The 144,179-nt window shown below is 37.4% G+C and overlaps 1 long non-coding RNA gene and 1 pseudogene across 1 annotated transcript; one reads left to right on the top strand and one right to left on the bottom strand.

The window, feature by feature from the left end:
* Positions 1 to 29,779: 29,779 nt before the first annotated feature.
* On the top strand, positions 29,780 to 73,519 carry LOC117314441 (uncharacterized). The gene is made up of 3 exons (XR_012325039.1): positions 29,780 to 30,174; positions 70,638 to 70,690; positions 72,957 to 73,519. It is a non-coding gene; the product is annotated as an uncharacterized lncRNA (long non-coding RNA).
* A 1,285-nt stretch (positions 73,520 to 74,804) lies between these two features.
* LOC101320229 (TNF receptor-associated factor 1 pseudogene) lies at positions 74,805 to 76,133 on the bottom strand (annotated as a pseudogene).
* Between the last annotated feature and the right edge of the window lie 68,046 nt (positions 76,134 to 144,179).

Below are 144,179 nucleotides of genomic sequence, written 5' to 3'. Positions count from 1 at the left end.
AGCGTTATCTGGATTTCATTTCAACTGCTTTGCTCAGCTTAATTGCAATGAATTCCATCATCCTTTCCAATTCGATTGTGTTTCCATCAAATATTTTTGAATCCTAATCTGTGCCTTGGAGGAAAACCTTGCTTATTGGCCTCAATATAACTATCAGCAGCTATCCATGAAGTATAGCATGTATTGTACAGATATTTGGACTGATCATCTATTGTACCAGAAACTTTAAAATGTGTCTTGTTTCACACATGATTTGTCCTCTAAAAATATCGGTAGACACTGTTAACTTGACAAGAGAGGGAAAGAAAAAAAGTAATAATTAGATGCGGGTGGGTGAAAGGGAGTGGTACTCAGTGTTTGAAAGGCAATTTTGGACCATCACTATTTATAGGAAAAGAGAAAGGGTCAGAAGCAATGGGAATGTCATAATTTGACATTCAAAGAAATTAACAGGAATAAATAAGCAGAAAGGCCCTATAATGATTCCTCTCATCTGGACATTTTTTAGTTCCCTTTCTTCAAAGCTTATTAAAGGTAAAAGAAATAATTTCAATGAGAATCAAAGAAATGCAGCTTGTTAGTTTATCCTTTCTATTGGCAACCCATGAAAGAGACCCAAATTAGGAGTGTGACCTTAAAGGAGTTATTTCACCTTCTACACTTCAGTTTTCTCAACTAGTGTTTTGACTAGAAGGTTGCCACTGTCTATTCCAGCTCTAATTTCTAGGATTTTTACATGCATGGGTGATTTGGCTGTCAAGAGAATTTTGTCATCCAAACAACAGATTAAATTAGCTATAGCAATTTCTAAATCAGCAGAGCAACTATTTGGGTTTTGTTTTGTTTTAATTTTTAACTAACTAGGCTTTCCTATTAGTTGAAGAGAATATACATATAAAGAAGTGGAAACTGACGCAGCCTCAGAGACTTGGATTTAAAAAAATTCCCAAGAGAACCAAGCAAAAATAAATAATAGAGACACATGATGATGGAGTGCTGTTCAGAATTTGAAATACAACTTTGAAGATATTAGTGTTTACAAGAAAGAGAATCTATTAAAAAAAGCAAGAGGATATAAATGACCACAAAAACCTAATTTTTCTTTTTAACAAAATAAATTTCAAATGGAGTCAACCAAAACTATATCTCTGAGAGTAAGAGGGAAGAAACTAGGGAAATTCAGAACAGGAAATTAGAACATAGTATAAGCCCAAGAAGTATTTGTTGAATGAATAAATAATAGGTTTACCTGCTATTAAGATGACAAAATAGAGCTTTTGTTCAGAATGTCCCCATCAGAAGTCAGAATCTTTGAGGTTATCATGAATGTTTCCTTATTCTGAAACATTGGCACTCTCATGACCTATCAGCAAACAACTAGTCTATTAATTAAAAATTGCATTCACCGACAGCTCCCTCTCTTACAGTGGAGAACTCTGATGAGGTTCTACTCCCTTGCTCTCAGCCTCAGACTGCCTATCTTCTACCCCATGAGGATGTGTTTATGCATTGTCAATCCCAAAATCCATCTAGAAAAATTGAACAAGTAGAAGTGGTTGACTTAATGTTGTTTTTATTGATTTTTCTATAATTCAATAATAGAATGGGGTTGTGAGTGAGACAAGTGTGAAAATTTGATTTGGTTAGATACAATCATGGGTTATCAATCAACACACGTTTATCCCCCACCTAACATATGAAAAGCACTAGGCTTAATACACAGGCCATGACCAAGGAGCTCACAATCCATACTATTTATGGAGATAACTATAAATATATAACAAGGTAAGAAAAAATTTTGTAATTCAAGAGTACTAAATGAGTAATTGGCCAATAATTACACGACACACACACACACACACACACACACACACACACACACACACACACACACAGTTATTCTCTGAGTTGAGAGGAGGATAAGATCCCGTGGGCTATAAAGAGCTGCTAATGTTTCTTGGAGAATGGTCTTGATTTAGACTTTGAAGAATTAGTGGTCTAGTTATCAGGGAAAAATGAATTTATATAAACAGATTTTATATAAATTTGAACTTATATAAACAGATTGACATTATCAAATATTTTAGAGTAGATAACATTGACTATATGATCAAAGCTACTTAAAACAATGGCATACTGTAGAGGAAGCAAGTAGAATTTGAGAGGATCATTGTGAAAAACCAACTGGAATTAGAATCAGATGTAGTGATTCCATCCTTAACAATCCTATTATTAAATTTTCAATCTGATTTATTTTTAAAACACATGCTAACTCAGCAATGAACAAAGGAAAAACAGGAATGGAAAAACTGGCAGATAAATAATATAGAATTATTAGAAAGGTGAACTCTAGAAGGAAAAAAGTGATCCAAAAGTGATCATGTTTAAGATACACAGATCATATTTGGTCTTTATGAAATGCTCTTAAAGTAAAACTTGACTTAAATTTAGACTCCAGAACTATCTGTGACACATCCCAAACCAGGATGGGTGTAACATGTGACTTCCTGACTCTTAATTTATTCTGAACTATACTTCACAAAGTTGCAACTTTACTAGTAAATGAAAAAGTGATTATGTCCAGGCCTTAAAATTAACTTAAATACTAACTTAGTGAAAATCCACTATTTCTCAATAATGAGAGTTAATTGTTTTAAGATTAAATTGTTCTCTGGATTTTACATCATGATTACAAAACTTCTTCTTAGAGCTCCTTTAATAGATATATATTTTAAGTAATCTCTTTGTTTTTTTCAGTCTTAAAAAGCTGTTTTAACCTTTGTCTCTGCTTTGCTTTTTGCCTTTTCCTTCCTGAAATATTGGTCTTTTTAATCTTTTTTAAACTACACCATAGCAACTAATGGGTGGGGCCACTTGGAAACATTTTTGTCTTCAGTCTTAGTGTAATTGAAAGACTGGTGATAAATATTTAAATTCATTTCTCCATACCAAAGGAACAACAAAAGAATGAATGGGAGGAAAGAAAGAAAGAAAAAAAGAAAAGAAACAAAAAAGAAAAACATGGAGAATTTTTATGAAATATAGAAGATGACCATATGTGCTTCATTTGGGTATATTGGCCTGTTTTACAAACAATCACAACTAAGCCCATGCACCACAACTACTGAGCCCATGTGCTGAAACCACTAGAGAAAGCCCGCACACAGCAATGAAGACCCAACATAGCCAAAAATAAATTTTAAAAAATAATAATAAAAACAATCAAAGATACATCACTTCTGGTTATGAAGTGATGGAAATGGTCCCTGACTTCTCCTCCCAACAAAAACAACTAGAAACTGGGCAAAATATATGTCAACGATTTTCAGGCACTGAACAACAGGAAGTTCAGTACTCTGATCCCTCAGGGAAAAGAAACATAAACCTGAGTCCCATGTTCATTTTGATTCTCTGCCTGACTTTCTTGGGATGGTGCAGAGAAGTGGAATCAAAGCTGAACAGCCTTATTGCTAAACTGAGGAAGTAGGGAGTGGAGTTTTAAGCTGCTAAAGTAGCTGGAAATTTCAGTGTACTAAACAAGAGGTAACTGCACTAGTGGTCAGAACTATAACTTATCATCAAAAACAGTGGGACAGTGGAAACCAGACAACAATGAAAAACATCTTTTAGAGTGATGAAAAAATATGTGTGTGTGTGTGTGTATATGTATATATTCAACTTAAATGTCTATATCCAGCAAAAATTACCTTAAAAAAATGAGGGTGAAATGAAAACTTGTTGTACAAAGAAAAGTTGAAAGAATTTATCAAAAAAGAGATGTGCCTGGGCTTCCCTGGTAGCGCAGTGGTTGAGAGTCTGCCTGCCGATGCAGGGGACATGGGTTCGTGCCCCGGTCCAGGAAGATCCCACATGCCGCAGAGCGGCTGGGCCCGTGAGCCATGGCCGCTGAGCCTGCGCTTCCAGAGCCTGTGCTCCGCAACGGGAGAGGCCACAACAGTGAGAGGCTCGCGTACCTAAAAGAAAAGTTATCAACCAAGAAAAATTTAAAAACCAGTGAACATCTCCTATATGTCATAGAATAAATATTGCAATATCTGTCGCTAAAAAAAAAAAAAAAAGTGATTTTTGTTTTTTATGTCTATCTGGAAAGGAACTGATCATAGTAAATACCTGGAGAAAGAATACAAACAACATATTAGAACATACTAGAGTGTATTGGGTGAATGAAAGTTGTAGGCTTTTATTATCTGATGGATTAGTAATTTTTAAAGCAGCTCATAGGCTACTATGAAAGATCTAACTTTAGCACCTTGCAAGCTCCAAATTCATCCAAATTAGGGGGGAAAGTTTGAAATGTTTGCTGTCAAATACTGACTCCATAACTTTCAATATCAGAAATATTGCATTTATATTCTCATGAACTTGGGATAAGTACATGATCAAAATTGATTTCTGGGCAAACTGTAATCATAATATAGTTTTAGCTTTTCAAACTAAAGAATTAAAATGGGAATGTTCCTTTCACAATTATTACCAGGAGCTTTTAGCCCTAGACATCTTTCTAATACTTACAAATAGTGATAACCAAACTTGAGAGAGAGCTGAGTTTCTGCAATGGAGTTTGACCAAAGTAGGCACTCAATGAGGTATGTGTTGACTAATAAGTGTTTAAGTAAATGAATTTAATAAACCAACACTAGAGTAAGAGCCAGAAGACTCAGTTCTACTCAAAATCACATCATCTCTTTGAGATTTTATTTTTTCACATATAAAATAAGAATGATAACACTTACCTTACCTATCTCACAAGGCTTCTGTGAATATCAGAAGAAATATTAGATGGGAAAGCAATTTAAAACAGATGGAAATATAAATGAATCCTTTTAAAGGTAATAGGAAAAAGCCACATTTTTGACTACTTACAAACAACGAGTCAATAGTAACTTCATTTAGTTGAAACATTAAGAAGTTCAGAGGAAATTGGTGCTTGTAAAAAAGTGCTCACTGTAGAACAGAATGAATACACCTCTGGAATGTGAGCTTCACACAGACTTTTGTTATCAACCAAACAAAGAGGTGACAATAGTTCCTTTATTTCTTAGATTTATTGCACTAACTTAAGCAGGGTTGTTTTCTGCATCTGGGGAAGGAAAGGATTCTGCAAGAAATGGGTTTTAATCAAATGATGGAATGCTCCTTAGTGTTTTCAACCAAACAAAAAACCCAAAGCAATTGTGAAAGAAAATTGCTCCTTTATTATCTTTATTTTGGGTCAGGCTCTTTGGAAGCAAGTCCCAACATTTTGGCTCAAGCCTGATAATGTCACCCACTGAGCTTACCAGAAGGGGAAATGCTAAGGTTTGCATTCTAAATGTCCACATTTGCTTTTCTTTATATGACCAATGATCCCTCACCTAGACCATAATCAGGTAGTAAAAGGTTTAGAAATGAGCCTGGTTCATAAAATAGGTTGATACTACTGTAGTGACTACTACAAGTATATTTTGTTCAACTTTTCTGAATATTGGAGCATCTTAAAGAAAACCTTTTTAATATCTGTTACCTTAATCTACGAAATTGTTCTAGAACAAACAAAATGGTAGTGTTACTAAACTATCTAGACAGAAGCATTTACAAGTAAAAGGGACCAGATTTTTCCACAGAGTTGTAAGTATCTGTCAATTTTGGTAGGGGAAACACTGAATGAAACCGCCCTGCCCTGGCCCAGCAAAGACAGTAACAATTTGCATGAGTTATTTTATGACAGGAGATCCTGTTAAGGAACATGGAACTAACAAGACACCACCAACCAGAAGAATATGGGAAAGGTCAAAAGGAGTGAGGAGACGCCAGTCCACATGTCCTACCAACCTCCCAGAATCCTCCTTGCAGGAATCCATCTTGGCTGAGCGGCTGCATGTGCCACCAGACATGATTGGCCAGAGACAACCCAGAAACTGATCCCATCATCATAAAACCTGAGACTGTAAGCCATATGGCAGAGCAGTTCTCCTGGGTTTGCTTAACCTGCTGATCTCCACCCAGGCACCCCTTCCCAATAAAGTCTCTTGCCTTGTCAGCACGTGTGTCTCCTCGGACAATTCATTTCCGAGAGTTAGACAAGAGCCCTCTCTCGGGTCCTGGAAGGGGTCCCCCTTCCTGCAACAATTTGGTAGAAGAAATTTAATCCAAAGGCTGCCTTGCCAGTTCTGTATTAACCAGGGTTACTATAAAACTGTGTTTGCCACTAATTCAACACTAGGCACATTGGTGTGTACTATACATATGAGTTACAACTGTGCCTAATAGGCATGTGCATGATAGGGACTCAATAATTATTTATTAAATGAATGGTTGAATGAGTAATTTTTAAATCTTACAACAAACATTTTTAAAGTATTATTCCCCCCTCAGGTTGCATTTATTCTGGAGTAAGCCTAACACAAATTGTTAATTTTGTTGACAAAATTCAAGACCCATTCATGGAAAACTCTCAGAAAAATAGGAATAGAGGGGAACTTCTTCAACTTGATAAAGGACTTCTACAAAAACCTAGAGCCAATGGTGAGAGATTGAATGCTTTCATCCAAAGATTGGGGAAAAAGCAAGGATTTCTTCTCTTATCACCCTTAATCAACATAGGATACCAGAAGTTGTAACAAGTGCAATGCAAAAAGAAGAAATAAAAGGCACAAAGATTAGTAAGGAAGAAACAAAACTTCCCTATTTGAGAATGATGTAATTGTCTGTGTAGAAAAATCCCAAAGAATCTCCAAAAAGAAAAAATCCCTTGAACTAATAAATAATGTCACAAGATAACAAGATAAACACAAAAAATCTATTGTATTTCTATATACCTCCAATGAACAAAATTTAAAATACAGTATTATTGCAGTGAAATACTTAGGTGCAAATCAAAACATATACAAAATCTGTATGCTGAAAACTACAAAACACTGATAAAAGAAATCAGAGCTCTAAATAAGCAGAGGAAGATACTATGTTCATGGATTAGAAGACTCAACATAGTAAAAATGTCAATTATTCTTAAATTGATATTTAAGTTCAATACAATTTCTATAAAATTCCCAGCAGGATTTTTTGCAGCTATATTATTTAGAATAGGCAAGATTATTCTAAAATTTATATGGAAAAGCAAAGGAACAATACTTGTTATTGGATAAATTTCCAGAGAATTATACTGAGATTGATTTTGAAAATTCAATCAAAAAATAAAAGTAACTGAAATATAATTGAAAAAAAACTGAAACCTCCACTGTGAAATATAAAAGATATATATAAATGGAGAAATATGTTTTGTTCCTTGAATGCAAAGCTTAATGTAGTTAATATGCATTTCTGCAATAAATTGATCTAAATATACTAAATGATTCCAGTAAGAATCTAAATATTTTTTAGAAATTTGATCAAATATTTCTAAAAGAATCTTCCTCTGCTTGCTATTAGAACTCAATTATTCATTAACTCTTTAACTAAAATATTTATTAAGCCTCTACTATATGTCAAGCATTAAGCTAGGCAAAGAGATTACCGATGAAGACTACAAAATGTGATCACAACTAACTGCTGAACAATCATCGACAGGAAGTCACAGGAACTCACTGAAAAAGATACCCCACATCCAAAGACAAAGGAGAAACTACAATGAAATGGTAGGAGGGGCGCAATCACAGTAAAATCAAATCCCATAACTGCTGGGCTGGTGACAAACAAACTGGAGAACACTTATACCACAGAAGTCCACCCACTGGAGTGAAGGTTCTGAGCCGCACATGAGGCTTCCTAACCTGGGGGTCTGGCAACGGGAGAAGGACTTCCTACAGAATCACACTTTGAAGCCTAGTGATCAATAAAGGGATCAATCCAAGAAAAAGATATAACAATTATAAATATATATGTACCCAGCATAGGAGCACCTCAATACATAAGGCAAGTGCTAACAACTATAAAAGAGGGAAACGAAAGTAACACAATAATAAGGGGGACTTTAACTCCACACTTACACCAATGGACAGATCATCCAAACAGAAAATGAATAAGGAAACACAAGCTTTAAATGACACAATAGACCAGATAGATTTAATTGATATTTATAGGACATTCCATTCAAAAACAGCAGATTACACTTTCTTCTCAAGTGTGCATGGAACATTCTTCAGGATAGATTGCATCTTGGGTCACAAATCAAGCCTCAGTAAATTTAAGAAGATTGAAATCATATGAAGCATCTTTTCTGATCAAAACATTATGAGATTAGAAATCAATTACAGGGAAAAAGTATAAAAAGCACAAACACATGGAGGTTAAACAATACGTTACTAAATAACCAAGAGATCACTGAAGAAATCAAAGAGGAAATCAGAAAATACCTACAGACAAATGACAATGAAGACACGACTGGAAAAGCAGGAAAAGCAGCTCTAAGAGGGAAGTTTATAGCAATATAATCTACCTCAAGAAATAACAAACATCTCAAATAAACAGTCTAACCTTACACCTAAAAGAATGAAAGAAAGAAGAACAAACAAAACCCAAACTTAGTAGAAGGAAAGAAATCATAAAGATCAAGCAGAAATAAATGAAATAGAAACAAGGAAAACAATAGCAAAGACCAATAAAACTAAAACTTGGTTCTCTGAGAAGATGAACAAAATTGATAAACCATTAGCCAGACTCATCAAGAAAAAGATGGAGAGGACTCAAATCATTAAAATTAGAAATGAAAAAGGAGAAGTTACAACAGACACCGCAGAAATACAAAGCATCCTAAGAGACTACTACAAGCAACTCTATGCCAATAAAACGGACAACCAGGAAGAAATGGACAAGTTCTTAGAAAGGTATAACCTTCCGAGACTGAACCAGGATGAAATAGAAAATATGAACAGACCAATCACAAGTAATGAAAATGAAACTGTGATTAAAAATCTTCCAACAAACTAATGTCCAGGACCAGATGGCTTCATAGGTGAATTCTGTCAAACATTTAGAGAAGAGCTAACACCCATCCTTCTCAAACTCTTCCAAAAAATTGCAGAGGAAGGAACACTCCTAAACTTGTTCTATGAAGCCACCATCACCCTGATACCAAAACTAGACAAAGATATTACAAAAAAGGATAATCACAGACCAATATCATTCATGTATATAGAAGAAAAATCCTCAAGAAAGTGCTAGCAAACAGAATCCAAAAACCCATTAAAAGGATCATACATCAAGATAAAATGGAATTTATCCCAGAAATGCGAGGATTCTTCAATATGTGCGAATCAGTCAATGTGATACACCATATTAATAAATTGAAGAATAAAAACCATATGATCATTGCAATCGATGCAGAAAAAGCTTTTGACAAAATTCAACACACATTTATGATAAAAACTCTCCAGAAAGTGGGCATAGAGGGAACCTACCTCAACATAATAAAGGCCATATACGACAAAGCCACAGCAAACATCATTCTCAATGGTGAAAAACTGAAAGCATTTCCTCTAAGATCAGGAATGAGACAAGGATGTCCACTCTCACCACTAATATTCAACATAGTTTTGAAAGTCCTAGCCACAGCAATCAGAGAAGAAAAAGAAATAAAAGGAATACAAATTGGAAAAGAAGAAGTAAAATTGTCACTGTTTGCAGATGACATGATACTATACACAGAGAATCCTAAAAATGCTACCAGAAAACTACTAGAGCTAATCACTGAATTTGGTAAACTTGCAGGATACAAAATTAATACACAGAAATCTCTTGCATTCCTATACACTAATGATGAAAAACTAAGGAAACACTCTCATTTACCATTGCAACAAAAAGAATAAAACACCTAGGAATAAACCTACCTAGGGAGACAAAACACCTGTATGCAGAAAACTATAAGACACTGATGAAAGAAATTAAATATGATACACACAGATGGAGAGATATACCATGTACTTGGATTGGAAGAATCAATATTGTGAAAATGACTATACTACCCAAAGCAATCTACAGATTCAATGCAATCCCTATCAAATTACCAATGGTATTTTTTTACAGAACTAGAACTAAAAATCTTAAAATTTTTATGGAGACACAAAAGACCCCGAATAGCCAAAGTGGTCTCGAGGAAAAAAATGGAGCTGGAGGAATCAGGATCCCAGACTTCAGACTATACTACAAAGCTACAGTAATCAAGACAATATGGTACAGGCACAAAAACAGAAATACAGATCAATGGAACAGGATAGAAAGCCCAGAGATAAACCCACACACCTATGGTCAACTAATCTATGACAAAGGAAGCAAGGATATACAATGGAGAAAAGATAGTCTCTTCAATAACTGGGAAACCTGGACAGCTGCATGTAAAAGAGTGAAATTAGAACACTCCCAAACACCATATACAAAAATAAGCTCAAAATGGATTAGAGACCTAAATGTAAGACTGGACACTATAAAACTCTTAGAGGAAAACATAGGAAGAACACTCTTTGATGTAAATCACAGCAAGATCTTTTATGATCCACCTCCTAGAGTAATGGAAATAAAAATAAACAAATGGGATCTAATGAAACTTAAAAGCTTTTGCACAGAAAAGGAAACCATAAACAAGACGAAAAGACAGCCCTCAGAATGGGAGAAAATATTTGCAAACGAATCAATGGACAAAGCATTAATCTCCAAAATATATAAACAGCTCATGCAGCTCAATATTAAAAAATAAACAACCCAATCCAAAAATGGGCAGAAGTCCTAAATAGACATTTCTCCAAGAAGACACATCATGTGCGAAGAAGCACATGATATGCTGCTCAACATCACTAATCACCAGAGAAATGCAAATCAAAACTGCAATGAGGTATCACTTCACCAGAATGATAGAATGGCCATCATCAAAAGATCTACAAACAATAAATTCTGGAGAGGGTGTGGAGAAAGGGAACCCTCTTCCACTGCTGGTGGGAATGTAAATTGATACAGCCACTATGGAGAACAGTATGGAGGTTTCTTAAAAAACTAAAAATAGAATTACTATATGACCCAGCAATCCCAGTACTGGGCATATACCCAGAGAAGACCATAATTCAAAAAGACACATGCACCCCAATGTTCATTGCAGCACTATTTACAATAGCCAAGACATGGAAGCAACCTAAATGCCCATTGACAGATGAATGGATAAAGAAGTTGAGGTACATATATACAATGGAATATTACTCAACCATAAAAATGAATGAAATTGGGTCATTTGTAGAGATGTGGATGGATCTAGAGACTGTCATACAGAGTGAAGTAAGTCAGAAAGAGAAAAACGAATATCGTATATCAACACATATATGTGGAACCTAGAAAAATGGGACAGACAAACCGGTTTGCAGGGCAGAAATTGGGACACAGATGCAGAGAACAAACATATGGACACCAAGGGGGGCAAGTGGGGCGGGTGTTGGTGGTGTGATGAATTGGGAGATTGGGATTGACATATATACACTAATATGTATAAAATTGATAGCTAATAAGAACCTGCTGTATAAAAAATAAATAAAATAAAATTCAAAAAAAGACTTCAAAATGTATATTTGGATCCCATTTTTATAAAACATATAATCATATACAAATGGAAGTATATGTACTTCATTTTTAGGAGTAATTATCTTAGGTTGCTAGGAATTTTGGTGGTAATTTCCTCAGTTTTGCTTATCTTTATTTTCATTTTTTAAAATTGAAAAAATTACCTGTGTAATTTTTCTTAGAGAAAATAATCACTTAAAAATAAAGGTATTCACTGTTTTTTATGTGACTGGGATAATTTATTTTAGGAATGCTAGAGATAAGAAAGATACAGAAAACAAATTGCTAAAATCCATTTACATATTTGCATTGTTCATGAGTTTTAATACAAAACATTTGTATATTAATTTTTTAAATTTTTTGTATCATCTTCTTGCTACAAAGATATTCTTTAAAAAGGAAACACAGTTAATCATGCTTACAAATATAATAGAAATATTTGGGTCATACATTAAGTTTTTTCATTTTCAGATTTGTAATACACATACATTATAAGTTTAATACACTTTAAAATAATTTAACTGTACTACTTTGTTTTCAAATGTAATTAATACTTCCCTATTACAATAATATACTTTTCTGTCTTAGCTTTTCTTTCTGATACTTAATTTCCTTTAGGCTAAATGTTCGTATTGTTTCCTTTTACCAGATAAGAAAATAAAAGCTTGGACGGATCATCCAACTTTCCTAAGACCATACACCTAGTAAGTATTATAGCTGAGATTTGAACCCAAGCATTCTGATTCCAGAATCCATTTGTCTAACCACCACCTAATATTTGTAAGTCTCTGATTATTAAGCACCATGATAGATATGTATTATGTTATCTGCTAACTGATTATGTTAGTCACTTTACACAAAAGGGAAAGCTATTTCCTATATGGTCTATAGTCATATTCAGGATGACCCAGAGACTCAAAATAAATATTTTAAGTAATTGAAGTCAGAATGAAAAGGGAAGGAAGAAAGGCATAAAGTGAGAAGGTCAATCAGATTTATGCTGGAAAGTTTATTCATAAGAGGGGAAAGAACATAGTTTGGAGATATAATGACTCATAACGTCCATGATGTGGATAGGAAATAAACTAGGAAACAAACCACAGTTCTGAAATGAGAAGGCTTTGAGAGTACTGTAAAGTTTTTTCAACTTAAGTTCCATGTTTTCTATAAAGTACTTGTATTTATAAATTGAAACTTCATATTTTGTGAATTAAAGCCATTCTTTTGAAAATGAAGTCATTGACTGTCCAGTAATAAAAGTAAACTTACTGGTGGACTTGAAACCCTTCAAGGATAATTTCCATTTCTCTTTCCCATTTTGATTCAGTTGTGTTGCTGCTTGTGTTATTAACAGTTCATGTTGTTCTTATTACTTTGCTTAATTTAATAAGATCCTTCCCTCTAATTGTACATGTTTACTTTGTACAGTTTTTTAAAAGTCAATTTTGGCCACTTAGCTGTCTGAATATTAAACTCAACTCCATTTAAATATAGTTAAATATAATCTGGGGTATTTTTGCTAATTGGTTAGCTATTTAAATGGTTTAGGTGGATAAACTACAAACTAATTGTATTCTGCAATAGAAAAGACTATGAAAATATTTTGGTGCTTCGTTAAAAATTAAGACTTAATTGTTCTACTTTGAAAGGGAGAAGTAACATATAAAACTGCATTTGGGGGTAATAGAAACTGAAAACATTTTACTTGGTCTAGTGTTCATCTCTACAAATCCTACAAGTATCATTGATTAATCCTAACAGGTTTTTTTTTTTTTTGAAGTTGGCCAGTGATCATAAAGATGAAAAGCCTAGTTACAAAAAACTTGTAAATTTTTTTAAAGATATTTTATTGACCATAAGTAAATATTAGAGACTAATAATAATACTATAGTTTCCCTATTAAGCGTAATTGGTTTTTGTCTATGGATCCCCTTAGAAGAAAGTGCATTCTATCTGCTCATATTCATGAAAGAGAGAAAGAAGTATAGTGTCACTAGGATCTCAAAATATTTTTTTCATTTAATATTAGAGCAGAAGATGGTTTCTTAATCCCTTGAAGCACAATACAGAAATGTTTGGTTCTCAGTGAGAGGTAACTCTGTCTGGCTCTTATAACTAAAGAAAATTGAGTTAGAAATAGAGTATATCTGTGTTAGTCACTAACAGTTATAAGGTTTATATAAGAGTGACAGTTTGCCCTACAAAATACTTAGTAATTGTGTCACATCATGTGTTTCCAGGTGCCAAGCAACTGTTCCTGGTTTTATTATAGATTCACTCCCTGCCAGTTTATTGTGTTTCAAACAATAGCTAATGCAGACCATGGGAACCTCGGCTAAAAAGTATTCCCTGACAGTATCCGGATGTCATACATATGTTTCTAGTGGGAAAACAAGGTGGATAACACTGTGCCATTGAATAATAAACAAATAATATATAAAGTTACTTCATTAGTATGAGGAAATTTATGCTAAATTAGGAAGCATGTTTGTTTAGGATAGGAAATGCTATATATGTTGAACATGCAAAGAAAAAAACAATTTCTTCTGTCTGGAAATTTAATAAACAAAATGTTTAGGTTTTCCAGGTGTTTGTCAGAGTTAAATTGGTTTTCCACTCAGTTTCCATCCTTCTATTCTAATAGTGTTCATTTACTTTGTCTCATTCTAAGGGATGACTATAAAACATTTTTTTAAATGTTAGTGTTCTTTTTGTGTTGTAAGAGGAGCTAATTAAACTTACTTGTATTTTTCCCCAGCATATTTTTCAAAGAAGCACCAAAATAAGTTTTATTTCAGTCTTATTAAATGCAAAAAAGGATTTAAAAGGGGTACTGTCAAATTTATCAAGAGTAAATGCATCTACTTTTTCAGTTTTTTATTTATTGTTACAGAAAGAGCACTGAGCAGGTGTACTTGGCTAACATAATGCAATGAATTAAAATTCTCATTTAGATCTGAGGGAAAAAAATAAACAATTTCATGTCAGATTAAATTAAGGTTTCTACACAAAAGGTAATTAACAAGTATTTTCAGAATTTATTCATACAAGGTAAACCTTCATAAGGTAACACTTAGCTTCAAGAGTAATTAGTGCTTCTTAATTCTAAATTAATTACTTATATATTAATATTATATTATCATATAATATCACTTATATTAATAACAATACTAAAGTGATTTTTATTGTTTATATTGCTTGTTGCCTCAATTCCTTATGAAAAAGATAAAACCATATCCATTTTACATCAGTATGTTCTGTGTACTCAAAATAAACACAGGCCAGTTGTGCTCATTCACATGGTCACATCATTGAATGTCAGGAAAGCAGCTACCTAAGCCACTTTGGGCAACCCAAATGAAAAAGTTCTCTCAGTCATCATTAGGTCACATGATTTTTTTTTTTACATTCGCCATTAGTTTAGCCTGGGCTTGATTATATGCTGGAGGCAGAGGTCCCTAGAAATAATGTGCAGCTGTATAAGGCAAGTGGCATCTCTGCTGCATCTATTTCTAAAAGCAAGTCACAGGGCCAGCTGAGGAGATGCTAAAAAGTCACATTGCAAAGGGCATGAATATAGGGAGGGGTGGAGAATTATGGCCATTTTTGCAATCAAATACACCATGTGTTTAATATTGAAGTGGGGGAGAGACAATACTACCACCAATATAACAAGCATGCATTGAATACTTATCATGTACCAGGTGTATATGATTATGCTTCACAAAACTTTTATAAGATTTTATTGTTCCCATTTTACTAATGGGAAAACTGAGGCAATACAAGCTGATGTTTGTGTTATAACAAAAGTATTGATGACAATATTTTTATGTTCAAAATTAAATAACCTTGAATTATTCTGAGATCTAAAAATCACTTATTAGAAGAAAAAAATCAGTTGTTAGGAGGAAAAAAATAAAAGAACAGAATCACCTTTACAAGTGGGAGAGTCTAATACCTAAAATAGAAATGCTATCACCTATTTCTGTTAATCAGATAATGTTGTCTTCCTGGACAAAGACCACTGTCTTTCATGGACTATTGTAATACTGAGCAGTGATAATAATATTTAAATGCCTTCCTATCTATGTAATTAGTATAGGGAATTCCTATCAATGTTCTTGCTATATTCCATAGATGTCACCAGTGTTTTTTGAATGAGGGTAAACAGTGATACCTTTTATCAGCACCTGTTGTATTTTGTGTGTGTGTGAAAAGTACATATACATCAAATATATATATATGTATATATATTTTAATTCCCTTATTTACTGACTCACTTAGCTGCAACCAGTTTACATGTCAAAGAAATGAGAGAGGGAAAGAGAAGGCACAAAGTTTCTGAAAGTCAGAAGGGTTTTATATCAAGATAGGAATGCTGTGAACTCATACTTAACCATAAAATATGGACAATAACATGAAAAGAATTCCTCACTGTATTACTTACCAAGAACAAGATTCCTAAATGTTTAGAAGGATACCTAATTTGTCTTAAAATTCTGCTGTCTAGCAAGCATGGTTAATTTTACCGTATGGTTCATGGACATTACAAATTAGGGAGATTATGAAAATGTCCTTGATTAGAAGTCAGGAGACTATTCTGAATGCTGCTCTCCATTATAAACCATGTGACTTCATGCAAATTAATTTTTGCAAGCCTCAGTTTTCCCATTTATAATGCAGTATTGAAATGATGATACCTGCCCTGCCTTCCTAACTGAATTTTGCAAAACTCAAAGTTGATGATGTGGTGATGGTGTTGTGTAAACTGTACAGCACTAGACAGATATCAGGAATGACTGATAATGGCAATGGGACATATGTATTGGTACCTCTGCTGCACTGACCATGGGTTATAGAAGTTTATGAAGATTCCTTCTTCAAAATGTGCACTCAACCTGTTTCTAATTTAGACAACACTCTACCATTTATATGGTAATAAGATAGAGGAATAGATCAAAACATTTATATTATTAGAAGCTAATAAAATATAAAGCCCCCATCTGTGGGACTGTGATATACAAATGGAACAGTTTTGAATCACAATAAGTAAAAAACTACTGTCAACTTTGCTATTCTTTTGCAACAATTTAATAACGAGATGTCATGACAGATTTTATGATCTTCTAAGCAAGGTAGAATACCAGCAATTTGAGAAAAGAGGGGAATGCAAAATGCATGATAAAACTGGGAGGAGCAACCATGCGCAAGGAGTCATCTAATGTTTCAGAGATCCCACTTAATAGATGGGGATGTAAGTTTTAGTTAAGAGAAAGCAGTCCATCATGGATGATAATGTCAGTAGTAGCCACTGTGTATTTAGCTTGGTCTCTGTATCACTTCTTTACATGTACTGTCGTGTTTATTCTTAACAACATCAGTACAGACTATTAGTCTCCCTTTACACATAAGAATACAGGTTTAAAAGATTATGTAAACTGGCCACAAAATGCCACCCAAACGGCTCAGTAGCAGGCTCAGTCTTGAATTCAGCTCTAGCTATTACAAAAAGGCAAAGGATAGTAAGAAAATATTTGAGGCTTCTGTCATGTTTTTTATTTGGAACCATCTTACTTTTTTTTTTCCACTAATCCAGTCTGATTTTACATAGTTTTATTATAGATAGTTCAGTGAGAAGAAAATTATTTCTCCCACTTAGAAAAGTTAATTGCTTGTAAAAATATTAAAAGTTTAAAGTGTTGAGAGCTATTTCAACACCTCATTAAGTTTGTACAGAATTGGTAATAAATTCAAAAATTTACTTGAGTACTTATTTAGCTCCTTCACTAGGCACTATAGAGAATAGAAAAAGATGAAAAATATGAATTATCACTTCTTGGGGGAACTTACGGCTTCTTTGGCAATAAGGCACCGTATATAATAACAATCTAAAATTTAAATAATAAGTTTTTAAAATAGCAATCTTAAATTAAAAGTAATAGGTTTAAAAATAATGAAAATACAACTTCTTAAAGCAATCTTGAGAAAGAAAAATGGAGCTGGAGGAATCAGCCTCCTGGACTTCAGGCTATACTACAAAGCTACAAAAATCAAGACAGTATGGTATAGGCACAAAAACAGAAATATAGATCAATGGAACAGGATAGAAAGCCCAGAGATAAACCCACACACCTATGGTCAACTAATTTATGACAAAAGAGGCAAGGATATACAATGGAGAAAAGATAGTCTCTTCAATAACTGGGAAACCTGGACAGCTGCATGTAAAAGAGTGAAATTAGAACACTCCCTAACACCATATACAAAAATAAACTCAAAATGGATTAGAGACCTAAATGTAAGACTGGACACTATAAAACTCTTAGAGGAAAACATAGGAAGAACACTCTTTGACATAAATCACAGCAAGATCTTTTTTGATCCACCTCCTAGAGTCATGGAAATAAAATCAAAAACAAACAAATGGGACCTAATGAAACTTCAAAGCTTTTGCACAGCAAAGGAAACCATAAACAAGATGAAAAGACAATCCTCAGAATGGGAGAAAATATTTGCAGACAAAGCAACTGACAAAGGATTAATCTCCAAAATTTACAAGCAGCTCAATATGAAAACAAAAACAACCCAATCAAAAATGGGCAGAAGACCTAAATAGACATTTCTCCAAAAAATATACAGATTGCCAATAAACACATGAAAGGATGCTCAACATCACTAATCACCAGAGAAATGCAAATCAAAACTGCAATGAGGTATCACCTCACACCAGTCAGAATGGCCATCATCAAAAAATCTACCAACAATAAATGCTGGAGAGGGTGTGGAGAAAGGGAACCCTCTTGCATTGTTGGTGGGAATGTAAATTGATACAGCCACTATGGAGAACAGTATGGAGGTTCCTTAAAAAACTACAAATAGAACTACCATATGACCCAGCAATCGCACTACTGGGCATATACCCTGAGAAAACCATAATCCAAAAAGAGTCATGTACCACAATGTTCATTGCAGCTCTATTTACAATAGCCAGGATGTGGAAGCAACCTAAGTGTCCATCAATAGATGAATGGATAAAGAAGATGTGGCACATATATACAATGGAATATTACTCAGCCATAAAAAGAAACGAAATTGAGTTATTTGTAGTGAGGTGGATGAACCTAGAGACTGTCATGCAGAGTGAAGTAAGTCAGAAAGAGGAGAACAAATACCATATGCTAACACATATATATGGAATCTAAAAAAAAAAAAAAGTTCTGAAGAACCTGTGGGCAGGACAGGAATAAAGATGCAGACATAGAGAATGGACTTGAGGATATGGGGAGGGGGAAAGGTAAGCTGGGACGAAGTGAGAGAGTGGCGTGGACTTATATACACTACCAAATGTAAAATAGATAGCTAGTGGGAAGCAGCCACATAGCACAGGGAGATCAGCTCGGTGCTTTGTGACCACCTAGAGGAGTGGGATAGGGAAAGTGGGAGGGAAACACAAGAGGGAGAAGATATGGGGATATATGTATATGTATAGCTGATTCACTTTGTTATAAAGCAGAAACTAATACACCATTGTAAAGCAATTATACTCCAATAAAGATGTTTAAAAGAAAGCAGAAAGCTTTCCCTGGTAGCACAGTGGTTGAGAGTCCGCCTGCCCATGCAGGGGACACGGGTTCGTGCCCCCATCCAGGAAGATCCCACATGCCGCGGAGCGGCTGGGCTCATGAGCCATGGCCGCTGAGCCTGCGCGTCCGGAGCCTGTACTCCGCAACGGGAGAGGCCACAACAGTGAGAGGCCAGCGTACCGCAAAAAAAAAATAAACAAAAAACAGTAGAGGGAACCAGAAAACCTCAATTTTTGCATTAGGACTTAGATGGGAGGCTGTTGTTACTTAGTGATTTTACATATTTCAAAATAATTTTATTGATATGCATAAATTAATTTGGAAAACACATTAATAAATTAATAAAAAATTTTAAAAATAATGAAAAAAATTTTTGACTTAGAAAAGTCAAAAAGAAAAAGAACAATTCCAGTGAGAGGTCAGAGAAATATGGCAAGTAGGGAAAGAAGAGATTCTGAAGGCTTGGATGTTCCATAGCATTATAGTTGAACGGTCATGGATAGAGATGGCACAAAATTATTCTAGGTATAAGGATTTGCAAGGACTGAGGAGGTAATGAAAGGTGAAGCATCCTCACTCTTTAGGTGGAGGAATAGCAAGCAGTAAATTTGAAAAAGTAGTAGAGGTGATTAAAGGTCATGTTAGGAAATTGTGATTGTATTAGTTTATAAGGATAGAGTTTGAATGAAGATCTGAAAAGGACAGAGCTACGCTTTAAAGTGATTTACCGTTTGGTGTACACAAAAAAGGAGAGACTGGATATGAGGGGCCTAGGGAGGAAACTCTTGCAAGGGATCAGTCAAGAGGTAATTAAGATCTGTTCCAGAATTGTAGGAGGGAAATAGAAAGAAAAGGCTGAATATGTAATATGGAGAATTTGCTGATTGAATAGATGTTAACTTTAAAAAAAAATGGGAAGTCTAAGTAAGTACTAACTCTTAGTTGTTCAGTCTGAGGAGGAAGTTCTTATTTAGGGTGAAATATAATGGGATCAGTTGAATTTGAAATAATTTAGAGGCCTCAAATGGGGATGTTAAGCAGACAATGAATATTTGGAATTTCAGCATAGTAATTGGATCTGATGAACATAGGTTTTGAAGTTACACACAGAGTTGACTTTTGAAATCTTGGAAGTGGATAATGAGCAAAAGAAAAGGAAATAGAGAGATAAAGATTAAAGAGGGAACTATTTGAAACACCTGCATTTAGGATTTGAGAAGAGAAAACAAAGCCTAGGATTCTGCATTCTAAAGGTTTTATTGAAAAATAAAGGCAGTTGTAAAGTGCAGTAGAGGTGCCATGGAAAATAAGATTAGAGACTGGATTCCGTGTTTAAGATTGCTAACATTTGAGGGAATATTTACTGTGGAACCTCAGAGCCAAATCCATATTTTTAGATACTAAAGAATGAGGAGAGAGAAGAAAAGAGGGACTTAATATTAAGAGAGAGCTGATCCAGGTAATTCGATCCACTAACTGGACATATTTGGAAGTCTTGAACTTCTAGGCCAGACTTTCACTTTGATAAAATCAAATGAATATTTTCAAGACTTTTTCTCTTTAAACTGTGTATATATAGCCCAAGACTTAAAACCTGGTTCAGGCAATCAGATTTGAAATGACAAAAATACTTATTCTTTGAAAAATTAGATGCAAACTTGCAGTCTTTTAAAATAGGAACAAAAGGAAAAATATTCAACTAAAAGAGTTCCTAAAATTGACCTTTTTAAATGGTGTACCACAGGGAAGGAACAAAACAAAGAGCCAGTCTTCCAAAATGGAGATAAAGGTGGAACAGAACTTGCCTGGTAAGGGTAGATGTCACAGGAAGTCCAACATAGGTAATGGCAGAATTTATTGGGGAAACGATAGATTATAACTCAGTGTTTATTATGGAACATAAGTATAGCATTTGTCTAAAAAAAATTTTTTTAAAGAATTCCTCCTCGCTCATTTGAAGTGCAAAGGCCAGAGGAAATTATAGTAATTTGGGGAAATTTTACACAGCTGCCATTGTTGACCCTCTATTAAGGAGTGTCCAAATGCGAACAAAGAGAAGCAGTATGCCAATATTTCTTGTCCTTTTAAGGACACTGAGGGAGTTTGTGAGCACCATAACTTAAGCCTCTAAAATAGGCTCACACAGTATCCAAGAAATTCATAGTGTAAAACAAACAGTTAAGTGCAGCGTCAAAAAACACTGGACTCCAAGGCAGTATTTTCTCTGTGGTCTAATGATTGGAACCAAGCATCTGTTTGTTACAAGGATCACCCCCCAACCCACGTGAGACTCTTCACCTGTTTGTGCTTCCCAATCACAAGAATCATACCACTGATTGAAAACACACACACCTAACTTTGTAAGTGATAAGTTTTCCTGATGGTCAAATATTCTTTCTTTATTTATTTATTTTTTTGCGGTACGCGGGCCTCTCACTGTTGTGGCCTCTCCCGTTGCGGAGCACAGGCTCTGGATGCACAGGCTCAGCGGCCACGGCTCACGGGTCCAGCCGCTCCGCGGCATGTGGGATCTTCCCGGACCGGGGCACAAACCCGTGTCCCCTGCATCGGCAGGCGGACTCCCAACCACTGCGCCACCGATGGTCAAATATTACATTATGTGTGTTAATAAAGAAAAATAATTTTTGATGAATGAGCTTTCATTTATCAGTTGAGTAACATTTCTTCAGCTGTGTCATCAGCAAGTGACAGAGAATCTAAATTAAACATACTTACATATAAATTAAATCTATTCATTAATAATTTAACAGTCCAGATATATATACTATATTTGATTTCAGATGAGGCTTGATCCAATGACTCAAATTGTATGAACAAAGGCCGTTTCTTCTCCATCTCTCTGTTCTGTACTCTACAATAATAACATTATCCCGAAGCTTCAAAATTGGTCTCTTTGGCAGTTTTAGGTTCTCCCCTTAAGGTAGGGAGCATGGCTTCAGCAGGTGTTGGCTTCAATTCTTCATACCATGCTCTACCAGGGGAAGAAAAAGCCATCTTCTCCCATCAATCTCAGCAAATGTTCTCTGGCATTGCATAACCTCTAGTTGGACAATAATCCAATCACTCTGTCAATCACTGTGGCTGAAGGTTAGGATAAATCAGTGGCTTAACCAAATTCTACTCCCCAAATAGAGAATGGAGTTAAGAGTGGAGTCAGTCTCACCACCATCACCTATCGAGAGACTAGAAAATAATAATTCCCCAGAGGAAAGTTGTAGTCTATTTTACTCATCTCTCCTTCAAATAAAAACAAAAACAAAAGAGGGGGCATGAAATAATGCTGAGTGACAAAAACACCAGGTGTTTACAACAGTCTCTCCTAGGCTCCTTAGTTGAGGAAAAGTCTAAGTAAAACATTACCCCTAACAGAGACTATTAACAACTTTACCATATTAATACAAAGTAATGCTTAGAGTAAACTGCAGGCTCATTTAATATACCAACAAAATACAAATATTGAATCAGAAGAAAAGGAGATAGTTTGCAAAATAGAGTACTGCTTTGTACTCACCTAAGGAGAAAGTTCCTACCAGCCAAGATAAGGCTCTAGCAGATTTGCTTCTTTAGGCAGGTGTGCCTTTTCCAATTCTCTGTACTTTTCAGTACAGCCCCATTAGTATATTTAATACATTAGTATAAGTTTTAGCTTCAGTTAAATCTCCGTTTCTGAGTTAGATATCCCTAGTAGAAAAAAAAAATTTCTTTTCAGTGTAGCTTATTAAATTCATTCCCTGGAATAAGTCAATCACTGGAAAGGCTGACTGACATAGGGGTTCACAGGGCCTAATCAACCCTTGACAATCAATAAAAAAAAAACCAAGGTATTACTGAATAACTGCTATGGCATAAGCTGCCTATCAGATTTTGTGATGTGTATGGCTAAGAGGCCAGACTCTGTGGGACTCATGGAAACAAAACGTAAGCCCTTTTCTGATTTTTAATCTGCATGCAGCACTACAACAAGAAATACTCCACCTCTACAACAAAAAGTATGCTGGGAATTTCAGGAAACTGTAGGGCTTGTATTTCTAAGCCAACTTTTCTCATCCACTTGTGAATTTAGAAAATACTTATGAGGAGAAGGAAAGGATATTTGATAAGTGGCGGAGCACCATTCTGAGGGAAAATGAATCCTTAAATATTGATTTTAATTTTAAATATTGCTGGATGAGAATCACGGAGTGGGGAAAAACTTTGTACCATTATAACTTGAGCAGAACACTTCATTTTGAAAACTTGGTCATGTAAATATTGATTCTCATTAAATTCTGGGTTCTAGATTCCATGGAGGAATACCCTTAATTCTATTAATATCATGTATCATATTGATTGATTTCTGTATGTTAAACCAACCTTGCATTCTTCTGCTTTATTGTTTTATCTATCATAGAAAGTGAGGTATGGAGGTCTCCAACTATTATTTTTGAATTGTCTATTTCTTCCTTCAGTTTTATCGGGTTTTCTTCATGTATTTTTGAGACTCTGGTTTTAGTTGCATACATGTTTATAATTGCTACATCTTCCTTATGCACTTAACCTTTTATCATTATGAAATATCACTCTTCCTCCTTTTTATGTTTTAAAGTTTATTTTGTCTGATATTAGTATAGCCACTCCAGCTCCCTTATGGTTGCTGTTTGTATGGTATATATTTTTCTATTCTTTTCTTTTCAATCTATCTGTATCTTTGAATCTAAACTATGTCTCCTGTAGACAGCATATGTTTGGATCATGTCTTGTCATCCAATCTCTAATTTCTGCCTTTTGATTGGGTTTTTAATTCATTCACATTTTTTTCAACTCTTTTTTTTTTAGAGCAGACTTAGACTTTCAGCAAAATTGAGGCAATGGTACAGAGACTTGCCATATATATCCTGTCCCCACAGATGCACAGCCACTCCCCACTATCAGCATCCCACACTACAGGGGTACATGTTTTTATAACTGTGAACCTACATTGACACATAATAATCACCCAAAGTCCATAGTTTACATTAGGGTTCACTCTTGGTGTTGTACATTCCATGGGTTTGAATAAATGTGTAATGTCACGTTTCCATCATTTTCACTGCACTAAAAATCTTCTGTGCTCCACCTATTCATCCCCTCCCTGACCCCATCACAGACTCCTGACAGCCCCTATCTTTCATTGTCTTCATAGTTTTACCTTTTCCAGAATGTCATACAGCTGTTATCATACAGTATGTAGCCTTTTCTAATTGGCTTTTCTCACTAAGTAATATGCAAAAAGTTCTTCCATGTCTTTTCATGGCTTGATAGCTCCTTTTTTTTAATCAGTGAATAATATTCCACTGTATGGATGTACCACAGTTTATCCACTCACACACTGAAGAATCTTGGTTGCTTCCAAGTTTGGGCAATTATGAATAAAGCTGCTGTAGTCATTCATGTGCTGGTTTTTGTGTGGATGTAAGTTTGTAACCCTTTTGAATGAATATAAAGGAGCGGGATTCCTGGATAGTATGGTAAGAATACATTTCGTTTTGTGAGAAATTACCAAACTGTCTTCCAAAATAGGCACACTATTTTGCATCCCTACCAGCAATGTATTAGAGTTCTTGTTGCTCCACATCCTTGTCAGCCTTTGGTATTGTCATTGTCCCAGATTTTGGCCATTCTAAATGGTATGTGGTGGTATCTAATTATTGTTTTAATCAACATTTCCTTGATGACATATGACTTGGAGCATCTTTTCATATTCTTATTGTCATCTGTATATTTTCTCTGGTGAGATGTCTGTTAAGGTCTTTGACCCATTTTTAATCAGTTGGTTTTCTGACTGTTGAGTTTTAAGAGTTCTTTATATATGTTTTAGATAACAGTCCTTTATCAGATGTGTCTTGCAAATATTTTCACCTAGTCTGTGGTTTGTCTTCTCATTCTTTTGCCATTATTTTTCACAGAGCAAAAAAAATTTTTTTTTAAAACTTTATTTCAACATAACTATACTTACAGAAATACACTCATATTAGTTAATAGAATGCAATTTAACTTACCCTACATTATTCAGACCAAAAAACTTGGTACATGGTTTGCTTTAAAAAAGAAAGAAAAAGCATTTGCAATCTGGTTTATTTTTCATCTATTACAAATGTATATAAAAGATCCACCATCAAATGTTGCTAAAGCAAACAGCATGAACCTTGAGAAATTAAACTTTGGTTTGTCTCTGAAAACTAACATGTATTGCACTGTAAAAGTTTATAAAATTTGTGCAACAAAACATTGTTGTAACGTTTCAATGCCAGTTCACAAAGTTCGATAACTAATGGATGTTGATGAGGGTGGGGAGAGCCTATGTGTACGTGTGAAAATATAAACGCTATCCAATCTAGTTAATATTGCATGTAGATAACAAGTTTACTCAAACCAAGATTCAGATAATTTCTTGAATCTGAATTAACACTACCAGTCCAGTACATCGCTGAGGTCAACAAGGAAACTGCATAGTAGCTGTTTTTCTGATTTGTGCAGAAAAGAAAATGAGGTTTCTTCCCCCAGGCTTTCAGTCTAGAACTGAAACTACAGGAAAGGTATTCCTTCCATTGTCAACATTCATGGAGTGATATGGGAAGACTCAAACTTAAATCTGAATTAGCACTCAGATGCAAAATAGTCTGCAAAGTTAAAGACCACATGACTTTAGAAGTGACTCTAGAGGAACTCTAAAGTCATGATAAAGATAAAATGGCCCATTTGGGGAGACCATAGTACAACACCCAGCCATAGTTGTAAGAAATCTTAACAAAAAATGCAGCCTTTTGTGAATGACACCTCAATTTATCTTAAAAAAAAAAAAGGCAGCCCCATAGAAGCAGCTCTGAAAAGAGGAAAAACATATAAATACCTTGAAAAACAATGGGATTATAGGTTCAAAAGATAGGTAAAATAGATATATTTTTATAAGACTACCAAGGATTAGGCTTAAAACATATTCTAATATTTCAACTTTTGCTCTAGTACTAAACATCAATCTACAAATAACATGTTCACTTTTCATTCCTTTATCGGAAGGGAAAATTCTAGCTTCAATCCTATCCAGTGGAGGGTAAACTGAGAAAACAAAAAGATTCAAACAGTTCCACGCAAATATCACATTTTTCAAATGGAAGAACTCCCAACTAGACCAGAAGTTCTTACTACTAATGTACTTTTCATTGAAACAATTTTTCATAAGTGCAAATACATGGCATTAAGGTTCAGAACCTAATATAGGCCTGACAATCAAGTCCTTGTTTTCTAGAAGAAAGGCCTCCAGTCCACTCAATTTCCAGTAACAATGTTTTCACAGATCACTTTAATAATAACAAGTTTTAATTTCCTTCATATTCACAGAGCAAAATTTTTTAATTTTAAGGAAGTTCAGCTTATCAGTTATTACTTTCAGAGATTGTGCTATTGGTGGTATATATCTAAAAAGTCATTGCTCTACCCAAGGTCGTCTAAGTTTTTTTTCCTATGTTATCTCTTTATGTAGGAGTTTTATAATTTTGTGTTTTACATTTAGGTCTGAGATTCATTTTGAGTTAATTTTGCGAAGGGTGTTAGGTCTATGTCTATGCCTAGATTTTTTCTTTCTTTTGCATGTGAATCTCCAGTTGTTCCAGCACAACCCCTCACATTTTAACATTATTATTGATATGGTTGAATTTACAACCTGCCATTTTGGTTTTTGTTCTCTCAATGTCTCACGTCTTTCTTATTCCTCTATTACTCCTTTACTGTCTTCTTTTGTATTAAGTGAATATTTTCTAGTGTAACATTTGTATTCCTTTAAGGATTTTTAATTGTGTATTTTTAAGTGTTTACTTTCTGTTTGATTTAAAGTTTTCAATATACATATTAACTTGTAAAATCTCCTTCAGATTTATACTAAGTCAATTCTAGCAAAATAAAGAAACTTTACTCCTATATAACTCCATTCCCTACCCCTTTTATTGTGCTTTTATTGTTATACATATTAGGTCATTATATGTTACAAACTCAACAATACATTGTTATAATTATTATTTTATGTAATCTTATGCCTTAAAGAAGCTGAGAGAAAAAAGTCAAATAAGTACACATTTATAGAGTTTGTTATATTAACCTTCTTATTTACCATTTATGATTCGTGTCATTTCTTTTTGTGGATTTTACTTACCATTTGGTGTCGTTTTCTTGCTCCAGTGCAACTTTTTTTCCACCTGCCTGCTTTGTGCTGATATTGTCAAATATATTACATTTCTGTACGTACAAAAATATAATGAAATAATATGTTTTCCAAAATTTCTCCTTAAATCAGATAAAAGAAGAAAAAGGGAAATCTATAATTATATGTTCTTTTACACAACCTGCTTAATTGCCTTTACTGGAACTCTTTTTTGTATGTATGGCTTAGATTTAAAGTCCATTGTTACTCGTTTTCAGCCTAAAAAACTTCCTTTAGTATTTCTTGTATGGCAGGTCCACTAGCTGTACAAGAGTGAATTTTTTCAGCTTTTGTTATCTGGGAATGTTTTAATTTCACTTTCATTTTAGAAAGATAGTTTTGCTATTTATAAGATTCTTTGTTGGCTGTTTTTAACTTAGAGCATTTCTAACCCGTCATCCCACTGAATTCTCTCATCCATTGTTTCCGATGTGTAGTCAACTATTAATCTGATCAGGGTTTTCTTACACTTGAGGAGTTGTTTTTTCTCTTGCTGCTTTCAAGATTCTCTTTGTCTTTCAGCATTTTGTGTGTGATTTGTATACATATGGATATTTTGCATTTATTCTGTTTGAAGTTCTTGGATGTGTAGACTAATGTTTTCCATCAAAATTGAGAAGTTCTCAGCCATTATTGCTTTATTTCATTACAGCATCTATTATTTCTGCCCCTTTCTTTTTCCTCCCTCTGGTACTCCCATTATTCATATGTTGGTACACTTAATGGTATTCAACATTTCTCTAAGGATCTGTTCATTTTCCTTCATTATTTTTCTCTTCACATTCGTATTCCATAATCTCTACTGATTTATCTTCAAATTTGCCAATTCTTTCTTTTGTCAGCTCAAATCTATTGTTGAGCCCCTCTAGAAAATATTTATTTTGGCCATTTTATTTTTCAACTCCAGAATTTGCATTCGGCTTTTTAAAATACTTTACAGGGTGTACTCTGATGCTTTTGCAAAAATGTTCCTATAAAAGGGTTTCATCTTCAAAGAATTCATGGAAAAGACTGACAAGTACAGGTTTCTGGTTACTGACTATACTGCTGAACTAAATGAATAAGCATTTTCAGAACACTAATGGAAACCTGATGAATTCATAAAAGTGCTAACAAAAGATCAAGATGAAAAAAAAAATTAATTACATGGGACTGAGTGAACTGGTGAGGATGACTATAATTTTTGTGACTTTCTGTTTGAATAAAAAAAAAAATCCCACAAGGACTCAGAGGCAAAAAATATACAAATCAATTTTCACTGCAAAGTGAAGGAGCTGTTACAGTGGAGGATTATTGGACTGAATGTCAATATTATGCCATAGTGTGAGTGTGTTTCATGTTTGGTAATTGCAATCATTGTTGCTTTTGTTGTGGTCATCCATTTACAATGCTTGGTGTCAGTTTATTTATCTCTTGTAAAAATAAAATACAGTGTGTGTGTGTGTGTGTGTGTGTGTGTGTGTGTGAGAAAAACAAAACAATACAAACAAATCAGTCATAGCATCTTAAAAAAATAAATAAAATAAAATACTTTACATTTCTCTACTGATATTTTCTATTTGATGAAACATTGTCCTCACACCTTCCTTTAATTATTTATGTGTACATGGTTTCCTTTTGTTCTTTGCATACACTTATTATGGAGGCTTTGAAGTCTTTGCCTGCTAAGTTCCGCATTTGGACTCCTTAAAAACCAGTTCCAGTTGCCTGATTTTTTTTTCTTGTGTATGGATCACCTTTTCCTATCTCTCTGCATATCTCATGAATTTTGGCTGAAAATTAGAAACTTTAAATGTGCTGTAGCAATTTCTGGATACTAATACCCTCCTTCATGGGTTAATGTAGCCGCTGTTTGTTTAGTCATTTATTTATTTATTTATTTAATTGATTGATCTGACTCTGTGACCCCTACTTTCCCTCAGTGTGCAGCCTCTGATGTCCCTGTCAGATATTCTTGTTTTTATCTTGTAGCCTGTCTACCTAAGGGTTGCTGTAGGGACTGCATACGCCTCTTATTGTTTGAAGATTGCACTTAAGCCTTCTTTGGCCAGTTAGATTTTTGCACTTCACCCTTGCATGTACATGTGGCTTGGAGGCTGTTATGACAATTCAAGGAGTTCGTGGTTTTGCCCCATGCTCAACCAGGATTTAGTACCTTCTATTTTGCCTTTCTGATAACTTCTGAAAAGGTACAGTCTTGGGCATGCACACAGTCTTCCACCCTACTAAGGGTGTGTATGATTTTATTTTTAAGGCTGGCATCCCAGGAGTTGCCTTAGTCAGTAAGTGTAGCTTAATATACAATTAGTGGTTGGTCAGAGGTTGTGCTTAAGGTCCTAGAGCCAGTGAGACTTCTGTTCTTTGTTGACTGATCTCTATGCTGCTTGGGGAACATTTTCAAGTTTGCCCCACTCCCTGCTCTGATTGCTCCTGAGTGAGTGATGCACAGAGCTTGCACACAGCACTCGTTACCAGCAGGGTTGACTGTGATCCCAGGAGAGCTCTTCTTGGGGGTCTCTTTTCTTGGTTCTCCCTATGAAACTTCTGCTTACTTTATCATTTTGCTTATTTCTATTTGTATCAAGGAGTTTTGAGAATCCTTTTAATTACTTTCACCAAAATCTCTGCTCTTTTCAACAATGTCCTTTGACATGAAATTCTCCACGCTCTGTTCCACACAAAGTCTTTTTCCTCAGGGAGAGCTATAAAGCTCTTTGTCTTTAAGGCCTGCCTCTCCCTAGGGCAGAACCTCTATGGCACTGCACAGGAGCTGAAGACAGAGACAGTGGCCTGATTCTCACAGAGCGACACCTCTGCTGACAGGTATGTTCTGGGCAATCCCTGGGACCATGGAGCAGTGTTCCTTAGTCTCCCGGCTCCCAGGGTGAAATCTCTGACCTATAAAATGAGCTGGGCAGAAACGTTTGGGTCACTGCCTTTTGATCAGCCTGCCATACCTGGGTAGTTTCTATTTTATGAGTGGGGTTTATGAAGGAAGAGAGAACTGGTCCTCTCAGCTACTCTTTCTTGCCTGGAATAAAGCTTCTGCAGCATGGGACAGAGGGAGATGAGAAAAGCTGGCAGCCTGTTCCTCACAAGTTGAAAATGTAGCCCTAGACTGGAACCTTGGGGAAGAGGGACCCCCTCCTTCTTTACAGCACTCACCAGAATTAGAACTCTTGGAATAGCTTTCATGAGAAGGAGACTGTGGGAAAGGGAGAGGAAGGAAGTGGGTTGTGGCCCAAATGCCACAGACTCTCACTGTTCTTTCCGAGATTTCGTAGATTTTCTTGAATGAATGTTTCTCCATTTTCTGTATGCCCTTACAGCAATTTCCAGATTCATTAAATAATTGTTTCAATATCTTTTTTTCCATTTAAATCGTTTTTTGTTGGGAAGAGAGTCTGCTGTGCTACTCACTCCTCTATTCTTAACAGGGCTCACAAAACACTGTGAACGTTGAAAGTCAAGATCATAAATACTCAAGTAAAAATTTTTTAAAAGAACACGTTGATGAGCTTGTTTGGAATAAAGATTTATGACAGGTTGTAAACCAGGGTTTTCTCTAGCTGTTTAGTCAGAGTTGTGCCCTGTTTTGAGCAGCATATGGAATGCTTCTAAAGTGCGCTTTTGGTCACTGAGAGTCAGAGGGAAGGGAAATTGAGTAAACCTCATTTTCTCTAACATAACTGCTCTGTTTAGCACAGTGAAGTTAGAGGCAAGGGAGCAATTGTAGAACTCCATTTCATCTTTAAGGAAGGCTGTCATCTAGGCTTGGTAAGGCTAAACATAGACTGCCACATAACGGGCTACCCTGTGGGAAACCACTCAAGCATCCTGAATCAGCTCTGCCCAAGTTCTGTGCACTTCCATTCCAAAAACTAGTAACCAATGGGATCCAATCATCTAGGAAATTGACTGCTCTTTCAATGGTTTCAGAAATCAAACTATTCAGGTGATAGTCTTTGGCTGAGGACTGGTTGGAAAGAATAATCAGTATCATATACATTTAGTGGTTCAGAGAAAAGTGGAATTTCTGTGGGACACTAAGAGGATGCCATGAGTACTGACAAACTTCAGGTCCACTTACCTCCCTGAGAATTGTCTCATTCCTTTGTAACAAGTCAGGCTTAAGATGACATTATCTCCTAGATCTGTGGGCAGTAAAACTGACTTTAAAGGATGTGGTAGACAGAAAAATGACCCCCCAGAAAATGTCCATGTCTTAATCCCCAGAATTCATAAATATGTTATGTTACTGGCAAAGAGGATAAAAGGTTGCAGATGTAATTAATGTGATAATCACCTGACCTTAAAAAAACTAAAATTGTAAAGATTATCCAGGTATGTCCAATGTAACCACAATAGTCCTTAAATGGGAAAAAAAGGCGGAAAAGTGAGTGTCAGAGTGATGCAATGTGAAAAAGATTTGACTCAACATTACTGGCCTTGAAGACGGTAAGGAGTCATGAGTCTAGGAATGTGGGTGGCCTCTAAAAACTGGAAAAGGCAAGAAAAGAGATTCTTCCTTAGAGCCTCCAGAAGGAATCCAGCCCCGCTGACACCTTGATTTTAGTCCACTGAGGCTCATTTCAGACTTCTGACCCCCAGAACTGTGACATAATAAATGTATGTTGTTTTAAGCCACTAAGTACGTGGTGATGTGTTATAGCAACAATAGAAAACAAAAACAAGGTGGCTGAGCTCTACACTCTCACTTTACAGATGAGACACTGATGTTCCCAGGTGTGAGGTGACTAGCTACACATCCCACAGGCAGTAGAGGCAAAGGTCACTAATTCCAATTCTCCACACAACTCAGACACCAACCAACACGTTCATCTGTAGCACAGATAAAATGGGAATGATAACACATGGCTTCCGGGGTAAACTGTGGGTTAAAATATCTATCCCACGACTGGCAAAGACCTCATCATTGTCCAGTGTTAGCATGGGTGTCCACTGCCTGAGCTGCCCTTTTTCTACACTACTGGTCTAACAAAACACTTCTTTATATCAAACTGTAGTTTGCCTCCCATGGTCTATGCCCATTGTTCTAATTCTACTCTTCATGTCATGAACAAAATCTCTATACCTGCAAGTATTTGATGTTGATAGTAATCCTCCTGAACCACTTCTTCAGGCCAAACATCATGGATTTTATTCTTCATCTGGTGCAGATCAGAATCTTTGCCTCCCTGCTCCAGTTCCACAGAATGAGCACTACTTTGCTCAAAGGCATCCTTCCTGAAAGTGACATCTAGATTCCTACACAACATCCATATATATGCTAAAAAAGGCAGAACTGAACAGGACAATTTTCTAGCAGTCCTATTAATGGTTCCTAGATCTCACACTGGGCTGGCTCGACCCCCATTGCATAACCATGTAGTTGACTTAGGGTCCTCAATTACTCAATAAATTATGCAGCATTTGTTCATGTGAAAAATTCATCCTGTAAAGTGTAGCCCACTTTCCAAACTGTCTAGACGTTTGTAGGTTCTCATTCTGTCATCCCATATAATTTGAATCTTTATCCATCTACCAGCCTGGTGTCATCTTAACTGTAACACAATCTCGATAAGCATGTGGAATAAAAATGAGCATTAGGAGCCCTAGTGAGCTCCCAGTACTGTGGCTCCCAGAGCTTTGGATTTCTTGGATCAAGAAAAATTTAAATAAAATTTTGGGAACTGACTAGAGTTAATGGTCTTTTATTTTGACAAAAGAGATAGTCAAGCAAATAGACAAACATTAACATGTACTATTACCATAATATCATAATTTTAATATTCAAAATGTAGAAAGGACAGAAATCTCAAAAAAATTAGTCCTTTAAAAAAATAGTTGACATTTATGTGTACATATACACCCAGATACAAATAAATATATAAATTCCATACACTGTAATTGTCTATAGTTTTTCATCTATCCACAAATCAATAAAAACTCCTTCAAGCTGGCCCACGTCCTTGGAACCATTTAGTAACCACTTTTGTAGCTTGTCTAACTATATCCAGCATCCTTGATATATTTCTTTCATTTACTTATTAAAATATTTGCTAAGTAGTTTGATGATTTTTTAATGTTTACTCCATACTCTGGGATGCAATGAATCCAGGTGGGAAAATTTGAAACTGTGGGATCAAATGTTTTTGTAAATTTCTCATCCATATTATACTTCAGTTTTCTCTTTCCAATACCTATTTTATCCTATTTAATACAAAAGTCCTTCATTGACAGGAAACATACAAGCAAAGTATTACCATGTGGCCACCTATTTTATATATCACATGCATGTCTATAAAATACACAGGTCTTAGTTCACTTTAATTTACTAAAATAATATGAAAGGGGGGAAACATATTGATCTACTATGTAAGGGCACTACTTGGAATTGAAAGATAAAACATACAGTTTCTGCCCTTGAATAGCATACACACTGCACTGACACATACACTTAAGAAGTAAGTTATTTCATGTACAGCTTCTCTTAAGAATGTGGAAGATTTGTTACCTCCAGGACCCAGATCCTGTGTGACTACACTCAAGTAAAGCAGAGTGACTGCCATGCCCTTGGGTGGGACAAGCTCCCTCCTTTTTTTCCCAGTCCCTTCCATTCCCGAGGGTTGTCTACACAGTGAGGCCAAGTGTTAGTTGCATCACTTATGCAAATGCACCATGTTTCTACCAAAAGTGGGGACAAATAGTATTGACTAACTTTTCTTAAACCTGGCCACACTTCACTCACTTATAGAGGGTAAACAGACAAGCCAAGAGGAGATTGCAATATTAGGACAACATGTGCAGTAATTGAAGTAAGCATGATACCATGTACATGAAATGCACCAATCAAACAGAGCCACATCTTATAAACTAGTCCAGTGTAGCTGTGTTTAAGAATCGAAGCAATGCTGTGAATTCCAAGTGCCCAATAAACTGCTTTCTGGCCATGGCTGCAGTGCCAGTTCAACTGTGGCCTTTTCCTGGCACAACCTCAATGAACAAGGGTTGTTTCTTTTTTTTTTTTTTTGTCCCACCCAGGGGCTGAATATTTTAATGGTCATGGATTTGCTTCTCACAGGTGCTAGTTTCAGTCTCAGTGGAGTATGTCATATTCTGGCAGGAGGCACTGCATGAAAGTTTTCAAGGCTGAAAATATAGCTTAGAAAAACATGCAAACAATGTGCTGCTGTGGATTTGGATTCCTTCTTATTCTGGAAAGAATTCCAATATTTCTAGCATACTCCCAGCAGGAAAGACTTTTTTTCCTTCTTTCTACTTATTAATGTGGAATGTCAAGCATTCAGGGGAAGAAATTGCATCAGTCTCCCAGTTTCAGAACCATAATAATTTGTAGTTCCCCTGGTTGGTAAGGTGGGGTTGACTAATACGGAAAAGAGAAAATAATTCTCTTTGGAGTCTTCATTTTTCCAATATGCTTTAAGGAAGCATAGGTGCAAAGCTTTTGTAGTCAAGAAAAACAACATGCCACGGAGCAGCTGGGCCCGTGAGCCATGGCCGCTGAGCCTGCGCGTCCGGAGCCTGTGCTCCGCAACGGGAGAGGCCACAACAGTGAGGCCCCCGTACGGCAAAAAAAAAAAAAGAAAAACAACATAAGTTCTAGTTACTTGAGGCCAAGGCCACCTTCTCAGGAAGTACAATTATCTTACTCAAAGATGAACTAACTTATATGTTGATAGAACCAAGCTGAGATCCTTGTAATTTTTGTGAATAATAAATAACTAATAATATCCCTCAGTCCCAACCCTCTCCTAAGCAGTGTGTAGATATCTAAAATATTAGCTACCTAGAGTATGTCTATTAAATATATGCCCACCAAGTAAGCAGGGGAGAGGGTCTTTACTCCCTCTGAAGCTTCTTGCTTGGGAAGTTTAGATCTTTTAATCAAATGAAACTGACAATTTGATAAGATAAATCAAGCATGTGGAAAGACTGAGTTTGATCAGTCCTAGACTGTATTCCTAATCTCCATTTCAGTACAGTGTACTCTCTGTCTTCTCAGGCTCTAGTTCTTAAAATGGTCACATGCCATTTCTGATCTGCTCATCTAGATGGAAGAATGACCAAGTGTGTCCTAGCCTAGAGCCAGAGGTTGTTATATTCCTTTCTGGCCAACCTTACTTAACAGAGATTGTAGGTTTTCAAGATCATCTAATTTTCATCACAGTGTCTGTTGCATTCACTGTTTTCTTAGGATACCTGGACCTGTTTTTCCAGCATACCTACCCTCTAACTGTTATACCTCAAGTCAGAAAGTAACACACACTGTACAGTCTTCAATTTCTCTTTTTTTCTTTCTTCCTTCCTTCCTTTCTCAAAATAGATTGCAAATTTGTAAAATCTTCTTCCAAGTTTTAATATTTAGCAATTCCTCATCCAATTCCAATTAACTCACACATCTTGAATAACAAGTTTAGTGAAATCAAGAACACCTTTGGTGAAAATTCACCAGCCTCACTTTGAATAGAGCTTTGCGTAAGGAGAACTGCATAAAAATTACACAAAAGATTTAACCATTTCATACTAAGTTTCTGAAAAGTGATATGTTACTTTGTGATGTATCTTTTTTTTGGCCACGCCACCATGCGACTTGTGGGATCTTAGTTCCCCAACCAGGGATTGAACCCAGGCCACAGCAGTGAAAGCACCGAGGCCTAACCACTGGACTGTCAGCAAATTCCCGTGATGTATTTTTAAGCCCAGTATTTTTAACTATTTTAAAGTGTACAAGATATATGTATGACTGTTAGATCAAGTACCTGGAAAGACAAAATAAATAAATAAAAAAGGAGATGACATCAGCAAGACAGTTAAATAGAAAGTTCTGTACCCTCTTTCTGTCCACAGACATACACATTTAACAGTAATACATGAATTAATTCCATTTGTGAGAAATCCAGAAACGAGCTGAGAAGCACCTGTACCCTGGGTACATGCAAAGCCAACCACATTGAAGCCAGTAGGAAAATCTGTGATACTCTCTCACCATAATCCCTCCCCCAAAACAGCACCAATGATTGGGACAAAACCTCCAGTTCTCATCTTCTTTATGGGGAGGAAGAAAAAGACTGGAGCACATAGCCAACATCCTGATTTTTCTGGGGGCTGCCTGAGGGACTTGTTTCTGTCTTGCCTGAATCTGAGCACTAACAAAAAGACTCCAGATTGGGAGCCACTGAGAGCAAAAACAGCAGTTTAGACTAGCATGCAAGCTCTCAGAATAGCTGCTCCCACTGTCTCAGTGCAGTGCAAGCAGGTGAGAAAAACCCAAATCCCAAGCTTCTCCTGAAAAAGAAAGGATTTGGACCATGCGTTCAATGTTCCAACTTTTCCAGGGGCTGCCAAAGGATTGGTTTCTGTCTCTCATTTCTTGGAGAGCTGATGGTCCCAGGAATACTCTAGATCTACTAGGTGCCGGAGGAAGGTTTGGATTAGTACACACTCACCCTTCAGAGCCCCTTCCTCCAGCTAGGTGCAACACAACTGGCAAGATTCCCAGTCCCTGGTGTATCTCTGGAAGGGGAAAGAGAAGACTGAAACATATGCCCAAGGGTTTCCTCTAACATCAGGAACAAGGAAGGGATACTCACTTACTTCTATTGAAAGTAGTACTAGAAGTTCTAGCCAGAGAAATTGGACAAGAAAAAGAAACAAAAGGCTCCCAAATCAGACAGGAAGAAGTAAAATGATCTCTGTTTGCAGATGATATGATTTTAATATGTAGAAACTCCTAAATGTTCCACAAAAACAAAAACAAAAACTGTTAAAGCAAAAAGACAAATTCAGTAAAGGTGTAGGATACAAAATTGGCTTACAAAAATCAGTTATGTTTCTATATACTAAAAATGAATTATCTGAAAGAAAATTAATAAAACAATTCCAATTATAATAGCATGAAAGAGAATAAAATATCTAGGAATAAACTTAATCAAGGAGGTGAAATACTTGTACACTGAAAACTACAAAACCTGATGAAAGAATTAAAGATGAACAAATAAATGGAAAGACATCCTGTGTTCATGGATTGGAAGACAATATTATTAACATGTCCATACTACTCAAAGCAACCTACCCATTCAATGCAATCCCTATCAAAATTCCAGTGGCATTTTAAAAAACAATCATAAAATTCTTATAGAATCACAAAGGACTTAAATAGCCAAAACAATCTTGTGAAGGAAGAACAAAACTAGAGGCATCACACATCCTAATTTTAAAATATAACACAAAGCTGAAGTAATTAAAACAGTATTGTACTGGCATCAAGACAGGGTCCAATTGAACAGAATAGGGAGATTGGAAATAAACCCATCCATATACAATAAACTAGTCTTCAACTAGATTACCAAGAATATACAATGGGGAAATCCATATGCAAAATCATGAAATTGGACCCTTATTTTACACCATACAGAAAAATCAACTCAAAAAGTGTTAAAGACATAAACATAAAACCTGAAACTTAAAACTCCCAGAAGAAAACATAGGGTAAAATCTTCTTGATATTTTTCTTGGTGATAACATCAAAAGCAAGGCAACAAAACTAAAAGGAGACAAGTAGGACTACATCAAACCAAAAACCTTTCAAACAACAAAGGAAACAATAGAGTGAAGAGACAGTCTAAGGAATGGGAGAAAATATATTCAAACCATATATCTGATAAGAGGTTTATAGTCAAAATAGATAAGAAACTAATATATAGCAAAAAAAAAAAAAAAAAGCAACCCACATACCAACACCACCAACAACAGATGACCCCAATTTAAAAATGGGCAAAGGATCTGAATACATATCTCTCCAAAGAAGATGTGCAAATAGCCAACAGGTTTGTGAAAAGATGTTCATTATCACGAATTGTTAAGGAAATGTAAAGTCAAAACCACAATGAGATATAGCTTCACAACTGTTAGGATGGCTATTATCAAAAAAAAATTTTAAATAACAAAGTGTTGCTAGGATATGGAGAAATTGGAACCACTGTTACACTCTTGGTGAGAATGTAAAATAGTGCTCCTGTTATGGAAAACAGTATGGAGCTTCCTAAAAATATTTAAACTACAACTGCTATATGATTCAGCAATCTCACTTCTGGGTATTTATCCAAAAGAATTGAAATCAGTCTTCCAAAGAGATATTTGCACTCCCATATTCATTGCAGCATTATTTACAATAGCCAAGAGGTGGAAACAGCCTAAATGTCCACTGACAGATGAACGGATAAAGAAAATGTGGTATATGCATGCAATGGAATATTATACAGCTTTTAAAAAGAAGAGACTCCTTCCATATGAGACAGCATGGAAGAACCTTGAGAACATTGTGTTAAGTGAAATAAGCCAGTCACAGAAGGAAAAACACTGCATGATTCCATTTATATGAGGTAGCTAAGCAGAGTCGCATGGTGGTCGCCAGGGGCTGGGGAGAGAGGAAAATGCAGAGTTGTTGTTCAACAGGTATAAAATTTCAGTTTTACAAGATGAATAATTTTCAGCGATCTCCTCTACAACATCATACCTATACTTAACAATGGTGTAACGTACACCTAAAAATTTGTTAAGAAGGTAGATCTCATGTTAAGTTTTCTTACCACAGTTTTAAAAAAAGAAATAATTGAGGTGTATGGAACTCAATTTTGAACGAAAATGTTGGTATCATAAGCTTGTGAGATACATAATGTATTTTATTTTCATGCAAACTATATATACAGTTTTGGAATATTCTACCCGAGAGAAGAATTTGCAGGGCTATTAAACAAAACTGTAACTATCTCTTTTGCACAATAGGTATTAATTTGTACATATACATTGATAGAATATAGGGGTATAAAGCTAAAAAAGAAAAATGCCTGACATGAAGAAACAACTGGAAGAGGACGTAGGATGCCAAGAAGTGTGGAAAAAAAATGTATCTTGCATTTCCTTTTGGCCAAGGACTGTCTCAGTTATATGATCCCTTTAACAAAGGCAAAGGGTTCAGTAGAAAATTTTTGTCAAATGAGATTAGAAAGAATAGAATTCATGATTCTTTGTGACTTGAAAACCTGAAGTAAAGATTTATGGGCACAAAGCATAAAAACTACTCTTTAAATGGGAAAATGTGTAACTAAAGTGAGCAGTTTGTTCCTCTCTCCCACCCCTTCTTTCCTATCTGCCCAGCTCCCCACCTCCCCTCCCGCTACACACACACACTCATATAGAACTATGTGTGGAATGGTTATTTGTACTTCTTTGCCTCAAAACACTATGCAGTGTCCGGTTTTGGTAAAAATATCACGAGTTGCTTTCTTTTTCTTTATCCTAGACTTGCATTTGATTCTTTGCAGCTTATCTTAAGAATTCTAAGACCTTGGTAAAATTTAGAATAAAGAATGATGGCTGCCTAGGAAATGTCCATGAGCTAACTAGGTATCTCATTTCAGCCAATTTGATAACAGGGTAAACAGTATGGAATGCAGACATATGATTTGGTCTGTTTTCATTATCTTCCATTTGTAATAATGGCAGTCAGCTATGAATGTACAAGAAGCAGCATTTTTCTTTTTTTCCCTTTAACAAAGGCAGTGAGATACTAAAGTTATTCTGAAGATGTACAATCCATGTAATTTCTGAAGTTCTCTAGATACATAACCAAATTTTGAGCATTGTTTATCTGGTATAAGGAATAATGCTATATCACATTTGCCGATATTTGAAGGCAAGTGTAGTAACAAAACTATTTACTTGGCCTTCAGCAGATGACTACAACTACAATTTAGAATGAAATGTTTGGAAAATATATTAAGTTTCCTGTGCAGGGTCATTCACACTCAAGTTATTAACCTTCAATAGCAGCGTTGCCCAAAAAAGAAAAAAAAAAAAGGAATTTCCCGGCAGTCCAGTGGTTAGGACTCTGTGCTTCCATTGCAGGGGGCATGGGTTCAATCCCTGGTCAGGGAACTAAGATCCCACAAGCTGCTCGGCATTGCCAAAAATATATATATATATAGTGTTGCAAATATAACTCTCTCTTATGCTACAGAATGTAATATCTGCTTGTTTATTGCTTGAGTATTCTACTCTGAATTTGAGACCATCCTTCTTAGACCATATTAATGCAGCTCCTAGTGTATGAAAAGGCATAAATACCAAGTCCAATGGCCTATTATGATGGTGATAATGTTTCTGAAGCCATATATATAATGCCCTTTCTTTCTTTACTTTCTGGTCACGACTCAGTTATCCACAATCATTTGGTCTAGGTATTTGCACTTAAATGAGGATGACGTATGGAATGAGAAACCATCTTCTACCCAAATCTGAAACTTCTTCACCTTAATCTATCAATAGTTGAATCTTTAATTTGACCCTGAGACACTGAGTATTTTTCACCTCCAAGAGATAATGCCAGAATCACAAACAGCATTTGGTTGACTCACTTTATCTTGCCAAGCAAAGGTTTCTTATCAGCCTCAGATTGACACACCACCCTGGCATCATAACCCTACTCAGATAACCATTAATACTCGCTGAAAGCACTTGATGTAAAAGTCTTCATTCTTTCTGTTAACCTGTTTTCCTGCTGGTCAACTACTTAGGGGTACTAGAGCCATTTTCTATCCATTGTTCAAGGTTCCCATCAATCCTTACAAAACAATTTTAAATTTAAGTCAAGATTGTTTATGTTGTGTGAGACATTTAAACTATCCTAAGTTAACTTATAGGAAAACAAGTAGAATATAATTTCTTAATTTGTTCCTGTCAACAGAAGGCTTATAATTATCAACCATATAATACTGACATTTCCACTATTAGAGAACAGAGAACACCAATAAATATAAGACATGGTCACCATGGAAACTCAAGACCTAGTTTGGTAGAAAAAGCACATAAGGATTTTTGTGTCTATATTATACAGGGTACTAATATATTAATGATAATGTTACATGCCAAAGATTGGCATTAAAGTAGAGCTCACAAAATTCAGAGAATAGAAGGAAGGAGTAAAGGAAAAGAAGACAAAAGCTGGGATGCACCAGTGACACTTAATGGGAGAAGTGGGACTCATGCATGGCTGTGAAAAACAGGTTGGGCTGAGAAATGTAGGGTGGAAGGTAAGGTGTTGTGGGCACACACCTTAAATAGAACAATGTAAGTTAAATAGGCCTGTGGAAAAGTAGACTCATATTTTCAGTATGTTTTTCAGTCTGGTATGGAATATGATGATAACTACAGGCAAAACATATGTACATGTGTATTAAATGGTACATTAAGGACACACTGTGAACAAAATAGTGCACTAAATGCTGAAAAAGAAAAAAAATACACGATGTATTTACTCAAGACACTTATATTTGTGTGAAATTTCAGCCCAGCAGTGTTCAAAAAAAAAAAGAAAAATGGGTAAACCAATAATGTTATCCTGGAGAAAACAAAAATTTTAAACTATATTGGATTATATGAGGTATCTTTAGAACTTCTGTTGTCAGAGAAAATAAAAAATACAGAGAGAGTAAAAGCAAAGGAAAACTCACTTCCCCGTTCTTCAGCCGGCCTTCTGAGCGTGTGCACAGAAATGGAAGAAGGGAGGTGGGGGAAGGGAAAGTGGAGAAGTAAGGAAAGAACGGGACTAAAGGCCCCTGGCGGCCATGGTGTTACAGCACCAGTAAATTTCACACCAAGCTGGAGATAAATTGGGTCTGCCGCTATTTGAATTTTCTTTACACATTAGACCCAGTGTTGGTGGATTTCCAATGAATCTCTATATAATTTTAGTCCAGTTTTTAAAAAATGTTTCTTAGACATATTGAACCAAAAGGAAAATATAATTACCAATATCCAGTTTTGGGAATTGTTAAACAATTTGCCCAAAAAGAGAATAAATCAATGATATAACAGGAATATATTTTTTAGGAATAAATAAAATGTTATGGGACTTAAGTATTTTTTTTCACCATCTTTTAGGTAAAAACAAGAAGTGTTTCCAGAAGGAAAATGAGTCCAGTAGGAATGTGTCAAATGTTTTAATCAATAGTCTAAATCTATGGAGTAATAATACACTTTTCTTAGAGAAATTAAATTTTGAACTCCCACACAGATTTTTCTAAACATAAATAATTTCATTTTTCCTAATACATTGCAAATAATGTAAATGTTCATTGGCTAAACTAAAACACAAACCAAAACCAAAAAGAAAAAAAATGCAAAGTGTGCTTTGAAATAGTAGCATCAAAGAGTGAAGGGAAAAAATCCTTCCCTTCCTGTTAGCTCTCCTCCCCCAAACGTTTTCATCTGTCATACTGAAATAAATAAGAGGGCCAAGGGTTTCTTTCTCTCTCAGTGCAGTTTGTGGTTAAGGAAACAATAAAGGATATTGTTATAAATAGGTAGGCAAAATAATGAGAAAAAGAAGTGGCCTGTGGTCATAGTTGCAGCTGGTCAGGCAAGACATAGAGTTTTCAAGCTAGACATACCCATTAAAGAATAAAGAGGTTTTTGACTGCTGTGTACAATAAGATTATTTGGAAAATGTTAGCTACCTCTAAGCTTAAATTTCTGGCCATAGACTTTACAGTTTCTGAGTGATTTTTTTATTTACATTTTCTTGAATGCTTTTGCTTTTTAGTATGTTTTCCTTCTCTGAATGTTATTTCAGTTCTTTGCAGCAACTATGTATTTTATATTAATAGTTTGACAGAGGAAGCATGAAAGTATGATCCTTGTACAGATCTGACCTACATGGAAGGTGGTGGAATATGTACCAGTACAGGGAACTAGGACAGTAGCCCTCCTCATAAGACCACAGAACGCAACATCTCAGCCTGAGATTCATGAATTTCAGGCATGACCATGAGAACCAATTGAAATGCACCCAGTTAAAAAAAAAATTTTTTTATTGAAGTTTATTTGATTTACAATGTTGTGCCCATCTCTGCTGTACAGAAGTGACTCAGTTATACACATATAGACATTCCTTTTTTTAATATTATTTTCCATTATGTTTTATCACAGGACATTGAACATAGTTTCCTGTGCTCTACAGTAGGACCTTGTTGTTTATCCATTCCATATATAATAGTTTACATCTGCTAATCCCAAACTCCCAGTCTTTCCCTCTCCCTCCCCCCTCCTCCTTGGCAACCGCAAGTCTGCTCTCTATGTCTGTGAGTCTGTTTCTGGTTTGTAGATAGTTGATCACAGAATCAACTGAACTGTGGTTATATCTGCTACATGACTTCCTGATTATTTGAATCAAGAGATAAAGGAACATGTACTGGCTAAGAGCATACGACCTAGAGTGAGATGCCGCTATATAATGCCAGTGCCTTGGCACTGATACCAGCTGTTGACCCTGGAGAAATAACCTATACTTCAGATTCTTACTTGTAAAATGGGGTTAACAATGATACTTGTATCATAGGCTTGCTTGGGTTAAACAAATGAATACCTATTTTTAATAAACTTTTTATTTTGGAATAATTTTAGATATACAAGAAAAGTTGCAAAGAGTGTGCAGAAAGTTCCTGTATAACCCTCATCCAGTTTCCTCTAATGTTATCCTCTTACATTCCTGTAGTATATTTGTCAAAACCTAAGAAACCAACACTGGTACATTGCAATTAACCAAATTCCAGACATTATTCATATTTCACCAGTTTTTCCACTAATGTCTTTTTTCCATTCCGAGATTCAATCCAGGATATCACGTTATGCTTAAGAAAATGCATATTTTATTTTTCAAAACATTTAGAACAGTATCTGGCACATAGTAACCACCTGCTAAATGTTATTTAATCTTATTAGATGATTTTCATGTAGGTGAGACAGAATGTTTCTAACACTGTTATATATTAACAAGATTTTACACCCAATTTCTTATGTTGAGGGTTCACATATAAGAAAAATAAATAGAATTGTTTCACTAGGATATTGCAAAGAAGCTATTAATACAGAATAAGAGGTAATTTATGTTGGTAATAAAAACTGTAGGTTAATTGCTCTCAAGAGAAAAAGTTCATCTATAGAATATCTTATAAAGGTCAAAAAAAAAAAAACAAAACAAAGCAAAACAAAACATGTTTTAGTCATTTAACTCCACTCAAGAAATGTTTTTTTGAGTGCCTACAATACACAGGCAGCGTGCCATGGCTCAGGTACAGTGATAAATCAGACTCAGTTCCTTTTTCACACGAAGCTTACATTTTATGAAACTAACATAGTATAGTCTTAAACAAGCAATTGACATGGGAATGTGATTCACCCCACCATGAAACAGAAAGGTATGAGAATTCCCCATCTAAACATCACCAGTAACGTTTACTCAGAAGTGTTGATTGATATATTAGGTGAAAGAGAGAAACAGGTGCAGTTCACTTTAGTTCCAATTACCCAGATATGCAGGATCCAAGGAGGACTTAGACAAAGACATACGTGCAGGAAAAATCTGTGCCGGTCTCCAGATGCGTCCATTCCAGCCGCTCTGGGATTGCTTCCTGAAAGAAGCAGCCTTGCTTGTGACTGATAATAATATTAGCTAAATGCTATCAGGTGCTTACTCTATGCCAGACACTGTTCTAAGTGGTTTACATGCTTTAATTCGGGTAACGCTCACAAACGCCACGTGAAGTTGGTAATATTATTCCCTAATTTATACATGAGAAAATGAGGCAAAGTGAGCTAATGCAAGACAAATGTAAAGAAAGACCCCAAAAATCTTTTTGTATCTTCACAACTGTCTGCATACAGAGGCATAAATTGCCCCTGGACATAAATAGTAAGACCGGCTTATTCCCACTTCACTGAAAAAAAATGGAAATGAAGCATCTTGACTTCTAGATTCTGAAAGACAACATTCCTCAGGACTAAAATCTTGGAATATTTTCTAAGATGTCTCAAATAACTGCTGAGCAAACGTGTGTATAAATGTGCATGTACTAAATACTACTGGTGTCTTTTTTTCACCACTCAGTAAAACCTGCATTAATTAAGACATCTACTACTGCCTAGGCACCTGCCATATGCTACATCAAAGACAAATATGAATAAGGCAGTCTCTTCCCTCAGAGACCTCCCACTGTAATAGATGTATTTCATTTTATTTCACATATGAGGAACCAAAAATGTGTTAAAATGAAGTAAACACATCTTCAAACAGCTAAAGTGCAAAGTGGAATAAGGTAGGACCCACTAGAAACGGACAAACAGTGCTATGTGAGGAAAAAGATAAAAGAAACAGAAGGAATGGCACCTAGTTAGGGTGCATGACTGTAGCATTTGAAGACTAAGTGACATCTTAACAAGTTGAGCCAGGGTTGGATGTTCTTCATGAAAGGAACAGAATTGATGAAGGCAAAAACAGGAAATCACAGTTTGTCCCAGAAATACCAACCACCCCTGTCTGGCTGAGGTGCAGATGACAGAGGAGACAGGTGTGGTAGGACCATATCTGAACAGACTTGAGTGGCAGGATGAGAATATTGTACTTAATAGGCAGAAAATGGTAAGTTCTTAAGGATTGGGGTAGAGAATTAATTAAAACTTCACTTTAGAAAGATTAATTTGTGAGTGTGTAGGATGGATTTCAGAGTAGGGACAGAAAGGAAGCAGAGGCTCCAGTTGAATTTTGTTACATATCTAGGGGAGAAATAATGACTGCCTAAAACAAAGGGAGGGTAGAAGAAATGGAAGAAGGAGGGTAGATGTGGCAATTGGGTGACTGATTTAGGAACTAGAAAATAAGAGACATCTGAGGTGCCTGAGAAGCCTGGATGACTAAAGAAATGGTACTATTATTAGTAGAATCTGCAAAGTCATGAGGAAAAGTCCAGTATGCTTTTTTAAAGAAAACGACATGAGTTTGTACTGAACATGTTAGGTTTATGGTACTGGTGGAAGAGTCAAAAGAAGAGTTTAAGCAGACAGGAAGAAATGCAGAAGAGAGGAGACTAGACACGTAGGTTCCAATATCATCTCAGCAGAGGTGGTAATTGAAGCTGTTGGGGTGAAGAGGGAGAGATTGAAAACAGAGAAGACAGAACGCTGTGGGAACAAAAGAGGTGAGAACAAAAGAGATCAAACAAAAACAAACAAAAGTGAAGACCAGAGAAGTAGCAGGAGAACCACGGAAATGCGGTATTGTGTTGCACTAGGAAAATCAAGGAAGCCAGAATTTCAACAAAGCTAAAATAATCCATAGTATAAGTAGCTTCATGAATATAAAAGCAAGTTTCTTTATTTAAAATATCAATTGGCTTTATTCTGCTATGCTTCATTGAATATTATTTCATTTAAACAATTCTCAAGCAAAAATTTTAGGAAAAATTCACCTTTAAAAATCTGAAAATAAATTCATTAAAAGACTTTTAGCAAATCTGTAAGGTTCTATTAAGCAGCAATTAGATAAATTCACATAGATCACATATGTATTTGAAAGCTTATCCTTATGACCAATTTTTTTTGGAAAAACTATTTTAGCCTCTTATGGTTTTAGAGAAAATATGTTTGCAATTATTCCATTGCAATGCCTAACTGCAATTTGTCTTCATCCTGGGGGCTGGAAAGAATAATTTTTGCATTAGAACTTACTTCAATTTCAGAATGGTTCTTTGTTTGCTAGCTTTCTATCCATTTCCCCCATTCTAAACTTTCAAAATGGAAGAGGTTGCCAAATTCACCTTAGACCTTCCTGTAACCAAAACCGTAACAGTTGGGAGAAAGTTGAAATCACTCTGAGAGATGAAGTTTTTTCATACATTGAACAATTGGCATTTCTTTGAAAGATTCACAATCTAAGCACAAACAATATAAAGTTCAAAAAATGAAAATTATATGAATAAATGGTGAATGGATGGCAAGAAGTTGGAACTGATCAACTTAAAATTTCCTATGTTGTGGTACAGTTTGCTTCCAAATGCCAGCCCATTCCAATATAGAAAACTAAGGAGGAACTTGTCTAGCAATTTGCTTTTTGTGATGCAAATAGAAAGATGGCAAACAGACACACAGGAACTTCTTCATCTTCAGAGTTTGTCCACTTCCACCCCACCCAAACTTTTGAGCTGTCGATACCACCAGGAGTAAGAGAATACACAAACACAGGTTCCTGAATCTTAAGTTGTAACTAGGAATGCATATTTGATAAGCAGCTGTAGGTCACAGGGCCTTATTAATATTCCTTTTCACAGGCACTTTGGATTAAATAAGATTTGATGTTCTAATTTTTGAGAGTTAAACAGCATCAAAATTTTATCTGTGAAAAAAATACATCCTAAACTCAAAAAGATAAAACTACAAGGAACATTCTAAAATACAGTATGTTCATTCATAAACTATAAAGTGAACATTTATAGACTTATGTAAGTATGCATATAAATATATATAAAATTGATCATTTTATAATATTAAAAACTAGCATATTGGGCTTCCCTGGTGGCACAGTGGTTAAGAATTTACCTGCCAATGCAGGGGACATGGGTTCGAGCCCTGGTCCAGGAAGATCTCACATGCCACAGAGCAACTAAGCCTGTGCACCACAACTACTGAGCCCACACGCCACAAGTACTGAAGCCCACATGCCTAGAGCCCATGCTCTGCAACAAGAGAAGCCACTGCAATGAGAAGTCTGCACACCGCAAGGAAGAGTAGCCCCCACTCACCGCAACTAGAGAAAGCCTGCATGCAGCAACGAAGACCCAACACAGCCAAAAATAAATAAATAAAATTAAAAACTAGCATATTTGTATCTTTCTTATAAAGTATTGAAACTAGTGCTTATTAAAGAAATGTGTTTTATGGAACTGACATAGTACAATAATTTTCTGGAGACTAATCTATAGTGTCCAATATTCTGGAAAAATTATGAATACTGTGTTTTAGAAGACTCTACATCTTGAAAAACAATGTAGCAAACAAGGCAAATCCAGTAAATGCCCTTTTGTTTTATTGTTATTGAAACCAAGGAACAAAGGACTAATTATGTTTTATTTTGTATATACAGTTACTTTAAAAAGACAAAAAGAAACTTTCAACAGCCTGAAGCTTGCTATTTTCTGATACTTATAACTCAGTGTCCTTCAATTCTATTTGACCCATGCTTTTGTGTAATAACCACTGATTTTGAGGGAGCTTTATGTCTACTCCTTTTCACTAAGACATTTCCCTGAATGTGTATAACATTGATAAATTTCATAAGAGAAAGTTCAGAGGAATGAGAAATGAAGAAACAGGTTCTTTCAGTAACTTTTCTTGACACACCAGACTGTTCTGTGAGGTGAGACATTTCCTCTCAGAACAAAAGGCTACATTCAGTACAGCAGGTCTTATAAAGGCTCTGATCATATTGAAAGTGTATTATAGAAACAATTATTTCCATACAGCAGAACCAAAAGCTCTCTTGGGTGACCAATAAAGATTTAACTATAAACACTTATGTTAATGGATTCTTGTTATTATTTACTACCCTAGCCTGTCAGACAAGTAATACAGAGATACTGATCGGAGGCTAGTAATAGAATACAGCTTAAGCAAGTAGCTGCCACAATCAGGATATTTCCTTGATAAGGAGGGATGGAATTCATTTGTAAGGATGTTCCCAGATCACACAAGTCATACTTCCTCAAACCATATGCCCCTTAGATACACACACACACACACACACACACACACATACGGGATTTTACTAAATAACAGTGGTCTGTTTAAAAAGACCACAATTTAAAGCTGCATTATGTAATCTCTGCATTTATTTCACATGTTTAAACCATGCCCCCCTGGACTGCGACCCAAAGCAGGAGGGTGGTTGATGACTATGGACTCCATTAGCCTCTCTGATTTCATGTGCTTACATTGCCGATTAGCTACGGTTCTAACTTCCAGTTTTAATGGAAACCACTGGATTGTTCGGTTGTGCAGTGCATATGTGTGTGTATGTATTATACTTGAGAAAATTTTACCAATTCTTATAAATTGGTTAAAAACAACAGTACTTCTTCATTTTGCTCTTTGTCCTTTATTTTTCCCACATCACAGCTCCTCACCACTATGGACCGTCGCTGTTTGCCATGATCCCTTTTACCAAGACTTCCAAATTTATTTACCCTTGGAAATTCAAGAAAGTTCTTCCTTTTACTCAGTTCCTCATATAACTTGGATGAAAAAATAAAAGGAGATCCAATTAGGGCAATTAATCTCTCCTATGGAGTGGCTTTTCTTTTTATTACAAGCTAATTTTAATAAAAAAGGAAGTTTGTGACCAATGACCATTACAGAGCTTCTAAAATTCACTTTTATTTCCCTAAATTATGTGTGTTCCCTAATTAAAAAGAGAACATGTTGGCCCATGGTACATCTTTTCCTAGGCACTGATCCAAAAAAGTTCTAAAGTTGATTCAAGGTACTTTGAAGGTAAAAGTGTAGTAAATTTATAAGCAATTTATTACAATTTGTCTTATCTTCCTTGAAGCTCTCATCTTCACAGTGATTTTTGAGAGGGCTTGATATTACACATTTCAGAACAGATTTCTCCTGAGATGATGTTCTGATCAACAAAGATATAAGCTCCATTTTATACTAAGTGGTCTGTCACCTTTTGTAGTGAACCTATAGTAAGTGTAATAAATCTGTTTTGAAACCTATCCATGCTCCTTTCCCAAAATGAAACATATTCACCTTCACTTTAAAAAATAATAATCAAGAAATATCTTATTCCTTAACATCCATTGGTCCTCCTCAAATGTAAGCTTCTGTCTATCACTTCTGCATTTCACCGGGGCACTCATCTTCCACGTGAAGAATAATAAGTCCTACCCGCCCTCTCGATCACAGCCAAAAGGGTTGGTCAGACATAAAATGGGGTTAGATTACAAGAATGGGAGGACAGATTGGACATGAACGTAACTGGTAAAATGCTAGTACTCTTACTTTAAAGGGAACAGTAAACTACAGAGAAAAGCTAATGAAAAATCAGAAAATAGTTTTAAAAATACAAGCAATGACATTTCATACATTTGCCACATAATCTATAAAGTAGAGGTGGGGTTTTGTTATTTATTTATTGAAGAGGAAACTAGAACAGGTGAGACATGGGGCTGTGGGTAGGGGAAAAGGAACTGAATTTTCCTGGAAAGGAAAGACTGTCAATAATATTCTAAAACTGAAATATAAACATGTGAAATCAAGGAGGTACATTGAGAAACATGGTTTTATTTGTTCTGCAGTAGTGTAAACCTCACACATTTTTCAAGTGGGTTTTCAAACAATTTAAACTCTGAAATTTTTTTCTCAGGAAAAGAAAAAATTACCCAGAAATAAAAACTAGAACCACGCACAAACAGGACTGCCTTAGCACACCCAAATCTGTCCCTGTCTTGTGTCAGGCCCCCAGAGTCTTCCTCAGACTTTTCCTAGGGACATGGTATACATTCTGTTGAGATTCAAAATAAAATCAGAACAAACCTTAGCTCTAGAATACTGCTTCATATCAATTGCACCATTTCTGAAGAACCCAATGGTACCCCGCAATTAACCCCCATTTTAGCCACACTGAGATAGCGGAACAAATACTTAGGGATGCAGGGTGGTCATCAAATTTGCACAATACTAACTGAATATCTTAAAACATTTTATTTAGAGGAGAGGCTGTGAGCCACATGGGGGCAGGGTGGGGAAAGTTAGAGTCAGGGATAGGGCATGGCTCAGTTCTGCACAACCTACAGAACAAATTAAAGCTCCCTTTTAAATTGAACCCACCCTCCCAGGGACTTGGTTTAATGACCATCTGTTTTTACTCAAAATACTCCTTGGGGATAGGAGGCATCTCACCTCACACTCCACGCAGCTCATCAAAGTATTTCCTCCCAACCACAGGCAAGATGTTCTCTGAGAAAAGAGCTGGTAAATATTTTTTTTTCTTTATCTAGTTAAAAGTCCTGGGATGGTTTAGCAACCTAATAATGTTTAATCATTCCTTATGGACACTTCCCTCAGATTCTGGCCTTGATCAGGATCTAGGGGAAGTCCTGCTTTGTACAGAGCACTCTGATTAATGTTTCCTCAAAATCTACATTATAATCTTGATGCTATTCTGCAAAATAGAAGTCGTTAACCCTCTTCATAGCTGAAAAAACTGGGCTCTGGAGGTTAAGATATGAAAGCTGAGGCCATATAATTCATAAATTGTAAATCCTGGATTCAAAGCCATGGTTTCAAAAAGCATGACTTGCCCATGGCGTTTCCCCAGTATTCTGTGGGAAATCCTATACTAGACAATACAAGTCCCCAATTCTAATACATAAGAAACAAAGCCAGTGACAGCATGCAAGGCAAAAGTGTGTAGACTGTATGAACAGAAAGACTTATTTTGCTTTACTTTGCTTGTTTTTCCCTAAGGGGTGGAATATGTGTATTATGATGAGAATAAAGAAAGAGGAGAACGGGGAGAGAGAAATTAAAATGAGAGAATTTAAGTTGGTTTTTGGAGAGTTGAACTAATAAACACTTATTTTGTTATTACTGTTATCTAACATATACTGAGCATCTACCACACAACCTGTGAGCTGGTACCATTTTAATCACCATTTCTAAGGCAACTGGAACTTTACAACAAGTGTTCTTCCCTTGAATCCCTGGGCATGCCAGCAGGAGCTTCCAGAAGCCCATGAACCCCGACTTTATATGCAAAGTTTTACCTGTGAATGCAGTTCTCTGAGAAGAGAATCAACAGTTTCACCAGATTATGAAGAGGTTAATATTAATGGTTAAGGAAAACAAAACTTCTGTAGCTTCACATTGTACCCCTGAGGAATTTTATCCATTCTCATGGCCTTAACAACCATATATACTGCTCAACCTTAAGCCTGGTCTCTCTTTAGGATTTCAGACATAAATATTTTACCTCCTACTGAATATCCACTTCCTCTAGGTTGTCCCGCAGCAACTCAAAGGCAACCTGTCTAAACGCACGCACACGTTCTCCTCCTACGGATCATAACTCATTTGGTGAGAGCACTGCCCTCCTCTCGCCCATTCTAGAAAGCTGGTAGTCATACTATTATTCTCTCTCTGCTTCTTTCAACCAAGCGCCAAAGGGTAGTTATACCTCGTAAGGAACTATTGAGCTTATTGTCCCTTTTATAGCTCTACCAGGTCTCACCTGGACTTTTACAACTACCTCCTCTTTGGGCTCTTTAAAATATCCACTCCACACTGCTTAAAGTGGCTCATCAAAGATGTGAAGACTTCGCATTAGGTACACAAGGTCCACAACTAGTTGACCTTCAACTTTCCCTCTTTCCCACTATGTTTCCTCCACATTCACGCTTCATATGCCATTTTCAGAACATCTTTTATGGAACAAATCCCATGATACTTCTTAAACTGCTTGCTTTTCTAAAACACCCATTCCAAATTTCTCCCCCTGACATATTTCTACCCAAATTAATGACTGTCCATTCCAGAAGCCGTCCCTGACTGCCCACAATGAATTAAATGCCCCCCTCTGTGCTTCAGAGTTCAGAACAACGGTTCTCAAACTTTACCATGCGTCAGAACCACCGGGAGGCTCGGTAAGACGCAGATTGCCGATTTGGTCTGCGATTCAGCAGGGCGGGGCTGGGGGCTGAAAGGTCGACCGGGTCAGACAGTCACCATCTAAGATACAGCCCCACATTTACTGAGCCAGCTCCACTTCTGGGTCACCTCCGGCTCAGATAAATTCCCTGCCAAGATGGTGGGCGAGCATGTCACCAAGTAGCCATCTGCTCATAAGATTCATTCTGCGTTTGGCACTTTTCTGAGAAGGGGCTCCAGGGCTGGCAGACACACTGCCTCTCAAGCACACAGGCCCCGGAGATATTGGTCTATCCTGCTCTTTTTACTGAGAGGTCAGCGTTTCATCTCCTGCACCTAAAGTCACTGGTCATATAAATAGTATTACTCACTTTATCTCCAAAATTTTCAACTGATCCCCACAATTTTCAACTGATTTCAATTTTAGAAGAGAATTAACAGGCCCATTAGAGTGGTAATATCTTAGGACTAGAATGACTTTGAAACTTTTGTTTCCTAGATCTAAGAAGCAGTATCCACCTGGCTATTTATTGGACTCTGCAAATAATTATGAGTGACAGCAATGAAAACGTAGTTTTATAGATATTTAGGAAAATGACATATTTGCAAAGAAAAAGCAGTCCTTTCAAAATGCAGAGAAATATGTCTGTATAAAAAAAAGATTCAAGATTTTCTTCTTCTATCATGGAATAAATGTATCCAAGAGCAGTCAGGCAATTTATCTATTTGAAAAATAAGTATGCAATCAGGTGTCTTGACAAGGGAATCTTCTATAGTGCTGTCTTCACTAGGGTCATAATGTAAGTGGCATTACATAGTTGAGTACAAACAACAATAGAAACTCAATTTATCTTAGTACTTGAGTCTCTACTTTGAGACTCCTTGGAGGTAATTGTACCATCTTAGTTTAAGAAGTCACAGAAAAAAAGCTATGATGCATCCCTTTAAGAGATAACTCTTCTGTGACCCTGGAGAAACATAGGAACACAAAGAAAAAGATATCTTTCTGCTCTACCTCTCCCCCATTTAAAGATACTCCTTTTTTTGGTTAGAATTTATCAAATCAAACATTCTTTCAAAAACTGTCTTCAACATGTTTCAAATTATGTAACATCTTTAAGACATTACCTAGTTTGTTCACATGGATATGATATGCATAAATATGCATCTCTTACATGATCTGTTCAGTATCTGGTGCCTAATGAATGTTAAACATCCTGGACTCTGCTCTCCCCGTAGAGGAGAAGGAGATACTTGTCATTTGCCCTCTCAAACATGGATTAGCAAAGAGCCTCAGCAGCCCCTTTCCCAGCAGTTGTTTCTGCCAGATTTCTTTTGATTTGCACCAGCGTCCCTAACTGGCCATCTCTCTGGATGCCTGGAGGTCCTTCTAAAGGTAGGAGGTTCTCCTACCTTTACAGGGTATCGTCACTTACTTCCTGAGTCACCTCATACGCTAGACACACCTGAACAAGCAGACCTCTGTGGGCTTACTGGACTTACAAACACCTTCATAAAAATAGCCTAGAATTATACATGTGTAGCTAGACATATCTGTTTAGTGTTCTTTGTATAGTGTCATACAGAGATGTGCACTCAATGTTTACCAGTGATCAGAACCAACTTGGTAATTTGCATCTTTTCAAATGATATTAATGCTAGCATAGACAGTTTTAATGCTTTTCTACCTTATTTAGATACTGACCCAAGATTCCCAACAGGACTCTTATTGTGTGTGTGTGAGAGAAACTACTTGAAAGGATTATTGCAGGGGAAGGGAATCCCTTGCAATGATTATTGCAGGGGAAGGGAATGATTATGAAAGGATTATTGCAGGGGAAGGGAATGATTATGACTCAAAGGTCAGGCCTATTGCAAGTGGAGATGCTCCATGCATGACACCTGCAAGCATCTCAAAGGTCAGGCAGAAGAATGAATAAGACCAGAAAGAACTGGGTGTGGGGAAGTGGGCTGATGGTGTGATCAGATAGCTGATCAGGAAATGGTTTGTATTTGTTTGTTAATTGAGGTATAATTGATATATAACATTATATTAGTTTCAGGTGTACAACACAATGATTCAAAATTTGTAAACATTGTGAAATTTTCACCACAGTAAGTCTAGTTAACACCTGGCACCTTACATAGCTACAAAATCTTTTTTCTTTGTGATGAGAACTTTAAGATCTACTCTCTTAACAACGTTCAAATATGCAATACAGTATTATTACCTATAGTCACCATGCTGTACATTACATCTCCAAGGCTTATTTATTTTATAACTGGGAGTTTGTACCTTTTGACCCCCTTCACCCATTTCGCCCACCTCCCACCCCGGCAACCACCGATCTATTCACTATGAGTTTGATTTTTGTTTAGTTTAGTTTTGTTTTTTTAAGGTTCCACTTATAAGTGAGATCATATAGCACTTGTCTTTCTCTGTCTGGATTACTTCATTTAGCATAATGCCCTCAAAGTCCATTCATATGGTTGCAAATAGCTCGTCTTTTTTTTTTTTTTTTTTTTTTTTTTTTTTTTTTTTTGCGGTACGCGGGCCTCTCACTGCCGTGGCCTCTCCCGTTGCGGAGCACAGGCTCCGGACGCGCAGGCCCAGCGGCCATGGCTCACGGGCCCAGCCGCTCCGCGGCATGTGGGCTCCTCCCGGACCGGGGCACGAACCCGTGTCCCCTGCATCGGCAGGCGGACTCTCAACCACTGCGCCACCAGGGAAGCCCTATCTCGTCTTTTTAAATAAATTCTTTCTCCTTTCCCCCACCTCCCAACCTCCTTTACATGGTAAGCTGGAACTCAGCACCTCATTGCAACAATCAGGGAAAGGAAGGATAAAGATAAAGTCTAATTCCCAGGGTAGGATGTGTCTTTGGTTTCAGTCCAGGTTTGTACTATGATTCTAGTCATCAGAAGACTGTTGCAAGAACCTTGATATTTCTTAAGTGATGGAAAAGAAACTCCTCTCTCCTTTATACACTGTCGAAGTGTTTCTTGCTTACAAACACTGATCCTATCTCTATAACAGGTCTAAAATTATCCATATTTACTCCTAAATTTACTTTATAAATAAAATCCCTTATTTTCTTTTTCCTGTTAATTTCTCTTTAATTGTGATATCCCCACAAAATTATTTTGCTATTTTAGATTGTAAGGACCCCTAGATTAAAAGCAGGATCTAGGTTATTTCTTTCTAGGAAAGACACCTTATGGAAAGTTATTAGAGACATTTGATTATTTGATTTTATTTTCATGGAGATAAAATATTAAATGTCTGTTAAATAATATATATGTATATATATATATTCTATGTATGGCTGCATTGGGTCTTTGTTGCTGTGTGTGGGCTTTCTCTAGTTACGGCGAACAGGGGCTACTCTTTGTTGCGGTGCGTGGGATTCTCATTGCAGTGGCTTCTTTTATTGCAGAGCACGGGCTCTAGAGCTCAGGCTCAGTAGTTGTGGCGCACGGGCTTAGTTGCTCTGCGGCATGTGGGATCCTCCCAGACCAGGGCTCGAACCCGTGTCCCCTGCATTGGCAGGCAGATTCTTAACCACTGCGCCACCAGGGAAGTTCGTTAAATTATATGTTTGACAATCTACTGAATTAGAAGCAAGACAAGCCAACAGTACATTAGGCTTCTAAGTCTCATTTTCTAACACTATGGACATTGCCTACTACATCTCAAACAATCTGCATAATATTTTAACAATTATCTTATTTAATATCCACAATAACACTGTAAGATAGATATTATTATTCCCAAGTTTCAGATACAAAACTAAAGCTCAGAGATGTTAAGTGATTATCCAATATTTCACAATAACATTCAAATAGGACTGATAGATCACATAGGAATAAATTCCATAAAAGTGATATTGTTAACATGATATATTCTAGAAAGTAACTTATGTGTATTATGCTAAGGCATGTAGAACCTGAGAATACATTATTTCTATACTTACATTTCTCAATTATCTTCCTCTGCCTGTGGTGAATTTAAGGTCATTCTCCAAGCACTGATTTATTGGAGTCAAAAGTTTGACTCTTGGTCTCACAAAGGAGACAGTTTTTCTAAATATGTATTTCCCATTGATATCTTTGCATAAGAAAAGAAGAACACTGTTAGCATCTAAGGGATGTTTCTGAAAGAAAAAACAAATATTCTTCACAGACCAGAGCATAGTGTTTGAGGCCATCTATCAAGGAAGCACTTGTTCCTTGTTCTTTCTGTGCTTATTTATTTATTTTCTAAGTAAAAAAGTAAATTCAAGGCCTGCTGAGTCATTTCATAGTGTTCTCTCATATCCTGGTATTGATCACCTTAAAAATAATAATTACTCCCAGGTACCTTTGTTGACTACATTCTGTGAGCCAGGTTTTTGTTTGTTTGTTTTAAGCTGCTCTGCTCCTCACACAAGTCTTATGCAGTGGGTAGTATTATCCACCTACTCTCACCTTGGCAATAACTAATAACGTAGCTGAAACGTGGAGAGATCTCCAGTAGCGGAGAAAGCCAGGATTTGAGCCCAGGATTCAAAAGTTTATGATTTCCTGTCTGCATTGAGAAATCTCAAGCAACCTCCTATAACTGACAGAATAGAAGACTTCTTTAGTACCACTATTTCACATGCTGAGAATTTAAAAAACAAACAAACCAAAACAAACAAACCAGAAAAACAAACCTTGAAAGTTGTATCAAGGGTAGATTGGTTGGAAGTCTTCCCTGAAGCAGTGACTGGATATAGATTGTGCAGCTTACACCAACCCAGTTTTCACGCATCCAGCCTTATTACCCAGCACACTTTTTCTCCCACCCTATTATCCTCATACCCTCATTAGCCTATATTTTCATGTATCGTCTACTCATTTTCCTCCAAGTGTTGATTCCCCTTTATCTTTTTTTCTCCTGTCATAAAATGGACTTCGGTATGCACATATGTTTATATTCACGTATATTCATGAACGAGTGAATGTGAGTGTAGATTGCGTTTGAGAGGGTGTGACAAAAGTTATTTTTATTTTGTTTGTTTTCAAAGATAAAACTCCAGGACATGGTCCCAGGCTGTCGAAGGCACGGCCAGGCTAGGGCTGTGGCCCTGTGCGCCCTGCATCTCCAGTGGACCTGTCGGGGGCTGCCCTCTACCCCAGGAACAGGTGCACAGGAAGGTGGCCAGGGAGAGGTGCGGTCCCCGTGGAGAAGGGCCACCCCAAAGATATGTCTGAGCGCCTGAGGTCGACTGCGGTGTCCCAAGTAAAATAGTTTTTTAAATAAATAAATAAACTCCAAAGTTGGTTGCCTCCCCTGCTCTAGATGATGGGAGAGGGTCTTAAGAGGAATGCAAGCAGTGACTGAATGACAAAGAGGGAAAGAAACTGCGCAGTAGGCAGGGGTAAAGGTTTGAAGAGGGGAGACTGCAAAAGTTCAGAGTGGAAAAGGATGAAAGTGGAATAAGATTTTCTGTGAGCACCAATTGGTGTTTGATGTCACCACTCATTTTCAGTATGACTTGACTCCTCTTTTAAAATTCCCTTCAGTGTTTGCTGCTGCTATTTCACTTAAGAAGCAGTCTTCTAACCAATTGTTGATGTTCACACATGCATTTTCTAGGGGAGAATCCTGCTGCTTCCATTGCCACTCCTTACTACCTTTAATCTTACCTTGAAATCTGCCGTGATACCTCTGATAATATTAGAGCAGCAATCACTGTCTCCCCCAACAGAGCGATACTTGATCAGATTGTCCCTTATACTTTCAGACTTCAGAACACTTTCTATTAACAAAGTATTTTTCAAACTCAATCGAAATGGAAAAGTAGAATCATAATGATATTTTACCGTGTTGAAATAAGGGTAAACTTACAAATCTTATAGTAAACACCCTTGAATGAAAGGCTGTGTGGAATAGTGAAAAGAGCATCAACTCTTGAATTTGAATCCCACTAGGAAAACTAGGAAAGCCATTTAAACTTCCTGATCTCATTTTGTTCAATGATACAATAACAACACTCTTACCAGGTTGTGAGGATTCAGGATGAACTGCCTAGCACTCTACCAAGCACAGAGTAGTGCCTTAATAAATACAAACTATTATTATTAAGTTATTTGATCCACATAGCAGTCATGTAAAGTGAAAAAAACCAAATTTTTAGTTTTCAACATTTTTCCACCAGGTACCTAACTCTTCTCCTTGAAGCTCAATAGAGTTAATCACTCTTACACTTACTTGTACATTACTGAATTTATCACCTTGCATTGAAATTTTGTATTTACATGCTTGGCTGCCTTTTCTAGACCATGAGCTTTTCAAGAAGAGGGCACATATTGTTAGCATCGCATTTTCAGTGATCAAAGCTGTTCTAGAATTTATTTATGGTGATTAATTTTATGTCTCAACTTGACTGGGCCATTTTGACAAACATTATTCCATATGTGTTTGTGGGAGTCTTTCCAGATGACCTTAATATTTGAATCCACTGACTGAGTAAAGCAGTTTGTCCTCCCTAATGTAGGTAGGCCCCACCCCATCAGTGAAAGAGCTGACAAGAAAAAAGGTTGAGTAAGAGGAAATTCACCTTGCCTGACCATTTAAGCTGGACCACTGGTCTTTCTCAGCCTTCAGAAGTGGACTGAAACATCAAGCCCATCTTGGATCCCTGGCCTGCAGGCTTTCAGCCCGGAACTTACACCATCGGCTCACATAGTTCTCAGGCTGTCGAACTCATACCGAAGCTATAATCTGGGTCTCCACCTTGCAGACTGCACTTCTTGGGACTTAGCTTCTACAGTCACGTGAGCCAGTTCCTTACAATAAATCTCTTTATATATAAACACACGTATCCTATTGGTTTTGTTTCTCTAGAAAACCCTGACTAATGCAATATTAAACTGCTTAACTAATATTTGGTGAACTGATCTGATCTCTCAGAATGGAGAAGCATAACAACACTTTGGTTTTGCCTTTGCCTTATTGCTTTTTGAAAAACAAAAGATTTTTGACATTTCAAATATCCCCAAATAAAAATTGCCCCAAATCCTATTGTCAAACAGACTTAAGAGAGAAAAATCTCTCCCCAGTTTATGAGTTCTCTAAGAGGGACAACTCTTTTGATGGATTTTAAACATTCACCTCAGAAGAATAGGTTTAGAGTTTCAAATTGAATCTCAGCCTTCGATCCACAAATCGATTTCTGATGGAGAAGCGCAGCTCTGGTTTTGACTGGAGGAAGCTGAAATACAGAAATGACTTTTTTTTTTTTTACATTAAACAGCTGTTTTTAAAGATTCCATGATTTCATTGTAAGTGAATAAAACACATGTGGATTACATTTCCTTAAAATGCATAGGTTTGAAAAATTAAGGAACCTGGTTTGGGTTTGACTGAAAAGCTTTTGCAACTCAATGCCTATCTCCTTCTTCCATGTCTCTGCCTGAAAGTTTTCTTCTTGCAAACTGCCTTGCCCTCATGAACTCAACATATACAAGAGTGATCACAGGAATGTGAAAAATGTTGAAAATCAACCCTGGGAGTAGATTTTTTCTGAAATTAAATGAACCCCAAACCAATCACTAGGCACGACTCCTGAATGTCTCCTTCTGAGCACCCCACACCACCAAAAAATACCAGGCTATTTCCAAATTTCTTTAAAATTGCCATTTTAAACACTACATCATTGAAGTTTGTATCTTTAATCCTAAATCTAATATTTTCTAGACTGATGAATTGTTTGATCTTTTATATTTGAGGGTAGATATTTCACTTTGTTGAAAAGAAACTCAGCAGTTTTCTTTCAAGCATAAGATACTTTCTAGGAGAGAAAGAAATACAATCGTTAAGTTCCAGAAAAAGTAGTGAATATGTGCATTCAAATGGCCTTCTCTGAAATAGTTACATTACTGCAAGAATTGTGAACTCTGATTTTGGAAAATAGAAGGTTCACTTGGTCTTGAGTTCAGAGGCAAGATTCATACTGCAAACATTTAGTACCCACTTTTTTTTGTTGTTGTTTCCATTTTAAATTGAAGGTCTCTCTTTATGAAACAGTAATTGTTAAATATGAGGGATTTGGGGAGGGGGGCTCTACTGCATTTCTCTTAAGGGCTCAAAAATTAGTAAAAAGGAAGATTCTTTGTTACCACTGAGTTGGTGAAAGGTCACATGGAGTAACTGGAAGATCCGGAGGGTCCCAGGGTATATATGTCCATGCAAGCTCACCACAACACCACTATGGTCTGCTGTCTGCACAGACATCCTGTCGTTTGCTGAGTCAATAACTGAAGCTCCCAAAGCTTCTTCCCCAACAAAAATAATATGAGCCTTAATAAAACTGTAATGACTTTGTGTGTAAAGAGTGAGACAGAGAAAGAGAATCAGTGAAAGAGGAATTATTAGACTTATCACAGCACTGCCGTCAACAACAAGTATTAAGCACCTATTATGTGCAAGACAACATACTATACCTGTTGGACAGAGTATAAGATGTAACCCATACCTATATTCTCTCTCTCTCTTTCTCTCTCTCTCAACTGTGTTCCCAGTACTTTGACTGAGTACCTTTTAAGTACATGAGGGAATAAATGAATATTTATGGAATGAATTAATTATGAATTAGTTTAAAGGCACAGACTCAGTCACCAAAGGATGGCGATGGCGTGGAAGAAAGAGTAAAGGAAGAAAACTAACATTTCTTGAGCCTTTATTGTGTTCCAAGCCTTATGCTAGGTACTTGACTTTATGTTATTTCACCATTATATTAAACCTGTGAAGCAGATGTTATTATTTTAAAGAGGAGGGAATTGAGGTTCAGAGAGGTTAAGATACTTCCACAAGGTCACATAGCTAGTAAATGATAGAGTTGGGATTTGAAGAATTTGGCTTCAACTCTGACAGGATTTGTTGAGTGATTATAGGTGTGTAAGAGTCTGGAAAAGGGGGTCACTGATCATGCACTACTACAAAGGAGTGGGAAACATGAATAAGGAACATTTGGGGATTGGAGAAGGAGTAAATATGAGTTCAGTTTGGGCAGGTTAATTTTTCATTGTAATCATTTGCATATGAGCCTGGAATTGGGGTTAAGGTTCAGAAATGAAGACAAACACCTGAGATTAGAGTTGCTATGGAGTTGCTTTGATGTTTATAATTGACTTTAAAACACTTCCACATATACAATGTGATATTCTACATAGGACACTTAGGTTATGAGCCAGGTTCTGCTCATCTCTAATCAAGCATGCATAATCCAAGAGGAGTAGCTGACCGCCTACCCAAGAACGCCATTATGCCAAGTGAAATAAGCCAGACAGAGAACGACAAATACTGTATGAGCTCACTTATATGTGAAATCTAAAAAAGTCAAATTCCTAGAAACAGAGAGTAGAATGGTGGTTGCCAGGGTCTGGGGGATGGGGGAAATGGAGAGCATTGGTCAAAAGAGTACAAACTTTCATATAAAATAGATAACCAACAAGGACCTACCATATAGCCCAGAGAACTCTACTCAATATTTTGTAATAAATTATAAGGAAGAAGATGGCAGAGTAGAAGGACGTGCTCTCACTCCCTCTTGCGAGAGCACCAGAATCACAGCTAACTGCTGAACAATCATTGACAGGAAGATATTGGAACTCACCAAAAAAGATACCCCACATCCAAAGACAAAGGAGAAGCCACAATGAGACAGTAGAAGGGGCACAATCACAATAAAATCAAATCCCATAACTGCTAGGTGAATGACTCACAAACTGGAGAACACTTATACCACAGAAGTCCACCCAAAGGAGTGAAGGTTCTGAGTCCCACGTCAGGCTTCCAAACCTGGGGGTCCAGCAACAGGAGGAGGAATTCCTAGATAATCAGACTTTGAAAGCTAAAAGGATTAGATTGCAGGACTTTGACAGGACTGGGGGGAAAAGAGACTATAATCCTGTAGGATACACACAAAGTAGTGTGAGCATTAGGACCCAGGGGAAGGAGCAGTGACCCTGTAGGAGACTGAATCAGACCTAGCTGCTAGTGTTGGAGGGTCTCCTGCAGAGATGGGGGTGGCTGGGTCTCACAGTGAGGACAAGGATACTGGCAGCAGAAGTTCTGGGAAGTACTCCTAGGCGTGACCCCTCCCAGAGTCCACCATTAGCCCCACCAAAGAGCACAGTAGGCTCTGGTGTTGGGTCACCTCAGGCCAAACAACCAACAGGGAGGGAACCCAGCTCCACCCATTAGCAGACAAGTGGATTAAAGTTTTCCTGAGCTCTGCCCACCAGAGCAACAGCCAGCTTTACCCACCACCAGTCCCTCCCACCAGGAAACTTGCACAAGCCTCTTAGATAGCCTCATCCACCAGAGGGCAGACAGCAAAAGCAAGAAAAATGACAATCCTGCAACCTGTGGACAAAAAACAACATTCAAAGAAAGATAGACAAGATAAAGGCAGAGGGCTATGTACCAGATGAAAAAAACAAGATATAACCCCAGAAAAAAAACTAAATGAAATGGAGATTTGCAACCTCCCAGAAAAAGAATTCAGAATAATGATAGTGAAGATGATCCAGGACCTCGGAAAAAGAATGGAGGCAAAGATCGAGAAGATGCAAGAAATGTTTAACAAACACCTAGAAGAATTAATGAACAAAAAAACAGAGATGAAAAATAAAATAACTGAAATGAAAAAAACACTAGACAGAATCAATAGCAGAATAACTGAGGCAGAAGAACGGATAAGTGACCTGAAAGATAGACAGAAAGGTGGAATTCACTGCTGTGGAACAGAATGAAGAAAAAAGAATGAAAAGAAAAGAAGACAGCCTAAGAGACCTCTGGGACAATATTAAATGCAACAACATTTGAATTATAGGGGTCCCAGAAGAAGAACAGAGAGAGAAAGGATCAGAGAAAACATTTGAGAGATTATATCAAAAACTTCCCTAACATGGGCAAAGAAATAGCCACCCAAGTCCAGGAAGCACAGAGAGTACCATACAGGATAAACCCAAGGAGAAATATGCCGAGACACATAGTAATCATACTGGTAAAAATTAAAGACAAAGAAAAATTACTGAAATCAGCAAGGGAAAAATGACAACATACAAGGGAACTCCCATAAGGTTAACAGCTGATTTCTCAGCAGAAGCTCTAAAAGCCAGAAGGGAGTGGCATGATACACTTAAAGTGATGAAAGGGAAGAACCTACAACCAATATTACTCTACCCTGTAAGGATCTCATTCAGATTCAATGGAGAAATCAAAAGGTTTACTGACAAGCACAAGCTAAGAGAATTCAGCACCACCTAACAAGCTCTACAACAAATGCTAAAGGACCTTCTCTAAGTGGGAAACACAGGAGAAGAAAGGACCTACAAAAACAAATGCAAAACAAGTAAGAAAGTGGTCATAGGAACATACATATCGATAATTACCTTAAACATGAATGGATTAAACGCTCCAACCAAAAGACACTGACTAGTTGAATGGATACAAAAAGAAGACTCATATATATGCTGTCTACAAGAGACCTACTTCAGACCTAGGGACACATACAGACTGAAAGTGAGCGGATGGAAAAAGTTATTCCATGCAAATGGAAACCAAAAGAAAGCTCGAGTAGCAATACTCATATCAGATAAAATAGTCTTGAAATAAAGAATGTTACAAGAGACAAGGAAGGACACTACATAATGATCAAGGGACCAATAAAGGGAGAAGATATAACAATTATAAATATATATGCACCCAACATAGGAGCACAATACATAAGGCAATGACTAACAGCTATAAAAGAAGAAACTGACAGTAACACAATAATAGTGGGGGACTTTAAACCTCACTTACACCAATGGACAGATTACCCAAACAGAAAATTAATAAGGGAACAGAAGCTTTAAATGACACAATAGACCAGAGAGATTTAATTGATATTTATAGGACATTCCATCCAAACACAGCAGATTACATTTTCTTCTCAAGTGCACATGGAACATTCTCCAGGATAGATCACATCATGGATCACAAATCAAGCCTCAGTAAATTTAAGAAAACTGAAATCATATCAAGCATCTTTTCTGACAACAACACTATGAGATTAGAAGTCAGTTACAGGGGGAAAAGCATAAAAAACACAAACACACAGAGGCTAAACACTATGTTACTAAATAACCAAGAGATCACTGAAGAAATGAAAGAGGAAATCAAAAAACACTTAGAGACAAGTGACAATGAAAACACAATGATCCAAAGCCTATGGGATGCAGCAAAAGCAGTTCTAAGAGGGTGCTGTAGAGAGTGTAGGGTAAAGGGAACCCTGTTGCACTGTTGGTGGGAATGTAAATTGATACAGCCACTATGGAGAACAGTATGGAGGTTTCTTAAAAAACTAAAAATAGAATTAACATATGACCCAGCAATCCCACTACTGGGCATATACCCAGAGAAAACCATAATTTAAAAAGACACATGCACCCCAATATTCATTGCAGCACTATTTACAATAGCCAGGACATAGAAGCAACCTAAATGCCCATCAACAGACGAATGGATAAAGAAGATGTGGTACATATATACAATGGAATATTACTCAGCCGGAAAAAGGAACGAAACTGAGTCATTTGTAGAGACGTGGATGGATCTAGAGACTGTCATAAAGAGTGAAGTAAGTCAGAAAGAGAAAAACAAATACCCTATATTAACACATATATGTGGAACCTAGAAAAATGGGAAAGATGAATCGGTTTTCAGGGCAGAAATAGAGACACAGATGTAGAGAACAAACGTTAAGGACACCAAGTGGGGAAAGTGGCGGGAGTTGGGGTGGGATGAACTGGGCAATTGGGATTGACATGTCTACATTAATATGTATAAAATGGATAACTTATAAGGACCTGCTGTATAAAAAAATAGATAAAATTTTTTTAAAAACTTATAAGCAAAAGAATCTGAGAAAGAATATATATATATATATATATATATATATATATTAAAAACTGAATCACTTAGCCGTACACCTAAAACTAACACAATGTTGTAAATCAACTATACTTCAATAAATAAATAAATAGATAGATAAATAAAGTACAAACTTTCAGTTATAAGAGGAATACGTTCTGAGGATCTAATGTTCAGCAAGGGAACTACAGTTTATAATGCCGTATTGTATACTTGAAAGTTGCTAACAGAGTAGATCTTAAGTGTTCTCCCCACACACACAGACAAAAAGTGATAACTAAGATAATGGATGTGTTAATTAACTTGATTATGGTAATCATTTTACAATGTACATGTATATCAAATCATCTTATGCAACTTAAATATATGAAATTTTATTTGTCAATTATGCCTCAATAAAGCTGGAAAAAAAAAAGAACCCCTCACTGCAGAGTCATCTCAAGTGAGATGCATTTGAATGAGAAGCTAATGCATGAAGCAAGAACTGAGAGCAGAAAGAAGATGGGTCAAGAGGACAGGAGAGAGAAGCAATCAAAAATAGAGATAAAAATGGGCTGGGGTGAAGTTTTGGGTTCTTTCTGACTTCAGTTTCACTGCAAGGAGGCAAGGAGCGGTGGGTATGTGTAAGGTGGCAAGGCTGAGGGAAAAATGTGGAGAAGGGAAAGAGAAAGCCTAAAAATAGTAATAATGATTCGGGGAATTGGATATGACAAAGCACTTCTTTGGAAAGTTGGATTCCTTTCTACCTTCTTTTGATTCATCACACTGATTCTGCCCTTTAAAAGAACTGAAATTGGGACTTCCCTGGTGGCACAGTGGTTAAGAATCACCTGCCAATGCACGGGACACAGGTTCAAGCCCTGGTCCGGGAAGATCCCACATGCCGCAGAGCAACTAAGCCCGTGTGCCACAACTATTGAGCCTGTGCTCTAGAGTCCGAGAGCCACAACTACTGAAGCCCGTGCCCCTAGAGCCCGTGCTCCTCAACAAGAGAAGCCACCACTATGAGAAGCCCACGCAATACAACGAAGACCCAATGCAACCAAAAATAAATAAATAAATTTATTTTTAAAAAATTTTAAAAATAAAAGAACTGAAACTGACCACAACTGATTATTGATTATTAATAAGGATATCATAGAGACAGCTCACAGAAAATAAATGTACTGCCTAAAAGGTCTTCCATTGGCTTTCCCAAGCAGCTAGCCCCAACCAAAGACAATTATTAATATGTTGCTTAGCTTGTATCTTTCCAAAAGTGATAGCAAGGCCAACAGTTATAAGCTCAATATTTACAGCAATATAAACCCTACTAAATAAGTTCTATACCTTAACATAATGATATAGTTTAACTCCTGTAAAATTAACGTACAGAAAAATTTACTTTTAAGTCAATCAAAAAGCCATTTCTATATACTGCATAGAATTACAAACTCTTATTATCTTTGATCTGAAGAGAACTCAGAAATAACCAGATCAAATCTCTTTGTGTTTTATTTTTTATTTATGATAAAATGAAGTGCTTCTTTAAAAAAAAAGAACGTATATATGTACTGTGGTTGGAATATTTGAGGAATATTCTATACTTTTTTTAACATCTATGGCTTAAAATAGGATTTTGTATTTGGGACATAATAAAGAATAAATAAAAGTTCTTTGGAAGAGGATTTGAATGTGTTTTTCATATTTACTCCGGTAGAATGTTGCCATTAATAACCTTCAAACCTCTTCTCTCTCCAAGGAGAGAGGCACTGTGTGCATAGCTGTTACTGAGCATCCTGTTTACAGCTGATCTCCTTATAAACCTGGAGGTATTGTGCTTTCCACATCACAGCAGCAGACACGTGTGCAGGCACTAACATCCTGTGTAGATTTGAGTTTCCAACATTACCACACTGTGTTCTATGAATAAGTGGGAGAATTCTCTCACAGGAGTTCAAACAATTGGCCATCACACCTTTTTGAAGTTCATCAAAATCTTTTTGTTTTTCAAAGACTTTCCCAATAACGGAACAATAGAGACTAGTGTTTTCACACAATCATTTTGGCTGTTAGAAGTGAACAAACACAATAGCTGTTTTGTCATAAATTAACATTTATGTCATTTAAGAGCCTTTGGTGGAGATTTGAAGAAAATGAAAAAAAAAAAAGGGCAATGATCTAATTTTATTGTTCTTCATTTTCTTCAAGCCAAATTGCAGAAATCCCTCTGTTCATTTAGGGGGAGAACAAGAGAAAAGGAGATGAATATCTCTTTGAAAATGTTTTTCTAATACAAATTTCAGAAATATCTCCAAACGCTAGCTTACAGAGGCACAGAGTTTCTCAGATTCCCTACACTGACTTAAATGTTAGGATTGGTTATTCCCAAAGCATGCTTTTGGCATACAAAAAAAGCAATTAACTCCTTCAGTAAATTACAACCTAATTATTATAGAAAAAAGTTTTTGGGCTTCATAAGTCTGGACACTAAGTGAGGCTGTGACACAACTCCTATTAGAAGTGTTACGGAACATATTCCCCTAGTCTGAACAAAGCCAGGTTGCAATGCCTTCCCGCTCAACACTGGTCCTAGATAAAAGAAGCCACCAACCTGCAATGAGAGGAAATAAGTCATCATTACTCTGTCTAAAATTAAAGTACCTATTCCTGCTTTACTGTTTATCAGATGTTTGGTCCGGAAGCTGATTGTTTTACAAGTCTGTCTAAACATAGTATATTTCCTAAAGGAATGTTAGCAAACTAAACACTTGCTTCAAGTTACAACTTCATAATTTTATTAACATAGCTAAGATAAATGAGTGAACAGACATGATGCTAGTCAGTATACGTATACCCCAGGAAAGCAAAACTTATGCCAGAATACAATTTATGCTTTTTATTGTAAATTATTAATTATCAGCTACAACAAAGATTTACCTAGTGCTAAATTCTTGGAATTGAAAAACATTAACCTTCCAATCGTGTGCATAAAGTTACTAACTGCCCTTTTTTCTAGTTCCTGATGAAACTATTTATATAGCAAGAGCGAATATATTTGAAACTATTTATATAACAAGAGCGAATGAATTTGATCGAACAAATAAATATCAGAGCCCTGTCCCCTATCACTTCTTACACATACTTGTGGTTTGGTTTTCTACTGAAGAACAACTTTTAGTGATGGAAACTTGTGTAAGCCATGGTATTTATTTTTTCAGGATTGTTTTTATGCTGTAAATTGAAAAGAAATGCATTTTTCTGGGTTGAAGTTTTTGGCATTGCTCTAATTTTATTTTAAGTTCCCCATACTTTCTGCCTCTTCCTGAATAAAGAATAATTATTCTGCTGAAGTTTATATTCAGATGTTTTACATGAGTAAAACATCTTTTGAAGAAGCTCAAAATAACAAAGGGAATACTGAAGGGGTAATGGCTCTGACTCCTACAGTTATTTAGACTTATAAAGCAAATTAAATAGATCGATGTGTGTGGTAAGGGATCTTAAGATATTTTTAATGAAATAGAGATTAGACGATCCAGCGGGTAAACACCATTCTAGAGTGTGTTTTGGTAAACTGGAGACGGATTTTAATAATGTAGGTCAGTAAAGCACCATTTAGTTCTTTGGAGTTACTTTAAGTAACTGATTTTTTCAAAACATCAATTGTGCAATGCCACTGAGTCATTTAGGAAATTATGAGCCTGAATCCTATAAGATGCCACCAGGTCCAATAAATATTATGCTTTTCTTCCTCATCTCTTTCAACACATCTGCACGTCTTCGTGGTTTGAAGGTCATCCAGCTGACATATGAGTAAGCATTGCTAATCTTATAATAATTGATTGATTTGTTATGATTTTAGTTTTCTTATAATTGATTTTAGTTTTCTTCTTTTCACTTAATAATTCATGCAGAATTTTGGTCTTTTGTTTATTCTGGTTTACTATATGATCTGATGAGACAATGCTCATACAACTTACAATTTGAGTGTTGCCTTTCATTCAATTAGCCTAACTGTTAAAATAAGCTACAAGTAGCTGCAAGAGTCACTGTAGTCAGAAGACTATCTTTTTCTTAGAAAGGTATTAAATAGTTCATGGTATGACTTTTGAAGTGTCGTTAATAGCTGGCAAGAGCAATATAAATGATATCATATACATTTTTAAATGTTTAAAATTTATTAGGACTAATGTTTTACTGTGAGAAAAAGAACCCAAAATGTTAGACAAAAAAGAATAAAATATCTATAGAAATGTTAACGTATAATTTTTAATCTATTTTTTATTGAAGTAGTTGATCTACACATAATTCTTAAACCACTTGGAAAATTCATGTGAGTAGTCTATGTCTGAACTCTTTTTTTTTTTAGTTAATAGATTTAAGTTGAGTTATAAACAACTAACTAACTGTTTTTTGGGCTAAAAAAACAGCTCAGGAAGCTCAGTTTTAATATGCTTTGTTTTCTTTGATTCATTAATCATAACGTTGGTATTTGATACTAGGCTCTAAGGCCTTCATCTAGACTTCAGAAATATTACTAATAGGCAAAAAGCACATTCTTACACATACCAGTAGGTCATCAATGCAGAAAGCAATTATTAAATACCTGTCATATGTGCTGCACGAATGCCTTGGAAATTGGGTACAAAGGAAGTAAAAGACACTGCTCTATCTTGGAAGAATTTCTAAACTCTTTGGCATAAAAGAATGAGTGGCTTTCATTGCCTCTTCTTCCTCTGACGATTTCTTAAATACAGCTCACATTTTCTTCTCTTTTGCTCTGTATCTTCCACAGGTATCAGTAACTTTTCCCAGCAAGACCCAGGGCTCCAACATACCACACATAAGGTAATGTGTCTAAAATCTTTATTTCTTGTACCCCAAATTTATTCAACCTTCAGGGTTGTGTTTCCCTTTGCCTTCTGAATAAATCCATGTTTGTGTCCCCCAAGCTCTTGAAGAGATGCAAGTTGATGTATCCTCTCTACACATGCCAACCTGTTTCTTCTACTTGCCTTAAGTTTGTTAGTGGCTCACAAAACCAGGAAATCTGGAGTCCTTCTCACTCATATCACATGATTAAGATCTATCTAGTCTCCCTCCCTTCTTATTTCGAGGTCCAGGGACCTATGGCAGATTTCATCAACTTGCATTTAAATTACTGGGGTAGCGTAGCTGGTCTCCCTGCCTCTAGTATCTCCCTTCTTCCTCTTACCTAAACACAGCATCTGAGTTATTTTTCTAAAATTCAGATACGATCACTCATGTAACTCCCACGATTAAAAGCCTTTTATGGCTCCCATGTGCCTGCAGGACAAATTTCAAAATCTTTATCTTGTTATAAAGCCTCTTTCTTGCTTAGCAACAGTTTGTACTTCCAACCACTTCCCCGTTTTCTCTTTTCCCACAAACTATACCTGTTTCTGCTACAGTATCTCAATTTTTGGAGCACAGTAGAATTATCTGTGGAGCTTTATAACATGCAAATTGCAGGACTCCTGAACCAAAATCTTTTTAGCAGAGCTTGGGAATCATTCATTCTCACTATTAATCTGTCCTGGAATACCCTCTTGGGGGTTAGCCCCTACCCTTCTTGTTCTTTTAGCAAAATTTCCACTTATCCTTTAAGATCTTGCTCCAGTAATTTTTACTCAATATCTTTCCTGTCCACCACACAGAAAAGAAGTCACTCCTTAGTCATTGTGCCCATAAGACTTTAAATATTATTCAAGTACATAGATTTATAAATTATTTGTGTTAAAACTATATCCCTCATCTCCCTTCCTGTTTTATGATTCCCCACAGTATTTATCATCATCTAACATATTATGTATTTTACTTATTTATTTCTTTATGCCTGTTTCCACCCTCTAGTGTGTATGCTCCATTGCACAGATATTTTTCCAACTCTCTAATAAAAGAAAAATATCAAACAAAAAAATTGTTTTTTTTAAATTGAGGTATAGTTGATTTATAATATTATGTTTCAGGTGTACAGCATGGTGGTTTAAAATTCCCTGTGCTGTACACTATATCCTTGTAGCTTATTTATTTTATACATAGTAGTTTGTACCTCTTATACAAAAAAAAGTCTAAAGAATTATACAATGAACACTCTTCTACTCATCACTTAGAGTTGATGATTGTTAACATACTTTAATTATTTGCTTTACCTATCTGCAAAAAGATGCAAATAAGTACTTAAAATTTTTATAAAATAAATACAGATAGTACCCTCTAATTATAGGCAATTATCTCACAAATATACCACTTGATCACAAAGGAGAACTCTTGAAAGATTTTAATAGGATCAATTTGAAAATATTCCTGAATTGTGTGATAGCAAGTTCTATACATCCTGAAACTTCTCTTCTAAATATGTCAGCAAGCATATCTTAAGATAAAGTATTTTATATAACCATAGTAATTATCACACCTAGAAAATTAATAATAATCCCCTCATATTGGCTACTATCTAATCCATTATAAAATTTCCTTGATTTTTAGTAGTTAGGATTTGTGTATTTTTTTAACTTTTTATTTTATATCGGAGTATAGTTGATTAACAATGTTGTGTTAGTTTCAGGTATACAGCAAAGTGATTCAGTTATACATACATATGTATCTATTCTTTTCCCAATTAGGTTATTACAGAATATTGAGAAGGAGAATTTCTATATGTTTTCTTCACTGCTGTATCTCCAACAGCCCAAATAATGACTGGCATATAGTAAACCCTTAATTAATAATTTTTAAATGGATATATTTGTATCCCTGATTAAACTGAGGTGTGTGAAGCCAGAAGCTTTGTATTATTCACCTTTTTTAATCCTAAGTCCCTAACATGGTACCTGGAGCATGGTTGGAGCTTCATTAAGTGTTTGTACAATTTAATTGAAAAGAAGGGCACATTGCATAAATTTTAGCTTTGAGACTTGAAGTGACATAGAATTAAGGCACAATCAAGAGAGAAAATAATTCAGGAAAAAACAAACAAAGCTAATGTGTTTGAAGAAGAGAGTTTGGATCCAAGTCTTAAAGGAAATGGTGTCTCTCAGCATGGCACAGAAGAAATCTCTTTTCCTCACATACAGATAATTTTTTCTGACCTTAGGGAGTTATCTCACAAACATAAGATCTTGATCACAAAGGAAAACCTGTGAGAGATAAAGAAGGCTCAATTTCTGTCACCACTGTTGAAGAAATCTACTCAAGACAATGCCATAAGATGAAGAAATAACTATCACCTTCAGTAGATGAGAGATGGCAACACTTTTGGAATATTTTGTATCAAACCATAAAAGCATAACGTGAAATTAAAATATACTGTCAATTTTGGTTTTGTTTCCTTAATGGATTTCTTCATAATATTCAGTTACATGTTTGCTTTTCTGTCTGCTATTATAGACTTTGCCCTGAACTCGGAGGCAAGAAATCTAGGCTCTAGCTCTGGTCCTGTCTGCAGAAAGCTGAGTAACCTTCTGTCACCACTGTCTGGGTCTTGTTTTCTTCTTCTTTAAAATAAAGAAGCCTGGACTCCCCTTGCAGTCCATTGGTTAGGACTCTGCGCTTCCACTGCAGGAGGTGCAGGTTCGATCTCTGGTCGGGGAAATAAGATCCCGCATGCTACACGGCATGGCCAAAAAACTTACATAAATAAAATAAAATAAAATAAAATAGGGACTTCCCTGGTGGCACAGTGGTTAAGAATCCTCCTGCCAATGCAAGAGACACGGGTTCGAGCCCTGGTCTGGGAAGATCCCACATGCCGCAGGGCAACTAAGCCCTTGTGCCACAACTACTGAAGCCCTCGCACCTAGATCCTGTGCTCCACAACAAGAGAAGCCACCGCAATGAGAAACCTGCGCACTGCAACGAAGAGTAGCCCCCACTAGCTGCAACTAGAGAAAGCCTGCGTGCAGCAATGAAGACCCAAGGCAGCCATAAATAAATAATTTATTTTTTAAAAAATTAATAAATTAAATTAAATTAAGACGCTAAATTAGAATGAGTAGTTTATAAACTGTTGGAAGTAGAACTCTTTTCATACTTTGTTTTGTGATTCATACTGTCAAAATTCAAAACATAAAGATATAAGTGAAACGTCTCACCCCATCCTGACCCTCAACAATTTATTCCCTACCCTGACAACACTAAGGTTCCCAGTTTCCTGTATGTCTTTTTCGAAATATTCTCAGTATAAATACGAAGTGTATTTATGAAACAAGTATAGGGATATATATTATATGAAATAAATATAAAATATATGTGCATATTTTTTAATGAAAATGGTGCATATATTGTTCACGCTATTCTGAGCCCTGCATAGCCCCCTGGCTTTGCTTGTTCACCTCCAGGGCTGGGGAACTCGGTCCAGGCTGGGACAGATTGAATTCGCACTGGCACCCTGTCACTTCCACCCCCTGGTCCTGGTTCTGATCCCAAGCAGGACGAGAGCAAGCTCACTCTCCATGGCGGCCTGCAGAGGTCTTCCCATCCCTAGAGCTTCTTTCCCCACACCCTCCCCATCTTGGCCAGAGCCCATCTCAACATTCAGGGCCGGGGTGGCTCTCAGGAATCCAGTGCTGCATGGTCAGTGCAGGGGGGTCAGTCCTGCACCACCGGCTTAGGGACCCTGTGCCTTTGCAGGCCCAGTCCAAGGTCCTGCCACACTAAGCAGATGGCTAGCCACTGTCAATCTGTCCGCTCGGCTCACACCATGCCAGCCCTGGCCCATCACTGTGCCTTGGGATCTTGGGCACCAAGGGCAAGACCTCAGTCATCTTGCTGAACCCCCGTCTGAGAGGGGGCTCCCTCGGGACCCACATGCAGCTTGCTCGGCCCCTCCTGCCCTAAGCATTTGTCTCCACAATGCACTTGAGGAACGTGGTGTCGTCCTTCACGTAGGCATGCTTGGGTGACTGCAGCTTGTTGAGGGGAAAGAAGAGTGGGCAGCTGCTGGTCACATTGGTTTCACTCTGGGGCGGTACTTGGCAGTATAGACAGCCAGGGAGAAGAGGCTGGCGGTCCTGACGCAGGCTGACTCATGGCGCTGCCTGGTGGCACTGGTGACCTTCCGTAGGAAGGTGCCATTGTAGGAGGCCTCTTCCGTGAGGCGGGAGCTCTGCCCCAGCTTGCCCAGGGTCTGATCTTTCTGGGCCAGTGTCTGCTGCAGCTCCACCACCCTCCGTTCCAAGCTCAGGATGTAGTCACGGTCCAGCCGGCTCTGGTGGACGGAGGCGGCCAGGGCCAGGTGGGAGGCCTCCACCTCCTTGTTGAGGACGGCGACAATGTTCTCAAACACGCACAGCTTCCCCTCCAGCTCAGTCAGGAGCTTCTCCTTCGTGAAGTGCTGCAGGGCCAGCTCCTCCTGGCTCTGGAAGCAGGGGACCCGGTAGCAGTCCACCTCTAGGTCCCCAGCCGCCTCCACAGGCCCCTGCAGCTGCAGGTCTGACAGATTCCGCTCCAGGGCCACGAGCCCAGAGCCCAGGCCAGAGCCCAGCTGGGTTTCACGAGCCCCAACAGGAGGTTCAGGTGTGTGGCCTGGGCGGTGACCTCACGCTCCTGCATGAACTTTGGGCTCCCCTTGAATGAGCAGCCAACTCCGGCAAAAGGGCCCCACTCCAGCCTCGGCCACCTCGGGCTGATCCTGCTTCTGAGACAGAAGGCTTCCTGGCCTCTTGGATGGGGAGTCGCCCCCTTTGCATTTGAGACAGATCCGATCCTCGCCATTCCTCACGTTCTCGGAGAGACAGACGGCACAGCAGAGGGGCCTGGGCTCTGGTGGGTCTTGGCAGACGGTGGGGGGCACCCAAAGGGGAACTCGTTCTCATCGGGGGCCCCTGTTCAAGCTCCTTTGGGGAGGGGACCAGCCGCACGGAGTCTGTGCTGGGAGAAGAGGTGAGTTCTGGCCGGGCCACCCTCCCTGATGAGCAGGAATCTGATGATTTTACCTTCTAGCTGGCTTGTGTGGTTCGGCTGACGCTGGCTTCCTCCACCTCCTGCCCGGGGTACAGGGGCAGAAAGACCCCCAGTGGGTGACTTGTCTATGTTCCCTGCAACCTCGGAGCAGCCTAGGATTCTCGGTGTGGGTGTTCACCGCCCCAGTGGAAATCCCCAGGGTTCTGGTCAGGTCCAAAAATGCAAGTCCCATGCATATTAGTTCTGCCCAGAGTATCTTAGGTAAAAGTCACTTTCGCACGGCGGGTCTCGGTTACCCCATCTTGGCGCTGCCGCCGCCTCCCAGCAGCCCCGCGGGAGCTTCCGGTGGCACAAGGACCCTTGGTGGCATCTTTACATTTTATCTTAATTTTCTCTATGTCTACCTGAGGCCCGGGGCTGTATATTACTTCTCTAATACACTACTTATAATATAATAGAACTCAAGGAATGTTCAATAATGAATCAATAATATAGTGATCTCAATGGGCATATACAATGCTTATCTTTTGTATCCATCATTTTAAGCTGCGTTTAAAATATTTATTTATATACTGTAAAGTTAAGTAAAATGAATTAGAGCCAGTGAAGATAATTATTAGAGCCAGTGAAGACAGTGAATATAATTATTCACAGGGGAGAAATTCTTTGAAAATTGATCAGTTACTTCCAAATATATTGTCTTACTTTTGAAAAAATGAAACTGAATTTGTTCTCTATTGTAAGGAAAGATGTCAAACCATCGACCCGCTTAATCAAAGTGGACTGAATTTCATCAAACTATTTTCCGGGGCTTCCCTGGTGGCGCAGTGGTTGAGCCTGCCGATGCAGGGGACGCGGGTTCGTGCCCCGGTCCGGGAGGATCCCACAAGCCGCGGAGCGGCTGGGCCCGTGAGCCATGGCCGCTGAGTCTGCGCATCTGGAGCCTGTGCTCCGCAGCGGGTGAGGCCACAGCAGTGAGAGGCCCGCGTACTGCAAAAAAAAAAAAAAAAAAAAAAAAAACTATTTTCTGACAAATGAAGTATTTATAATCATGGGCTTTTTTTGGACTAATTTTCTTTAAAGATTTTTTAATATATTAGGTCACCCTTAACCTTTGATGAAACAACCGCCCCACTATGTAATATGATTTAGATGTATCATAAAAATTTCCCTATCCCTAGAATACCTTTTTCATTCAGTTCACTGAAGGCCCCAAATCCAATCTGAGATGTATTCCTTTGACTAAAGTTTACTTTCATCTTTCAAAATGGAAATCTTTTGGAACATGACATAAGTTATCAAATAATCAACAAATTTACAGATCTACTCTGTACAAATGCTTTGAAGATGAAATTTATTGGGCTCTTTCCATGGATTTTCTGGTTATTGGGGTCTTAAGAAAGAAAAATTAAAGACCATATTGAGTGAAAGGGATTGGGAAAGGGAAGACTGAAGACAGAAGAATTTTCTTATCCTACATATTTGCTCATAGCTGTCATTCTTTGTAGCCCTACTGGCCAAGTACTGTATTGATGTAAGGTCCAGAGCATGTTGTTTAACCCTCAAAACCCTCTAAAACCAATAGATAGTTTTATTTAAGTTAACATATATTTATTAAATCCCTACTGTGTGTCAGTAGGTGCACCTTTCCTAGGTGCTTGGGATACAGCAGTGAAGCAAACAGATAAAACTCCCTGCCCTATTTAAGCTTATCTTCTACCAGGAGAAGTTAAGTAATAAACAGTAATCATAATAAGTAAGCAAATTATATAGTTTTTTTCAGAGTGATGGTTACTATGGGAAAATAGAGCAGCTTAAGTGGAGGATTAAGAGTGCCAGAGGTGAGGCAGGTTGCAATTTTAAATGAGATGATCAGGGTAAGCCACACTGAGTCTGTAATACAACAATCCTCAAAGGTTTAAGGGTAAAGGTTGTTGGCCATGAGAATATCTGAAGAAAAGACTTCCTAATGAAGTGAACAACCAGTTCCAAGGCAGTAAGATGGGGACATGTTTGGCATGTTCAAGTAGAACAGAGAGGTTAGTGTGCTTGGAAATGAGAGAGCAAGAAGGAAAGGAGAGAAAGCAGTGAGGTCAGAGAGATACTGGGGTGAGGGATGAAAGAGGTGGCCTTGTAGGAGTTGGCTTTTACTCTGAGTGAGATGTGAAGCCGTTGGAAGGCATTAAGCAGAGGACTGACATGATTTGACTCATAGACAATTCTAACTCTGTATTAAGAAAAAACTGTAGGGAGGCAAAGTTAGTAGCAGGGAGTCCAGTTAGAAAACTATGGCAATAATCTAGGTGAAGATGTTGCGTTTGGGACTGGGGGAAGACCACAGGAAATAGGAAGAAACGATCAGATATATTTTGAAAGTAGAGCCAACAGGGTTGGCTGATGGATCAGATGTGGGATATGAGAGAAAGAGAAAGAAAAATGTTGACTCCAAAAATGTAGGCCTGGGATCATCATCAAGTGATAGGGGGAAGACTGCAGGTAAAGGAGCTGAAGGAGAGAAGACCAGAAGTTCCATTTTGGACATGTGAAGTTTGAGATCCCCATTAGCCACCCAAATGGAGGTTTTCAGTAGGCAATTTGGTACGCAACTCTAAAGTTCAGAAGAGAGGTCTGGGCTAAAGACATAAACTTGGGAGACTTATGGCATATACATAGAGTTTAAATCCACAAGACTGGTTGAGATCACTAAGGGAGGGAATGCATATGGAGAAGAAGAAAAAGAACTAAACTCTGTGGCACTTCAACATTGAAAGTTCAGGCAGAAAAGGACAAACCAGTAAGAGGAGACCAAGAAGCAGCAACCAGTGGCATGGGAGGAAAACCAGGAGAGCGTGGTGTCCTCTAAGCCAAGAGAAAAAAGTGTATCGAGAAGGAAGGAGGTCTTAACTCTGCCAAATGCAGCTGACATGTTAAGTAAAATGTGTCCTGAGAACTGACCATACATGCATTTAGCAGCATGAATGTTACTGGTGACCAGAGCAAGGATGGATGGCATGATGGGGGCAAAATCTTGATGGGAAGGAGTTTAGGAGGTAGAAACAGACAGTGAGCAACAACAACTATTCCAAAGAAGCAGATACAAGTATACATCTGTTTTACAAAGGCTCCAAGAGGGTTTGTACTTGCCCAAGTGCACATACCAGTATCCAGTACAGCTGGGACCTAAAAGCAGATTTGCTTGAATTCAGAATCTATCCTATACAGTCTGGGATCTGCCCTGTTCACAGATACAACAATTTAGTGAACGGAGAAACATGAACTAAAAATAACCATTGATCTCTCGTCTTCTGTGTTTTTCTACCAAAAATTCAGACTAGTGTTCTTACGGTCTTCCACAGCATAAAATCCCCTCTCATTTTCTAGTTCCTTCCTCTGTGTGGTCTTGTTGTTACCTCACTTGTGTAAGCATTATCCTCACTCATCTGACACTCTTCTCTTAAAAAAACAAAAAAACACTTCTCTTGTTTACCTTTATGTCCAATTATCACATTCAACTGTTTCCAGATCTCTGAATCTATATGTTATTTCCCATTTACCTAGGAATCAATGTCCTTCAGTCCATTTCATCTCCCAGTAGATTCTGTCTGTAAGATCTATAATAAATCCACTACTGATTCTGACTGAGAGGTTAACATGCCTCATAGAGTCAGAAAATAGAGTGAAGAATCTTTGTGTTCATGTATTGGTATATGGTTGAGGGTGGAGGAAGTGGCAGACAAGGAACAAACAAAGCTGGAGATAAAACTCCAGAGTAACCTAAATTTCTAGTAACATCCCTAGCAGTGTTGGCAGAAAACGAATCCAAGGGTGGAAAAAAGCAATATGGTCCATAGCATGACAAAGAGAGGAATTGGAAAATAGAGTTTCATACCAAAAAGCTGGCAGAACACACGAAGTGGGCGAGGGAGGGAGTCATAACCATAGACTTGGGCCAGTCAGATGGCAGGGAAGATAGTAAGAATGAGCCCAGGAGCACAGATGACTTGGCATGAAGTGCCCTGCTTTTACTTCTCTCCTCATGGCCCGTCTTCAAGTGCCTTATTTGTTCTACTAAGTATTACCAAAACTCCTCCTTACACTGGAAATATTCATAGTCATAGTGACAAGCTCAGTATAAACAGAACCTCTATTCTACAATGCACTCTGTTCTGGGTCACTGGAAACACTGATTTCTTCACAGGTTCTACTAACCTTTATTAATATGACAGTCTTAGTCATGATATACATCTTTGCAACAAGCTGGTCTGTTCATGATGGATTTATATGTTTTTTCAGCCTTTATATGTTTTTGTGTACACTGATCTTTTCTATGTGTATTGCCAGCCTTATCTCAAAGAAAGCCCATGACTCACGATCTGTGTCTCTGAGTCATGCTCTGAAGTTAGGTGAGTTAGCGTTAATTTGGTTCTTTCCACTTATCAGTGTAAGCCTTGTGTCCCGGAGAACTTTGTTTTGTTTTCCTTCCTAGCACTTGGAACTCTCTCAATTGGTAGTTGATAACTTCCACAAGTATGCATTTTACATGAAGGAGTGAAAGTTGGCTCAATGACAGGCAAGAAGAATAAAACAAATTGGCACTGAATAGAAACTGTGTTGTGAAAGACATTAATATTGAGGAAAGCAGAGATTTTGTAGATAAAGTTTCTTGTTTGCTTCATTGTAAACCAATTGACTTCACTCTCTAACTGTAGGTCACAAAGGAAGATGACAACCCTGGAGAACTTGATAGGTATGGGAGGGGGACATGAGAGGGAGACGTCTTGTCCATTCATGTATCCGAGATTAAATTATTGTACCAGAAAGGGAAGAGTGGATTAAATAAGAGAGTAACATGCAAGCACCAAGTATTTCTATCATAGCCTGATGCCCCAGAAGAAAAATAGTCTGAACTTGTGACTTCATTTTATATCCTGACATTGTCTGTTATTTAAAAAGCCTTATGAACTAATAGCATCTGAGAACCTGAGAAATGTGCCTGCAACTGAACTATCTGGTCAGGAAACACAGAGACAATCGTCTGAGTAATTCATTCATATGTTAGAACAGATAGGAGAACTTATTTAACTGTCAAAGTGTTTAGAAGGAGAATCTTGAAAGTGTACCTAACATTTTTCTTTTCTTTTTTGCTCTACTATTTAAACTTCACTAATTTACTGTGGTCATTTTTTCAGCAAAGAAAGCTTAATTTTTTGCTAATTTTTCACATGGATTTTCAGACTTTTAAGTAAAGAATTCTTTACATCCTAGGAATTTTGCAGACTCATTCATAATAGTTTTAAACATGTTTAACACTTTATTACTCATTCTCAATGGGTAATACAAAATTAATTTTTATTTGATGTTGTAACATATTATGTTTCTTTTCCAAAAAACTCATCTACTTTTGGTCTATAACAAGATATTAATAAAATGAGAAGGCCAAGTGTTATTTAGCATCCAGGATAAAGCCAGTCTGTGGTTCCACACTTTTTATATATTACAGACATGACTAATTCAGAAGTAGATTGTTCTTGAATAGGCATATATTATGTTCCATTTTAACAAAAATAGATCTTTGTTCCTTCTTCCCTTTACTTTTCCTCTGAAAAATATTCATGGAGTCTCAGCTATTGTTCAGGCGCTGTGATAGATGTCATAGATAGAGCTGTAAACAAGCAAAACAGACATATTTCTTGCTCTCACGGACCTTACATCTAGGGAGATGGCCAGTTACTGAAGAAATCCTTATACAGTCCCAGTGGTCAGCACTATATAGACAAGTATAAGGAAATATATATTAATCTGTGCATCATGCTTCCCTGGGGAAAGGAACTAAAGTACAAGAAGCATTAAGCTAGATGTAAGGGAGGAGATTTGGGAGGCAGGTACATTCCAGGCTGGAGCTTGGTACAGTGGTCAGGACCGGATCATGAACAAGCATGATTTTTCAATCTTTCCCCTGAACCCAAACCTGGAGATGCCACAAAGGTAAAAAAGAATTTTGAGGGATCCCAGAATCTACATCAAAGACTGTGAAAAGTCCTTGGAGACCAGAAGGTGGGCAGGTCCCACAGAACCTAGAGGAAATCTTTCTAGTTCTATACTTTCCTCTCTTCACCTTTTACGGGCCGGCTCAGTGCCTCCTCTGCCCTACTGGGTTCATGGGAGTGGACAGAAAACCTAAGTTCCAGTCAAGCACCTGCAACAGGTGGTAGTTCATCTGGACACCACTGGCCCCAAGTTAGGGAGGAAGAATAGACTAACTGCCTAGTGCAGAAGGAGTGAGTGGCTTTCCATCACCAAGCCCCTACTGGGTAAGTACAAGGAGAGACAGCCCCCAGAAAAAAGCAGTGTTTGGCACAGGTTGAGTGTGGGTAGGTTACAAAATGCAATACCAGACGCTCTTCTCCTTTTGTGGTCACCCTCCAGCACACATTATCTTTACCAAGAGGTGTATCAGCTCGGATCTGAGTTGCCATCTCTCCCTTCAGGTACACATGACCAGCCAGAAAGATGGCAGTTCCACTAATATGAGCACAAAGGAAAAAATAAACAGACATCTGAGGGGTACAAGTGCAAGCTCTATGAAAGAGTCCACCTATCCACGAGAAAGCAAAATTACTGGACCAGATTAAAATTCACAAAATATCCCTATCAAGAATAAAGAGAATATTTTAAACGTCAAACAGTTTAAAAGATTTCACTAGAGCTATTAAGCAGGAAAAAATTAATATTGAAATAAAGGACTTAATTTCTTAGGGAGATTGAGAAAAAATACCAAAAATTATTTCTGAAAAGTTTGCAAGTGACTCTTTTTATTAATGAGACTCCTAAACAAAAAGAAAGAGATTTTTTCTGATTTGATCATTGACTGCATATTAAAAAGTTCCTCAAGCCTTTCTTTAGGACTCATTCTTTAGCAGAAAGAAAACAAACAGATGATTCTCAGCAAAAGAAAATTGTTTTTTCATAAATAACACAAATAATGTATAAATATATACTTACTAAATTAAGTTCAACACAGAAGTATGTAGAGGAAAAAGTGAAAGTCTCTCTTCAACATCACTCTCAACAGTTTGCTTTTCTTTTTCTAACATAAGTAGGATAATACCGTTTTATTCTGTAACTTGCTTTTATCGTGTAAAATATATTTTTAATGTATATAATATATATGTATTTCCATGTCAGTACTTATAACTCATCTCTTCTTTTTTAAATTATTTGCCTTGATTTTCTACTTTATTTTAAAAGTGATTATATATGTTCACTATAAAAAATCAAACAACACACAAATGTATATAAAGCAAAGTCAAAATCCCCTTTCATCTATCAACCCCTTATCCTTTTATCCATTTACATACACACATGAAAAATAATATGAATTTATATATATTATATTATTATTTGTTTGTTTGTTTCCAGTGCTGTGAATTCAAACACTGAAAAGAGAAAAATATGCTTCTACTCAGATGCGTAATGAGAAAAGAATACATTCGTTTCCATTCCACACCAGTACATACATGTAAGCTCTTCTGTTACAGTTTGGCTATGAATGGAACCAGGCTATATATATGACTGCCACAGTTTATTTGCTCACTTGATAATATTTCTTGGCAACCATCTCTGGTTAGCATATGGAACTAAATTATTGTATTGATGAATGAGAATTCTAGGTTTTACCATTCCAGCCCAGATAGCATCTAGGTCTTTTAACAGAACTATTTGGAATGCTGTTAGATTGAACCTAATTCTAAAGATAAAACCACATGTTTGCTATAACGATTTTTCTGTATAAAAAGGGATAATACACAAACATCTGTCTGGAACAAACAGTAGCAAACTATATACAGTATTTGAATTCTCCTTTCATTAAGCTTATGGAGCTTAGTAATATCACAGATGCATTCCATCCTCCAGGCAGCTCTTGGCCTTTCCAAAATTGTACTTGAAAAACTGGAATGAATTATGATGAACTATCAAGTAATTATTAGTCTAAATAATTTTCTACAAAAAATTGGAAAGGCATATTTAGGGGGATTTTACAAACACAAAGGAAACAGATAGGGTAAGTTTTTAATTTTAGTAATCACTGCAGTTCAGAAGTAGTCTCCTTTCTTCTTATTGTTTTCAGTGAAATAGTCCTGCTTTTCTTTTATAGGCTATATCTCTGGTTTTGCTTAACTAGGTTAATAATAACTTACTGGTTGGTAGTAAAAAAAATTTACTATTTTTCTAAAATTTTTACTATTAAACTCATGAAATTTTATAGAGTCACTGGAAAAAATCTAGAGATATAAAATTATTTCCATTTGGTTCTTCAAACACAGGTCTGTATTCTTCTTTTTAATATTGGGCATTAGACAAATTAACATTTTTATTAGACTTATTAAACTCATTTTTAAAAATCAAAAATTTTACAGAGAATCTCTTTCAATTACTATTTTTCTTCAGTTACTTTATATTTGAAGCTATGAGAACAAAGAGAAAAAAATGAAATGAAATATGAAGACAGAGAAATAAAGAGTTTCATATGCAGTTCAGTGTGAATAGTAACCAGTAAAAGACAAGAAATCTTGCTTCCAACTTACAAATGATTAAATAAACAATAGTTAAGTTAATCAAAGCTTCATGTTGCCATTATTCAAAACAAAATAATTATCCCTCCCTCTTGGTTCCAACTGGTTATTTTTGTGTAGTTTCTGCTGCTAAATCTGGATTCTTGTGGAGAAGGAATATCTTATTCCCTTTAGTCTCCCCACAGTAAGACACACTAACACCTTGTTAGTGCTCAACACAGTACTTGAATTAATAAAGCAGGACATTTGTAGTTTTTTCTGAACATTATCTTCAAGTTGGGGCAACAAAATGAACACAATTTTATTTTGCAATGTTTCTCCTTGGGGTAGTAAAAACATGTGTGATTCCTCTAATCTTTTCTGCGTATCATGTCCATGTTGACATAAATTCATTCTCATCCTGCCATTGGAGACACCAATGATGTCTCTGTTTTAGGATCTAAAAAATAAAACCAAAAAACCAAAAAAACCCTGACAGTCGAACTCTAACTTGACTCCTTTATGTCAAGTGTCAAGCTTGTCTTTGGAATATTGTATAGCTATAGTAATAACCTACAAAAAACTCACTTTACATTTTATAAGACTCTATGGTATAAAGCATTTTCATGTATATTATTTTATTTAATCTTCATAACAACATTGTAGCATCATTGCTGTTAAACTATATGAAAATCTTGGAAATAAGGTAGAAGGATGATTACATGTGCTTTCATCTTGGAAATAAGGTAGAAGGATGATTACATGTGCTTTCAATGTCACACTGGAGCATTGTTTAATAGAGTCACCTAAGACTTATTGAAATCTCTAGAGCAATGAACTTTTCTTTCACATACTCTTTATTATCAATCAGAGTCCAAACTCTATAATGTTACATTTTACCTTGGATTTTGTCTGCGAGATGCAAATAATTTATGTCTGGTTGAAATTATAACCAAAGGATATGGTTTTATTGCTCTTTAAGATGTTATCCAAGTTTGTATTTAACCGAGAAATCCAACATTTTTTATTCAGTGCATAGCAATGCTCAGTTTCTCAAATGCCTTTTGTAGCAGTTGACCATCCTGCTTCCTTAATTGAGGAAATAAATAAATCTTTGACACATATTTACTCTTTATTTGTATAATACCCATGTTCTTGAAAAAGTATTCTTTGATATCATCACACTCATTCTCAATTAGCTTCCTTTATATCAATCATGAAGAAAGAAACACAGTGGAGCTATTTTATGCAAAAGTGAAATAGGGACACATTAGAATGGTCCAGCTATAATGATCACTTGAATCAGTTTGTCCAAATTATTAATTCTTAGAAGACAGCTATTCATAGGTCACAACGTTCTATAAAAACCAAAAATGAAACTATCCAGCATTTGCCTATGGGAAACACACAACCAGTACCAGACTCTACTAAAATGAAAGTTGAGGGTGGAGTCAGGGAGACATGAATAATGCCAACCATACAGAGCTGTCATTTCATTTTTCTCATACGAATTTAAAATGAAACACATGTGATGTGTGGGTACTTCAAGATAAAGGCGAAGGAATGACTAACCATTTATGAAACAGAGACATAAACAAATTGTCATCAAATTAAAAGCAAAAGCCAGCTCTGGTGTGAACAAGGTCACTTCAAGAAGTACCTTTATTCTGTTTTTAGCTGTTGTCTTTTATGCTAACTAGAGAAGTTTGTGTGTGTGTGTGTTTTATTTTTAAGACCCCATAAATTTCTTTTTATCAGTGAGGAAAACCAATCTAAGAAACCCTTCAGCAGAGTCCCCTTGCATCTCTTTGGCCAGAACTGGATTATATGTTCATTCCTAAAACAATATCTGCAATGGATTATCTTCTATCAATCGTGATTCAACATTTGGAGCTGGAGCTTGGAGCCACCACTCCTCAAGGATAGGACTATGCAAAGGAAAGTAGATATCTAAACAAAATTAGAGTTTGACTTGAAAGGAGAAAAAAAGAGAATGGCTGTTGAGCAGGCATCCAATGGCCTCACCTTAAGATAGCCTTTTTTCTTTTTATTTCAGCTGTCCAGCCACTGCTAAGTCACTCAAGGCTGGATCCTTCATCGAAGCTTAGATAATATGAGCTCCTCTCTAGGATCTTTGAACTCAGAACCAGAGAATGAAATTGCTTGATATTATAGTGTCCATAAAAAAAAATCCAACTGGGAAGGTGAAGAGGGGGAGTCTTGGCAACAACTCATCGGTGGTTGTCCCTCAAGTCCTCATGCAACTCTCCCCTTCCCATGGTTCAACAATATGACACAATAAATGCTTCTTTGTCAAAGCTAGTTTGCCTGAGGCTAATGCCACTTGAACTCAAAGAGGTCTTGAGTAACAAAGCAGTGCCTCTGGTGATCTTCTCTGCTCCTTTGTAGTACCCATTTCCCCTCTTCACTTAAAACAGTACCCTGTGATGAGAGTTGATTTTCTCACTCCACTCTCAGCTCTGGGGGTGGGCCCTGATTGTTCCTAGCTAATCAGTACTTCTCATTCCTTTGGCCATATTTAAGATTGGCTCAGAGAGAAGCCTATGACTCTTAGCAGATGTGAGTCAGACTCAGGACTTCTGTTCAACTTTGGGAGCAGAAAGATTTCCAGGGTCATGACTTGACCTCTGATCAAGCCAGCCCTAAGCCAGCTCCACTGTCTTGGTTTGAATCTCAGTCCTTCACTGTGCTTCAGTTTCTGCATCTCTAAAATGGAGATATGCTACTATCGTCAAAGAGTCTTTGTGAGTATTAATGAACTAATTCATGCAAAACAATTAGACCAGTGCCTGACACATACTCAGTGTTCAATAAATGCTACCTATGACTATCATTAACCCCTAGATCGTCAGTGAGTGAGTGAATAAATATTCTTTTTCACTTGAGCCAGTTTGTGTTGGAATTTCTGTCTCATGTAACAAAAAATCCTTAACTGTATAGATCACATAGAGAAGATGGAGGGCTATTCTCTTTTCTCCCATCTAAGGTTGTATGCATATGTCCTCCACATATGCTACCCAGAGGAAGAGCATGGCTCACTAAGAAAGAGGCAGAATACATCCACATGTAATTAATCCATCATGTCTTTCTACATGGAGCTGTAATCTCTCTGCTAGTAACTGTGCCAGAGCTGTGTGCAGCATACTGGACAGAAGTGCCTGGAAGCCCTGTTAAAATACAAGTTACGGGGACCTACCCTTCAGGGTTTTGAATCAGCAAATCTGGGAGGGTGCCCATGAATTTGCACTTTTAACAAGTTCCCAGGTGATGCTGATGCTGCTGGTCCCCATCTACACTTTAAGAACCACTGTTCTAAACCGTGGAATCATACCTGGAGAGTATAAGAGGGGCGTAAAGGTGCCTATCTCTTCTGGCATTCTGAGTAAACCATAGAGTAGCTTCCTGAAGATGAATGATTGTCTAAACTAGTAGCCCTACTTCTATCATGTATTAGATTTGCTCGGTTAGCATTTGGTTAAACCATCTTTATTGGTTCTTCCTATTCCTTTATGTCTTCCCTAAAGCAAATATAAAATCAGTAAGACAAGTGTAACTGCTCTTATAGTCTACTGAGTGAGTAGAGGTCATGAAAGCTATTAAGATAGAGTAAGAAAATGATTGGTTAGAATAAATTATATGCTTGGATGCAGATGTCCCATAACAAAGCCAAAATCAATCTCTGTATATATACTAAAAGAAGAAAGCTATTAACTGTGTTGAATTAAGATTTATTTTCTGGCCCTTGCAAGTGATATTTATTTCCTGGCCAATTACTACAGAAGTATTATTTGCTAAAGTTATACAAACTATTGGGATATTTTAAGGGAGTGCTAGTGAGAGAAAGTTCTTAAAAACTCATAAAAATGAGTAGCAGCTCACAAATCATAAAAAATGTACATAGAGTGTCTCAAACAGATTAATTTGAGATACTTTTGTTACCGAAATATCCTTATATTTTCTAATACTCCCTTTAAGACATGTGAATTGAAACTCTTTTGACCCATCGCAAAACTTTCAAAATAGCCAAAGGTGTCAGTTCATACAGATCACACTAAATTAATAAACATCTTCTAACATCTTCTTCCAGAACTTTTAAGTAGGAATTATTTTCAGTTTTACTTAATTATTTTTGAATTGCTAGAATACAAGTAACCACTGAAATCAAACCAATGTCTCTATTATCTTCTTTATTTGTTTTTGGTAATCTTAAGACTTTAAAATGTCCAGACAAATTATTTTTAACTGAGTTTAAAGAAAAAGAAAGAAAGGAAAGGAAAAAATTTTTTCCATGCTAAAACCTCAGGAGCCATGCTTTATCCCCACAGAAAATGTTAATGGCTTAGTAAAGTTACCCCAAATTTATGGGTTCATTTAAATATGGAGTAAGGTTAAATATAGTGGTACAAAAAGCACCACTAGACAAATAACAGAAAATGTATCTTGATGTTATGACCAATATTTATTCACTCAGATTGAGAGCTGCATAAAAGCAAAGTAGAACCTTAAGGAGAAATTTGAATGATTAGGAAAATGGAAAACTAGATGTTGGCATTTTCCCATAATTCTCATTGCCCTGTATTGGTTTCTTCTATTCCTATGTAGAAGGGAGAATATTGCACTCTATAAAGTTTCTTTTTCTTACTGAAACCAAAATAAAATTTCAAGCTATATGACAAAGGAATTCAGGGTTTGAGGCAGAGTTGGTTTGTTTTGGTTCATTCCTTCTATACGCATATTGCAAAAAAATTTTTAACCTAAGTGATGTTTTGAAATATTACTTATTTGTAGACTGTCTAAAATAAAAATCAATAGCTTTTTCATATTCCTGTAAAAAACCTGTTAGAAAACTTAAATGAAATGAAAATAGATCTATTGACAGTAATTTCAAATCAATGTCACACACAACAAAGGAAAAGGTGAGGTTGAAGGTGGGGAAGGATCTAGAAAATGCAGGACTTTTCTTTAGGCACGTAGAAGCCATGCTAGGTCCTAAGTGGGGCATGACATGGTTTGTATTTTGAAAAGCCCCATCTTGGCTGTTGTATAGAGAATAATTTATAGGAGCAAAAGTGGATGGCAAGCCAGCTGTAGTCTAGGAGTAGCGATGGAAATTGGATGTATGTTGGTAAAGTGCTTAGCACAGATTCTTGTGCAGAGTAAGCACTAATTAAAATTATTAATCAAAATAACCTCATATTTCTATGTTTTATCATTTTCCTCTGAATCGCGTCTCTCCTACAATGTGAAATCCAGATATAAAAGTATATTTAAGATCTTCTGTTATTCAAGTTCTCTTTATTTTTCTCAATTCCCCCCAAAAGTCCTCTATTCCATGACTTGGCTATTAAGCAGAGAAAGTAGAAGCAATCATGCAATAAATCCTTCAGCTTTCAAATGCCAAACCTTCAAATTTGCCCTAAATCTGCATTGAGTCTTTCCTCCTGGTACTTGCTTAAGAGGCATTTCTTCTCCCCAAGGCTAATCATTACCTCAACTCTAGATTTTAGCCCATTCAGCCGTCTTTCTTTAGATGATCACTTCTCTCTCTGGTATCTTTTATTTACTGACTCCTTCTCACAGCACTTAAATGTCTTCTGCTTCTCCCATTTGCAAAGAATTCCCAGCTCTTTCCTCTCTTCACTTCAAGATTTCTGAAGTTTCAAATTTTGTGGTCTCCATTTCCTTACACTTGGGGTCTCCATTTCCTTACCCCTCCTCTTTCTTCAACCTCATAGAATTAGATTTTTCCCTCCATTTCTTCACAGGAACATTTTTGCTACTAGAGAAAATGGGTACTTTTCAGTGCTTCTTTCGTTTACCTTCCTGGAAGCCTCTAGCACTGTGGAGCAATCTTCTGTTCTTGAAATGCTCTTTTATTGAATTCTATGAAATTGCTGTTTTCATTTCCTCAGGAGGATTCTGCCTGGTCCCACAGACTATGTTAGGTCCCCTGTTATATGCTTCTGGAAGAGGATTTAACATGGAAGTTTTAGCCGAATCCCTAAAAATATACCAAAGTGAGGTGCCAAGCCAAGATGGAAACTTTTAGAAAAAAAAATATCAATATCTGTTTTGTGACTCTTCAGGCTCTCACTCATATTAAGAGAAAGAATTTTTGAAGATGACTTCTTGGGAATAGCTGGGCAGTGAGACCAGTGTCCATCAATGGGGAAGGTCTCTTCATCAATCTCAAACCTAGTGTGAGAGGCTTCAAGGAGACCTTTTAAATGACTCACTATTTGTTGCCTACAGTTAAGGAGGCATAGAAGACTGGTGTCTTACATGCTGTCTAGAAAGTACAAAGGGGATAAGAGATGGTCTATATGCTAAGAGATGAGATGAAGGAGAAGAGGCTGCTTTGGTGGCAGCCTGCACTCCCAGAATCTATAAAGGCAAAGCCTGTGTAAAGGTCCTCAGTATCAGCTGTGAGACATTCACAACAGAAAATAGATGTGGAGTTGACTTAGGTCTTGCCTCACAAGGTCATCTAGAGGCAGGGGTCGGATAGAAGGCCTCAGCGGAGAGAAGCTAAAGGAATCCTGACATACTTAGGGTATGAGGAAGGTGTATGCAACCTGCAAGAGGAGAATATATCATCTCATGCAAGGAAAGCACCAGTGAGAGACCCTACTAAGAGCACACAAAAACATCCTCTATGGAATCAGCTTTAGAGATGGGCCAGACCCAGAAACCAAGAAGTCAGGGTAGGATAGTCTCAGTCAAATAAGAATTTTTCTGTTCCGCTGCCCTCTCCTTCCTTCCTCAGAAGAGTCAGAAGCAAGAACGAGTAAAAGGATAAGGAGTTGAATGACAAAGAGAAAAGAAAACAAAGAGGCTGCTCCCCCTGCAGAGATTCTAAATGGGGGAGGGGAATAGCTTGTACATTGAATGGACTTGGAAACTTTGATTATTACAAGGGACAAACTCTCTGATTTGGAAAGTATTTGCAATTTAAAGTGACCATAAGGGCTTCTCTGGTGGCACAGTGGTTAAGAGTCCGCCTGCCAATGCAGGAGTCATGGGTTCGATCCCTGGTCTGGGAAGATCCCACATGCCGCAGAGCAATTGAGCCCGTGCGCCACAACTGCTGAGCCTGCTCTTTAGAGACCACGGGCTGCAATTACTGAGCCTGCGTGCCACACCTGCTGAGGCCCACGCTCCTAGAACCCATGCTCTACAACAAAAGAAGCCACTGCAATGAGAAGCCTGTGCACCACAGCGAAGAGTGGCCCCCGCTCACCGCAGCTAGAGAGGGCCTGCACACAGCAGCAAAGACCCAATGCAGCCAAAAATAAATAAATTAATTAATTAAATGAAAAATAAATAAATAAATAAAGTGACCATAAGAGAAAAATGACACTACCAGTGTTTTCATATGAACAGGAGAAGATCACTTTCCACCACATTAAAGGGGTAATAGGAGACAACCTAAAGGTACATTGTCTGCACATGCATTTGTCCTGTGTGCTCAATGTGCCAATTGCACTCCTAGAAACCTGGCACACAAGTTCAGCTTTGTAAATTTCATCACCATTATAAGTATTTATTTGATGTCTGCTTATCTCATGAGAGCTGTCTTGTAGCTTTATCCCTTGACCTAAGCATTCAGCGCATCATTCCTACATTAGTCTTCTAATTTCATACTATTTTCTGGACACGTCATGTCCCATATCTTCTCTCAAATTTTGCTCCTGCTATTGTTCCCATACTGATATCTCTACCTCTTCAAGTCAGGAAGCTAAAAAATATAAATGTTACTTAGCTTTAAGTCTCTCTTAATCCTTCTTAACCCTTCTTTCTCCATGACTTGTTTCTTACAGCTCCATGCCTTGGTGGCCATTACCTTCTCTGAACTACTCTATATTCTCATTTTCACATTTCACATTTTCATGTGTTGATTTATCTTCCCAACAATATTATAAGGTCTTTTTGAATACAGATCAACTATTGTATTATTTTCACAATCTATTGCAGTTAAAAATATTATTTATTTCCTCAAAAAAATATTTTTAGAGTCTACTTTGGGCCAGGTTGTGTGGATTAATAAATATTTATGGACTTTGAAATGATGTCTGTATGACATCTTGTACATAAGGTAGAATCAGTCAATTGTTTTTCAAATGTGTATTTTATTTTAAGAGGCACATTTAATTTAATTTAATTTTGTTTTATTTTATTTTATTCCTGTGGAAAAGAAGCCCAAATAACATTGTGCTGCATTTAAATTGTGCAGACTTTATTGTTCAGTAGTTTCGCAGCTTCTGTATATTGATTGTACATTTTTCAGACTGTTGTTAGAAAACAATGTTCATTATTTGGAAAGTACCTGAAGCAAATTTTTTCTCTTCCCTTTCTAGACCCATTTCTTCATGATTTCTTCCTCTATTTTTTCTTCTCTTGCTTTTCTTTATCTTACTTAAAAGATTGTTATTTATAACCAACAACAGAAGTTTAAAATAAATAACATCAACAATAAATGTATACAAAAGAATGGTTTGAAGAAAATCTGCTAAAATGTTAACAGTAGTTGTGCGGATATAAATGGCAACTCTGAGCATTTTGGGGTTTTTTCCTTCTTGTTTGTTTATTTTATTTATTTATTTATTTTTATTTTGGCTGTGTTGGGTCTTCGTTGCTGTGCGCGGGATTTCTCTAGTTGTGGTGAGCAGGCGTTACTCTTCGTCGCAGTGCACAGGCTTCTTATTGCGGTGAGTTCTCTTGTTGCAGAGCGTGGGCTCTAGGTGAGCTGGCTTCAGTAGTTGTGGCGCATGTGCTTAGTTGCTCCGTAGCATGTGGGATCTTCCTGGACCAGGGATTGAACCTGTGTCCCCTGCACTGGCAGGCTGATTCTTAACCACTGTGCCACCAGGGAAGACCTGTTTGTTTATTTTTGATAAACGTTCCTTAATGAGCATGTATTCATGTAAAATAAAGATAATCTTTAGGGGTTAATTTTGTAAAATGTATCCTGTCCCCTTTCCTTTTATTGTATTCTAAATCTAAATATATCCCAGGCTTCCTTTTATTTTACTGTTATTGTATATGCACATAAGTATAAAGGGAACTGGGAAACATTACTTTAGGGACATAGCTAACTGTATTCTTGGTATTTAAAAAGATTTTTCATGAAACTCTCCAGTAATGTTTTATCCCTTTGAAGAGCAAAACACTGAGCTAAGCCAAACTGTTTTTTAATCAAGCATGTTTAAGAGACAACCTGCTCACAGTGCTAACATCAAAAATGAATATTTCAGTTGCTTAAATTAATGCATTTAAAAATCCTTTTGGACATCTCAAAAGGTATTTCTACCAGTGACAATACAAAACTACTTTATCTGGGCCATGTTTATAGTTGTTTATTAAGTGTGGTGCACTGTATTATGCTTTCATCTCCATTTCAGAATCCAAGTAAACATTAAATTCTACATACTGTTAAATTAAAAGAACATAAAGCTAGCTGTGTTTCTTGAGAAAATCACAAAGTATTAACATAACATGAGTGATTATTATCTGATGCTCCTTTCCAATGTATTATTAAGTCACATTGTTTTAATTGACTTTCAAAGTTTTCTTAGTAAAACTTGTAAAAGCTAGTTTTAGGATAACCACAATTTTTGTTATTTCTCTTACCTCTGAACCATATTTCTTCCTCTCTTTTTGTTTTGCTTTGTTTTTCTCTTTTCTGTTTTTTTTTTTTTTTTTTTTTTTTTTTGTCTGTGCTAAATTTCTATGTCTTTGAAGTCACTACCTGCTTTGAAGTTTAGCCTGGGAAAGCATTTTGTTTTGTAAGCCAAGAAATAATCTGAGAGAGATAATCATAATTATATGTGATAGTGTGAAGGATTTTTCATTCTACCATAAATACTTCATGCATGTAAATCTTACCACTCACAGTTTTTTTTTGTTCTTTTTATCCCAGTATGAAGTATATACTACATTGCCTGCCTCCTTTCTCTCATGAAATTCTTCCCAGTGAGGAGAAAAGCATGCAATATATCGAAATTCTAAACACACACTAGAATTAAGAGCTGAAAAGCAAAGTTATAGAAGTTAAAACAAGTTGGGCTAACAAAACTGCAATGAAAACTATAAAGAAGTATTAATGAAATTGTTTAAAAGCATTCCTTGAAACATTCAAGAAGTTTCATTTTCACTAATTACAGTAAAAGAGTAAAAAGATTATTAATACAAGAGATGATCTTTAAAATTTTTAGTTTTCACCGTTTCCTATAATGATCTAAATAATAATAATAGTAAGTCTAATGTACTAAAATGTTTAACTGCCTTACACTAATACAAGTTATCTATGCATTTTAACATTCATTAATTCAACAAAGTCTCCCAAATGCCTACTATATTTGCAGTAAGTAAGCTAAGCATTGGGGATACAGTAATGAACAAGATGCAGTCCCTACACTTAGTGAAGATTCAGAAAGACAAGGAAACAGGTAATTTCAATATAATATAGTAAATGTTATGATGGTATTAAAGTTACATAAAAATAGAATCTATCCTAGTTTTAAAGTTTTGAGCAAAGTTTCCAGGAGAAAGTGAAAATCAAGTTAAGACCACCTCTCTGTGAAAAAAGCATTTACTTAGCAGTGAGCAATAACTATATATGGAGACAATAAATATTTAGTCAAAAAACAGGTGAAATACTTAAAAGTAATATATCCTTTATGGTAAGAAAAAAGAGAAGACTAAGAAAAAGATGACATAAAGAGAGAATTAAAAAACAAAGATGAAGAAGAAAGTGAGTATTTAAAATTGGGTGGTTAGGACTCCCCTGGTGGTGCAGTGGTTAAAAAAAAAAATTGCATAGTCATAACAATAATTGTAACTATGGATTTTACAAATTGAGTTATAAATATATTGAGCAGATGTGGAAATAATAAAGAGAATGTAAAAGAACTAAAATCCCTACCTACTTTGAGAAAGTAAGTATGAAATATCTAAACTGAATGAACCAAGAACTATCAATACTTTAACATTGTTTAGGAATATGTAAGTAAAAACTACAAAATTGTTTAAAAGTTGAAAATGGTTGCCTTAATGAGTAGTAAAAGTCAAGGAATCTATGAAAAGAAGGAACCTTTGGTTTTATTTCTTTGTTAAGCCTTTTTAAAATTATGTGTATGTGTTACTTTGATAAAGGTAAAAAAAATCAAAATAATTAGAATTTAAAAGGATATTTAATGTAGTTTGACCATTTAGCTATACACAGAAAGTAGAGAACAGCACTGCTAAATCTTTTATTTTCTATCAGTTTTTTGACGGTGCTAGCCTTTTAACCAGCACATCATCTGTTAGTGAATCACCAAAAATTTTGTAAACACATTTTCTCTTCAAGTCCCCAAACCCAACACAGGCAAAAGTCCAAATTGTTTAGGAAGTTCAATCTGGTAAATGCTGACAGAAGTCTTAGAATATTTCTATAAGATATTTATAAGTAAAATAAGGAAGAATTTAATATACATTTCTTTTGAGGGTTTTACATAACATTTGCCTTTCTGAGTATATTTATAAATGATGAACAGTCTATAAGAACGTTCAGTTTTCTATTTGAGATATTCCCACACTTCCTAAACTGTCAAGGGATCTCTTGATCCATCTGCTGGACAAAATACTCCTAATATTTTACATTTCTTTCCATTAAGCTTTCTTTTAAAAGTTAGTATATGCCAAAACCTCCAGCAAATCAATTACACATATTATTTCCTTTAATCTCTGTAATCTTGTGAAATAAGCACTACTTTGAGAGCAGAGGCTCGAAGAGGTTATAGGACCATCTGTGGTCACACAATTAACATGGAATACAGACTGGACCTTATGCTCAGAAAACGGTAGAATTTTTTTCCTAATCAGTATTTAATGTTATAAGGTTTCAAAATATTTGTTGAATAATCTAGATCTGTACTTTAATGTCAACAGAGATTAAATGTTCCTTCTAGTCAGAAGATTTATTAAATCCAATTTGATACATTTAGTCTGTTTATGTCTCTGAACATTAACACAATCAAATCTAAAGAAGCAGAAACATGACTCAAGGGATTATTAATTTTTAATAGAGTCCAAAACTAAAACTTCTACATGCTGAAGAAACTGGAGGAACATATAGCGATGTCTACAACATACTTTGAAATACATCAAAAAGTGACGTGGGAGAGTTCCCTGGCAGTCCAGTGGTTAAGACTCAGTCTTTCACTGTCATGACCTGGGTTCAATCCCTAGTCTAAGACCCTGCAAGCCATGCTGCAAGGCAAAAAAAAAAAAAAAAACAAGTGACATGGATGGGTGGATGAATAGAAAAAATGGATAGATGGTTAGACACGTGACAAAACCAATATAGTAAGCTGTTGATGGTACAGGATATGGATGTTCACTGTATAATTGTTTCAACTTTCTATTTGTCTGAAAACTTTCACAATAAAATAGGAAAGAAAAAAATTAAAGCATCTAGATCATGCTGTTTAATAGAAATGTAATGAGAAACATAACTTTGAGTCATGTATAATTTAAAAATTTTTAGTAGCCACATTAAAAAGAATAAAAGAAACAGGTAAAATTAATGTTAATAGTATATTTATTTAACCCAATGTGTTCAAATATTATTTTCAACATGTAAGCAATAAAAAATTATTAATGAGATTTTTTTTCATAGTAAGACTTTAAAATCTAGTATTTCCCACTTACAATACATTTCAATTCAGATTAACAACATTTCACATGATAAATAGCTACATGTCACTATTGGCTACTCTACTAGCACTACTAGTGAATACACTTTGCTACCATGTTTGTAAACTCATTTTAAGCAGCTGCATAAAGCAAATATAGAGATAAAAGTAATTTCATAGGAAAATTATGACCACCTAATAGTAGGTCTTGGCCAAAAAGATGTTTACTTAAAAGTTGTATATAAGGACTTCCCTGGTGGTCCAGTGGTTAAGAATCCGCCTTCCAATTCAGGGTACATGGGTTCAATCCCTGGTCGGGGAACTAAGATCCCACATGCAGCGGGGCAACTAAGCCCTCACGCCACAATGAAAGATCCCATGTACCACAGCTAAGACCCAACGCAGACAAAAAATTTAAAATAAATTTAAAATAAAAAAATTGTTTAATAAAATAAAATAAAATTGGGTATTTGTCTTATTTTTAAAGTTATATATATTGAAAAAATATATATATATTGAAAATATATATTATATTCTAATAAGTTTCTTCTGCTTATTCTTGGAGGTAGGAAATAATCCATTTGATAGGTAACTATAGAATAAGAACCTATAAATAACATTTTTTTAAAACTACAATTCTTGCCTCTCCGTACTCTTCTTTACTTTTCCATAGTTATATACAAAATAGTGCATATAAAGAGAAACCTTTCTTCCAAACTTTAAGAAATATTTTACCAGGTTGTGGCATTTTTCCAGCATTTTCATCATTTTTCTCTTTTAAACCTCTGGTATGATAATATACTTCTCATTACTAATATCACTGCACACCCTAGAAATAAAAATAGAAATACAAATACTGACACTGTAGGCAGATGACACAATTTCTCTGTTGTTTTGAGACTAGTGGTTTTCTGGCAAAGATGGAATTTCTAAGATTAGAAATAAAACATCAATCTTTCCCTACAGGATGAGACTATTAACTGAAAGCTTAATAATCACAAAAATAAAAAGTCTCTTCTGCAACATACATAATGGTAAAATTTTAATGAAAAAATTTTTGTCCTATAAGTCCTTAGCGACTTAAAGCAACTATGATAAGAGTCCCCAAATTTCTCACTAAATGAGAAAACAAATATCAATCTTGAAATAGATTAGATTAGTATGATATATTAAGATTAATATGATTTAACCTATTTGATGGGTTTTACAGATAGTAATCCATCAGGGAACAAAACACATCCCTGTTAAACTTGAAGCTAAAGGCAGTTTGCATCCAATGACTGGATGCTAGGGTAGCAAGGCCCAATCACCTTGTCTTAATTCAGACAACTCTGAAGGGCCAACTCAACTCCAGAGCTCCCCCAAAACGTCACCTCTGGTCTCTGCTGCCAGGTAGCACAGTTCACACTTTCCCTCTGTCCAAACCCGCTTCCTTCACTCTCTTATAGATGTTTCTAAGAGCACTTCCCAATAAACTTCATGCATAAAAATCTCCACCTCAGAGTTTGTTTTCAGGGAAACTGATCCCAGAAGATCCTACGCAGTTGTTTTGGCCTTTCCAGTCCAAGTATGAGAGAATTACATTTCTTATCTCCCTTATAGTTAGATGGAGCTATTTGAGTAATTCTGGCCAGTGGGCTGTGAGCTGAAGAGATATGTGTAATTTCCAATTCTGGACATGTAATTGTGTGTGTGAGTTCTTCACAGTCTCTCTTCTCCTTCTGCTGACTCCTGACATGTCACCTGTTTCAGATGATGTAGCTACAAGTGGTAAGATCTGGTTTAAGAAAAAGGAAAATTAACACAAGGTTCTCTGAGCTATCTTTCATTTTCTTACTTTGATAGAGAATTGCTCCCAACACTCAGATTATGTTCTTGAAATACCAATTCCCACTCAAAGGAGTCAAGATTCCTGAAATGGCTGGCTCCATATCTGGACTGAAAACGTACAATATGACCTTAGAACATTTTGTCCAGCAGATAACAAAGACATTTTCAAAGTTTGCTAGGGTTATGTCAAAAATACTCAAGAGCCAAACTAAGCAAAAATCAAAAACTATGAGCGTCAATATGGATAATAACTGCAACAGACTGAAACATCATAAATATGTTTGAACACATGAATTGTAATACAAAAAAAAATAGTCTCAGATGGAGGATGTTAATTATTTTGAGAAACTTGTAAACAGAGGGAGAGAATCAAGCATTTATTAGACTATTTATTAGACTGTCAACATTTTGCAACATTTAATGAATTGATGGATCTAGGCATTGAGCACTAACAACTGCTAGTGAGAGAAAGACAGAGACCCTAACATATGTGCCTCCTGATAGACAGAATATACCACCACCTATGAAATATTATTTCCAAAAACTTCAAGCCAATTTAAAGGAAATACAGATGATAGAGGGGCATGCTAGATTTTACCCTGGACAGGCAATCAGCAAATTTTGGACTGTGAGAAATTCTACAAAACAATCAACCAGGTTTTTTTAAACAAATAAATAGCCAGAAGAAAGAGATGAGTAGGGCAGGGGAGAGTGAAGGGAGAGAGAGAAAAGAAGAGAAGGAGAGGGAGAGACAGAGACAGAGACGAAGAGACTAAGAGATGCTATAAATGAGAAGAGATTTAAAAGATATATCAATCAATTACCTTGTATAGACCTTATTTTAATCCAGATTTAAACTGTATTTATGAGACAATTGGAAATTTGGTATTGGATGATATTAAATACTTATTGCTAATGCTTAGGTGTGATTGTGTTATTATAGCTATATGATTTATAAAAGGGTCCCCATCTTTTATTGTTACATGCTAAAATATTTACAGATAAAATGATAGGATGTCAGGGATTTTCTTTTAAATAATATAATGGAAGGAAGTGGGTGCGGGTATAAATGAAACAAGATTACACTTGAGTAATGACAGTTAAACCATGAAATAGGGTCATGGGGAATTATTTAACTATTCTATCTACTTTTCTATATGTTTGAAATGTTTCGTAATAAAAGTCTTTTTTTAAAAAATGGATTTAAGAAATATCTCAGTTTTGCCTTAATTCTATCACAAGCAAAACAACAAAATGTGTATGATGGTAAAAGGCAGCTGTCTCCTGTCCATGGAGTCAGGGATGGTGGGGATTGGCGGGGACTGTGGCAGACAAGAGAGTGCATGCCCATTGCAAGAGGCCAGAGTGTGACAGCCTAAAACTATCAGTACCAAGTATGACAGCAAGGTCAGTGATAACAGATCTTCTGGTGTTTTCAGAAAAGCTGTAAATTGAGAGGTAAAATATCTTTAGTGCTTTTATCTTTAAATGCTGGCAACTAATACAATTTATCTTTAAATGCTGGAAACCAATGCAAATTTCTTTTAAGTCACTCTGTGGGTAGGTATTATATCCATCAAACAAAACATGATATTTCACATCCTCTGGTTTATAATGAGCCATCACAGCACCTTAACAACTGGCTTCCTCATCACCTATAGAGGAGTCACAGGTTGTAAAACACCAGCACTTAAGTCTCATGGAATATTGCCAGGAACCCCTTGTTTGGTCTACATGCCTTTGAGTCACTCCATTTGCCTCACGTCCAGTTTCTCTGTCTGTGCCCAGTTTCTCCAGATTGATCCTTTAGCTGGAATAATTGCTTGACTTTCAACTCCAGATTCCCTCCTAAATACTATATTAATCAGATCTTCAGAGTCTCAGGGTCCACTCTAGCTCCACTTTCAGCAATAACTTTGTAAATCCCCGTCTCTGTCCAGAACCACAAGCACCCTGCTAGTCCACGAGCCCTGTTTGGTAAGAGGTTAATTCATAGTCATACTAAATTTTAATTAATATGACTTTACTAGGACTTCCCTGACGGTGCCGTGAAGAATCTGCCTGCCAATGCAGGGGACACAGGTTCAAGCCCTAGTCTGGGAAGATCCCACATGTCCTGGAGCAACTACTGAGCCCACGTGCCACAACTACTGAAGCCCACGCGCCTAGAGCCCGTGCTCTGCAACAAGAGAAGCCACCACAATGAGAAGCCCACGCACCGCAACGAAGCATAGGCCCTGCTCGCCGCAACTAGAGCAAGTCTGCGCATAGCAACGAAGACCCAACACAGCCAAGAATAAATAAATAAATAAAATATTTTTTAAAATATATGACTTTACTGAAAACAAAACACATATGTTTCCCTCATTCTCATTCAAGACTAGCTTCTCCTTGCCTTCACTAAACGCTGAACACCTTTAGATAATTATATGCTTTTTTTTATAATCTGTACCCCGTTGGAAAATCACTATCTAGCTGAGTATAAACACATCTAACATTTGACCATCAAAATGACCCAGCCAAAAAAAAAAAAAAAAAAATGACCCAGCCACTTCCTCTACATCCACATGTATGAATAGTGATGTAATAAGATCTCGAATATCATCTTACTAGTACTTCCAACTTGTTTGCTATTTTTGAGACTGGATATAGTCATATAAATGTCGATTTTAGTTAGGTTTAATTTGTCTAAACGTTACTCTTTGTAATAAAACTCAGTGTACAGATGTTAGACACTTAAAATGTCACTAAGAAAAATAGAGACATAAATTTACAGTGGTAAAGATATTTACTATCAGGATTTTTTGAAATATTGTCTGTTCATTAAAGCAAAATTTAATAGAATTACTTCCCTATAGCTGTTTCTCCACCATTCCCCGTCTTTCACCCTTGCCATGTGTAGATCAAACACAAACCCACATTTTTATGTATTAGAGTAGTTGGGACAAAACAAAATGAGATAATGAGTTTGATCAGCATCTACAGCATTTTAAATATTTTACTATCTAAATATATATAAATAAAATGAGTTGGAACCTTCTGTAAAATATCCTTTGCTTATGATAAAAGGGCATTTAAATTATCTATACTGATAATTGCCTCAATAATAAAAAGAAAATATTTAAAATTTGCTTAAATTATAAATCATATATTCATTGGTGGTCATTCCTCTAATCTCCAGAGCCCAGCTACAAGGCTTTGGTATTCTCCCATTGCCTGATGTTGGAGCAGGTATGGCAGCTTCTAGCAAACCCTAATCAAAAGTCTTAGTTCATATCTCATTTAGAATTAGTTTTCATAGGCTATTTTTCTCTCCACTTAATTCTTTTTTAAAAACATTGTTTTAAAAAAAAGATGTTTTTGTATAAGAGAGTCTCAAAACATAACTGTAGGACAAGGTCAGCGCAAGACCCATTAACAAAATTTTGGACGTGCAGTGGTATGTGTGTGTGTGTGTTCTGGTATAATTAGTTTATAAATTGTGTTGTTTCTTTTCCTATTTTCCTGAAAGAATTCAATTTCTCCTTGTTTTGTTAGATAAAGCTAGAAAAGTCTCTACTCAACTAAATCCTAGAATGGTAGCAATTTAACTGTCCTTACGTTTAAACTAAACCATTTATCGGATCATGTACTTAAAATTAGGGAAAAGAAAAAGAAACTATAATACAAAATAGAATGTGTTAGAAAAGAGACATTTTTAGACTTCATTAGGGGATCTAAGGGATTTAGTTATTTTCTATATATTAAGACTCAGAAAATACATATTTATACACTAATATGTATAAAATAGATAACTAATAAGAACTTGCTGTATAAAAAATAAATAAAATAAAATTCAAAAATTCAAAAAAAAAAGAAAATGTATATTTAGTTGTAATGAAGTAGCTTAGGCAAAAAAAATGCATCGTTTGGCAAGAATAATATTTATTATGAAAGCACAATTTATCTTATCTGATTGAAAGTTATACATGCATTTCATTACTTTAAAAAGGGAAAATACAGGACTTCCCTGGCGGTCCAGTGGTTAAGATTCTGCTCTTCCACTGCAGGGGGTGCAGGTTCAATGCCTTGTTGGGGAACTGAGATCCCACGTGCTGCACAGTGCAGCCAAAATAATTAAATAAAAAGGGAAAATACATCATTAATACCTAGAACGTGCAACTAAATCAGCTGACAAAGCTTTCAGAAACTTTGGGTATAGTAGTCAAAATGTTAAGCATCGTGGATATAATCTAAGATGGAATACCATTCCCCTGGAGACCAGAAAACTGAAATTACTAACAGGAGTACATTGACTCTGAGCCAGTACTTCTCTTCTATTGACATAAGGAAGAAGTTTCTTTTTTCAATGATGATTCTTCCTGGGTTAAAAATTAGTCCTTTTAGATTTCTGTGACATAATTCACATTTTTAATAAGTATTACGATTGACTCCCTAACATCCATTTCTCAATTCCCCACTGAGTAGCAGTCATTCACTTGGGGAATTGTTGTTAATTCAAGAGATGGGTCAAGGGGCTTCACTGATGGTGCAGTGGTTAAGAATCTGCCTGTCAATGCAGGGGACACTGGTTCAAACCCTGGTGCAGGAAGATCCCACATGCCGAGGAACAACTAAGCCTGTGTGCCGCAACTACTGAAGCCCACGTGCCTAGAGCCTGTGCTCCGCAACAAGAGAAGCCAGTGCAATGAGAAGCCCGCGCACTGCAATGAAGTGTAGCTCCCACTCGCCCCAACTAGAGAAAGCCTGCAAGTAGTAACGAAGACCCAACACAGCCAAAAATAAATAAATAAATTTATTTTTTTAAAAAAGAGACAGAGAGAGAGATGGGTTTACTCCAGCTAAGGATAATCCCATTTCTCTTGCAGGTGACTGGTTCAGAATGGTCTGATTCTAATCATTTGGATATGTGGAGGTTGATGGACACTTCTGGAAAATAACCCTCTTTACTCTTAAAGGCAGTAATGGAAAACTGTTCTCTCTTCCTCCTACAGAATGTGAATTTGAAGCACATGGCTCCACTGGCAACTGGCAGCCATCTTGAGAGGATGAGGCATGAGAGCCTGCAGACAAATATGATGTTGACCATGCAAAGCTGAGAGAAAAGCAGAGAAATATTGTTAGAATCCTAATTAAACTGTGCTGAAATCCTACTTCTGGATTTATAGTTATGTGAGCCAATAAAATCCTTTACTGTTTAGTCAGATTGATACTCAGATACTTCCAACCAAAACCAGCCCACCTGAGAAAGCATTGGTCCTTCTCTCCTTTATCCTCCCCACGCCACACCAAGAACCAAAGCTACAAGATGTGTTTGTTCTCTGAGAGCTACAAGCAAACATCTTCTCTCCTCTTGAGTTCTACAACAAAAACTGTTCTCCTTTTTATTTTGTTAAAATACATATCAGTATACCTAAGTATACCAAGGCAGAAGCAGCTTTTATATATAGTTACCGGAGTGAGAATTTTAAGCAAATGATAACATGTATTCCACTAAAAGAGAAGGACAAATAAAGATGACCAAGTCCACTCCTTAAAGAATGCACTAAAAAACGATCTCATCCTCAGTAGATTACCCACGGCCTATTATCTTAGCAGTAAACATTTCCCCAAAATAGAATAGATATTTAGACAAGTCAAGAAGTTGTTGAATAAACAGAAGCATCAGTTTTCAACATGATGCTAAAATAACTTGGGTGGTATTTAAATCACTATACAAGTCTCTATTTCTCTTAATTTAACTTCTATCCTTCCTCCATTTATATAAATATGCCAAAACAGCAAGACAATATTGTTCCTAAAATATTATTCCTACAATAAATGTCACTCTTGACCCTTTCTTATTTGCATCTCTCCTATAACAAGTGCGTGGCAAGGGTTAATGCCAATAAATTCCTGCTACAAATTTAATCTGACATTCAGAACTTCTCCCCAACCAACATCAATTTCTTGTTCCTACCTTGTAGCTTTAAACTGTGTATCTGCAAGTATCTCAGGGGGCAGAGCTGAGAGAACACAGTAATGGAGAAATTCAAGTCTTGACAAGTTGCAAATTTTCATGGAGGTTCTAAGCCAGCAAAATAAGATTTCAATATCAAAGGCTTGTCAGAATGTATCACCTATGCTAAAGACCAAAAAAAAAAAAAATTAGAAAAGTCATAAGCTAAGGTTTCCAAAGTTTTTTGGCTATCAGAAACACTCCAAAAAGTAATCTAATAATATTCATGCATTAAGAACAAATATAAGATGAAGTTTCTGCAAAAATATCAAATGTCGAAATTTAAGAGGGAAAAAACTCAGAAAAAAAAATGCAGGGGTGTGTTTGGCACCTCAGAGACACAAACACTTCGTGTGTTGGCCTGGGCTGCAAGGAAGCTGTTCTGGGAAAGCATGCAGCACGAAAGAGTCAGGATTTCCAGAGGAAGTGGTGATGGCAGCAGATGGCACTCAGACACACAGCAACTAGAAGGGAGTGTGAGGTAGAGAATGACATTATGAAATGTGCTACAAATGAAGGGCGGCAACCTCCTCCAAAGACAGTGTGGAGATTGTGTCACTAAACAGTTGACTCTTCAATTCAGGAAGGTTAGGCACACAGGGTTCAAAAGAAAAACTGGAAATGAATTTTGAATAAGCAAAATGAGGAAGAAGGAACCTCAGATAATCATCTGGTAGATCACAGTAGCACCCAGTTTCCTAACTGAGTCTAACTTTTCTTACATGCCATTCTAAAAAAAAGGAGGCAGTGGATCAGGGATTGTTTCCCCAAGATAAATATAATGCCATAGTTAACATCTTCATGGGAGATGTTTCCCCATCAAATTTCAAGTTACAGTTGAAGATTTTGGACAATAGGCAAAAACCAACCAGGATGCTGCTGAGAATGAAACTGAGAAGATTTTCAGTTTCTGATAGACTTGCTTCCACTTAGAAACTAGTACTTGTGTCCCTGGGATCCTTGGGTGGTGATAATAACATGAATCTTTATTTTTACCATTTGTTGGATATTAGAGATTTGCTGATGTCTGTGGGTGTGGGTCTGGGACTGTGATAGACTTATGGATCTATTAACTCTTAGATTCTGTACAAAGAGGGCACATGTGAATTGTGAGCTGGATTGATGCGATTAATTTCAGCTAACGTACTGAAAGAACTATGTACCTAGTGAAGGATGCTTGAGGCTTCACTTGCGAAAGTTTCAGTTGCTTGAGGGTCAGCATCCCTAACCCACACACCGTTCAAGGGTAAACTGTATACAGGGAAAGTGGTACTTTTCAAGGAGTAGCCTCATGAAGATGGGAGCAGGATTGCCCTGAAATTTTCTAGTCTCCTCTCTCAAGGAAAACAATCATATGTGTAGTTAACACAGGGTGAGTAATAAGCTCAAAAAGTCATGGGAACAAAATCAAGAACCATTTTCTATTCTCCTTCCCCACACATACACACACAAATTTCTGCCCAGACCTATAGAATAGAAACCAAGGAAGAATGAGTGCCTTATCTCATTGGTGAAATTGGGACTAAGTAGTACCACTTCCTCCATCACCAAATTACATAAATCCAGGAACCAGCAGGTAGGGGTGGAAAGGATCCCTCTCACTATTATATCATCCACTGAATTTTAAGTGTCTGTCTCCACAGGCTCAGGCTTGGTGATTTGAAGGTCCTAGATACTAAAGGAGGAAATGCTTCCAATGAGGAACACAGCCATGTTCCATTTAGCTGGAAGCTGAGACTGCCCTCTGACAATTCAGACTTCTCCTACCCCTGGACCAAGAGACAGAGATGGAGTTTACTCCATTCATCAGGAGACTGATTCCTATTTCCATGAGAATTGAGGTGATCATTCTCTTACTCCCTCCTGAATTTGGAGCAAAGTTCTTGGCCATAGTTTCATTCTTGACTCTGACTACAGCTCCTACCAGGCAGCTCCTCTTCTATGGGGCTCCAGTAATAATATTTTACCCCCTTTGCCTTTTCCATTTTAGCTTCCCACAACTGATAGTCCCTCCTGCTCTAAAGTCCTTACTTGGAGTAAAAGCCAAAGCTGTTGGAACCAGCTGCGAAGACCTACACAGTGTGTCTGTTACGCCTATTTGCCCTGTGACCTCTCGGATCTCATCCCCTACCAAGCTCCCCCTCATTCTCTCCATTCCACCTCCATAGACCTCTTCACTGGATGCGCTCTGCCCTGGGGTGTGTGTGCTTGCTTTTCTCTCCGCATGAAATGCGTTTTCAATGATGATTTGGCTGTGCTTCTGTATAGCCCAGTGGAGAAGGAAAGATGAGAGGGAGGCATGAAGCAGGTGGAATAGATGAATGAAGACCGGCTATGAGGTGATCGTTATGGAGTCTGGGATGGGTGTGTGGGAGTTCAGTACGTCATGCTCTCTACTTTCGTATGTTTGGAATTTTCCATAAGAAAAAGTTAAAAGGAACGTCTGGTGTAGGAACTGAGGAAAGCACATTCTAGCAGGCTCCTCCTGTGGTCCTCGGGTACTATTGTTTGAGGACCCTCATCCTGGTGCCTGTGAATCTTCCTTACTGTTCTGTAGAGTGGGAGGTTTCCATGTAGCCTCGGTTGCGCAGTCTGTCCTCATTCCTCTTTATAATCTTTTGCTCACCAGCTCTCCTCACAAGTCCCTGCCACATTCTTAGAATCCATTCCTCTCTGATTTTCACCTTGGATTTTTGTTACATCCAACGTGGGAGCTCTTTATCCTCTTTAATAAACCCGGTAGTTTTCCTCAAACCCTTTGGCCAGTGCCACCCACAAAGAGATGAGCTGACATTCTGCTCTCCCATAATTACAGAGTGCCTCGGGCAACAAGATAAACATAGAACATATCCTTCAGGTCATCGGAAACACTCCCTCCTGTGTTTACAGCTCTGAGTTTACAGATGATCTACAGCTTCTGAGGCTCTTCCTGGAAATTAGCCTACGAAATTGTCACAACAAAACGCTCTTTTGCCCTGAAATTTCTCTCTTGAACTTGCTGACACCTAGGAAGTTAGAAACCCCTGGGAACCAAGAGGGCCCTCAGCCTGCTGCGCATAGCAAACAGCTGTTAGTTTACTGAAGTGTGGGTAATTAACAGTTGGTGTCAGCTCAGTGTCAGCCAGCACACCTCGCAGGCACCATAAACACACAGAGGCTCTGGAGCCAAATGTTCCAAACATTGGCACCTTTCCTTGCCTGCTATTCTCTAATGGACTCCTTTTTTTTTCTTGTCTTGTCTTTTCTTTTTTTAGTAGTAGTGCAATGTACAGTGAGAAAAGCAGGGAGTCAAAGACAGCTCTGCCAGTATCCATAAGTCCTTTATCTATAATGTAAGGAGATTTGCATGCATGGTCTCTCCAGCCTTGATACTCAAAGTGTGGTCCCCAGTTCAGCAGCACTGGCATCACCTGGGATCTGGTTAGAAATGCAGACTTTTAGGCTCCACCCCACACCTACTGAACCAGAATCAGGATTTTAAATAGATCTCTAGGTGATTCCTATGCATACCACGTTACTTCTTTATTTCTGCTGTAATGGATTAGCACAAATTAGTGACTTAAATTTATTGTGTTACAGTTGTGCAGGTCAGAAGTGTAACACAGTTCTCACTGAGCGAAAAGCAAGATGTTGACAAGGGTGAGTTCCGAGGCTCTAGGCGAGAATCTATTTCCTTACCTCTTCTTGCTTCTAGAAGCTGCCTGCTTTCCTTGCCTCCTGGCTCCCTTCCTCCAGTGTTACAGTAGCAGTGTTACTTCCCCCTGGCCATTCTTCCAGAACCACATCTCCCTCTAACCCTGACCTCATAGGGAAAACTTCCCCACTTTTAAGGACCGATGCGATTAGACTGGATTCACTCAGATTATCTAGGATAATTTTGCCATTTCAAACTCCTTAACTAAATCACATTTGAAGGTCCTTTTTGCCATATAAAGTAGCACAGCATCAGTTTCGGGGCTTAGGATGTGGACATCTTTGGGGGCCATTATTCTGCTTGCCACACTCACTAAATGTTGAGCTCTACTCTCTACAACATACTCATCTGCAAGAAAATAAAGAAGTGGAATTCTTTTATTTGTCCGTTGTTGACTGAATTCTTCCTGTGTTGGGGAGGGTCCCAATCCAATAAGACTGGTGTCCTTACAAGAAAAGTAGACTAGGATACAGACATGCACAGAGAGGAAAAAAACAAACCATGTGAAGACAGAGAGAGAAGACAGCCATTTACAAGGCAAGGAGAGAGACGTGAGAAGAAACCAACCCTGGTAACTCCTTGATCTCAGACTTCCAGGCTATGAGAAAATAAATTTTGTTGTTTAGGCCATCTAGTCTGTGGTACTTGGTTATGGCCGCCCTAGCAAACTAATACACTCCCCCGTGCAATTTCAATATATCTTGAGACAACCATGACTACTTTCTCATCGTTGCTGCTTCATTATTGAGCTAGTGAAGTCCTCCTGACCAGAGCTGAGTTATTTTTGTTCCTTTCCACCTGTTAAGCACCTAGTCTTCATCTTGGTTACACAGAATCATAACCCAGCTTGCCTGCCTTCCTGGGGACTCATTCTTCGGAAAACATGTTCATCCTTCGCCACAAAACTCACAAATTCAGCTCAGCTCTTCATCCAATCCTGGAGGCTTTTTCCCAAGATGGTATACCTTTCATTATCCCCTCTCTCTCTAGCATCATCAATCTCTCTGTCAAGGCATCTTCCCTAACTACAAAAATACTTGGTTCTACCTGCTCAGTAAAGCCACCAGCCTGTAGTTCTCTAAAAGCACTAAACTTCTGGGAAAAGTTTCCACCTCTGCATCCTCATCACCAATCCACTCCTTCACACCTCACAATCTGACTTCTATCCCATACATTTGGCTGGAACTGCACTTCTGCTATCTCCAGTAACCATTTTTACAACTGCCAAATCTAGAAGTCTCCTCACTTATTCTCTTTGATTTGTCTGCAGTTTTGACAGCGTCAAATGCACTCTTTCTCAAGGCTGTACTATTTCTTTCTTTCTTTTCTTTTTTTTTTTTTGCCTTTTCCTTGCTCTCTCGCCTATCTTTCTTTGCCTCTTGCACTGGTTCTACTAAAAATGTTTATTTCACCCCTATCATGTTTCAGAACAAGGCTGATTCCTAATCTCAAATATTTTCAAGAATTTGTTCTTTTCCTTCCCTACTTGAAGTGGGCTTTCCCACGTTTAAAGGTTAAATTGCTTCCCAAAGATCAATCTTTGATAATCTCATTCTTTATAATCTTTCTCATAGCAATATATTCACTCCTAATATTTTATATTCAATATGTCTAAAACTAAACTCTTTATTCAAGTTAACCAAAATTGTCAATTGAAAAAGATAGAATATACAATATTAAATACCTTTGTAGACTTGACCATTAGGTTGAAACTAATAATATGAATTTTAATGTGGAAAATTCAAAGTCCTGCAAAAATTGACCACACAGATACAAAGATGAGAGACCAGTTCTTATAAAGGAATCTGTAAAAAGAGACATGAAACTACATTAGAGAGCTAGTAAATCTTACACCTGAAACTAACACAATATCATAAATCACTATACTTAAATTGTTTTTTAAAAAAGCTGGTAAATCTTAGACTGCATTAAGATAGCATAGAATCTAAAACAAGAGGGAAAAACATTCCATTGTTCTTTGAGTAGATAACACTAGAGTCCAACTTTTGAAATAGTTGCTGGAGCCTACCAAGGGACAGCTAGCCAAAGAACATCAGTAAAAACAATCACGAGGGAGGGATCTGGAAATTGTTTCCTATGACAAACACTTTTTAAAATTTTAGAGACTTCCCTGGTGGCAGAGTGGTTAAGAATCCGCCTGCCAAGGCAGGGGACACGGGTTCGAGCCCTGGTCTGGGAAGATCCCACATGCCGCGGAGCGACTAAGCCCATGTGCCACAACTTCTGAGCCTGTGCTCTAGAGCCCGCGAGTCACAACTACTGAGCCTGCGCTCTAGAGCTCGCGAGTCACAACTACTGAAGCCTGCGTGCCTAGAGCCCATGCTCCACAACAAGAGCAGCCACTGCAATGAGAAGCCTGCGCACCACAACGAAGAGTAGCCCCTCTTGCCCCAACTAGAGAAAGCCCGCGTGCAGCAACGAAGACCCAACACAGCCAAAAATAAATTAATTAATTAATTTTTTTTTAAAAAGGGTTTGTTTAAAAAAAAATTTTTTTTTAAAGGAGGGGCTTCCCTGGTGGTGCAGTGGTTAAGAATCCACCTGCCAATGCAGGGGACACGGGTTCGAGCCATGGTCCCGGAAGATCCTACATGCAGCGGAGCAACTAAGCCTTTGCTCCACAACTACTGAGCCTGCGCTCCACAACTACTGAAGCCCATGTGCCTAGAACCCGTGCTCCACAACAAGAGAAGCCACTGCCATGAGAAGCCCGTGCACCTCAATGAAGAGTAGCCCCCGCTTGTGGCAACTAGAGAAAAACCCCGCACAACAATGAAGACCCAACACAGCCAAAAATTAAATTAAATTAAATTAAAGTTTTAAAAAAATGTAAAAAGGAAGTACTTTGGATCAAATGGCTAGCTTCAAGTATTTGAAAAGCTGACATGTGGAAATGTAGTCATAGAGGGCAAAACGCATAGCAAGATCTGACTCAAAATATGAAAGACGTTTCTAAGAAAGATGTTAAAAAATATATACAGTTGCCATATAATGGGCTTTGCATCACCGAAATTCTATACATCACCAAAAATGTCCGAGCATTTAGGAGCCACATTGAAGAAAAGCCACCAAACCTAACAGAAAGACAACGGACTTTGGATTCAAATAGTATTGAATTCAAATACCGGCTTAGTCACTGCCACCCAGGTCATCTTGGAGAAGTTTCTTACTTCTCTGAGCCTAATCTTCTCATGTATAAAACTGGATATTGGGACTTCCCTGGTGGCACAGTGGTTAAGAATCTGCCTGCCAATGCAGGGGACATGGGTTCGAGCCCTGGTCTTGGAAGATCCCACATGCCGCAGAGCAACTAAGCCCGTGAGCCACAACTACTGAGCCTGCGAGCCACAACTGCTGAAGCCCATGCGCCTAGAGCCTGTGCTCTGCAACAAGAGAAGCCACTGCAATGAAGAGTAGTCCCCGCTCACCGCAACTAGAGAAAGCCCATGTGCAGCAACAAAGACCCAACGCAGCCAAAAATTAATTAATTAATTTTTAAAAAAACCAAAAAGCAAAAAATAAAACGATATTAACTTGGAATGCTGTGAAGAGTATACATAATACATGTGAATCATTTGGCCTTTATTATTATAATTTTAACAATATATAGGTGAAATTTTTGAATAAATTAGCTCTGAGTTCTTTTCCAATTCTAAGATCTTATGATTTCAGATTTGCTGAGAGCCAGTTGAAATATATAACATAGTTTAAATACAGTTGTTTCTCTACATCACAAAAGAGTTCTTTTATCTCTATGCTAGAGTTGTCCAGAGAAACAAAATGTGTGTGTGTGTGTGTGTGTGTGTGTGTGTGTGTGTGTGTGTATAGATACAGATGATAGAGATAGAGACAGAGATAAAGTTATTTCAAGGAATTGGCGCACATTGGCCAGCAAGTCCCCAGTCTGCAGGGCAGGCTGGCGGGCAGGAGATCCAGGAGGGTGGTGATGTTGCAGTACTGAATCTGAAGGCAATTTAGGGTCAGAATCGCTTCTTTCTCAGGCAATCTCAGTCTTTTTTTCTCTTAAGGGCTTCAACCGATTGGATCAGACCTATTCACATTATGGAGGATAACTGTGTTTACTCAAATTCTAGTGATTTAAATGTTAGTCACATCTAAAACTGGTGTTTGATCAAACTTCTGGATACTGAAGCCAGGCCATGCTGACAGTTAAAATTAGCCACTAAAATCCTCATTGTCCCCTAAAGTGAGGGACACAAGTATCAGATGATGGTATCTTCCCATTGGTGTTAGATCACCTCCCGGCTTGCACTCAGCAACTTTAAAGATGTCCGTTCTAGGAATGTCATCATTTTCACTGAAAAAATAGACATACAAAGTTTCTCACTGTATAAATGTATTCCATATTCTGTTCTATTTTCCTAAAATGATCATTGGAATTTGTAATACGATTTGAAATGGTCAAGGCTTTGGTAGAGTTTGCTGCTAAAGGTGACTTCCTTTCACCGTTCACCACAATCCCCTTAGTTTCACTTTCCGGAGCTGTGTGCCAACATTCACCCCTCCAGAAAAATGTGAAGGATCAACACGCTTGATCTGAGAAAAATCCAAATAATGAATAAACTCTAGCATTTTGACTCTTCAACTTCTGCACTCATATACCTGCAGCCCTATAAAAAAAACAGAAAACAAAATGACTGTTTAGCTGGGATGACCAGGTTTGCTTCTCTGTGCAACTGAGCTGAACCTCTGGAAAGAACTGAGAGAACAGGTTCATTTCAGGTTCATGTTTTTCTCTAAATTATAGATATAATTTCTCCATGCCAAATGAAGTACCTAAAGTTAAGACACTTCATGTATTTCCATTTCAATTATTTTTTAAGTTTTCAGTGCGACAAGGGTTATTTTTTAAAGAGTCATATTTTGGAGCTGCAGATTGAAATATTTACTAAGAAAATGGTAAAATGTTTGAGGTAGTGGTTGAAGCTGGAGGATGATTACATGGGTACTGCTTATACTACTTGTGTGTGTGTGTGTGTGTGTGTGTGTGTGTGTGTGTGCGTGGTATGCGGGCCTCTCACTGTTGTGGCCTCACTGTTGCAGAGCACAGGCTCCGGACGCGCAGGCTCAGCGGCCATGGCTCACGGGCCCAGCAGCTCCGCGGCACGTGGGATCTTCCCGGACCGGGGCACGAACCCGTGTGCCCTGCATCGGCAGGCGGACTCTCAACCACTGCGCCACCAGGGAAGCCCTTCCTTATACTATTTTTGGTGTTTGTATGGGTTTGAAAATTTCATAATAAAAAGTTATAAAAAGATTCTATGTGGCATGCTGACATTTTGTTAGTATTTTTTAAATGAAATAGGCAAATATGTTTTGCTGGCTATCTGTTCCTTAAAGCTACCATCAGTGTATGTCAGTTTATATTTTAAATTATGTGACCATAATCTTTACTCTTGTATTTGTCTCTATGCTTGTGCCTACCTCTATTAGTCCACAGCTGCTCCATTTGGGGAAGAAGGAGACATTTTCAGTAGAAACACAAATTCTTAATCTTTGGGACTCAGCATGTAGCTGAAAAGAAAAATTCAATGAACCATTCCATACGAATAATTTTCAACAATACTTCAAGTTTTACTATGAGGATTACTGAAATGCTGTCATTTATTGGGAGATATTCTAGGATTTGGGAAGGATTGCTGGTTACTACAGCTACGGTTTTTTTTGTTGTGTTTTGTTTTTTTCAGCTTGTGGGATCTTAGTTCCCCTACCAGGAATTGAACCCACGCCCTCAGCAATGGAAGAGCAGAGTCCTTACCACTGGACCGCCAGGGAATTCCCTACCACTATTTTATTTTATTTAGTTTTTTAAATTGTCATTTATTTATTTGATTGTGCCAGGTCTTAGTTGCCATCAGAGGGCTCCTTAGTTGTGGGATGCATGTGGGATCTAGTTCCCTGACCAGGGATTGAACCCAGGCCCTCTGCATTGGGAGCACGGAGCCTTAATAACTGCACCACCAGAAGTCCCTCCCTACCACTATTTTAATACTTGTCATGGCCCTACTCATCACTGACCTCAACCCTGTTCTCCACTGTGGGCTCAAGGAACCTTACAAAATATGCAGAAGAAATAAATGTCCTTATCCCTTATTAAGGTTAAGGAAGAATGAACATCCTTTAGTGACTTCCTGTGTGAACAATGACTTGAGGCAAAAAAGTCATATGTCACTTTGTGTAGACTACTATGTAAAGACCCCTGATTTATCAGAAAGAGTTTTATCAACATAAAAGTTCATTTAATGGGCAGCTTTCTCAGAGGTTGAACTAAGGTCTTCTCATTGCAGGGCACTCAAATTGCCTTGTTCTATTTGATGTACATGATGGGTAATATACCTAATGGATCATTGCAAAAAAAGTCCCATGTATACCATTAAAAATTTTCAAATAACATTTTTTCAGTAACAGTTTTCTTCTTAAATAAGCTAGATTTTTAATGACATCTGTTGTGTTTATGCAGCTTCAAATCTTCTCTCTTCTCTCCCAAATATACAGGTCCTGCTGAGCTAATGGTTTTCTATTTCCATCTTGCTATTTATAATACACTGATGTTTCTTACCAAGAATCTCTGGTTTAATCCACAAAATTCAAGTCAACCATCTGAGCCCATTGCCAGTGCTATAATATCACTGTTTTAATGTCATTATTCAATCACAGAAATATTTTCTGTGCACACATTCATTTCAAAATTATGTAAAATAAAATCCTTCAAAGCTTTCAGATTGTAGTTCACAATTGTTTTTGTACCTTAAAATACTTTGGACATATTGCTGAAGGAGTGCATGTACTATTAATGAAAATCATTCTTTGCTTCATTTTTCAATGAGTTTAAATAGCATAATTTGGAAATTTATTACATTTGTTTTTCTTCCTTTACTATGTCATCAACACTGGCTGCACATTCTTTGAATTGCAGCGAAGAATTTGACTGTCTAGACACAACAAAATAAGAACACAAGGCTTACTTCAAGTAAATCACCATCTCATGTTAGCCAACAGTGAGCAGAAAGATTTTCCTAACAATTTTGCTCTGTGTCACTGAAGGAATCTAGGATATAAGGACCATATGCATTTTATATTTTCTCTTCTATCTTTCCATTCTATGAATAAATATTTTTTAAAAGAGAAACTACCAAAAAAGTGCAGAGCTTGGCCCAAATTGTCTTACACTGATATGTTCTCATCAGACAGGTTTACGTAAAATATATACGATAAACTTTGCCTAACAAATCTAGAAGCAAGAGATGTTACCTGTTTCCCTGACCTGCATTTGGAGAGCTTCAGGCCAGACTCTTGTTTATTACAATAATATCACAGCCTATTCAAGGAAGAAAGGGCTTGGAGATTTGTACATAGCCTCCTTCTTTTATGGACACAGAAACCACAGATAGATCAAAGGTGTTTTCCAAAATCACTCAGCGAATCAGTGTTCTCTGGACTCTACTGACTCCTCACAGACCTCTTCCTTAAAAAAACCTCAATAGACCTAAAAGACTTTTCTGTCCCAGAATTGAAAGAGCAGCTTAATTCATGGTAAGTTAGTTTTACATGGAAGAAAAATTATTACTTTTAATACATGTGTATCTAAATCATTTGCCTAGTAGAGACTCCTTAAAAAGCAAAGCCTTCAAAGTCCAGATCTCCATCTGCTCCTTTTGGTAAAAATTAAGAAACACATGCCATCTTTGCTGTGGTTAGCCATGACAGAAAACACAGAAGCATGTCTTTTAGCTACTCTAAAGGGATTTTTAAACCCTCATGAAAATTCCTTAAGCCAAATTACTAATGCTAATTTTGTGATGCTCTAATGGTTTTACTTGTTTGTTAATACAATAACATTCAAATCCTATTGTTAAATCTAGACATACCAAGAGAAATTTCTAGCTCCATGTGTGACAGATTACTCTCATATTCCCATTACAAGCAATTCAATAAGTAAAGCAGTGAGGCATTTGACTGCACACTGGCTGCGGGGAAGAACAATTTAAGGAACTTCATCTTCCTTTATTAAAAAACTGCTAGATCTTGGTATTAGAAAGCTTGGAATTCAAATGTAAACTAGGCTGTTCCATGCTAGCCCTGGTATACTAAACTTTGAAGAGATTTCAAGTTTTGTTTAATGTGACTTTTTTTTTTTTTGCATCAAAAAATTCTTTCTGTAGAGTCTTCATGGACAAAGCTTCTTCCCACCCCCCGCCCCCCCAAACACACACATTTACACACCACATGCTTACAATGCTTCTAACTTAACTTTTTTTTTTTTTTTTTTTTTGCGGTACGCGGGCCTCTCACTGCTGTGACCTCTCCCGTTGCGGAGCACAGGCTCCAGACGCGCAGGCTCAGCGGCCATGGCTCACGGGCCCAGCCGCTCCGTGGCATGTGGGATCTTCCCGGACAGGGGCACGAACCCGTGTCCCCTGCATCGGCAGGCGGACTCTCAACCACTGCGCCACCAGGGAAGCCCCTAACTTAACTTTTGAAGTTCAGTATCCCAAAAGAGAAGAGAAAAAGGCATATCCCCAGGATATGAGAGTTTAAGAGACACTGGTCCACCCTATCACAAAATTTCTTTGAAGTTTCATGTCTTGAAATCTTATATTTTATTTTTTAAGTTACTGTAAATTTTGCATCTGGCTGCATAATATGTTCCTATTTTAATATAAATATTATGTCTCAAAGAACTAAGTGACCAAAACTGATATTCCAAGAAGATATATGCCCTGTAGCTTCCCATACACAGTGACATAGGTTATGGGCACCCAGTTTGAAAGTTCGGAAGTACAAAAGGTACCTGTTGAAAAACTTGAGATGAGATTTAATATAATCTGCATAACTGTCAATCCCAGTTTCCTAGTTTGCATCCAGATAACCTAGAACAAGTCCACCTGGGGCCTAGAGATGAGGAGAACAGGAAGTCCAAGGTCTTCCAAATGACAAGCAGGAGGTTCAGTTCAGGGCAGGCAGGTGGCTACATATTAGAGGAGTCTTGTTTGTTTATTCACTCCCTTCTGAGCTTCAGGCACTGAAATAGACAACTAGCTAGAAATACAAAAAATATATAAATTGCACTTTCTAACCAAAGGAGCTCACAGACTAGTGGAATAAAACAGACACCTACATTGGAAATTATAAATCAAAGCAAAAAGGTAGAGAGACGTACTACCTTTGGAACTGAGAAAGTGGCAGGAATGAAGGCGGTGGCAATGGCACAGAAAGAAAATTCTGCCAATTTTGCCTCTTCCATTGTCTTAAGAGGTTTAAGAATTGTTTTAAGTTTAATTGTACAGCACAGGGAATATAGCCAATATTTTTTTTTTTTTTTTTTTTTTTTTGCGGTACGTGGGCCTCTCGCTGTTGTGGCCTCTCCCGTTGCGGAGCACAGGCTCCGGACGCACGGGCTCAGCGGCCATGGCTCACGGGCCCAGCCACTCCGCGGCATGTGGGATCTTCCCGAACCGGGGCACGAACCCGTGTCCCCTGCATCAGCAGGCGGAGTCTCAACCACTGCGCCACCAGGGAAGCCCATAACCAATATTTTATAATAACTTTAAGTGAAGTATAATCTATAAAAATATTGAATCACTATGTTGTACACCTGAAACTAATATAATATTTTAAATCACCTATACTTCAATCTTTTAAAAAAAGAAGAATTGTTTTAAATTTCTGAAGCAGGGCTTGGAGCTCAGAGAGAAATGTGAAAAATGCAGGTTTGTTACTTTCTTTGAACTAAGACCTCAGTGTGAAGAGGGAATGTCTGGCTTGTTTCAACAAGACCAATTCTAAAGCCATGCTCATAAATAACTGATTATTCCAACAGGATGCAAACAGTTTTCTTGCTTTTTTTTTTTTTTTTTTTGCGGTACGCGGGCCTCTCACTGTTGTGGCCTCTCCCGTTGCGGAGCACAGGCTCCGGACGCGCAGGCTCAGCGGCCATGGCTCACGAGCCCAACCGCTCCGCGGCATGTGGGATCTTCCCGGGCCGGGGCACGAACCCGTGTCCCTTGCATCGGCAGGCGGACTCTCAACCACTGCGCCACCAGGCAAGCCCAGTTTTGTTGCTTTTAAAGACTTATCTGGATTTAATCACATTACTTCTCCTGGAAGGCAGGTCACAGAAGTTTTGCTCCAAGGAATAAGGTCTCAACTACCAAAATGGGTGAAGGGACAAGACTTGATTGGTCAAGTTGGATATCTCCTCAAGATTAACATGATGGAGGATGGGGATACATAGAAGTAGTCAGGAAAGATATTCTATGTCATCGTTTTGAGCAAGTCAGTGTGTAAGGTGATAGGAAACATAGGAAGAGAATCTTTTTGTGGAGGTTGGGAACAGAACATGATAAATTCAGATTTGGACAAGTTGGATTTGTAGTGCCTTGCAAACCAGCAAAATGGATGTGTAAAGTCTTCTGTTATGTTTATAGGTCCAGAGGTCAGGAGAGAGATTGGAACTAGAGATTTGGTGAGGCGGGGGTTGGGGGGGAGGGGGGGAGGGGTTAGTTTTAGAATAGCAATAAGGATAGCAGCTAGGGATGATTTAGGGGCAATGGATAGACTCTGAAGTCTCCATTGAAGGAGACCAAAGCCATAGCCGTGAGGGAAACCACCCTTTCTGTGTGAATAGATAGAGGAGAGCCAACAAAGAGGACTGAAAAAAAGTGCCCCCGGAAATTAGAGAAGATCACAAGAGTGTGTTTTCTTAAAAACCAGTAAGAGAGGGTATTTTTTGAAAGGAGGAAGTGATCAAAGGTGTCAAATTCTTTAGAGGGATCAAGACAAGGGGCAGATCTAAGGATGTAAATGTCATTTGTGATCTTAATGAAAGCAATTTCAGGCTGTGGTAGAGCAAGAAGCAGATTATGCCTCTTGAGAAACCAGCAGGAGGTTAGGAAGCAGAGACAAAACTATGGGTAAGTTGTTCAAGCATTTGGGCTGTAAAAAGCATGAGAGAGGTCAGTAGCTAAAGAGATGTGAGATCCAGGGAGAACTGCTTGTCTGATGTACTTGTCTTTTTCCTGTTCACCTTTTCGTTTTTTTGGTTAATATCATGCACTTGAATCCAGTGAGCAAAACAGAGCAAGAAAAATGGAAGAAGTTGGAGACAGAAAAGAAGGGAGGATAATTTTCAGGCCCCGTGCAGGGGAGGAAGAGGCAGATCTTTCCCATTAAAATTGTAGGAAGGAGGAAAGAAAGGTGGGGGGAGCGTAGTGCTGTGTAGATGTAATGCTGGAACATTGAGAGAGTCTCTGTCTAATGGCATCTATTTTCTCTATTAGGATCCACTGCAGAAAATGAAGTGAGAAGTGGAGTCAGATGTTTGAGGGGAATTAATTAGGTTTGAAATTACCATAATGAAGAGTGGAAGGACAAATTTGCTCAGGAAATAGAGAAAATTTGCCCATCAGTGTTCATGGGCCAGTAGAAGTGGTTACTTTGAGTTTAATGAGTATTAGTCATCCTGGTGTTTTTGTTTTGTTTTGTTTTGTTTTGTCTTAATTTTCTGTAGCAGTACTTAGAAGCTCAGAAGTAATGTGAAGAATACAGTTTCATTACTTTCTCCGATGTAAGACCTAGATGTGAAGAGGTAATGTCTGGCTTATTTCAACAAGACCAATTCTAAAGCCTTCCTTGAGAGTTACTGATTTATTCCAACAGGATAAATACATTTTGCTACTTTGAAAGACCCCTCTCAATTAATCAAGTTGCTCTTCCCTGAAGGCAAGGTCAGGTCACAGAGGTCAAAAAGATCATCTTAGCTACCAAACTGAGTGAATGGGCAAGACCTGAATGACCAAGTTAGATACCCCTCCCAAATTTAGGGGAACGAAGATACAACAGAGTACAAACAGAGTTCAACACCAGTTGTCATAAAATAAGAGGAACTAGTTCTTAGAACTAAACTGGTCACAAGAATGATTATCTATTTAATTTGTTGTACAAAGTCAGAGAACAAAGAGCTATGCTAACTTGATAGGTTATTATTGGCCAAATTTTTCTAAATCCCTACTACTTCAGGGAAATCGGTCTGAGAGGTTGAGTTGAATTTACAGATAGGAATTAAATGGCCTCAATTGTGTGGATTGAAGGTTTGCAGAGTCAGGCAGATTACAAAATAAAACTGTAATCTTAGAAGAGCTCACTCCCCACCCTCAATTCCCTAATCATATGCTCAGAGCATTTGTGTGGTATCCCCAAAATGATGGGCGCTGTAGTAACTACATGGGAATTAGGAGAATATGCTCTGATCATGAGCAAATACATTATAATGAAGAAAGAGGAACACAGAAAAATGACAATAGAACCAAAGTGAAAGAGAGGTCAGAAGTTCAAAAATTCCAAAGCAAAATTTCACATGTGAATAAAAACAGAGTGAAAGGATGTAGAAATGCTAGTAGCCCTTCTTAGTTTTCCTCGGATATAGCACAGGTATGTATGGTGTAATGTAGGAATGTGGGAAAAAACAACAAATATTTGGGATAGGTGAAGAAAAGAAAATAAGCTTAGACGATGGGAGTCAAGCATAGCATTCAACAAGAAACAAAGAACTTAGGGAGGATACACTGAAAATGAGCATCACGAGCATCTGGGAAAACCATAGGAATATTCCAGAGGGGTAGGAACACAACAGTAAGAGACTGGAATCTAGAGCATTGTTCTTAAATACTGTATGATCTGCTATTTCTCTCAAAAAACCTTTTCAGAAATTGCTTAAACTAAGATTTATCTTAATTATCCAAAACAGAAGAATGAACCACATGTAATTTAAGAATAAGAATAATTACGCACTTTTCAACGTTGTTGGCACAATGACGGTTTTACTGTAGCTTTTATTTAATAATGTTGAGAAACTCAAATCTTTGAATGTATATGACATCATGTACATTTATATGCCTTTTGAGCTTCTGATGATAAAAGTGGTGAAAACATTATCATACACATAAATATGATTTCATCCCCCACATTGTCTTAAACAGCTTTGGAAAGAATGCTGCTTGAGCAGTCCAAAAATTTTCAAATTTCATTGCCTCAAATTATATTTGGATTAATCACCAGGGTCAGCAAATATTTTCTGGAAAGGCCCAGACAGTAAATATCTTAGGCTTTGTGGTCCCAGGGTATTTTTGTAACTACTCAACTCTGCTGTCACAGCTCAAAAACATTAGTAGATGATAGGTAAACAAAGAGCTGCGGCTGTGTTTCAATAAAACTTTATTTACCAAAACAGGTAGAGGGCCAGATTTGCCCATGGGCTGTAATTTGCAGACCCCTGGATTAGTCTGTGAATTTATAAATTAATTAAATTCTTTCATCTAAATACTATTATTTACATAATCTAGGTTTATTATTTAACTAAAAGCTTATAGAACATGACTCAGTCTGTAATTATTTTATTTATATATTTATCTACTGTTAAAAATGACTGAAGAAGACAATTTATGTGATATAAACAAACTTTATTTAATACTTCATGAAACGGACATCCTTATTTTGGAGAACTGCAAAATGGGGAGGCAGAAAGAAAGCTTTTCTAGGATAACACAATAAACAACAAGAAAGAGAAAATAGGAAATACCTGACTGGCTGGGACCACACAGTCAACCTTGTTTGGGGTGCAAAGCAACAAGGAAATAAGTATAGAGCCCAGAGTTGGCTTGGCGTTCAGTTATTGGCTCACTAGATATACGTACTGTGTTTGTGGTCAAGTGAACCATTTACAGGGACATGAAAGTTACCTAAACTTCAGTTTGCTTACATGGCACCCCAGGAAGGAGCTGCTTCTTCTGTAAGCAGATAGGGTAGGGAGTCCCCAGAGAAAGAGAAGGGAGCCATTTTGGCCTAAGTCATTTTGTGATCTCAGCCTGGCCACAATGCTTGCCCTTGAACAAGTCTCAGTAATTAACGAACGACCTTAAGGGAAATGAGGGAATGCAGGAACAAAGGAAAAGCATTCAAGAAACAATAGTTCAGCAATATAACAAAGTCCTAGTTCTGAGACAGGAGGGAATCAGGCAGGACACAATCCTTAAAGAATGACACAGCCATTGAGAAAAACTGGATATGACAAAGACTGGTTGGAACCGACTAGGCCCAAGAAGGCAGAAGATTCAACTTTCCGTAGACCTTGAGCCTCATTAAACTCATCATAATGCATTAGTCTATGCTAAATGACACATCCACAGACTCGATGACGGTTCCAAGGCTGACCATAAAATGCCAAAAAGTGGGTGGTGGCCCAATTCCTGGAAATCTCCGCCCCTTCCCCAAAATAGTTGGAATAATCTTCCCACTCATTAGCCTATGAAATTACCCAGCCCATAAAAACTAACTACCCCATATTTTGGAGCCACTCTCACCTTTTGAGACGGACCACATTCTCGCTATGGAATGTGTGTCTCTGCTTTCACTTGACTATGGCTCACTCCTGAATTCTTCCCTGCGAGAAACCAAGGACCTTCACTTGGTGGCTCATCCCAGGAACTTGCCCAAAATCTGGGAGATGACCATTCTCTCATGCCCCATTCTCCTGCAATCTCTTTACAAAGGATATTAATAAATCTACTTCTTAACTATCACTTTGCCTCTTGCTGAATTCCTTCTGCACCGAGACATAAAGAACCGGAGCTTCATTAAGACCTGAGACAAGGGACTTCCCTGGTGGTCCAGTGGTTAAGACTCAGTGCTCCCAGTGCAGGGGGTCCAGGTTCAATCCCTGGTCAGGGAACTAGATCCCACATGCCACAATTAAAGATCCCGCATTCCACGAAGAAGATCCCGCATGCCACAACTGAGACCCAGTGCAGCCAAATAAATGGAAGGTTGTGGATCCGAGTCCCATCTGGGTGCAGTTTCAGCTCCTCTTCAAGGGATATACATAACAATCTGATACAGTCTTTGAGTTCTGCAGGAACAAAGGTCCCCACCCAGGTAGAAAGACAGAACGATGATATTAACCTTCCTGACTTCAATCAACTAAAGTTTGGACTCTGTCGATTTTTGCCCCAATTCTGTGCTGATCTCCTCTGCTCAAGCCCCTTCATGAATATGCATGTACCCTTAGCTTAAAACTTCCCCAATTTTGCTGTTCGGGAGACACCGCTTTGGGAAAGATGCCCAGTGTCCTCCTTACTTGCTGCAAGTAATAAATCCTTCCTTCTTCTGATCTTTGTCTTGGTTGTGTCCTTTGGCTCCACACCCACCAAGAGGCAAACCCAGTTTGGGGGTAACACTTCTTGGGCCTAGAAATTTATTTCAACACTACTAACTTATTGAGATGTAAGCTTTATGCGGACAAAGACTTCTTGGTTTACTGTTAGTGCTCTAACACCTAGGAAAGTCCCTGGCACATAGTAGGTACTATACACATATGTTTAATAATGAATGAATAAACTAATTTATTTTCTGCACTGAAAGCTAATAAAATTTCTCTTCCAGGGATCTATATTTGAAGTGAAATTTTCCTAATAGTTTCTAGAAGGTACCATGTTTGTTCTACCTACATATTTAAATAAATGCACTGTCCAAATATAATTTTCATATATACTAGCCAAAGGATAATTGTTTGTCACTAATTAAATTATTAATTTTGTTACCCAACAAAAGGGATATTTCTTTCTCTTTGCATTTCTTCTTTATTACTAGTTGGAAACACTGCCCCCTGACACACACACACACACACACACACACACACACACACACACACACACACAGAATACTGTTTCCTTCTCCTTGCCTTCCTACTATAACACTCCTAATTCTTTGTGAGGCTACATAGATGATGCTGCCTATCGAAGAAAAGGTCAAAATGAAAAGGGAAATGTTAACATTTTCATATTCATAAGATAGAATGAACATCTGGACATCAGTAAACCAGCCGCTAACCAGGCTGTCTGCCCTACAGTTCAGCCTCTCCTGAGCGTCAAGCCTGGACCCTTTCTCTCCAGATAGCCAATGCCCCAACTTGACCCCATCTCTTTGTTTGCAGGATTATGAGAGAGTCCAGGGCATAAAGAGGAGCTATCTTACAGGTCCCTGCAGAGAAATACTCATAGCAGTAGGGAGCAGGGGGGTACTCAGCAAAGTCTCAGGGCACACAAGAGTGTCCTTCTGCTGGACAATCCCCCAGGGACTAGGCAGCTTGGATATAAGGTTCGTCATCCAATAGTTCCCAGACACTGGCTGTCATGTGTTCCTGGCAATGGCCACCAAAGATACTCAGCCTCTCTGCCCACTGCCTCTACTGCAAACTCCCACTTCTCCACCAGCACAAGCTTCCACCCCACTCCCTCCTCCCCCTGCCACACACCCTTCAAGGTCACACCGAACCACTCTCTCTTCCTTCCTAGGTCACCTTATCCTCCTGTGGTGGGGCAGGGACAGAGATCTTCAGTCTCTTCCTCTATTCTCTCTCTACTCCATTATCAGCATAAACAGTGTTGTACAAACCTCAGGGACTTTTCTTTTGATATTCAAAAGCCTCTTTGAAAGTAAAAAAAGAATTAACATTGACTTTCTTCCTCTTTTCATTCCTGCTACATTGTTAGCTTGGGAACATTACCCCGTCTCCAAAAAAAACAAAAAAAACAAACTACTGTCTTCTTCTGGCATTCCTACTGTGACAATCTGAATTCTTTCTGCTGCTACATGTATGATTCTGCTATCAGAGAAAAGGTCCAAAAGAAAAGGAAAAATTTAATAGTTCATATGCATAATAAAAAGCCAAAGTCCCTTCTATGGCCTTAGATCGATCGTTCTATGATCTGTCTTTTCTTTAGTCTTTGACCTCATAGCCTATTACTCTGCCCTTCTGCTCTACCCTAGAGCCACACTGCCTTCTTCCTTTATCTCAAAATTCTCAGAGCATTCTCATATCAGGACTTTTGCATTTGCTGTGACCTCGCTTAGAATGGTTTCTTTTTCCAGACATAAGCCAGCTCTTTCACTCCATCACATCTTTACTCAAAAGTCATTTTCTCAGTGAAAGCTCACTTGCCACTTTATCCAAAATTGCAAATACCATTGCCCAACACTATATATCCTTCTTCCTCCATTTTTTTCGAGCTAGCTAACTCGTTATTTATTTTATATTGTTTACTGTTAATCTCCTCTTTCGAGAATTTAGTTTCCATGAGGGCCAGATTTTCTCTGTTATTGTTGCATCTCCAGCGCCTAGCATGCTGTAGCACTCAATAAATATTTATTGAATTAAAGGAATACTTGATTTATCTTAAAGTGAAAGATGGACAATATGCTCAGATTACTATTCACTAAAAGCAAGGGGCTTCCCTGGTGGCGCAGTGGTTAAGAATCCGCCTGCCAAGGCAGGGGACACGGGTTCGAGCCCTGGTCTGGGAAGATCCCACATGCCGCGGAGCAACTTAGCCTGTGTGTCACAACTACTGAGCCTGCACTCTAGAGCCCACAAGCCACAACTACCGAGCCTGCGTGCCACAACTACTGAAGCCCGCGTGCCTAGAGCCCGTGCTCCACAGCAAGAGAAGCCACCACAATGAGAAGCCCGCGCACCGCGACGAAGAGTAGACCCCACTCACCGCAACCGAGAAAAGCCCGCGCGCAAAGCCCGCGCGCAGCAACAAAGACCCAATGCAGCCAAAAAATAAATAAATAAATAAAAATTAAAAAAAAAAAAAGCAAGGAAGAGGCAATGGTTTAAAGCATAGTCTCTGATAAAGTTTACTGTACTCACTGCAATAAACAGCCTTCTGTTTCCTAGGCAGTTTCAGAGTGGCAGTGAAACAGGAGGGAAGGGGTCAGGGCACAACCTTTGAAAGAATGGCATAGCCCAAGGACATGACATAAATGGATTAGAACCAAATGGGTCCAAAATGATGGACAAATCAACTTCCACTAGAGACTGAGCCTCAGTATACGCTCATTGTAACACATCAGCAAGCTAAATGACACACCCACAGGCGCCATGACTGTTCTAAGGCGACCATAAGGATCAAAAAGCGGGTGGTGGTCCAATTTCTGGAAATCCCCACCTCTTCCTAAAATAGCTGGAATACTCCTCCCACTCATTAGCCTATGAAATTACCCACCACTATAAAAACTAACAACCCCGTACCCTGGTGCCTTTCTCACATTTTGAGATGGTCCACACTCTGTGGAGTGTATTTCTCTCTAAATAAATCCACTTCTTACCTATCACTTTGTCTCTCACTGAATTCTTTCTGCGATGAGACATCAAGAACCTGAGCTTCATTAAGTCCTGAAGCCAGGTGTGTGATCTCAGTTGGAAGACTATGGGTTTTGGCCTGGTTTGAGTCTCAGCACATGGGTTCAATTCCCAATCTGAAGTGCAAGGTTTCAGCAAGTACATAATGTTGCAGCAAAAGTAGTCATGAAAATATGAGATGTTTCTTTGTTTTATAGCCACAAAAATCCCAATTTTTCTTTTCCCTAGCACAATAACGGTGCAATCAGTACAAATGAGTTCACACCACGTATGACAGACATTATCTTACATTTTGAAATGAAACTGACAAGGTTGAACACACCGTGAACTATACAATGATTCACTGAACAAGAATTCTGCCATAATTAGATTCTTTTTTACCTGCTGCACATATACTAAAATCTGCCTACAGGCATCAGTGCAAATTGATGTGCTTAAGCAAAACCCACGTTAAAAGACTAACACTGTATCTTCCATAATTTGTCATGAGATATGCTGACTCATCACATGACTTCTAGAATGGACCAAATCATTGAGCGAAGAGATCTCATAAAGCTTCTATTGTGCATGATTTTTGACATTCCAATGCATAAAATCTCACTAATTAACTAGCAACTGTGTTAAGCTTTTAACACAGACATATGGAATGTGGTAGAACGTTTTGTAATAACTTTTCAAGAGACAAAAACCCAAATGGCCTCGGGTTTGCTGTGATCAAATTGTGCTCAGGTTATCAAGGACATGTCCGTCTGCAGCACAGCTTCAAGGGCTTGAGATTAGCATTTGGAAATAGCGTAAGCAGATAGGTTAGGGGATCCCCAGAGAAAGAGAACTAGGAATGGCCTCTTGACATAAGAGAACCCATTTTGGCCTAAGCCATTTTGTGATTTATGCCTGGCCGCAATGCTTGCCCTTGAACAGGTCTCAGTAATTAATGATCTTATGGGAAGGAATGCAGAAACAAGGGAGGATCAGTCAGAAAACAATAGTGCAGTGTTCAGGCAGGGTCCTGGTTCCTCAAGGGATATACTAATATATCTTTGAGTTCTGCAGGACCTAAGGCCCCACCCAGGTGGAAGATGGAATGATGATGTTGACCCTCATGACTTCAGTCAACTAAAGCTTGGATTCTGTCGATCTTTGCCCCAATTCTATGCTGAGTTCCCCTCTGCTCAAGCCCCCTCACGAATATGCATGTACCCTTAGCTTAAAACGTCCCCAGTTTTGCTGTCTGGGGAGACACTGCTTTGGGAAAGATCCCCAGTGTTCTTCTTACTTGATGCAAGCAATAAGGAATTTTTCATTCTCCTAATATTTGGCTTGGTTGTGTCTACTGGCTTGACACCTAATTTTCAGGTAGCAATAATTGCACGGTATACATTGTGATGTTTGATTTCCACTATCTCTGCCTTTTCGTGATTGAAACTAACACAGGTGTCCTTCGATTTGAGTTTCAACTTGGCATCAAAAAAAAAAAAAAGAAAAGGAAATTCTGTTGTGGAAGTGAGCTGGAATCAATACACTTATTCTTGGAGACAGAGCCATGAAGTTGTCACATTATCAAGTGTGTATGCATCAACAAATATAACAATCTCCCCCACCCCAGTTACAGATTGATGTAGACCACACCCCATTGCTCACATTGCTGCCATATATAAGTTTTCAGGTATACACAATTCACCAAAGTACATAACTTTCCCAATGGTCAGAATCCTCTAATAACTAGTAAGCACATATTGTGCCATGTGAGTTGACCAAGGGTGACTGGGGTACTGTGGTGAGTTGGCCCTGATGAATTTACTAGATCTATATATAATTTACATAAAAAACATTTTATTTTAAATGTTACTTTAAAATAGCTTTATTATTGCTGTATTTTGAGTTAGGCATTGTGTACATATCTCTAATCCCCTTAACAACCCTGCAAAATAGGATTCTTATCCCCTTTCTTCTTTTTTTTTAAATTAATTAATTAATTTATTTATTTATTTTTGGCTGTGTTGGGTCTTTGTTGCTGTATGCAGGCTTCCTCTAGTTGTGGTCAGCGGGGGCTACTCTTCGTTGCGGTGCACGGGCTTCTCATTGTGATGGCTTCTCTTGTTGTGGAGCACGGGCTCTAGGCATGCAGGCTTCAGTAGTTGTGGCACACAGGCTCAGTAGTTGTGGCTCGCAGGCTCTAGAGCACAGGCTCAGTAGTTGTGGCACACGGGCTTAGTTGCTCTGCAGCAGGTGGGATCTTCCCGGACCAGGGCTTGAACCCATGTGCCCTGCATTGGCAGGCAGATTCTTAACCACTGTGCCACCAGGGAAGTTCCCCTTTTTCTTAAGTGAATAAATTCAAGCTCAGAGATAGCAAGTGATAGCTCCAAGGCCACACAGCTGGTAACTGCTAGAGAAGATTTATTACAAATCTACCTGACTGTGGCTCGATGGGCAAGATCATTTCTATTAAAAATCTAGGGACCATAACCCCTATTCCCAAATACTATGAAAGGGGTACACAGTTTATTTTAAAATAATTCATGTTATGCTCTTTTCTGTTCCATTTACCCACTTGCAGTTCCTTCAGTAGCCTGTTTTCCACAGTCGTGTGAAAAAACTCCCACTGGTCCTAAATCTTCACTGTGTGTTTTTCTGCCCTTCCTCGTGCATCTGGATTACAAATGCAGTTCTGTCAAACTTTGATAACAACAAAACCTTCTTCAGTTTGGAGCAGTATTTCTCAATTTTTTCCCACAAATTTTCCCCTAAGAAATTTTTCAGTCATTTTTTTCCCCCCAATTATCCCTTCCATGAAATTTTAATACCACAGATATACATATCTGTTTTTGTAGTTCAGCCCTTTGAAGGGCCATGTATCATTTTAATTGCTGAGGCACTCTGTCTTCCCCCCACCCCCAATCCTCAGAAACCAATTTTCACCTCCTTGGAGGCAATATCACCCTTGTTGAGGATGTATGGTTTAGAGCAATTTCTCAACCTCAGCGCTATTGACAGATAATTCTTTGTTGTAGGGTGTTATCTTGTGCACTTTAGAATATTTAGCAGCATCTGTGGTCTAACCAATAGATGGCAGTAGCAATCCCAGTTGTGACAACCCAAAGTGTACCAAAAGTATCTTCGGACATTACCAAATGTCCCCTAGGGAGTAAAACTGCCTTGGTTAGAACCACCAGTTTAGAGGGAAGAAGACATGAAGGTCCAAATGGCCAAGGGTAGAGAGAAAAACTTTGAATATTTACATAATAAAAAATGAAACCTGGAAAAGGAACCTTACTTGAACCCAACCATGCTGGCACCTGATGTTGGACTTCCAGACTCCAGAACTGTGAACAATAAATTTCTGCTGTTTTCTAAGCCACCCAGTCTGTGGTATTTTATTGCAGCTCAAATGGACTAAGACAAATGGCAACCAATGCCAACTGGAGAAGCCCAGAGAACTCCAGGTTAGAGGTCTCCAAAATAAGATAGATAAACTACCTGATGAATCTGAACACATTAGACAACTTGACAGAGTCTTGGCTCCAATTCTTGATAAAGACATAGAAAACCAAGTAAACAAACAAATAATAAGACAATTATTAACTCTTGGGAGGAAGTTGTGAATAGCATGTAAATTGTCATAATAATGTAGACAGTATCTAACAAAGCATATTTTCATTGAAGCAAAAGTATCATATAATTAAATAAGGAGGTAGAGGGAACAGGAAGGGTGCAAGTATCAGAGTTGGGGTAAAGAAGACGATGGGGAGGTAAATCTTTATCTTATACGGTAAGAAGTCAGGTGTAGTGCCCCAAAATGAAATAATCCGGAAGAAGTCATATAATAATTTCATTTAGAGACATGGAGGTCAATAAGCAAAAAGTAAGCTAAAAGAGCTAATAAAACAATTTTTTTTTCTGAAGTGGAGAAAATAAGGAAGAAGGAGAGAAGCAGACACTGATATTTAAATAGCTTTATAAAACATGAGTTTTCAAATAATCTTCATGTATAAGAAGAAAGAAAAGTACTTTTAATTGAAGTATAAAGTATAATGATTTGCAGTGTTATTAGTTTCAGTTGTATAACATAGTGATTCAATGCTTTTATAGATTATACTCCATTTACAGTTATTATAAAACATTGGCTATATTCCCTGTGCTGTACAATAGATCCTTGTAGCTTATTTATTTTATATATAGTAGTTTGTACCTCTTGAAAAAATGTATTTTTTAAAAATAAGAGAAGGAAGAAAGAGAGAGAATACCAGTAGGGGATTACATGAGCCTTTTAAAAATCCAAAGTCAACCTTTAAGTATACTTTGGTTTTAATATTTAAAGTTGTCAACTATTCTTAAGCCAATGACTTAAAAAAAATCTAAACAAAGTGACTTCAATTCAGGAATGTATCCAGGGACAAGAGTGTTATTATTTAATAATTAAATGATACATGGAGATATGGAGATATATCTTAGTTTTATAGAAAGCACTGTAATGCAAACTGATTTTTTTTTTTTTTTTTTTACAGTTAAATTAGGCAGAAAGGATTCTTGGAAGTTGATGGAGATGGTTAATGGTATAGTTTTTTAACGTTCCTGGATCCCCTCGCACAGAATCATACAATAGAGCAAAACCAAAAACCCACAGACAACATTTGATATAAAACTATGTGACAAGGTACCCTCATAAAGTCCAGAACAAGACGGTAGGTACAAAAAGCTAACAGCCACAAGACCGGCATGGTACTGGCATCTGTAAAGGAGAAAGAAAGTTGCCAAAATAGCCAGTAGGTATTCATTGGAAAATGTTTCGTGCCCATTAAAACGAAGCAGCTAGGGCTTCGCTGGTGGCACAGTGGTTGAGAGTCCGCCTGCCGATGCAGGGGACACGGGTTCGTGACCCGGTCCGGGAAGATCCCACATGCCGCTGAGCGGCTGGGCCTGTGAGCCATGACCGCTGAGCCTGCGCGTCCGGAGCCTATGCTCCGCAACGGGAGAGGTCACAGCAGTGAGAGGCCCGCGTACCGCACAAAAAAAAAAAAAAAAAAAAAAAAAAAAAAAATGCAGCAGCTAAAACAGGGAATTTTGCCCAATCTAAAATTGAGTGCAAGAGATCCACAGGGAAGATTAAAAAGCAGGCCAGCTCCATGAACTCTCGAAACCGAGCAGCCAGGCCTCAGTCAAAATGGAACAGAGGATGAAGGGAAGGAAAGACCAAAGTAAAAGCCAAGAAATCTCAGAAATCAAGCTGTCATATTTTTTAACACTTACACACACACACACACACACACACACACACACACACACCCCAGAAGCAGGAGCTCCGTGAAGATAGGAAAGCCACTCTAAACCATGGTTACTTCTAAAATTTCAGGAAAGTGGATTTCACACTCAAGGAGTTAGTTCCTTAGTTCCGTGACCAGGAATTGAACCCTCGCCGCCTGGGTGTAAACAAGGAGTTCTAATCACAAGACCACGAAGACCAGCGGCTAGAGCCTAAATCCCCAGTCCTTGCCTGCCTTGACAAGAAAATTCTGACGAGGAGGCAGAAGGTAAAGTGAAAAGTAAAACGTTTACTGGAAAAGCAGAGTACGTGGGAAAGACACACGGACGAACCCTGCGAGAGAGAGCGGCAAGAGTTGCGCCTTTGGGAAGTTTAAATAATTTATAAGGGCACAGTTTTCCAGGTCTTTGTCTTCCCTCTGGCCAATTGTGTTGTTTTGCCCCCCTGGCTAATTTGTCTTAGGACCCTCCCCGAGGTGCTCTTGCACCCCTCAGCCAAGATAGATTTCAGCACAAGAGCATCTGAGAGGGAAAATAGCAAGATCTATTATGACCTGGCGTCCCCTGCCTTTTGACCTCCAAGGAGCCTTTCTGCGCATGTGCAGTGTCTCCCTTGCCCCAAGGAGGGGAAATATGTGACCTCTACTCAAACAGGGTCTAGCCCCTCTCTGTTCCTGCTGTGACTGGTATCTTAAGGTGTCCACAGGAGACAAAGCCTAGCTGTTTACCCAGTTTCTGTTGTTATTTCTATTTTGCAGCGCCAACAGGAGGCTGATTGTAAATGCCTAACCTGGAGCCCACCTATCTCCTGTCTCAGGAAATGCAAACAGGAGGCTAGTTGTAAGTGTCCGGCCTGAAGCCCACCTTTTTCCTGCCCCATGAAGTGTAAACAGGAGGCCAGTTGTAAATGCCTAACCTGGAGCCCGCCTATCTCATGCCTCAGTAGCTGTTGTCAACATACAAAATCTTAGAAAACTGTGGTCCCTTCAGTCTCTCCAGATGAATCTATTAGAAAATAAGTTTCAGGCAACCAAATGACTAGACACTTAAAGACTAAATAAGGGAGAGAATACACTCAGGGATGGCTTACATGTGCTGTAAGTGTAGATGTACCACATATACATGGTGGAGGTAGGAGAATGGGGAAGAAAATGCAAAAAGAATTCAACTGTTTCAGTAATAATTAGAGGTGATAGGAATTCTAACAAATCTCTGATTTGGATTTTTCCAGACTGCTATTTGTTTAGGATGTCAAAAATACATAAATATTTTAACTCTTCACGGATGTAAACAGAGATTATCAGACATGTGACATGTTGTTATTCTTCTACACATGAAGTTTCTCAAACATGTCAGATCTGGTTCCTGGGCAGCCTCACATAAAAAAAAGGTCTGCACTAAAAATCATGGAATCATTGATTTTGAATGAAATTATTGAAAAGAATGTTTTTCATTAAAATGCAGGCCTCTAAGATGACTTAAATTAAGTTTTAATAAGCATCAAAAGTTGTTATATATTAAAACAGTATCCAATAAAATTGCTGAAGCACATTTTCATAAGACAGAACTTTGGTTCTGTCTGCAATATTGACAAATAAGGAACTGCTTAAATTGTTGGCATACTGACCATTTATTTCTTTGTTTTACTACAGCTGTTAATTTCCTTACTAATACATTGTAATGGTCCCTAGTGCATGTAAAACAAATGAGTTAGAATCTATCCCCACACTGCTCCATATGCTTCTCTGAGCCAGCTTAGTCTGAAGCACGCTGATCCACTAGGACTTGAGTTGACGTGTGCATCGGGACACGTTCACAGCCTAGTTGGAGTTACTCAGAGCAAATGATTCACACAATATTGAAATCTTTGGCTCTTTAAATCTTGTTGAGCTTGTTTTTTTTTGAGTCCAAATTTCCCCTCCCACATACACATTAAATAGGTAAGATGTGGACTTTTGCCCAGTACAACATCTGATTGAAATTCTGAGCCAAATATGTGTGTCGTTCTAACTTCCAGAATCAACTGTTTTAGTCACTTTATTTCCTCACAGCCCGATTCGTCATTTACAGCTATTTTTAAATGAACTCAAAGGACAAACACGTATTTCTCCAAAGCTGTTTCATTTTAGAGGATCTCTGCCTCCGGCATAAGGGGAAGGGCCCTGCAAGGAATTTTCTCTTCACTGCACTACTCATTATGCTAATGATTTGAAAAACTACAACAGGTTGGCAGTCTGAAGATTACCTCCTAAGGATTCTTATGGGGCTGTGAAAAGTGGCACCCATTAAAGACAGAATTTATAGGTGTGCATTATTCCTAAGACTATTGAATATCTGTCTCGACAACTTGCAAGCAGTTATTCTTGCAAATAGAGGAACTCATCCTAAGGGGCTAGAAATGAAGAGGGGAGAGAAATATGCCAAGAGCTGTGATAGGCAAATTTCTCGTCACATTCTTGTATGATCAAAATATAGGAAATAAAAAAGTATAGAAAAAGAAAGCATGGTAAGAAATTAACTATACATCAAAAACTCAAGAACATGTGAATAACGAAAAAGACTCCCTCTTGAGAAAGCTGAGAACAGCAACAGATGATGCATCGTAATTGTCACAGGAAATATCTTTCTTGAATAATGTAAGAAAGGAATATTTAATGCCAAATGATGCAAAGAACTAGAAAAAAGAGCACTTTCTTTTTAATTCTTTTAAAGAAAGATAAAAACAGATCCTTATAGGTTAAATATAACAGATTTATAGAGGCAAGGTAGGACTTTAGTTAACATAGCAATTTAACTCACTCTTCTCTCTTTAAATGTTATAATTTTCAGTGGTTATAAGCCAAAAAAAAAACATTTCTATTTTTAGTGTTAGTGTTCCACATGAAAATATTTTCTGTGTTTTGGAGAAGAATTTGGACCTAATGTTGCAGTCACCTGCAAATTGACAGTTTTGAGAAACAAGGGAAAATGGTATTTTCTCTAAGCTAAAGGAAAAGAGGACTCTGTGAGTACCCACAATATGTTACTCCAAAATTCGTGAGAGTGATGGAATTTTTAGTATTTACTACAAATGTTTCATCTAATTGAGAAGAATTTTGTGTAAATTTTACAATATGCTGTTACTTTTCCAATTTTAGAAACTGTTACAAAATCAGACTTCGTTTGAACATATTTTAAGTGTTTTGGCATTTTGTGTGGGCCAGATTTTAAAGGGAAACAGTGAAGTTATTATCTCCTCCATGACACATTTGAATGGTCACTCCCAAGTAATTCCAGCTTTCAAAAACCATAGATTTTCCAGCCACAAACAGCAAATGGATTTCATTCACTGATGTTATTCACAGCCATGACTGTTTAAAAACTGACAGTAGTAACTATAACTAATATAGTTGTATTTTGCCTGGATTTTTTAAAAAAGAGATTGCATATTTCTTTTAAAGTGCACATTAGTAAAGAAAATCAGTATATATCATTTAAAGAATCTCTCATGATGGTCTTATAATGGGTATTCTAAGAAAAAGTTTCACAGAAGTTGAATTTGCTGGTTCAATTTAGACGGAAACTGAAATTTGTCTGCATATAAGTTTGAAACAAGGGCATCAGAAATTCCATAATTTCAAAATAACATTTATTTCAAAATAGCTGTTATTTGTTATGATTATTAGCCGTTATTTGCAATTGTATCTCATCTATATCTCTCCATATTGACCTTCAGCCTCAAATATCTTCCCATTTTATCCATATTCTCCATAACTATAAGAGTTTTCCTTCATAAAACAGAATTTCCTAAAGTGTGTTACAGAAGACAAATGGGAAAAGGGCAGAAAAGAGAGTTCCATGATCACATATGCATTTAGGAAACAGTAGGCTAAATATATTAACAGGCTTATTTCCTGCAGAATTTTTCCAAGCCTTCAATCTGTTGATGAACACAGTGAATCTCCAAGAAGGAAATGGAGACTGCTGCATACCCCTTATTTGTTTTATCACAAGTCCTAATTTGTGGGATTAGTGTTCCTTTAGACTAGAAGCAATTTTCAAATTGCTATTCCAAAATAAAGGAGCAAACCTTCTCAAGGACTTTTGGGTCCAATTTTCTACCTAATGAAGTCTGGATTCTTTAGCATGACTCTGTATTATTTATAATGTGCCCCAATCCATTTTTCATGAATCTTTGGCCGAATCACCCTATTTTCCCTATGCCTTCACCATCGTGAACTATTGAAATTCCCTTCAGACGTTCCCGCCCTCCACCACAGTGTCCCTTCCAGCCTGAAATGCTCTTTTCGTTACTTTTGTTCAGCCCTTAGAATCTCAGAGCAGTTTTATTCTCTTTGTAAATCCCTGCTACCATCCTCCTCACTTCCCATCTGTGTTCCTATAACACCTTATTCTCACCTCTCCTGTAGAATTTAACAAAGGCTGTTACCATGAAGTTGTATCTTTGTTTTCCCATCCTCCAGATTGTGAGGGTTCCCTGAGGGCAGACCTAGCTCTTATTTATATTTATACTACCAATACCAAATAAAATGCTTGGAATATGGTACGTACTTATGAAATCGTGGCTAAGGACAAAAATAGAAAAATATCTATGCATACATATATATGCATATATATATATATATATATATATATAGTTTCTTCTTTTAATGAAAACTCTAGTACTGTTTTACACTGTAAAAATAAAGAGGTGAATTCAGCCAAGCTTCTAGTCAATTTAAGTCTAAATATGAATATCCTAATTATCAGATAATTTAGATTTGATGGTATAAATTCTTTCTGAAATGGATAGTACAATTAATCCATTACTGAGTTTTACTGTGTTAGAAAAATTCATGCCCAAACACCAATTAAGATTCTTTAGTTGCTAAAATTATCATAAGTGCCATCAAAAACAAGTTTAAATTATAGAGGAAAATATTTCCAATTAAGCTTTAATCCATAACCCAAAAGATTCATAGCTTAGTTAATTCTTCAAACATTATGGCTTAAACGATTAAGTGGTATGCCATGATCCAGGTGACAAAATCTCGAATCCTTTTAAAAAACTTCTTAGGAAAAGAACTTTCTAAAACGAGGTTGTTATATACCTCAGGAGCATTGCAGTTCCTTAACTGAGAAGTTTCATCATCTACTGAACGCCCACCCGAGACACCACTGGAGGATAGCGTAATAACGTACCAGGTTAATGAGAATATTCTACTAATGAGGACAGTCACAAGTATGAAAACGTAGGCTAATAAAAATAACCAGCGCCCTCATGACTTAACCACAAATTTTGCCTATGTGTTTTTTTTTCCCCTTTCAGACATTAATAATCATTTTTTAATAAACTACAGATGTGTCAAATAGCTATTTTCTCAAAATTCATTTTTTTTTGAATTGACAAAGTCAGTTGAAAGTGCCACAATGTTAAAACTCTGGGTGCTAAAATGATTTATGTATCTAAATTCTGTTAGAATTTAAGGCCCTATTATTTTATTCTTACAAAGGGAATTTTCACAAGGTTATTTTAGTAGATAAAGTAATATAACAGTCTGCTAAATATGCTATAATCTGAGTTATCCTAAGAAAAAAGTCAAAGAATCAGATGTGAGCTGGGCTGAATCAAAACCTACTCTTTAGAAATGGTGGGCAAAATACAAAGTTGTTCATTTCTCCTGAAATCTCTTTTTCTCTAAATTTCTAAAGTCAATCAACTTGAGTTGCATAGAAAATGGTTTTAGAAAAGTTGAGGATTGTTTTAAAGATATCCTTGTTAAAACTGGCAGAGTGTACCCTAGTAAGAAAGGAGAAAAAGGAACCAGATTGAAAGTTCAGCCAGGGCATGAGTCAACTCAGGATGTGACATAACATAGTAAAAGAAAACACTGGGCAAAGATGAATTTTCTTCAACATAGAAGAGTGATATGTGATTTAAAAAGCAGGGAACTACTGGGGGACAAAAGCTGCCACTGCTCATCTGCATGAGTCTACAAATGTGATAATCATAGTACACTTTCCATGTCAGTGAATCAGCCTATTCATCGGAACCTATCAGTGACGTTCTTGCTTATGGTGTTATTCCTATTACAATAGTAGCACTCATTCATTAAAGATGACCACAGGGGAAAATGGCCAGAAAACCTATCAAAAAGGGAAATATTTTCAACCTGTAGAAACAAGGTTGTATATATTTTACTCCCTACATTTGATGCCTTTAAATTTCATGCCAAAGAAGTTTACCACGGATTTTTTTTTTTTTAATGACTAGAAAATACCTAAACTTGGTAAAATGGATAGATTGGATTATTACCTGAGTGAATCATTTCCACTTGCTGATTCTTTGACTCTAAACACCTTTAAAAAATCATGAAGATTCAACTGGCATTGCTAGATCATACATTGGGCTAGCATGAATATCACTGTCCATTGTCAGTTGATTATGATGATGGTACTACTTCCTGTGGCTGCAACATATGAAACAATAAACTTTTAAAATACACACACGTACACACATTTAACTGGATGGTAATAATAATCACATAAGAAATAACTGTTGCTACTAAATAATATCTTCTCCCAAAATGTTGTGACAGTTACACACAGCACTCCCAGAGTCAGAAACTTCAGAAAAAAAAAGCAAATTATTTTTTTGATACAAATACTCCTTCACTTAAACGTCTTTCATAAGGATGTGGCCAAGAGAAGATATCTGATCTTCAGAGTATATTATTAATAATCATTTTTTTAGGTACATTTTTTCCTATCAATTAACCATGGCAATCTTTCCCATAAGGCTAATTAGAGACCATGTTGAATTTATAGTCCAAAGACATGTTTTGTTTTTTTTCCCTGCTTTGCCGCTAACAACTAGAAGTTTCTTCATAAATAAAGACATTGGACTAAATGATCTATAATATACCTTCTTATTCAAAAATTTTGTGCTGCAGTTATGTTGCATGTGTGTTCTTTTGTTATTTAAGCTTCAAATACCAAGAACATTTAGATTATTTGGCACATTCTGAAATCAGTGAATCCATGAAAAAAGTAATATAGCCACGATTTAAAATATTTCACGTCTGTTTTGGATTTCCAAAAATGTAAGCAGTGTCTCATGGTCTTTAGCAGCCATACCCCAAATGTCCACAATAAAGAGATATTTTTAAATTTTCAACTGGTAGAATATATACACAGTACAATATTCAAAAGGAACAAAATTATACAAAGAAACAAAGTTCTCTTTCTCACACTGCCACTCAGCTCTCCTCCCAAAATACAATCATTTAAACCAGCTTTTTGTGTATACTCTTTTAAAGATAATCTACGTATTTATAAATAAAGGCACACACATAAATACTAGGGAGATGTATAAGTAGAAGAGCAGAATATGGCACTGCAAGTGCAACATTCTCCTTCCTAGAGCAACAAAAACAAAGAACAATGCACACTCACAAATACGAGCCAAAAATAGTTTAAAAGGTTATGTGAAAAACTTAGTAACTGATGATGCTGTCATAACAGAAAACAAAAGGATAAAGATTGTTAAGGTTGATTTTATGCAAACATAGCAAAAAGCTTAGGAGAAAGCTGCTTTGCCTTTGCAGTGATGTGGTACAGTGGACATAATACTGACTTCATAGAACTGGATTTAGCTATAGGACCTTGGCAAAATAATTAGTTCTCCAGGCCTACTTCCAACTTCAAAAATGTGATGATCAGCTGCAGCTCATGTAGTCCTGAAGGTCATATAAGATAATGTTTGTATGAGATTTGCATATAGAATTCTGTTTTTCACTGCTTTGGAGACCACAGATTTAAATATCTTCCATGTTCCTTTTTTTTAAAAGATAAATGAAAAACACAACAACAACAATCAAGTAGATAGAATAAAACTGCATGATGACACTCCCCAACAGTCATGTAAAATCCCATGTAAAATGCAATTGGGAATCTCCTCCCAGGTTCCCAGAACTCCCAGCCAGTCAGCTGCACAGGCCCACCACTATCATTCCATCGGCCTTGCAGTAAGTTGAGTCTTTCTTTTTCCAATTGATTTTTTTTAACCACACTTAATTAGCAATCAGGTGGGGTTCTCCTACATTAGAAAATTATTAAGATAATTTTTCTCCTACACAGAGAATAATTGTCCCATATCTTCAATAAAAAAATTAATTACCTTCAATATACTGCTTAACAAAGCAGATGCAATTAAAATATATTTTAGAATTATGACCTTTTGAAACAAAAACTTTCTAATGGCGAACTCGGAGATATCTAAGAAAAACAGTTATCCAGAATAAGAGAATACCCCATTTTACCAAATGACTGCAGGTTTGTTGTACATGTAAAGCAGTCCAACTGAAAACTGGACCGTTTGTGGACTTATGTATCTAAGCCTTGAGTTAATCAGGGTTTTTTGGGGTTTTCTGGTATTTTTGTTTGTTTGTTTTTGACCTAGAGGCGTTCTGGGCTTGTTCAACGGCCACACCCTCATTCATAATCTACTCCAAAAATCTTATCTCATTGAAATGCATTGCATCATTCCCTTGATACTGATTTTTCATGGATATTTAATTCTTTCAACATAAAGTTATTAAATCAAAAAGAAATGAGCAAAAAATTAAATAAATACAGAAAAATCTCTACTGTCATGGGTAACAAGAATTTATCAAAAGTTTTCTTCTTTCTCTCACTTGTACAACCAGAAGAAATGCAGGGAGGGATCAGTGACAAATCCAGCTCTCGGATTAAGCTGTGCAAACTCTCCCAGATACTCTTGAAATAAGTATAAATGTGAGTGATTCTGGCAGGGGCCCCAAGAATACATCAGATAGATAACTTTTTCATAAATCCACATATCTGTGACAGTAACAACATTAATGTAGAAACAAGGGCAAAGAAAGTATCATTTTTATGAAACTATTCATGGTGTTATAAACAAGGTCATGATAAACTGTGCTTAATCAGAATTAAACATGTAGGCCTGGTTCAGGGTCAAAAAGCATAAGCATTCTGCAGAACACAATCAGTCATTTTTGTGAATTTCTTCATGCTAGAAATACACCCTTGAACCACCTCTGATAGGTACCTACTCAGAAATTAGAAATAAACTTGAGTTAAGGGCATACAACAGAGATAAGATTTTTTAAAAATATTTTTAAATGTTGAATAATTATTGCCTTTTGAAAACAGTATGAATTTTCATTAGACTACACATAACTGAGCCTCTGTAGTGATTAATAAATTTCAGAATAATTTATATGAGCACAGAGCTCTATGAAGGACTAATAACAAAGACAGCATTAATAAGATTACTCATCAATGACATAAAAAATAAATATAACAGCTCATATCTAGCTCTCTCTCCACCCTCAACCTTTTTTCATTCTCCCCTAAATCTTCTTCTAGTTTCAAACAGTATTGTTTGAGTTTCCTTATAAGTTTAGCTAAGAAGAACAGCAATTTCTACAAGCTATCAAATAACTCACTTAAAATAATTAGGACTTTTTTTCCCCTTTAAATTATGTTTACACTCTCTTCTGCCTTAAAGTAATGGCAAATCACATTTCTGTTTATTAACAAAATGGAGGAAATAAAATTCTAATCCATGTAAAACTAAACAACAGGGCTCCAATTAAAATAATGTTTTAAAGTCATTAGATAGCCTAAGAGAAAAAATAACTTCAAATATTTCCACTAATTTGAGTATTATACACTGGAATAAAAATTATTATCAACATTAATTCACTATGATTTATAAATTTTGTCAATTATCTCTTGCAAATAATAATGGCACCTAACATTTTTTGCATATCTATGGGCCAGATATATACTCAATTTAATCCTCATAACAACTCTGTAAGTATTAGGATCCTTTATTTAGCAGAAAAAGAAAATAAGGTTAAGAGAAGTTAAGAAATTTGCCAAAAGTCCTACACTTCCTAGGTGCCTGAGATCAGAACTCTGGTATAGGTTACCCATGCTTCTTCAGTTAAGAATCATTCTTTTCTCTTAGAATCAATGTTCTAAGAAAAATATAGTGATAAGTTTCTATAAAGGGATTTATGACGTTGCTGGTTGTTTCTGCAGGATTTTTCTTTGAATGAATCACACTTTATAATCATCTTTAAATTATCCTATACCTAATAAAGCAAAGTTAGTAAGAACTATTACCCATATATCATGTAATTTTTTTTTCCTTAAGTTTCGTGAGTTCCTTGGACTCTTTCAAGGATATACACTAAGTTTGTTGCATTATGTGCAAATCTACTTAAGTTTCTGAGACAGTTTGGCTTAAATGGGACCAAAATATTGAGTAAAAGCTATTTTAACCAGCACTTTAAATATCATTTATAGGAGGGGAGCTTCAAGATGGCGGAAGAGTAAGACGTGGAGATCACCTTCCTCCCCACAAACACATCAGAAATACATGTGGAACAACTCCTACAGAACACCTACTGAATGCTGGCAGAAGACCTCAGACCTCCCAAAAGGCAAGAAAATCCCAACACACCTGGGTAGGGCAAAAGAAAAAAGAAAAAACTGAGACAAAAGAATAGGGATGGGACCTGCACCACTGGAAGGGAGCTGTGAAGGAGGAAAGGTTTCCACACTCTAGGAAGCCCCTTCCCAGGCGGAGAGTGCGGGTGGCGGAGGGGGAAAGCTTTGGAGCTGTGGAGGAGAACGCAGCCACAGGGGTGCAGAGGGCAAAGCGGAGAGATTCCCGCACAGAAGACCGGTGCCAACCAGCACTCACCAGCCCGAGAGGCTTGTCTGCTCACCTGCCAGGGCGGGCGGGGGCTGGGAGCTGAGGCTCGGGCTTCGGAGGTCGGATCCCAGGGAGAGGACTGGGGTTGGCTGTGTGAACACAGCCTGAAGGGGGCTAGTGCGCCACAGCTAGTCGGGAGGGAGTCTGGGAAAAAGTCTGGACCTGCCGAAGAGGGAAGAGACCTTTTCTTGCCTCTTTGTTTCCTGGTGCCCACAGAGAGGGGAATAAGAGCGCCACTTAAAGGAGCTTCAGAGATGGGTGCGAGCCGCGGCTATCAGCGCGGACCGCAGAGATGGGCATGAGATGCTAAGGCTGCTGCTGGAGCCATCAAGAAGCCTGTGTGCAAGCACAGGTCACTATCCCCACCTCCCCTCCCAGGAGCCTATGCAGCCCGCCACTGTCAGGGTCCCATTATCCAGGGACAACTTCCCCGGGAGAACACATGGCACACCTCGGGCTGGTGCAACGTCACGCTGGCCTCTGCCGCTGCAGGCTCGCCCCGCATCCGTACCACTCCTTCCCCCTGGCCTGAGTGAGCCAGAGCCCCCGAATCAGCTGCTCCTTAAACCCCTTCCTGTCTGAGCAAAGAACAGATGCCCTCAGGCAACTTACACGCAGAGGCGGGGCCAAATCCAAAACTGAACCCCAGGAGCTGTGCGAACAAAGAGGAGAAAGGGAAATATCTCCCAGCAGCCTCAGGAGCAATGGATTAAATCTCCACAATCAGCTTGATGTACCCTGCATCTGTGAAATACCTGAATAGACAATGAATCATTGCAAAACTGAGGCAGTGGACGTTGGGAGCAACAATATATATATATTTTCCCCTCTTTCTCTTTTTGTGAGTGTGTATGTGTATGCTTCTATGTGTGATTTTGTCTGTATAGTTTTGCTTTTACCATTTGTCCTAGGGTTCTGTCTATCCAGTTTTTTTTAGTATAGTTTTTAGCGCTTGTTATCATTGGTGGATTTGCCTTTTGGTTTCATTGATCTCTTCTTTCTTTCTTTTTTTATTACTTAAAAAAATGTTAATAATTATTTTTTTAATTTTAATAACGTTTAAATTTTATTTTATCTTCTTCTTTCTTTCTTTTTTTTCTCCCTTTTATTCTGAGCTGTATGGATGACAGGTTCTTGGTGCTCCAGCCAGGCATCAGGGCTGTGCCTCAGAGGTGGGAGAGCCAAGTTCAGGACATTAGTCTACAAGGGATCTCCCAGCTCCATATAATATCAAACAGTGAAAATCTCCAAGAGATCTCCATCTCAACGTCAAGACCCAGCTCCACTCAACGAACAGCAAGCTACAGTGCTAGACACCCTATGCCAAACAACTAGCAAGACATGAACACAACCCCACCCATTAGCAAAGAGGCTGTCTAAAATCATAATAA

Source organism: Tursiops truncatus, chromosome 12, assembly GCF_011762595.2.
Source record: "Tursiops truncatus isolate mTurTru1 chromosome 12, mTurTru1.mat.Y, whole genome shotgun sequence".
Taxonomy (NCBI): domain Eukaryota; kingdom Metazoa; phylum Chordata; class Mammalia; order Artiodactyla; family Delphinidae; genus Tursiops; species Tursiops truncatus.
This window is presented reverse-complemented; position numbering and strand designations above follow the sequence as displayed.